Source organism: Taudactylus pleione, unplaced genomic scaffold, assembly GCF_031769625.1.
Source record: "Taudactylus pleione unplaced genomic scaffold, aTauple2 ptg000003l, whole genome shotgun sequence".
NCBI lineage: Eukaryota > Metazoa > Chordata > Amphibia > Anura > Myobatrachidae > Taudactylus > Taudactylus pleione.
Genome location: NW_028284406.1, coordinates 2,511,683 through 2,637,500, shown reverse-complemented (window position 1 = coordinate 2,637,500; position 125,818 = coordinate 2,511,683). Strand labels below are relative to the sequence as shown.

At 45.0% G+C, this 125,818-nt stretch overlaps 3 protein-coding genes and 2 pseudogenes across 8 annotated transcripts in view; all 5 read left to right on the top strand.

Annotated features, from left to right (window-relative positions):
* PIP5KL1 (phosphatidylinositol-4-phosphate 5-kinase like 1) overlaps positions 1-2,114 on the top strand; it is a 23,598-nt gene extending 21,484 nt beyond the window's left edge. For both annotated transcript variants that reach the window (XM_088457629.1, XM_088457547.1), the window contains exon 10: positions 177-2,114. In XM_088457629.1, coding sequence (XP_088313755.1) covers positions 177-609 — 433 coding nt within the window. In that variant the 3' untranslated portion in view covers positions 610-2,114. The remainder of the gene's footprint in view (positions 1-176) is intronic.
* Positions 2,115-12,999: 10,885 nt separating this feature from the next.
* Positions 13,000-29,652, top strand: ST6GALNAC4 (ST6 N-acetylgalactosaminide alpha-2,6-sialyltransferase 4). The gene is made up of 6 exons (XM_088464451.1): positions 13,000-13,147; positions 16,742-16,783; positions 19,043-19,192; positions 22,166-22,575; positions 24,480-24,587; positions 24,980-29,652. The coding sequence occupies exons 2-6, from the start codon at positions 16,772-16,774 to the stop codon at positions 25,164-25,166; spliced, it is 867 nt and encodes a 288-aa protein (XP_088320577.1). The 5' UTR covers positions 13,000-13,147; positions 16,742-16,771; the 3' UTR covers positions 25,167-29,652.
* Positions 29,653-42,931: 13,279 nt separating this feature from the next.
* ST6GALNAC6 (ST6 N-acetylgalactosaminide alpha-2,6-sialyltransferase 6) lies at positions 42,932-76,901 on the top strand. Of its 5 annotated transcripts, XM_088462758.1 has the most exons (8): positions 42,932-43,071; positions 60,488-60,611; positions 60,713-60,780; positions 60,927-60,995; positions 61,367-61,543; positions 63,738-64,147; positions 68,112-68,219; positions 71,323-76,901. In XM_088462758.1, the coding sequence occupies exons 4-8, from the start codon at positions 60,981-60,983 to the stop codon at positions 71,528-71,530; spliced, it is 918 nt and encodes a 305-aa protein (XP_088318884.1). In that variant the 5' UTR covers positions 42,932-43,071; positions 60,488-60,611; positions 60,713-60,780; positions 60,927-60,980; the 3' UTR covers positions 71,531-76,901. The 5 variants fall into 5 exon arrangements, with proteins under 5 accessions (XP_088318884.1, XP_088319076.1, XP_088318799.1 ...); XM_088462950.1 differs by lacking the exon at positions 60,713-60,780; XM_088462673.1 differs by lacking the exons at positions 60,488-60,611; positions 60,713-60,780.
* On the top strand, positions 58,233-58,351 carry LOC148543434 (5S ribosomal RNA; annotated as a pseudogene).
* A 28,657-nt stretch (positions 76,902-105,558) lies between the features above and the next one.
* LOC148543432 (uncharacterized) lies at positions 105,559-110,289 on the top strand (annotated as a pseudogene).
* The last annotated feature ends 15,529 nt before the right edge of the window (positions 110,290-125,818 follow it).

The following is a 125,818-nucleotide window of genomic DNA, read 5'->3' as shown; positions in this document are numbered from 1 at the left end:
TGGCACAGGCCGCACTGCCCTAGTTACGGCCCTGTCCAAAGCCAAACATACTAATTAGAATATGCACCCTTTTTATTATGAGCGCTGTGTATAATGTGTATCGGTGGGTATATTAAAGTTTTGTTTTATTTCATGTATTATTAAAAAAATGTAATAGAGTCCCCTGTGATTCACAGGTCTGTAAACGGGACAGGCAGTCCGACTACCTCTAACTGCGCATCTGTTCCTGGCACTGTCGATGAGGAAAGTGAATCCGTGGAAAAAGAGGAAGGGGGGACAGATTTTAGTGGGACCCCGGAAATGACCTCTGGAAGACGCCTGCCCATGAAGAAAATTGGGCAACAGGTCAGCACCGTCTCCGATATTTCCGACGTCGTGGCACAAAACCGCCGCTTGCTCCCAAACTACAGGAACCCGCTGCACGTGATGGACGGCCCAGAGTTAAGATACTTCATCGGGATAATCGACATTTTCACAGTCTACGGTTTGAAGAAAAGGCTGGAGCACGTGTGGAAGAGTTTGCGTTACCGCGGGCAGGAATTCTCCACAGTCAGCCCCTCCCGCTATTCGCAAAGGTTGTGTCACTGGGTGGAGGCGCATACGGTGTAAATCGTACTGGGCCAAAGCTTCAATACTGGTCTTCACCCTGGAGCAAACACTATAGGATGTGCCTTAAGAGGTGAAGCACAACTTTTTCATAAGACTGCCTTACGGTTTCCTTTATGCAAATGATATGTACAAAGAAAAACAGAATAAGCGCTTACTGAAATTGCGCATATTGAATTTTTGGGGAATGACAAGCGCATGAAAACCATAAGGAATGCAAAAGCTAATGCCAAAGTACAAACATTTGTGACCTACAGAAACGGGGGAGCTGTTACCTGGAGAGGGGAGGGGGGGGGGGGCGAGCTGCCTATTTATTTCACAGCTTTCAAAGCAAACCCAGTTTGTAAAATGCAAGTGCTTGCAAGAATGTGTTTTGGAATACAACCTTATACTATTTATAAAACTATCATTTCTGCTTTCTACCTGATGATCCTATATGCAAGCAGTCCGCATCATTTCTTTCATGAAAGTGCAACTGTCGGCTACACAAAGTGTTGGCAGCCATTTTGTGGTTCGAGCTAATATTCATCAACATGAAACCTTGACCTTCATGGAAACACAGTTGTTGGTCATGCCCCTAAAATGTCTGCCTCCACTCCTTTTGCTTAAATAATCTTCATGAGGATGCAATATATTACAATGATTTAGTACCACAGGATGCGGGGTGCTTGTGATTCCATTATTTGATAGCATTTGAAGGACTTAAAGTGATTATTTTTTTGTACAACAGGCGCATTGCCATCTGGGCGCACAAGTATAGTTTAATTATACTTCTTGCAAAAGATACCAGTGAGAGATTTATCAGTAGGCAGTACTTATAAAAAAACAATGCCTCTAGTACTTAATATCCATATACATACATATAGTTTGTTTCCAAATGACAAAGCAACTAGTATTTGAATAATGTCTTCGATTTTTTTTTTAGCTTGTAAAAGAAAGTTTAGATGGGAATTAAAAAGCACGCAAATGTTAAACTGGATTTTAAACTTCCTGCACGCGGTACTGAAGAACGTTTTAATAAAAGTGTACTTGCACACAGTGGAGGCGGCCATTTTGTTGGGGTATACACTTTTAATTGACAAAATCTGTTCTTCCACAATAGATGCCTGGGACAATAAGGTGAATCTCTGTCTCCCTTTGATTAAATAAATAAAAAAAAAGGTCTGGTGAATATTATCTTACTTATAATGCACCAGCATTTTATACAGCACTGTACCAGAAGTTAAGGCCCCCATACATCAGCAATTGATTGCAGCAATCGTGGAATTTGCAATCGATTGTGTATAAAAATCTTTCCCTTTTTCAATCGATTGCAAATTGCACGATTGCTGCAATTAATTGCCAATGTTTGGGGGCCTTTAGATGTGGCTTTGATCAAATGAGTTTACATTCTGTCTGCATCCTAGGGCTGTTCATAATTTTTTCCCAATGTCACCCCCTGATTTACATTCTGCTACTCGTGACTTTGATTTGTCATTTATTACAAAATAAACATTTCCTCTCCCATCTCTATGTGCCTGATGTAAACTTTATGGATTAATAGACATTCATACCTAGGAGGAGGTTTATCAAACCTGCTAGCGAGGACACATGAGATGTTCCCCATAGCAACCAATCAGCTTCTAGCTTTCCTTTAATAGAATGTAGTAAATAATTGCTAGAATCTGTTGCCGTGGGCAACACCTCCATGTGTCCCCTCTTGAAGGTTTCATGCATCTCCCACTCAGTCTTTAAGCAGATTCTTTTTTGGGATGCCAGATTTTTATACCGCCCAAATTTTGGGGTTGTGGACTCTGAATAAACGGCACTTCGGGAATGGGAACATGGACAAGCGTCGTGCGGGGAGTATCCAACTCTTTTCATGGGCTGGACTGCCCAAGTCCCTTTTAAAAGTACAATTTGAATGCTAAACGCCCAGGGGCAGGGGCGCAGGACACCCATTGGCCAGTGCTCTGTCCCAGCACTCCGGCCTGATTGGGACAAAGCCGTTTCGATCAGAACCCTCCAATCAGGACAGTCTTGCTTAAAATGGGAGATTTTGGAAATCCTTCAGGCTTATGTACTTCATATATTGCCAATATAATATAGAAGAGGTGTCCAAACATCAAGACTGTCGTCCGTTTTGGATTCCTATAGGGGTATTAAAGGGCAGGGTTTACATATTGTGGGGAGACAAAAATGTGTGAAATAGATCCAGATGTACAGCCAGGAACAGCAGGAGCTTTTTAACTAGGCCCCTCGGAAGAAATTTTGGAACGCAAAGGACGGTTTGGCGCTTTCTTCTCTATTCTCAATTAGGATTTTGTTCTCAATTGATTAGAGGATATATGAAAAAAAAAAAAGGGAAAATAAAATAAACAAACTATATAGCGTATTAACGTAATAAAATCTTTCTTCTAAGAGTGTTTTTCAAGGAGCATTTAAGTTTGACCCAGTAAGCATTTTTGGGTTCCGCGTATTTTGCACATAACACTGACAGACATCAGGATTACAGAAATAAATGTCCAAGGCTTTCATAGTATCCAATTCAAGGTGAGTGTACTACATTCATTTGTAGGACTTACATTGGGAATATTGATCTGCACCATGGAGGCTTGTTATATGTGTTTCCCCCACTAAATATGTGACGGTTTGGAGCTATTCACCAACAACATTGTCGAGATCTACGTTGCATTCGGCGACCGCCACAGGACCACAGGAAAATTGTGGCAAACGTTTACTACTGATTTCGAAAGGGTGAGTGCACATTCGCTTCTTATGAAAAAACAGATATGTTTACGTTAATACACTATATTGTTTGTTTCTTTTTTCCCTTTTTTTTTTCATATATCCTCTAATCCACACTTTCTCAAACTCTGTCCACACAGGTCACGTTTTTTAGGTCACCCAGCAGGAGCACAGGTGTACTCATTACTCACTGACACATCTGAAAAGATCCACAGGTGGAGCTAATTATTTCATTTGTGATTCTGTGAGGAGACCTGGAAAACATGCACTTTGGGGTCATGAGGACTGACTTTGAGAACCTGTGCTCTAATCCATTAACAAAATCCTATATGAGAATAGATCTAAGAAAGCGCTGGGACCATCCTTTGATTTTCCAATACTGTGGGGAGAGCCTTTCTGGCTCCAGATACTTTTTGAAGACCAGAAGACCTACCACCCCATATTGCTGACCCATTTAACCCTATCCGTTTGGTTTATCTGGGACAGTGCTTAAAGAAGACTGTGACAGTTTATCATTACTGCCTTAAAGCAATGTTGCCTTGGATTGAACTCCTAACGGCGTGCTATCTTTAAAGGAGGGGTTGGGTACGAGATCCGGGCGGTCAGAATGCCGACCAGCAGAATCCCGACAGATTTATACCTCCGCAATCTGTCGAGATTCTGACAGTCGGGAGGCCACTGCCGGTATTGTGACTGTAGGCATCCTGACTACATCCCAATTTCCTACAGGTGATCCCGTTTCCTTTCATGGTCTACAAACTGGCTTGTAGGTTAATTAGCTTTTAACGAAATTGGCCCTGCTGCATGTGTACCATTTTGGTCTATGAATTTGATTGTAAGCTCCGTTGGTGCAAGGTCTCGTGTAAATGAATATGCATTGGTATGTTGCCACTATAGAGAGTGATAATGTTGTCTAATGCTTGAGATACACGATTACTGATGATGAATCATTTTATTATGAAGTAAAACACATTGAGTCTGCTTCAGAAGTGCACACTAGTGGCCGATGTTTTCAGTGTGCGCACGTGTCCCAGCCGCACTGCTCCTTCATCCCAATGGTTACTGCCGAAAGCCTCAAAAAGAATTTGGACACAGAGAGACCATTTCGGTGGGGAAAAATGCGGGATAAGGGTGTGGCGCCATAATCCTTGCAGCGCCGGCCCCCGTGATGTTTTACTGGGATTTTTGGCTATGTTTCGCAGAGGGCAGGGACACAATGACTATTTATAGGGATTCAAATTATCACTGACCCTTTGGAGAGTGTCCCACCTTGCCAGGAGATGGTAGACACCACACCCGTCCCCCAAATCAGGAGTCTCCTGGCAGTTCCAGGAGATTGGGCATGTATGTATCAAACTAATCATAAGGACGGGAGCTGTCCACTTATACATATACATTAAACTCTACATCTAGGCAAATAATATACATTTAGTTCCATGTGCACAATGTGGAAACTATTATGGATGACTTATATTCATCTACATATAGACTCCAGCGTATTTCAACACCAATCTTGTTTCTGTAAACTTTTGATCTTGGCAAAGAGGTAATTCACAGATTCCCACAGCTATACAGGGACTTGCAATAAATGGAAGGGTCTTAGATTACAACAGTACTTGAATCTGTTTCCTGCATGTTAGTTTACGCCTGTCATCCAGAGATAAGGCTGCCTACACAACCTACGCTCTGACCACTAAACCACAAGCCCTTGGCTCAGTTCCCCACCCGCTATGATCAGATATTGACCATGTGGTTTTTCGGCAGTCCGGCCAATCAACCAACCAATATACACAGGCCTGGGTTTCAACTATTGGCCCCTTTCCAAAACCAATTTCGTTTTGTCATTGACACAAACCTTCATGTCCACTTCGTTCTATTGAATATGTATATAAAATAATAAACCCTTTTGAGCAATCATTTATTTTACAATTAGTAAAGTTTGATATGTTTTGGAAAGTGTTCTCTTACCCAAAAATTAGTACTGTACAATCTATTTTTTTTTTTTTTGGTACTTGAGTACTTTACGGACTCATTGCAGAGAGAACCCAATGAATGTTTTAAATGGTACTCGTGTACTTTACGTACACAAGTACCGAAAGTTGTCCCCACCGAAAGAAGAAATTTGTCCTCTCGCGGACTCGGTGGCTCGCTACGCTCACCACAAGGTTATATTCCCCCTCTATGCCCACTTGGATGGTAAAGAATGACACTGGACACTGGCTGATGACATCAGGGTCCTCTCCACGAAGGGGATTTAGACATTACCATGATTGATAATAATAATGAGTGTAGGACACTTGGGTTCTCTCTGCAATGAGTCCGTAAAGTACACAAGTACCTTTTTTATTATAAAAATACTTTTAAATGTTAACACCGCTATCTTTATACATTCTCATTGTTGTTGAGTTTTTAATTTTAGTCATGTCTATCAAAATGATTTCATTTTTGTCATTAATCTAACCCACACCTCATTAGGGTTTATTTTAACTTAAATTCCCTTAATAAGGTGCAATATTTTTTTGTTTTATAGAATATGACTTACAACTATAGTACATTTAAAGTCCTTTCACTCAACTTTTGCTATATTATAAAGGCAGTGCCCTTACATAGTCAAACATATCGCTTCCAGCCTCACCGTAGCCCGTAGTGCGGTTAATAGATGACTACGCACACACAATTGCAGTTGTCTTCTGGACACTTTTTTTTTTTATCATTCCGTTTAATGATTGATTGCTATAGACTTATTGTCTGGCATTAGAGTAATTTGAAGGTTGCATACACTGCGATACTACAGTGTGTGATATCAGTTAAGGGTTTGTGAAATTAATCCTCAATGCTTATTTATGAGGCACCACAGGTTCCGCAGCGCTAGCAATACACAAAACAGAATGTAAAGGAACCTTTCCATAAGGACAAGCAGGATGGGAAACAGGAGGGAGCGAGGGCCCTGCTTGTGATAGTCAACATACTAGAGGAGCAGGGATCAAACAGAGATGATAAGGTTGGTGGTAAATGAGGGGATGGAGCGCGAGCAGGAAGTTGACTTTGGATGGGGTGAGGTAAGCAGAGACTGGTGATTTGGGAAGAGTTTGTTCAGCCGAGGCAAGGGGTTCCAACGCTTTCCAGCATGCAGGCATTGTCCAGCTTGTGGTGGCATGGAGCCATCCAATTAGAGATGGCCGAGAGGCAGACACGCGGAAGAGAATAAGAAAGGTCGGGATGAAATGTAGATTAGAGTATCATCAGTATAGAGACGATAGAACTCTGCCAGATAGAGTGAAGGGATGAGGAGCAGGCACCTGAGGAAGAGTCGCTGAAGAAGCAATCAGGGAGGTAGGTAGGCTGCAAAAGTCAATGGAGTCAAGGAGGAGAGGGGGGGTTGACTGTCACAAGCAGCAGAGAGGTCAAGGAGTAAGGGCAGGGATAAGGGGCACTTCGATTTATCCAACAGTTGACCATTTGTCACCTTGGATAGGGCGGTCTCGGTGAAGTAGAGAGGGCAGAATCCCAGTTGTAAAGGATCAAGGAGTGAGCAGTGAGAAAGTGTTAAACGATTGAAGACAAGCAGTTCAAGAGGTTTGGATAGGAAGGGGAGTAGGGATATGATGTGATAATAACTGGAGAGAGGGTTATGCTGACTACACACTGGCCGATATATTGTCTGTTTAATTAAATCTTGGGCGCGTCGGCGGGTGTGTTCCAACGTCGTTCACAGACATATTGCGTCGGCTGTGTGGATGTAAATATATAAAAGTATACAAATTGCCTCATTTTATTGGGAAAATACAAATACAATGGGGCGAAAGCATACCTCCCAACTGTCCCGTTTTTCTGGGACTGTCCTGCCCGTGGGCCGCAGTGTCCCGCGGTGGGGGAGCAGTTGGGGGAATCACACGCGCTGCTCTGCATAGCAGAGCAGCGGGTATGCAGAGCGAGAATAGATGCTGTGCGCATGCGCACAGCATCTATTCACGGTACGGGGGGAAGCCCAGCATCTTGGAGATGCTGGGCACGCCCCATTAGTGATGTAAAGGGGGGGTGTCATTGGGTCATGCCCCCTTTGTGATCAGGCCACACCCCCTCTTCAGGCGTGCGTGCGGAGGTCCCGACTCTGGAGCAGCAAATGTTGGGAGGCATGGCGAAAGTGTGGCCAGCAGCTGGCTGGCTATTCTACTGCTGTCATGACAATGGGCCTCCTAAGGTGGAGGCCTGCCAGCACCATTTTTCACAGATAAAAAAAAGCACTGGTTATTGTTAATAAAACATCTTTATATATTTGAATTTCATACTGCCCTGAACATGTTACACTACTCATTTGCTTTAATATTATTATTATCGTTTATTTGTATGGCGCCACAAGTGTTCCGTAGCGCCTTACAAGGTACATAACCAAAAAGTGACTTACAGTAAAATACAATACAATGAAGGACAAGGACATGGATAATATACATTGATACATAGGTGGCCATAACACCCACATAAGCAACAAAGCATAGGCACCAAGTGTTAGGTGTCCTAGTGGTGAGTAAGAAGAAGATGAACATAAAGTAAGGAGAAGCACAAGAGGGTAGAGGGCCCTGGCTCGCAAGAGCTTACATTCTGAAGGGGAGGGGCAGACAGATGGGCATGATACAGATGGGGAAGACAGGGAGGAAGGAGCATGTAGTAGCAAGTTAGGATGAGAGCTGGAAAGCAGTGATGAAGTAGTGGGTCTTGAGAGCCCGTTTGAAGGATTGTAGAGGTGGAGCGTCTGATGGGGAGAGGGAGAGAGTTCCAGAGGTGGGGAGCAGCACGGGCAAAGTCTTGGAGGCGGGAGTGGGAGGAAGTAATCAGTTGGCAAGAGAGGCGGTGTGTGCATTTGTTGAACGAAGAGGGCGGACAGGAAAGTGAAGGGAGATGAGGTCAGAGATGTAAATGGGAGAGGAGTGTGTAAGGGCTTTGTAAGCGAGTGTGAGAACCTTGAATTGGGTTCTGAAGGGGAGCCAGTGGAGGGCTTGTAGGAGAGGGGAGGCAGATGTAGAACGTTTAATATACAGTGGGGTCTATTTATCATTGTATATTTGAGGTATAATCCCTGAAAACACACCTTTTTGGGGGGTTAACCACAAATATTAAGTTTCCCCCGGATGTATGAAGGAGATACCTGCTGCGATTCCCGCTGGCAGCCGCATCCCCCATAGGTGTGCCAGATTTACCAACATCCGAAACGCGATGCATTCCCGATATTGGCCCCCAAAGCTAACGCCATGTGAAGATGGCGTTAGTCACAGTAGCCTATTAGCATCATAGTAGCATTATTAGCCGACGAAGGGTTCCTCCAGAACCCTCCACGGCAATGGCGGCCGTGCATGCGCAGTCACCCCGGAACTGGCAAGCTCTCCGGGCACATCGCAGGGACGGGCTTCTTTCGGATACATCTGGCCGCTATGATCAAATATTGCAATGCGATCATGGGCGGTAATGTCATGCCCAGGGAATCGGTATGGAATCCCGGCTGCCGCATGGCCGGCAGTTCGATTCCCGGCAGCGGAAGCCCGACAGATCAGCAGAGCCCGGCAGGGGAAGCCCCACAGCGCTGGAAATCCCGATCATCCCTAAGGTAAGTATAAACTAACCCTCAGGGGTGCCTAACCCTAACCTCCCCCCCAAGTGCCTAACCCTAATCCCCCTCTGTGCCTAACCCCCCCCTTCCCCGCTGCCTAAGCCTAAGTCCCCCGGGGGGGGTGCCTAACCATAACCTCCCCCCGGGGGGTGCCTATACCCTCTTCTCCTAGCCTAACCCTCCCGGGCGGTGCCTAATCCTAAGTCTCCCCCGGGTGCCCCCAAACTAACCCTCCTTCCCCCCGCGTGGCTGTCCGCTCGCTGCGCCCGGCATCCCTTCGATCGGGATGCTGGGCGCCGGTCTCCCGGCGTCGGGTAAATGATCGGCGTCTAGATATAGACGCCGGTCATTTATCACACGCCGGGATAAAGCAGCCGGAAAGCCGGCTGACGGTATTAAGGCAGCCGGTTTCCCGACTGCATACCCATGCCCAGACAGATCACATTGCAATAGCGATCATTAATGGGGGACAGTCTGGTTAGAATGGTGACAGTTACAATGCTTTAAGTAACATTACAACCACGTCAGCTCAATTGTTTATGTATGTACTTTGTAAGGCGCTGCGGAACCCTTGTGGCACCATAGAAATAAAGGATGTTGAAATTTATACTAATAATAATTAGGGTTGACAAACTATTTCCCATTTTTAGACTTGTCCCTAGGAATTGTTTTCAGATATGAGCACTTTGGCTGCTGTACGTACAATAACTGCAATTCAGTATAGGTATATCCCCCATACCGTTACATTCTGATAGAGGAGGCTGAATGAGGATAAAGACATTTAGACATTACCATGATTGATAATAATAATGAGTGTAGGACACTTGGGTTCTCTCTGCAATGAGTCCGTAAAGTACACAAGTACCTTTTTTTTTTTTATTATAAAAATACTTTTAAATGTTAACACCGCTATCTTTATACATTCTCATTGTTGTTGAGTTTTTAATTTTAGTCATGTCTATCAAAATGATTTCATTTTTGTCATTAATCTAACCCACACCTCATTAGGGTTTATTTTAACTTAAATTCCCTTAATAAGGTGCAATATTTTTTTGTTTTATAGAATATGACTTACAACTATAGTACATTTAAAGTCCTTTCACTCAACTTTTGCTATATTATAAAGGCAGTGCCCTTACATAGTCAAACATATCGCTTCCAGCCTCACCGTAGCCCGTAGTGCGGTTAATAGATGACTACGCACACACAATTGCAGTTGTCTTCTGGACACTTTTTTTTTTTATCATTCCGTTTAATGATTGATTGCTATAGACTTATTGTCTGGCATTAGAGTAATTTGAAGGTTGCATACACTGCGATACTACAGTGTGTGATATCAGTTAAGGGTTTGTGAAATTAATCCTCAATGCTTATTTATGAGGCACCACAGGTTCCGCAGCGCTAGCAATACACAAAACAGAATGTAAAGGAACCTTTCCATAAGGACAAGCAGGATGGGAAACAGGAGGGAGCGAGGGCCCTGCTTGTGATAGTCAACATACTAGAGGAGCAGGGATCAAACAGAGATGATAAGGTTGGTGGTAAATGAGGGGATGGAGCGCGAGCAGGAAGTTGACTTTGGATGGGGTGAGGTAAGCAGAGACTGGTGATTTGGGAAGAGTTTGTTCAGCCGAGGCAAGGGGTTCCAACGCTTTCCAGCATGCAGGCATTGTCCAGCTTGTGGTGGCATGGAGCCATCCAATTAGAGATGGCCGAGAGGCAGACACGCGGAAGAGAATAAAAAAGGTCTGGATGAAATGTAGATTAGAGTATCATCAGCATAGAGATGATAGAACTCTGCCAGATAGAGTGAATGGATGAGGAGCAGGCACCTGAGGAAGAGTCGCTGAAGAAGCAATCAGGGAGGTAGGTTGGCTGCAAAAGTCAATGGAGTCAAGGAGGAGAGGGGGGGGGTTGACTGTCACAAGCAGCAGAGAGGTCAAGGAGTAAGAGCAGGGATAAGGGGCACTTCGATTTAGCCAACAGTTGACCATTTGTCACCTTGGATAGGGCGGTCTCGGTGAAGTAGAGAGGGCAGAATCCCAGTTGTAAAGGATCAAGGAGTGAGCAGTGAGAAAGTGTTAAACGATTGAAGACAAGCGGTTCAAGAGGTTTGGATAGGAAGGGGAGTAGGGATATGATGTGATAATAACTGAAGAGAGGGTTATGCTGACTACACACTGGCCGATATATTGTCTGTTTAATTAAATCTTGGGCGCGTCGGCGGGTGTGTTCCAACGTCGTTCACAGACATATCGCGTCGGTTGTGTGGTTGTGGCAGTGGCGTATCTATAATGGGTGCAGTGTGTGCGGGGCACACTGGCCCACGGGTCCAGGTGGGCCCCGCACCGCACACCCTGCACCCAATATTTTTTTTAACTTACCTGTCCGATGTCCCGCGTTGGGTGTCACTGCTGCTCAGAACACCGGAAAAATAGCCGCCGCAGCCATTTTTCCGGTGTTCTGCGCATGCACAGTAGACCCCGGGCACACTCTAGTGCTCGGAGTCTACTAGTGCTCTGGTGGCTGGCCAGCCGCGTCAGTCAGCTGCCAGCCACCAGGGAGAGAGGAGGGGGCCCCGCACGAGGAGTGCACATGGGCCCCCTCCTCTCTTAAAACGCCCCTGGGTTGTGGCCATTTTGTGTGGATGAGGGCATGTACACCCCCTAAACTATCACCCCCAATATCTCCCTAAATATATGAACGTATACAAATTGCCTCATTTTATGGGGAAAATAGAAATACAATGGGTGAAAGTGTGGCCAGCTGGTTGGCTGGCTATTCTACTGCTGTCATGACAATGGGCCTCCTAAGGTGGAGGCCTGCCAGCACCATTTTTAACAGAAAAAAATCACTGGTTCTTGTTAATAAAACATCTTTATATATTTGAATTTCATACTGCCCTGAACCTGTGTTACACTACTCATTTGCTTTAATATACAGTGGGGCCTATTTATCATTGTGTATTTGAGGTATAATCCCCGAAAACATACGTTTTCGGGGGTTAGCCACAAATATTAAGTTTCAGCCGGATATATGAAGGAGATACCTGCTGCGATTCCCGCTGGCAGCCGCATCCCCCATAGGTTTGCCAGATTTAGCAACATCCGGAATGCGATGTATTCCCGATATTGGCCCCCAAAGCTAACGCCATGTGAAGATGGCGTTAGTCGCTGTAGCCTATGGGCTACACTGCGCATAATTAGCCAATGAAGGGTTCCTCCAGAACCCTCCACGGCAATGGCGGCCGTGCATCCGCCCGCTATGATCGAATATTGCAATGCGATCATGGGCGATAATGTCATGCCCAGACAGATCATATTGCAACAGCGATCATTAAGGGGCCAGTGTGGTTATAATGGTGACAGTTACAATGCTTTAAATAACATTACAACCACGTCTGCTCAATTATTTATGTACGTACTTTGTAAGGCGCTGCAGAATCCTTGTGGCACCATAGAAATAAAGGATGATAATAATTATAATAATTAGGGTTGACAAACTATTTCCCATTTTTAGACTTGTCCCTAGGAATTGTTTTCAGATATGAGCACTTTGGCTGCTGTACGTACAATAACTGCAATTCAGTATAGATATATCCCCCATACCGTTACATTCTGATAGAGGAGGCTGAATGAGGATAAAGAGAAGTGCCTCCATCATACAGCAGAGGGGTGTTAGTTCTGTGCCTCCATCATACAGCAGAGGGGTGTTAGGTCTGTGCCTCCATCATACAGCAGAGGGGTGTTAGTTCTGTGCCTCCATCATACAGCAGAGGGGTGTTAGGTCTGTGCCTCCATCATACAGCAGAGAGGTATTAGGTCTGTGCCTCCATCATACAGCAGAGGGGTGTTAGTTCTGTGCCTCCATCATACAGCAGAGGGGTGTTAGGTCTGTGCCTCCATCATACAGCAGAGGGGTGTTAGGTCTGTGCCTCCATCATACAGCAGAGGGGTGTTAGGTCTGTGCCTCCATCATATAGTGACCAGTGTACAGTATGAATGAGCAGCAGCATCTCGCCCACCCTCTCTGGTGGGCTCTGTCCTGTCACGTTGCTTTCTCTATCTATTGTGCGTGTGATGTATGGAGGCGGGATCGGGGCTTCCTGATCCGGGGCGAGGAGGCCTCCTTCAGACCCCGGACTGTACCAGCAACGGAGCCCATGCCAGGGGTTCCCTGAACGGGGTAGCCCGTGCGGCGGCCACCAGGGAGGTAAGTGTCCCTACAAGCACCAGGGCCGGTGTGTGTATGTAGAGTGGGAGGGCATCATCAGTATATATCTGCCAGTCCCATGCCAGTGCTGCTGGGTACCCATCCCCAGTGTATGCCCTCTCTGTCTATAGAAGTATTGGAGAAGGGATCTGAAAGACCCCCATATCGGTGTGTCTAATGCATGCTTTAAATGAGGGGCAACATGTGTTTCCACAGCAGTGGTGGAACTACAAATCTTAGCATGCTGCAGAACCACTAGAAAGGATGTTAGAAATAATACAACAGCAACTTTGCCTATTTCCTAAATAACTCTCCAGATAACAGTCTTCTCCTGTCTCCCATTGTTCATCCCTGTCTGTCCTCTCAGTATTTCCCTTTTCTGATCCTATTCGAGATTTCTTTGTTTCGGGCTCCTGACTGTAGATTGACAGAAATAAGGTCGACAATGTCAGATAGTCACCAGATGCTAGACAGTCAATCGGTCGACTGGGACTAAAGGTCGACAGTGACGAAATGTCGACACAAAAAGGTCAACTTTTTTTTTTTTTTCAAGGGTTGGGCACCAGGAGGGATGGGTTAGGCACTAGAAGGCACGGTTAGGGTCAGGCACCTACCCTGACGGTTAGGGAAGGGTTAGGGTGAAGATTAGGGCTAAAAAATAAATAAATCAAATCACGTGAACATTTTCGTGTCGACCTTTTGACCATGTCAATATTTTGTACCTGTCAACCTCCGTGCATGTCGACCTTTAGTGTTTCTACCTTTTGTCTCTGTCGACCTTTTGTCCCAGTCGACCGATTGACTGTCTAAAATCTGGTGTTTATATAGACACTGTCGACCTTTTTACTGTCTATCTGTTAATCCACACCCCTTTGTTTCAAACTGCAAATTTCTTGGTCAAAATCTCTGACGGCCGCCTATCAAAATATGGGTTTAAACCACTGGGATACATATGTAAAATGCTACCTGTTACAAGGACTCTAACGGTGTTGTGTTAGTTCCTTTGTCCTTTTAGTGTGCAATTAAACCTTGTGTGACATGAGAGCCCATCTATTATCATTCGTTTATATTGCGCCACTACCTACGCAGTGCTGTACAGACAATAATCGTCATTCACGTCAGTCTCTGACCCAGTCTAAGGGGGCGATTCAATTGTTGAGCCGGCGGCTATTTTTTTAAGGCACCCGACGGAGAAATGTAGTTGTTGCTCCGTCTGAGTGCAAAAGCTGCCGCCGTCGGCATTTCTGCTTGCACTCTCAGGAGCGTGCGAGCAAAAATGTGCGAGAAACCCGTGGATAGGGCGCACTAACCACTGTTAGGTACCCTAACCAAGACTTTAGATGGGTTTAGCTGTTTTACACCGCTAAACCCGGCCTAATAAGGCGTGAAGAGGGCGATAATGAGCGCCCAGGACAATTGAATCTCAAAGCAATTGAATCACCCCGTAAATTTATTAACACATACAGATGTGTCTACATACACCTATCCTCAATTGGCACCAAGAAGCCCCAGTTGGCGCTCCACAGATAATGTAACTAACCCTTCCCGTCTATGGTGCAAAAAGGAAGGTGACTAAGGAGTCATAAGCTCATCGCACACTGAGGTACAATTAGCCTACCACTGTGTGAGAGGAAAACTAGAGCACCCAGAGAAAGCTCACATAAGCACAGGAAGAACATACAAACTCTGCACAGATAAGGCCCTGGTCTGGAATTTAACTCATGGGCCCAGTGCTGTGAGCCAGCATTGCTAATCACTGCGCCACCGCGTGGTTCTTGTGTTCTGTTATTAGCAACAGTAGAAAAATCTCACTTTAAACTTCTTATTAAGACAGTAAAAAAGCTAATAGAAACATAAAAAAACATAAGTGCAAAATGTCAGAAGAGGTTTTTATTTTTTTTTAACATCATTGTTATAAATTCAACAGGGACTTGTGTAAAGGCATTGTGTGGTCAAGCTATTGTCTTGTTGCTTTAAGCCTTTCCTGACATGAGTCTCCCTGCAGTGATCTTTGTATGATCTGTGAGTGTACCAATGACTACATTTAACCATTTAACTGACAATTTAATTCCAGGAAAACCGCTCAGAAATGGTGTTTTTTTTTTTTTATTTATTTTTTTTATTATTTAATTAAGTTTAAAAAGTATTTTTAATTTTTGTTTTGTGCTATACAATGTATTGCAGATTGTGGAACAGTATTATTATATATCTATGCTTACTGGTGTGTGTGATCTGTAATGTAAAAATTATCTTTCTATAATAAAAACTATTTCAGTAAAAAAAAAATTATATATATATATATATATTTAAATAGTTTTTTAAAAATAAATAAGATATGTATCTATCTATCTAGAAGATGTTTAGAAACCCCCCATCCCTCCGTTTCCATAGGCCCCCATTATAAAATAACTGCCCACCCCCTATAGACCCACAGGGGTCATAAATCCTAATAATAATACCCCCCTCCACACCCCATTATTAGAATTTTTCCCCAGTTTTCTAAACCAACATTTCCCCCTGTAAAAAGACCCTTTTTCTTGGCCCCCCTCTTCTCCTCCTTCCCTGTGACCAATTTTTGTTATTTTACCCCCCTCCAGAGTCATATTACTCTTTATTAGCCCCCCCTCACCCCCACCTGGTTACCCCCCGAACCCCCATGGGCATACACCCCCTTCCCCCATATGAAGAGAGCAGCCGAGTGTGTGTCAGGGGGGTACTGTTGATCAGTCCCTCCTGCTTGCAGAGATCAACCAAAAAGTGCTTGGAAGGGAACTAAGGGCCTGATTCAACAAGGATCGCATGGCTGCGTTTGCATGCAGCTGGTCGATGTTTGCAATCCGCGTATGCGTCGCAGTGCGCTAACCGGCCGAAGCGATCGCAGTAAGCACATAGAGTCTTCATACAGTGATTGACAGGAGGTTACCGTTTGAGGGTGGTGATGGGGGGTGGTCAGAGAAACGCAGGCGTGTCTGTACGTCTAAACGCCATTACAGGAACATGCATCATTAAGCCCCTGCGATTGCATACGGTGGCAGAGGTCTAGATGGCGACAGGAAGTTTAGCAGTATGTGCGGCAGGTCATGGTCAACCACAACTGTTTGGTTCCGATGTTACCGATGTTTTTGCTGGCTTGCGGATGCGTGTCATGGAAAGTGGGCGGCTTTATACAGTGATGGGCGTCTTGGTATAGCGCTGTGGTTGCTGTGCGATTGCATTCACTAGAATATTTTCGAAGCTAACGTGTGCGTGCGAACGCAGCCGTACGATCGGTGCTGAATCAGGCCCTAAGTTCCCCTCCTCACACTGCGATCCCCGACTCTTGTGCCCTGGAGTGTCTTTGATTGTGGATTGCGAATCCGGAAGGGACGTCGGCGGTCACAGACCACCTCATCACTTCTGAGGAGTCGCAGGAGATCCTCTTCAAAATCCGGGGGAAGCAACGTGGCAGCGCGGTCACGTGTGATAAGGCATTGCCAGCTGACGCACTGCTGGCTGCGGTCGCATCACATGCAACGCCGCCAGTTAAGTGGTTAAGTTGATTCTACCTTTTGGTTTGCCCTGTTCATTTATTTATTTATTTTTATTTCTCTTTAGGCCCAGGGGAGTCTCCGTAGCTGATGCAACATGAAGATCTTAGTAAGTGATCTACTGTCCACTGAAATCCTTTTTGATCATCTGATCTGTGTAGAATTAGAGATTGTACAGAAATACTGTAACACTTGATGCTGTATGTTGCGGTTCAGTTAGATGCAAATTGTCCCGCAAGTGCCAATATCATTTATTTTACAGGCGTCCTAAATGGTGTAAGCAAAAAAAAGAGAGAATTAAGACGTATTTATTAACATTTACTTATATAGCGCCAGTAATAAAACAAATTGGGTAATAGTAGACAGACAGAGCGGTAAGAGGGCCCTGCTTGCTAGCTTACAGTCTGTAGGGAAATAAGCATTGATACTCATTGGGCACGATTCTATTCTACGCGATGTGAATAGCGCCGGGAATCAGCTCCCCGGAGCTATTCAATACACAGCGCAGCTAACCCCGACTAAGGATTTCTTCTCGCATCCCTCCAGGGATGCGAGCAGAAATCCGATAAAAGTCCCGGCGCGCCTGGAAAACAGCATCGCGCCGGGAAGTTAGGTCGGGGAATGCCCGTTCTCACGCCTAAAAACCCTGTTTTTAAGGCGTGAGAACGAGCCTTCCCCGACCTCACATCGCGATGGACTGAATAGCTTCGGGAGCTATCTCCCGGCGGTATTTACATCGCGCTCAATTGAATCGAGCCCAAAGATAGGTGCTAACTATTGCACATTGGCCCAGCCAGACTGCAGAGGTTCTTGGTGGGCTGCAGGTTCTAGTCACACAGCAATGCTGGCCTGGGGTCAGATGGATGTGTGAGCGTAGAAAAAGAATGTATGTAAAGTTAGCGTGTAGTCATTTTGTTGACAGTCACTATGTCGATTTGTGTAGGCATAACTTTAAAAATGCCACATTACCAGCATGTTTAAAGTTATATTGCCAGCACAGTTAAAATGCCTTAAATAGCATTACAACCATTTTGGGATACTGGTCGGGCATTCTCGATTTGATATCGTCACTGTCACAGTGATTGTTGAAATAACTTATGTATCCCTTATAGGTATTTGTGGACTGTGTAGGGAGGAGGTAAAAAGTAGAATAGAATAATGAAGGTTACACGTGTGTTGTGGGATTTTATGAGCTCGGCTGAAGAGGTAAGTTTTCAGGGAACGATTGAAGGTTTGTAGACTAGAAGTAATGGCGCAAATCCACTTACCAATTTCAATGAGCGATTGAATGATAACGTAATCGTTCATTCATCGTGCATGAATCGGGCACTAAAATGTCGGCAATGACCAGCGATGCGCGTTCACGCTGGTCATTGCCGACATCATCCAAATGTGCTGGTCACCCTGATGATATCATCAGGTTGGCCATGGTCAGGGATGAGGGTGTGTGCCTGCACTGAACGATGTATCGTTCAGTGTGGGCACTGTGCAGTTAGTAAACAACTGAACGATATCAATATCGTTATCATTCAGTCTTTACACTGTCGAGTAGTGTATACGCGGCATAAGTCTTGTTGTTCGGGGGAGGGTATTCCACAGCATGGGTGTAGCCTGAAAAAGTTAATGTCATTTTGGATAAGAGACGCGGATCTGTCACAGAGCGGAGCTGGGAAATATTTTGAGATAAGCTGGTGCAGTTTGGTTGACAGCTTATATGTAAGCAGAAGTATTTTATATTACATTTGGAAAGAGCAGGCAACCGATTTAAGGACTGACTGAGTGAAGCAGATGAATGTTTTGCATAGACCAGTATAGCCGCTGCATTCAATGTACGCGATCATTCGTTGTATACTGAATGCTACATATCACGTGAAAAGCTGATTCCAGACGCAGTTCACATCCAATTGTCATTGCTTCCAATGAATGGAAAGCAACTGCTGTACCATTATGTACTGTGCTGTATTTTAGGTTTTTAAAACATGGAAAGTTTTTTTTTTTTTATCAGAAATCGGACGTCCTGTTTTATACATGAAGGGTGAATGAGCCTTAATACTACATTTGATGGGTTAACTTTAAAAAATGACTTCAGTTGTAGTTATGTAGTTTGATTATTCAAAACATTGTACATAATATACTTTATTTTTACTCCACATGCTTAGCCAGGTTTTAGTGCAAAATACAATATGGACTGTTTATCGTTTCCCAAATTGGAGACCAGCTTGGGGAATGTTTTTCCTGAAATTTTAAAATTTGTGCCGTACAATTCTGAGAAATCGCCCTGAAGCTGGGAAAAAGATTTTGAGCAAACTAAATTCCACTTTCGCTTGGTCTTGTTTCTTCGCTAACTCTGTTCTCTGGTGACTTGCAGGCCCGGGTGTGTGTGGCGAGCCTGCTGCTCAGCGCTGTACTCTGGCTGTGCTGGATGAGAGCCAACGTGAAAGAGAGAGCGGAGAGCCCGCCATCTTTTCTACCTCATGTACTGCAGCTCTGGGGATACAGCCGACTCCCGGATGGAGAGGTGAGGCAATGGGATGGTTTGTGTCACTTAAACGTAACGCAAAGCTACGCCGGTAAGAGTATATCTGCTATAATGACTTCATCTCATTGAAAGCACAGTCAGAGAAGCCATCTTCGTCTGTACGCGTCTCATTGGTAGACTGAAGACACCGGCAGGAGCGACCAGCAAGAAAGGCGGGAAGATACATTTTATATGGTCTCCTACAGTGGCTGCAGCCATTTTGTGAGCTGAACAAATATTCACAGGGAATGCAGCCTACCAGCTTGATAGGAACCATCATTGAAGCACTCGACCTGTATTATTGAGGCTTCACTGTTGTTCATGAGGCACTAGGCTAGGGCTGGGCAATGAGCATCCCTCAAGCTGTTGTTGAACTACACATCCCAGCATGCCTTGCAACAGTTTTAACATGGCCAAATAGCAAAACTGTGCAGGGCATGCTGGGATGTGTAGTTTTGTGACAGCTGGGGGGGGGCGCTTAATGCCCACCCCTATACTAGGCCTTAGTGAATTGTCAGGCCGCTATATGGGGCAAATTCAATTAAGTACAGGCTCCCATTATAGCCGTGCACAATATTTCTATGCGGAATGTTTATGGCACTAAACGCTCATTTTTGCAATGTTTTCTGTACTGTGCATTACAATGTACAGGGCTGCAATAGCCCCTCATGCTTAGCTGCACCCCATGTGTATATTGTCTGATTAGTCTGAAAAATGTCATACATTCTGAAAGCGATTTGTAAATCAGCAAGATAAATAAGTGTTAGGGCAGGAGATAAAAGGTAAATGTTGGGTTTGTATTTGAACCCTAATTATATGCTTGTTATTGTTCTAATTCCAGAGAATAACTCGCATGTACTTTCTGGCCATCACTTTGCATGAAAATGCCCTCAGAATTATGAATTATTATCAAGTATCCTAAGACGCCCGGCTAACAATGACATCATTACTCGTTAACTAATAATGCATCGTGACGCATAATATGCGCTGTGCCAACCAATCGGACATTTGCTTTTGAGGCATCAGTTTTGATGGTATGCAGTCGGGAAACCGGCTGCCTTAATACTGACAGCCGGCTTCCCAGCTGCTGTATCCCGGCGTGGGATAAATGACCGACGTCCATATCTAGATGCCTGTCATTTACCCGACGCCGGGAGACTGGCGCCCGGCATCTCGATCGAAGGACAGCCGCGCGTTTAGGTTTAGGGCACACGGGGGGACTTAGGGTTAGGCACCCCCCTGGGAGGGATAGGGTTAGGCACCCCCGGGGGGAGGTTAGGGTTAGGGACTTAGGTTTAGGCAGCGGGGAAGCGGGGGGGGTTAGGCACTTAGAGGGGGGATTAGGGTTAGGCACCCCCCCGGGGGACTTAGGTTTAGGCGGCGGGGATGCAGGCAAATCATGAAACACATGAAGGGCCTGTTTGTGAGTCGCACGCAACGGCGATAACTGGGCTAAGTGTTATTTAGCTACGCACATGCGTCCCTAAAAACTAGTTTGGCGCATGGATTACACAGTGTGTCTGTACACAGCCGCAGTTGCCATTGAGACCAGTGGGACCAGAAACTAAGTGAAAATGTGCTGGCCGTTCCTGGGAGGGGGCTATTCATCTCATGGGTGCATTATGGGAATGTCGCGGGTGTGCAGCTGACACACAGGCACTTCATTGCTCACATAGGAGCCATGTTCAGTCAAAAAATCTACACCTACCATAGAACCGCTGCAAGTTTCGATGGTGCGACCGTCGGTGGCGTCTGCACCAAGCAGTATTACAACATCCGAAGAGGCTCAAAGTGGGTGTCTCGGGCTTGGCACATGCCGACGCATGGCTGCACACCCAGGGGGTATATTTACGAAAGTGCAGGTTTTTAGAATTTGGGATGTTGCCCAAAGCAGATTCTACTTATCATGTAACTAGCACCTTCTAGAAGATAATAGCTAGAATCTGATTGGTGGCTGTGGGCAACATCTCCACTTCTAAAATCCCGCACTTTAGTAAATATGCCCCCAGGGGAGGGCTTGTAGCGGTATTTGAGAAGCAATACAGGCAAAAGACATAGACATGGATGAGGCAGAATTAAGCTCTAAGGGGTAAATTTACTAAAGTGAGAGTTTGCCTCCAATCAGATTCTAGCTATTCTCTTCTAGGAGGTGCTAGTTAAATGTTAAGTAGAATCTGATTGGTTGCTATGGGCAACATCTCTACTTCTAAAAACTCTCACTTTTGTAAATATACCCCTTAAGTATCACAGCGCCGGAGTTATTGTTTTGATTCTGTCCTTGACATCTGTATTTCCTCTGGCTGCTCCTGTTAGATTGTAAGCTCCACAGGGACTGGAACTGATGTGAATAATTAAATATCCATACACCGCTGTAGAATATGTAGGCGCTCTATCCATAGCGCTGAATTATAAGTGCACCTTGACGTGGCCACAGTACATATAGGGCCTGATTCAGACCCGCTCACAAGCGGGTCGATGGTGAGAAGTTCACTTGCTCCGGGGCTCGCTACAAACTGGGCGGCTGTCGATGTTGATCGACATTTCGCCCCGTTTTGTAGGCGTGGAGGGGGGGTGGCTCGACAAACGGAGACATTCCTAAAGGAACGCCTGCCGTTTGTGGGCGGCCCTACTGACATCACGAGTGATGTCAGTAGTGATCTTCCTGCTCTATTAGAGCCGGAAGCTCACTGTGGTTTGTGCCAGACGAGACCCTGCCACAAGGGTCGACATGGTCGAGACCATCACCTGTCCGCTCGCTAAAGCTGTGGGTGGTCACCCACAGCTTAGCGAGCTGCCAGGAGGCCGGATCAAAAAAAAAAAAAAAGTGGCCGCCCTGGTTCTGAGCGAGCACTCGCTTTTTGCGAGCGGCTCTGAATCAGGCCCATAGTCCAATCAGCAGCAGCAGTAATATTCGTAAGCGATAACCCTTGACTGTAACTTGCATCTGAATTTTCTTTTGTTCTTTTCCCAAAGCCGCTGGTCAGGAACCCTTGTAAAACCTGCAGCGTGGTGTCCAGCTCGGGGCAGATGCTTGGCTCCAGCCTGGGGCGACAGATTGACCAGGCCGAGTGCGTCCTGCGCATGAACACAGCTCCGACTGCCGGGTACGAAACAGACGTGGGCAGCCGCAGCACGTTGAGGGTGGTGTCTCATACCAGCGTGCCACATCTACTCCGCAACCAGACCTACTTCTTCCAGCACTCCCAGGACACTGTGTATGTGATATGGGGGCCCCCCAGGCAGATGGACATTGATCAGGGCATCACATATCGGGCCTTGTTGCAGGCTAAGGGCAGGTTCCCCGGGGTGAATATCTATGCGCTCACACAGAATATGATGGCGCACTGCGACCAGATCTTCCAGAACGAGACTGGGAAGAACAGGCAAGTGTGCACCATAACATTCATGATCTGCTATGGGGGTAACATAAAGGAGAAATTCAGCCTTTCCACTTGAATAGGCATGAATAAAACAACCAATCAGATTGTAGCTATCATTTATCTAGTGTAGTCTATGAAATGATAGCTGCAGTCTGATTGGATGCTCTAGGCAACACCTCGACTTGTTCTCTTTAGAAAGCTTGCTAAATCTCCCCCAAGTCATTTGTGCTATGGGCCTGATTAACTAACGTACGCAACTGCGATTACGCACACAATCGGCCGATTGTTGCATTCTGCGTATGCAACGCAGCGCGCGAACTAGCCATTGCGATCGGGACTGCGATCGCAATTACTGCGCAGAACCATCGCAGAGTGATTGACGGGAAGTGCCGTTTGTGGGTGGTGACGTGTGTGTATGGTAGGGCGAAAGTACGTGTGCCAGTGCGTTTCAACGTTGTGGCATGGTTGTGCATAAATTATCCACTGCGATGGCCTACGCTGCCTGAGGCCTCATAGCGTGCGTGGCTGTTAGCAATTCCTGAGTAAGGTCAGAGCTTGTGCAAGTGTGCGTGAGGCTGCGATGGTACCCGATTGTACTGATGGTTTCGCAGTCTTGCTAAACATTACGGATGTGTGGTAAGTAAAGTGGGCGTCATTATGTAGTGTTGCGAGGGAATAGCGATCGCAGTGAATTGGCATATCATCACAGTTGTACTGCGTGCGTAATCGCTATTGCATTCGCAGTTGCGTACGGTAGTGGATCAGGCCTTATGTCTTTTAACAAATCTGTTGAGGGGTTCTGAAGGTTAAAATGCTCCAGATAGCATTAATACTGCGTCGGCATTACGCTATCCACATGGTAACTGTCGGCGAAACATAAACCCTCATATTTAGGAAAAGCTGAGAAATTGATTTTTACTGTATTAATCTACAAATAATGCATTACTGCGTGCGCAGATAGGCTTCAGTAACAGCAGCGGCTTTCCGTTTCACGTTATTGTTATCTTTTATTTGTATTGCGCTGCCAGGATCCCGTAGCGCTGTTGGGGATAGAACATACAATGGAAAATGACAAAAATGCTAACTTGTTGCAGACAGTATCACATAGTTACATAGATAATCACAGTCTGCAGGGTGCAAAATTATGCAGAGAAAGGAGAAAGGACCCTGCTCGCAAGAACCGAGTCTCCTTATCTTTACTAAGCTAGTTCTGAGCTAGCTGTGTGAGTGGGAACAATGTCATTCGTCACTGCTGCTGAAAAGTAAAAATAACCAGCAAAATAATGCTGTACTAACCATTATATTATAACTATTATATAACAATGTGGTAGTGCTTTGGTTTCAAAGTAAAAAATAAATAAATAAATAAATCACAAAACATGCAGCGTGGTTGGAGTAATGGTTAGTATTACTCACAGCCCTGAGGTCATAAGTTCAGTTCCTGTCTAGGGCACTTTCTGTGTGGAGTTTGTATGTTCCATGCCTCCATTGCATTAATTCTGTATCTCCTGCAATTCATATGTCCCCAGTGAGTGGGGCTGAAACAACCTGTGTAATGCCGGGTACACACTAGACGACATTGTAAACAAATTTGCCGATAGAGACTAATCGTTACGACAAATTCGTTAAGTCGTCCAGTGTGTACGGACAATGCGCGTCGTCGGTGGAGTTACACGTAGGTACGCAGGGCGTGATCATTGGTGGGAGCCATGCTGCCGAATGCAGGATGGGCCCCGCTTTCGTTCCGTCGCTGCTGGCAACGGCAAGTGTATATGCCCTTGCCAATGCTGGGTCCGGTCACGAGCGAGGTCGGTACACACTAGACATAGTCTAGTGTGTACCCGGCTTTAGACATATACTGACAAAGGGATATTTAAATCTCTCTCTCCCCCCCTCTCTCCCTGCAGAGCCATGTCAGGTACGTTTCTGAGCACTGGATGGTTCACCATGATTCTGGCCATGGAGCTGTGCGAGGAGGTCTCGGTGTATGGGATGGTCAGCGAAAACTATTGCAGGTATGGAGGGGGTGTCAAAAGACAAACAGGGGCCATGAAATCGAACAATTAAACGGGACGCAGACATACTGGTAGTATGCCCTTCAGCATGAAAATAATCTTCATTTTGTAGTTAACCGCAGAATACATTTTTATCTTTTCTTGTATTAGTCACCCGGTTGGCTGCCAGCTGTAATGCATGTACTGTGCGTGCCGAGTGTTGTATTATAATGTGGGGTGTAAAGGTCACGCATGGGTATTATAATGCAAGTGATTGGGACAAGGTAGAAACATGGAGCTAAACAAATGTATAGTGCTGAAAAGTCACACTATTGGACAGCGTACCGAAGACATAAATCATATAATGTTTCCTATAGATTCAGAGTTTAACATGCCACCCCGTCTCTTTCCAGCGATCGCTCGCACCCTCCGGTCCCTTACCACTACTACGAGAAGGGCCGTCTGGATGAATGCACTACTTACATGATGCATGAACGAGCCTCGCGGGGAGCCCACCGCTTCATCACGGAGAAAGCCGTCTTCTCTCGCTGGGCCCACAGAAAACGGATCCGATTTAATCACCCATCCTGGGGGGCTTGAGACACAGCGCGACCTCATTTTTATACGGCTCACTTACAGCCATTTTAATGCAAGCACAGACTTAACCTCAATATCTTCAGTGGGATTCCAGCAGCACCCTCCTGGTTTTTGACTCTGCTGTCCTGGAAACCACAGGGAACAAGTATTAAGACAATCTTAAAATCTCAAAGGAAGGAGTGACCTCTCCCACAATCATGTTATAGCCTCCACCTACCTGTTCAGTGCTCATGTTGCTGCTTAGGACTTTTGCTGTCCTCCAATATTTGGGTGCAGTGAACAGTGAGTGGGGGTACATATAGTAGCAGTTATTTCTGCTCCAAGAAGGTTAAGATACCTGAATAGTTCGTTACCTGGAGGCGCTCACAGATGTTACTGTTCTGTTACAATATGCGCCAAGCAGCACTGGAGAAATATTAATCAGTATTATTTAATTATACGGTTGAATTTTGTAAGCCAGGCTTGGGCAACCAGTGGCGTTCAGCTGTGGTGGAACTGCAAGTCCCAGCATTCCCAGACAGCCGTGGAGATCGCCTACTTTTTATTTTCAACATATCACATCCTATTGCTGCAAAGGTTACAATTAACATATCCAAGTCTGGATAGCAGGTTTTTCTACTTTTATTTCAGTTATAAACCTGCGCAGGTACCACGGTCATTTTTATGTATTATTTATTTGCATATCCCATAATGCAATGCCTCCGACACAAGTTCTTCTTTTACTGCACTCCACGATTTAGCCGTACCCAGCGGCTGTGGGTGAATGCCCATTTGCACGTTGTTAGTAAATTTCATTTACCGTTGTATTATGTCAGTTTTAGTTTCATAGAAGCTGAGGGCTAACGATTACAGTGGAAGGAGAAAGGGTCATGTGCATCTTATGTGTGATAGACAGGCAGAATTGGATAGGCCAATTGTTTGTCACCTGTCCAGTATATTACAAGTACGCAACCAGTCATAACTCTAGAATTATATAATTATGTTTCTTAACACTCACAACGAGGTACGTGCCATTTGTCTATAGACTTTGACTGTTACGCTGTATTTGTCACCTACTAGTGACATTAGGCACAGCCCACAAAATGGCTGCCGCATTGTAAGTTACACGTTCAGTAAGGGCAGCTATATACATGTGGTGCTAACTAAACATTTCGCAAATAACGTCACTTATTGTAACCGGAGGTTCATTTTGCCGTCACGGTTAATTCTGGCGCTGCGGCCGGGGATGACAAAGGTGTATTGTTTCTCAGTTCACGATGTGTAAATCCCAGTTGCAATATCATTCACCAGGGAATTAAGGGACTATATAACCGAGTATTAATACAGGTCATTCATACCAATATAAGTGATGCATCTTTCAGGCTCTGGGCCACTCCAGTTCGTAGGCAACTACAAGGCCCAGCAAGTGCACATTGCCAAAGGATTAGCAGGGGTGTATTAATCAGTATTACAGCAAGCTGCAGTTTGCCGGCCATTATGGAACTGCAAGTCCCAGCACGGCTTGCCAGCTTTATGCCCTGCCACCATCTGAAACGATGGGAAGAGATAATTGAGCTTTCTCACCAAGGGGCCCATTTATCAATAATCGCATTTACAATGTGATCTGGGCGGGATATTAGCACCAACGGTCGCATTGCAGGACGCCGGGGATGTATGAAATAGCACCCGCTACGATGGGCTCGGAATGAAGAGACCGTCTCTTCACATCACATGAATGCACACGCAGCAAAGGGGATTTCCAAGTATACTTAATACCTGTAATATTTTATAGTTGGAAGCGGGGGTCATTATCCCTTATAATAGGCACATGTTCATAATAAGCACTGAATCGATGACATCAGAACTCGCATAAGAGTTGTACACATTTACAGGCGTTTACACATAGCTGGGTCGTATATCACATATATATATATATATAACGGAAGCAGCGATAGGGCTCGGCTCTGAGTCGCACGCAGTGCCGATATTCGAGCAAATGGTCGTTGTTTTTCATCTGTGCATGCGACTAGGACAAAAGGCGCTAAATCAGTCGCTGCCGAGTGCGATTCAATATCAGCCCTAAAATGTGCTCTTCCTCCGCGAGCAATACCGTCTATACTATAGGTGAGTCATGTGTACAAAATTCAAACACTTAAATGGTGTTGCGCTAATGTTCATACATATATAAAAAAAACTTGACATGTCAGAAAATAAAGAACAGTTCTTTTATTTCTGACGTCAAGTTTTATATATATATATATGTATGAACATTAGCGCAACACCATTTAAGGCCCATATTCAATTTGAGGCAAAAAGCCGTTTTCACGTGTTTTTGGCGGAAACTTTCCGCCGATGTCATTTCGCCAGGCGGAAAAGTATCGCCATATTCAATTTGAAAGAGCGGAAAGTCAATGTAATGTAATAGAATGGCAGGCGGGAAAAAAAGTGCAGAACTGGGGTTTTGGGGTGCAACGTTGCGGGAACCCCCGAGCAGCCTTCAGACAGTCCCCCAAAGGTAAACTATCAAAATGAAAAAAAAAAAAAACACTTAAAAACACCCCCAAAAAAATCACTTTGAATTTGGGGGCAAAAAAAAAATTGGGGGGGACAAAGTTAAAGTGAACTTCCCTCTGGGGGGGTCCCCAAGTATGCCCCAAGTGTTTATTTCATTGCAGGGGCTTGCGGCAGGTGGATTTTTCACATTTTTTTAAACTTTAGCAACTTTAAAATATGCTGTCCCCCATTTTCACATACCCCAAATTTGCTGGGATAAGTTATTTTCTGCAAAAAAAACTTCAGAATACTATTCTGCACCACTTATACAAAAACGCTTTTTAGCAGCTATTGAGCCCGTTTAAAAACACCAAATACCTTCAGCAAGCCAAATCGGGGGGTACCATAGCTAACCCCCATGTCAGAGCATCTTTTGGGGGGTGTCAGGCTGATTTCCCCATTTCTGACAGTACTTTCCGCTTGTTTAAGTTTTGCCGGGTCCCGTTTTCGCCTACTTTCAAATTGAATACGGGGATAAGCGGGCACGCGCGCGATACTTTTCCGCCTACAAAACATGCGATGTAGGGGAAAAGTCTGGGAGGCGGAAAATTATCGTGGATCCGCTCTAATTGAATACGGCTCTAAGTGTTTTATAGTTCTTTAACGACTTTCTTTGGACAGTCTGTTTTTAGTGGGTATACACAAACCCACAGGTATATGCTGCTATCTTTTGGATACATTTTATAATTACTGCAATTATCGCCCAGCTGAAAGTGTGTTTTTTTTTCTTGTCACGTGTAGAAAATGCCACATTTGCATGGAACGTTTATGCACAAAGTTTAATGTATTTATGAAAAGCAATTGGTTTGTGGTAATGGACATGAATCATGCAACAGAATATTGCTCCGATGTTTTTATAACTCAAACCAATTTACTGAGAAACCAGATTTGCAACACCAGCATCAGAGGGTATGGCCCACTTTCATCTATTTGCTTGTATTTCTAGAATACAATTGTTTCACCTTTGTGGCTTCCATCCGTGCTTTTCAGCCCTGTCTTTGTATTATTTTAGTTGCCATGGGACACAAGCTCTTTCTGCATTGGCTTCCATAGTATCCCAAGGCTACAGAAATAGTGCACGATTATATAAATACAAAGTTAAAAGCACAGACGTAAACCAAAAGGATAAAACAATATATTTAGTACATGTTGCAGGAGGGCACACAAACGCCAGTTTATTAGACATTTAATATGTATTTAAATGTATGACCTTTTTTTAATTTTTAAGTTACAGTTCCTCCCAGGGGCATAGAACGCAATCACTGGGGCCCCATAGCAATGTTTGAGGGAGGTCGGGCCTCTATCGGATGGTCTGGCAACACCAGACCCCATAATCAGTGCGCGCCCTGGATCTGCTATACTTCTGTCCCTGGTCCCTATGAGAATGAAGAATTGTATTTTATTCTATTTATTGTTTATGTGCTTCTAAATGACTGCAGTTTTAGTATTATTAATGTGCCTAAGTTAGCATATAATGTGCCTTTTTACCTGTGAATAATGCTAAAGATAATATTGTGTGGTCACTTTAATTTTGCAGTAAAATGACTGGATGTTTTATTAGCTGAGTGATGTTTTGTGGGTAAACTTGTTTCTACAATCCTTGGTGGTCCAGGACCAAATCAAAATAATTATGTGATTGCAAGACGCCAGATTTGGTTTAGTCCATCATAAAATATGTGGACAAACAGAAGCACAACCCTGTCCACCACCACGTAACTGACCCTAAGGGTTACCGGTAAGCACAATTTTTGCTAAATTTAAGAATTTTTTTAAATTTAATTCTCAAAAATAAACTTTTGGTCTGGGGGTGCCCTGAAAACAATGCGGCGTTGTGATTCAAAAAAGTTTGGGAACCACTGCAATATATAAGTAGATGGCTATGTAGAGTTTTTCACTTTTTTTTTGTAATGCTTGTATAGTAAAACCTATGACCATAAAGGTATTCCAAACCCTTCAATTACCTGTACTATATTTGCATTAAAACAGTAAGAAGGAACAACAGCTCCACCTAGAGGTCAGTTTGTAAACTATTGGTAGATTATTGACATTGGGCCGGATTTAGGATGCCACAAGTGGTCCGCAGCACCATACAGAGGGCAAAACAATAAGACCGTACGGGGTAAACAGAACAGTATAATACAGTAGACAAGTAACAAATAACGCTACAACTCAACACCGCCACTGATGCAAGGGGTGCAATGGAAATATTCAGCATAATCTGAAACCTGTACCTAGAAGCGTAGGCGCAGGTAGAAACCAAAACAGGAGTGTAGTCCGGGGGGCAGAGAGCCCAAGGAGGAGGTGTAGAGAGTAGCTGGTGTGCAAGAGAAGTAGGTAATTAGAACAGGAGGGTGGAAGGCCTTGATCATGGAGCTTACAGTCTAAAGGGCAGGAGGAGAGAAATGAGACATAAGGAGTGGGTCAGTGTAAGGGAGATAAGGGCAGGAAGCAGGATTGAGGGAATTGGAGGGTGCAAGAGGGTGAGGTACAGTAGACTACGCTGTGATATGGTTACCCAGAATGTCTGGTGTAATCGCGCCGCAGAGGTCAGGAAAACTGCGTCTGAAGACACACACCCTGACCTTGGCCCGTCTGGAACAGGTGCATAATATAAGATTCTTCAATTGCCCTCTGGCAGGTGCAGATTCCTCCGCCCGCCCTCCGCCAGGTGCAGATTCCTCCGCCTGCCCTCCGCCAGGTGCAGATTCCTCCGTCCGCCCTCCACCAGGTGCATTCCTTCGTCCACCCTCCGCCAGGTGCAGATTCCTCCGCCAGGTACAGATTCCTCCGCCTGCCCTCCGCCAGGTGCATTCCTGCGTCCGCCCTCCGCCAGGTGCAGATTCCCCCACCTGCCCTCCTATGCGAGCGTTTCAGCGTCTCTATACGCTACCGCTTTTGGCGACATGCCTGCGACACTCCAATAAGACTAAACATCTCTGTGCGTCTTTTTTAGCCACCCAGTCACCGTCCAGTAACACACCTCACATTTCTGCTACCATACATCATTTATACTGCTCGCTGTGTATACGGGCTCGTTATGTCACTGCAATTAGGTGAACAATTTGCTCTAAAATACCACAACCGGCGACACTAGCTTTCACCCTCTAGCAAAATGATACAACCAAAAGGTGTTAGGAAGTCAGCGCCACCCACCATAAACAGAGCATGATATTGCCCAAAATAGTCCTGTATTAGGTTCTCTTAACTTATCCAAAGAGCAGAACCTGAATTCCAGCTCCACCTTCCCAAATAGAAACAAGGATCAACGCCAGATGGTTTAATTATGTTGTAGTATCAAAAAGGAGGGACAGACGCTAAGCTAAAACATCACAGAAAGTCATTACAATAGATCAAAAGGAAGAAGGTTTTGAATGCATACAATATATAATCCACTTCTGTGCTGAAGCAAGCATATTTCTACTTCAGGGTCCATAGGGTATCCACAGGATACCTTGGGGTATAGGTGTGACGTCAGTCATCGGGCACCAAAGAGTTAAGCTTTCAGCCTCCCAGGATGCACTAGGTCCCCCTCCTATAACCCGCCCCCGAGCCAAGGCACCTCAGTTTAGTTTGGTGCCCGGCCGGAGTCGGGTGCACCTGTCGGAGTGGGGGCTAGAAGAGCCCCTGAAGCTTTCTTCTATGCAGCTGTGGCTGCACATCTGGATGTACAGCATGGACAGTCAGTCCTGACGTCCACGCTGTCTTCCCTACACCCCCGCCGGTACCAGAACGCCGGTACCGATCCGGGGATGCTGGTGAGCATCTGGGGTCACAGCTAGCGGTGACCCCAGATGTTCCGCACCATGGCCGGATTCAAGGCGGACAAAGGTAAGCAGCGGGGTCCCGCGGTGGGTCCCCGCTGATCACATGGTCCTGAGTCCCCAGGCAGGGGGCTCCCTGGGGACTGGCTGCAGCGTGGAGCCAGGCGACCATCCTGCGCTTCCACTACCCCCTGGGACAGCGGACCTCAGTAGAGCGGTAGCGCTGCGGCGTCCCAGGGGTTAAATGCATGCCAGGGAAGTGCGCCTTCCCTGTCTCACAGCCGGCGCCTCCCCCGCTGCACACAGCCCTCTCTGCACGCTGCCGACTGGTCCTGTGGCAGCGCTCCTCCCCCAGGCCAGCCTCCTCTCTGCTCCTCGGCGGTCATCTTCCTCTGAACGCATGGTGAACGCTGCTGGAAGCCTGGACGGAAGCATCGTGGTCTGGGTCCCCCCGCATACCTCTCCTCCGATTTGGGGCAGGTCTGTGTATGCTGCGCTGTGTCCTACCAGGCCCTGTGTCTGCGTAGTTGATTGACAAGCGCTGTTAGTGCAGGAATTGATATTTCTTTGCATTGTATGTGACTGTGCTAGCTCTGCTGCCTGTAACTTTTCTTCTAAACTGTCAGCTTTATTACTATCCCTGTTCTTTCTGCTAAGCCCTTGCGGTGCGGTGCTGCAGGGTGGTCTCTCGCCTATTTGATATATAATTGGTGAGAGGGGTCACATACTTGGTGCCATCATGTCTGAAAGTGATTTTCCTCTCCGGCTACAGTGTACTACGTGTAAAGTACCGTTAGCGGAGGGGGAGGGTAGCGCGGAGGGCCTCTGCCGGCAGTGTTTGTCCATGGCGCGGCCTCTTACGGTTACAGCACCGGTACTGGAGCCGCCCTGGGCTTGTTTCGCTCAGGCGCTTACAACCTTAGTGGGCCAGTTAGCTCCGCAACCCGCGTTTACACCGATGGGTTTGTCCCAGCAGTCAGTGGTGTCATCACCCATGCAGGGTTTCCCACGACAATTGGTGGTACCCCACAGTCTCCCTATTTCCCCGCTCCCGGTTTCTCAGGAGCCGGCGTGGGTTAACTCCCTGACGAGTTCTGTACAGCACTTGTCGGATGTGTTGCAAGGGGAGTCTGTGATCCGGCCACATAAACGGCCGGTGGCGTCTCTGTCGGCTCCTTATGAGGATGACGAGGGGACGTCTGATGATGGGGAGATTCTGGATCCTTACGATCAGGAACCTCTCCATACTAAGGACGCTGATGCTAAGTCCAAAGTATATATTCCTGGACTTATTCGGGCAGTCCGCACAGCCTTGGTGATTGAGGACGAAGTTCCCCCAGCGGCTAAATCTAAGTACGCCTTTTTTAAAGATGTGAAGGGCGATGCCACAGTCTTTTCTCTTTCAGGTCAGTTAGTGGACCATTTAGAGGAGGTGTGGAAACAGCCTGGCAAAAGATACCAGCCGCAGAGGCGCCTGGCGGTGGCTTATCCGTTCGCGGATTATTATTTTGCAAAGTGGGAATCCCCTCCACAGGTGGATTCTCACGTGACCCGTCTTGTCCGTAGTGCCACATTGCCGATGCCATCCATGTCCTCCTTTAAGGATGCTACGGACCGCAAGGTGGAGATCTGCCTGAAGTCCGCTTATTCCCTTGCGGGGGGGGGGGGGCAGCACGACCGGCTATGGCCATTTGCTGGGTTGCCAGAGCGATGGAGCGCTGGGCGGATTCATTAGAGGCATCTTTTGATTCCGACTGCCCGGCCGAACAGGCGGAGTTGATTGGTAATCTCCGTGATTCGGCCACTTATATCAACGAGGCGGCCTTAGACATTAGTACTCTGGTGTCTAGAATTTCTTCAGCAGCGGTGGCTGCTCGTCGCACCTTGTGGCTGCGATCCTGGAAGGCGGATGCAGATTCCAAAAGGGGTCTGGAGGCGTTGCCATTTACCAGAGAGGTTCTCTTCGGTCCGCATCTGGATAAGATTGTGGCCACGCTGGCGGCAGCCAAATCGGCTTGTCTCCCGTCGGCCGCTGCTCCTTCTGGTTCTGGACCATCATCCTTTCGGTCATCTAGGGCCCAGGGCAGGCCCAAACCACAGTCTTTTCCTCGACAGGCTGGCCCTAAGAAATCGGCCAAGCCCCGGAAGCAGGCATGGAGTACCAGACGTCCGGCCCCCAAGCCAGATGACAAGCCTGCGGCCTGACGGTCCGGGCCTCCCTTTGGGGGATCCCAAAGTGGGAGGCCGCCTGCTGCAGTTCGCCCAGTGTTGGTTGGTCACTACGACAGACACTTGGGTTCTCGAGGTGGTCTCCCACGGGTACGCCCTCTCCTTCCGGCACAGACCCCCGGCTCGATTCTTCACCACGGGTCTACCATCAGACTGGAACAAGGCTACAGAGCTGCGGAAGGTATTGCACACTATGCTCCAGGCTGGAGTTATAGTGCCTGTTCCATTCTCCCAGAGGGGCCAGGGTTTCTATTCAAATCTTTTTTTGGTACAGAAACCCAATGGGTCGTATCGTCCGATTCTCAGCCTCAAAGCTCTCAACAGGTTTTTGCGGGTTCTGAAGTTTCGGATGGAGACCCTACGGTCCATCATTCTGGCGCTGGAACCTGGGGACTACATGGTGTCTTTGGACATACAGGACGCTTACCTGCATGTCCCTATTCTTTTGCGCCATCAACAGTTCCTCAGGTTTGCAATCCGCAGCGACCACTTCCAGTTTCGGGCGTTACCTTTTGGCCTGGCGACAGCACCACGTGTGTTCACCAAGGTGATGACGGTCATGGCGGCTTCTCTGCGGCTGCAGGGAGTCCTCATGTTGCCGTACTTGGACGACCTTTTATTGGTGGCAGGATCTCCAGAGCTCCTTCTACGCCACTTGGGCCTGACCATTGCGCTACTGCAACGGCACGGCTGGATAATCAACTGGCATAAGTCCACTTTAATCCCGTCTCGGAGGATTCTGCACCTCGGAGCCTTATTGGACTCGGAACAGAAGAGGATCTTCGTGACGGAGGAAAAGATCTCTTCTTTACAGTCGAGGGTGCGCAGTTGTCTGCTCAGTCGCCGGGTGTCTCTACACTCGGCGATGAGGTTACTGGGCTCCATGGTGTCGGTGTTCGACATGGTGGAATATGCCCAGTTTCACTCCAGACCTCTGCAGCACGTGATTCTGTCCAAGTGGAACGGGCTGCCGCAGTCTCTGAAGTCCCAGACAATTGTGCTCACTCTGGAGGTTCGTCTGTCCCTTGCCTGGTGGTTACAGACGACCCATCTCAGCGGGGGACATCCGTTCTGGGTTCCAAATTGGGTCCTGTTGACAACGGATACAGGTCTTCGGGGCTGGGGAGCAGTTTCGGGTCCACACTTGTTCCAGGGCAGGTCGACGCCGACAGAAGCGGAGCTTCCAATCAATATCTTGGAACTCCGTGCGGTCTTCAATGCTCTCCAGCAGGCACATCGGGTTCTCCAGGGTCGCCCGGTACAGGTCCAGTCGGACAACGCTACCACCGTGGCCTACATAAACAGGCAAGGAGGAACCCGAAGTCGGGCGGCTCTCGTGGAGGTCTCTCGGATCCTGGTATGGGCGGAGCGCAATCTCCGGCCATATCAATGGTCTTCATCCCGGGAGTGCTAAATTGGGAGGCGGACTTTCTAAGTCGCCAGGACGTTCATCCGGGAGAATGGTCACTGCACCCGGACGTTTTTCAACTGCTGGTGGACAGATGGGGTCTTCCAGAGATCGACCTCATGGCGTCCCGGCACAACAACAAGTTGCCGGTGTACGGGTCTCGCACAAGAGACAAAGGGGCGTCTCTGGTGGATGCTCTGTCCGTCCGGTGGACGTTCCGGTTCGCATACCTGTTCCCTCCGGTCTCCCTTCTTCCACGGGTAATCCGGAAATTCAAACAGGAAGGAGGGATGCTCCTGTTGATAGCTCCCGCGTGGCCCAGACGGCACTGGTTCTCAGACCTTCAGGGTCTGTCAGTGGACAGTCCTCTGCGGTTGCCGCCACGACCGGACCTTCTGTCTCAGGGTCCTTGCCTTCACCCGGACCTGACTCGGCTGTCTTTGACGGCGTGGCTGTTGAGACGGCCATGCTGAGGTCCCGGGGGTTTTCCAGCTCTGTAGTGCGTACCATATTGCGAGCTCGGAAACCATCTTCCGCGAGAATATACCATCGCGTGTGGCATACATTCTTCCAGTGGTGTCGACCGAGAGGTTATGCACCGCGGGAGTTTCGTCTGTCTCGGATTCTCGCCTTCCTACAAGCGGGACTAGATCATGGGCTTCGCCTTGCTTCTTTGAAGGTACAGGTTTCGGCCCTGTCTGTCTGGTTTCACCGTAGGATTGCTACAATCCCGGATGTGCGCACCTTTATGCAAGGTGTTCTCCGCATTCAGCCGTCCTTTGTTCCACCTGTGGCGCCTTGGGATTTGGCTGTGGTCCTGAGGGCTCTCCAAGGACCGCCGTTTGAACCACTGGGCTCAGTGGATCTTAAATGGCTGACAGCTAAGACTGTTTTCCTTCTGGCTATTGCTTCGGCCAGACGTGTTTCTGATTTAGGGGCTCTTTCTTGTAGACCCCCTTTCTTGGTTTTTCATGGGAACAGGGCAGTGCTCCGCACTCGGCCCGAGTTTCTTCCCAAAGTTGTTTCCCAGTTTCATGTTAACGAGGAAATCGTTGTTCCGGCCTTTAACTCACCTGGTCTGTCAGTGGGTGAGGCCTCTTTGGATGTCGTGCGGGCCTTAAGGACTTATGTTGACCGCACTTCTTCGTTTAGGAAGTCGGACGCCTTGTTTGTCCTCTATGGCTTCCGTAAAAAGGGTTGGCCTGCTTCAAAGCAAACTTTGGCAGCCTGGATCCGTATGGCTATTTCTGAAGCTTATCTTCATGAAGGCCTGCCGGTTCCTCCTTCTGTGAAGGCACATTCCACTAGGTCTGTGGGTCCTTCGTGGGCAGCCCGACGTGGTGCCTCTGCAGTCCAGATCTGCAAGACTGCTACGTGGTCCTTTGTCCATACCTTCGTGAGGTATTACAGGTTTGACACCTTCGCCTCTCAGGATGCTTCCTTCGGGCGGCGGATTCTCCTTTCTGCACAGGAGCGTCCCCACCCTTAAAGGATACTGCTTTGGGACATCCCCAAGGTATCCTGTGGATACCCTATGGACCCTGAAGTAGAAAATATGAGATATGGTAAGAACTTACCCTTGTTATCTCTATTTCTACGAAGTCCATAGGGTTCCACAGGACTCCCGCCCTGTCACACCTGTGCTGCAGATGGGCTTTGCTCTGGTCACCGGTTTTTCCGTCTCCCTCTGGTGAGAATGTGATTCTTGTGTGTATCCAGATCTTTTTTCTCTCTCTTCCTTCTCCTCCTCCGGCCTATGGCTTGGTAACTAACTGAGGTGCCTTGGCTCGGCGGCGGGGTTTAGGAGGGGGACCTAGTGCATCCTGGGAGGCTGAAAGCTTAACTCTTTGGTGCCCGATGACTGACGTCACACCTATACCCCAAGGTATCCTGTGGAACCCTATGGACTTTGTAGAAATAGAGATAACAAGGGTAAGTTCTTACCATATCTCATATTATCGGACACTTTGGCAGTCCCCTCTCCAGGTAACATATCCCCTCTCCTGGATGCAAGATAGAATTGTGCAGAAACTGGCACTTCGGCAGTCCCTCCCCCTAAATTAGTGGGAGATCCTAAAGTGGACCAGTGGAGGTGTTTCTCATGGCAGCCAATTAGATTCTAGCTATCATCTAGAATGTACTGTGTAAATGATAGCTACAATACGATTAGTTGTAATGGGCAACACCTCCACATGTCCTGTTTAGAAGGCTTGATAAACCTCCCCCTATGTAACGTCCCCCTATCCTGTATGCAGGATAGCTGGAAGGAAACCCCGGGCCAACAATAGACCACGCTGGAAAATTGTTCTATTCCTAGTTGCCTATGTGACATCACTTGATGTTCCTACAGCGAATAAAATATCTCTGATAACCCGTTCTGCTGGATAACGCCGAAAGACAAAATGATGGAGATTGTTCTAATAGGTAAACGATTTGGTAAGGTATGAGGAAAAGCAATGGTTGCCCTTTAAGATATAGAAAATATTCAATATGTAAGGTTTGTTTTCCCGGTCTATAAAGTTCACTAAAACATTCAGCACAATGGTTGGAAGCTGCCAGGTCGCCTCCTTTGCACTAATCCACGAAGAGCAATGATAGCCAATTGCAAAGGTTTTCTGGACGAAGTACACCAGTGTGATTGGTCAAAGCTTCTGGCGCCATGAGCCTCTTATTTTACATGCATTTGTGTCGTCCTTGGCGAACGTCTTTTGCATTTACAGAATAGAGGGAGGACACAGGCGTTCATTTAGCAGTGTATCATGGTTTAAAACCATCGATGGCTAAAAAAAAAAAAAACCTCGTCATGGGCCATAGACCATTGATGGTTGCCATCTCTACTGGGTAGTCACCTTTTTAGCTCATGTTTGGAAGGAACGGGTGCACCCCAACTGAACTGCTGCTAGAAGCCTGTTGGGCAGAGGACATCTGAAACCTGGGGAGCTGAGCATGTTCACTGCCTATAAGGGACCGATTTCAATTGGGATTCTGGAGTTGGGAAAAAAAACAAAAACAAACGAACAACCCCAAAACAATGTTCTATTCAGGAAAAAAAAAATCTCAACAGAAAGAAAACTGCTACCCAGGTGGATGCAAGAACCTTATGTTAAAAAAAAAAAAAAAAAAATTATTAATATTCTTATCTCGTACTGTGCAACATTCAGTCTCTGCAAGGAATGTGAATTGAAAAAGATGATTAAATTGAATACTACTATTTAACCTCTGAGATGGTAACTACTTCCCTCTCCTCCATCTCCATATTCCCTATCCCAGTTAGATCTCTCCAATACAACCGGACGCTCTGAATCAGGGCCGTCCTTCTTGATTTATAGAGCGGCCTCCTGGCCGCTCGTATAGCTGTGGGTTACCTAGAGTGCTTTTGGCTCTACCAGAGCCGAAATCTCTCCCAATGACATCACTTGTGATGTCAGTGGGTCCGGCCCCAGCCGGTAGGCGTTCCCATGGGAACGCCACCGTCTGGCCAGCCACGCCCCCGGCCCACCCACCAAAGGGGGTGTGCTGTCACTCAACATCGACAGCACGCCCCCTTTGGTACGAGATCCAGAGCGACGGCTTGCCCGTTGTTATCCGGGTCTCGCGCAATCGCACAACGGAGCCGGCTCAGTCGTGCGCATGGGCACTGGGCCAACATCGACCCGCTCGCGAGCGGGTCTGAATCAGGCCTTGTGTGTGAGCCTGTTACTTCACCCCCCTCCTTCCTCTTCATCACAATTTTTTTTTCCCCAGGTTCAAATGCTGCACCCGGTCTCTGGGTTTTCCTGAATATAAATGAGCCCTTTAATGCGCAGCAGGATGACAGGGGCAGTATGGGTAAAGCCAGGGGTCTTTAATTGGATTTTAGAAGATTGATGGAACCCCAGGCCCTGCACATATCAAATGATCATTCCCATACCTGTAATTCCAGTGCTAGATTGTTACTATTGATTTGGAAAATGTGTAATCACAGTGAATGGTAAGCACAATCTAAACAAACCTTACATCTTTTTATATCCTTTCCCTACCTTGCTGTCATGAGATGGAGAGGCTAGATATGAAAGGAAGAGCCCAGAGTGAATGAATAGCACCATCTGCAGGACAGGGCATGTGGTGGCACAAATTGTGTCTGCACACCACTGCCCAATCAGTGTACAGCGAGGCGACTCTTGCTCTAAACCGGACTCTCTCAGGCAGCGCTCTCAGTGATACAAAGTATCGGCAGCTTTTTTTGTTTTTTTTAATGTCATTTTTAATTCTTGTGATTAGTTCCAGAATTAGGAAAAAAAATAAAAATCAGCAAAATCATTGAAATAAACGTCTGTACACTTATCCGAAGTATGAAAGCTGCTATAAATCTTGTATCAACTCGTAACTTTAGGTGAGTAGCGGTGACTTTATCCATAGAACAAAAAAAAAAGTACTGCTCCCAGATATTCTCGGCCTGATTTATAACCACGCGCAATATGGCTGCATCTAATCTATTTCCCCCCCGCTCCATAGATGCATCGCAACACCATACTTTTGTATGGAGAGTGCAATTCATAGGAGCACAGGAAGGTCTGCTTTCCGTTTTGCTTCACATAATCCATATGCCATCTCAGGATGGCGTATGCAGGGCCGGCTCCAGGGCTTGGAGCACCCTGTGCGGCACCTTAAAGGTGCCCTTACATCGCGCGCCGATGAAAATGGGGGCATGGCCTAATTACCAGAGGCCACGCCCCCTATGTGCTGTCATTTGGGGGGGCGTGCTCGCATGGCACGCCTCCAAGTAACGTCAGGCTGGGGGAAGCCTCACTAGCTGCCATCTCCCATCACTGAATGGATGCCTCGCGCATGCGCGCAGCATCCATTCAGATTCTGGCACCGTTTTTTAGCTCATGGGCTGGCTGCTGGCACTGACAGGCAGGCTATATGTGGTGGGGTGCGGCACGCTGGCACATAGTCACACACACAGCCTGCCCTGCCAGTGGTAGCAGCCAGCCTTGGTGATGCATTCACTTACCGTCTCTCCTCAGCACAGCCGCCCTCATCGCCTCGTCCAGGCCTCCACGACTGCCTAGTGCTGCTCAGCTTCACGGTTGCTGATGGTGCTGAGTGAGCCCCACTCGTTGCTCATCATCCGGTCACTTGTTGTCTGGTCCAGTGGCTAGCTGGCTGGCTGGCCGTCCGTGCTAGCTGTGAGCCCGGCATGACAGTTACAGCCAGGGCCGGGCCAGCCAGACAAAATGCAGAGAGAAAATCGGCGCGCCCTCGTGCAGCCGCTTAGGTGGAACATGCCTGGAGCTGGCCCTGGGTGTATGGATGCTTGGGAGAAGAGCAGTGCATTCTCCCAGGTCTCTCCGCCGCCTTCACGGACAGCAGCCAGTCTGAGGAGCCCAGGGGCATATGCCGGGTCTCCATCTCTGAATCTGACTGCCTGCTACCCAATCTGTCCCCGTCACCACTATAAATTAGGTGATCGGGCACATGTATATGCCAGGTCACCTGCTCAGACTGCCCGACACCCCAGTGCAGATACTTATAATATTTTCTTTAAATTTTTCTTATGTTATAGTAAAACTCTGGAGTATACTGAAATATCACCTCACTGCACATCACTTTGCTGCCGAGAACAAGCGCCATCTTCAGACGGCGCTTGTTCTCGTAGCCCTGCTCCTTCCTATGGGAAGGAGTTCCGGGGATGCGAAGATCCCTCCGCCGCCTTCTCACTACCTCCCTGGCGGCTGTACGAGGTCACCATGCGTAGCCGGGCCGACGGGGAGGATGTAAGTAGTGCAGCTACATCTGTAGCTGCGATACTAACCGAGGGGACAGCTGCTTTTCGGAGCAGTTGTCCCTTCACCAGAGCAATGATGAAATGCTCCGGTGTAATCTATCGCCTGCAGCGAGTTCAATACTTCATCGGAGGCCATACGGCCTTCGATGATGAATAGGCCCCTTTGCAGTTTTTGCCTCATCTCTCGTCTCCCTGCAGTCCCAGGGAGCTCCACAAAGCTGGTGAGTAATACAAATTACTACAATAAACAAACAAGATGTTTATAAGTTATAAATATCTTCTTTGTATTATTCTAATCATTTATATATCAGATTTCAGGCTCTGCCTCCCCTGACTGCACGTCCATTGGATTCACACTGTATTTGGCAAAGACACCTGGATAACAGTGGTACAACGGGATTGGTACCCCTTCATCATTGTACGAGATAAATCAAATTTGTCATGGCCCTTCCCCATGAGGCCACGCCCCCAGCTTTCTCCCTGCACTGAAGAGGCCGGCACCGCTGCACAGCTACGGCGGTGGAGGTGCCCAACCTCCTGACCGCCCGCGGGACACTTCATCTCGCGGGTGGAACAGCGGGGCAGTGCCCGAAAAACTGAACTGTCCCGCAAAAATCGGTAATGACTGGGAGGGGTGCACCCTCTGGTCAAACATGCCTCGAGCCGACCCTGCATGACCCCTTCCAACAGGTACAAAATGCTCTGCTCCTGGACTTCCCATGATTGCAGCCACCTGTGTTGAACTAGATAATTGATGAGCAGGGTGTTTCAGCACAAGTGGCTGCAATCATAATTTAAAAAGGAAGTCCTGCAGCAGAATATTTTGTACCTAGTGGAAGGGGTCACGTTGGAGGGTCTGCGCCTTACGTCCCTCTTTGGAAAATGGTAATTCTGCAGACCCTCCAACATGACCCATTCCATTAGGTACAAATTGCTCTGCTCCTGGAATTCCCTTTTAATTTATGATTGCAGTCACCTGTGTTGAAAACACCTTCTCATCAATTAACTAGTTCAACACAGGTGACTGCAATCACAAATTAGGTGGGAAGTCCAGGAGCAGAGTGTTTTCTACCTGATGGGAGGGGTCATGTTGGAGGGTTGGATTCTGGTCAGAGGCACCAAAAAGTATAGTGTCGCCTGTTGCTTACCTTCGGCGCCTCCCCCTGGGGGTGCCTAACCCTAACCCCCCCTTCCCCTAGCCTAACCCTATGTCTCCCCCCCTGGGAGCTGCTAACCTAACCCTCCCCCACGGCTGCCCGCAGCCTGGCTTACCTTCGTCCGGCATGCCAGGCTCCCGGCATAGGGATAATGATAGGCGTCGGGATTTCGACGCCTATCATTAGTCCCCTGTCGGGATTGCACAGTCGGGAAGCCGGCGGTCGGCATTTCGACCGGCTTCCTGACTGCATACGGTTTAAGCACCACATTTACCAGCAATCCAGCACGTCCCTGCTAGATTCACAATAACTGGGTAGCCACATTCTATAAATGATTTCTTCCTTTAATGTCCACTTAATACCAACTGAATTCAGACGCAGCAACAGCATCTGCAGGACTTAATGATGTACAATATGGAGTGTGGCCAAGCTAATCCCTCTGCCCTGCATACAGCACACAACCACTATCACCCAGATAGAAGATATTCCTGATTTACAGGACAGCGGAGATTAGCAGCTGTCTGCGTGTACTACTAGTGAGGGACAGCAAGCTGTATATATGTCACATTTGTCTAAAGGCCCCCATACATCAGAGATTGATTGCAGCAATCGTGCAATTTGCAATCGATTGTGTATAAAAATCTTTCCCTGTTTCAATCGATTGCAGAATTGCCACAATCGATTGAAAAAGGGAAAGATTTTTATACACAAATTGATTGCAAATTGCACGATTGCTGCAATCAATCTCTGATGTATGGGGGCCTTAACACCACTAGCTCTTATCTTATACCAGATTACTAGCTGGACAAATTAAATATTGTCTAATGAACCCAGCACAAAGATACTGATGGCAGGCACTAGGACCCAACACTGTCATTTAACTGGCTGGCTGCTGCCACTGCTCCCAATGTACTGTAGCAGCTGCAGGCTGTGATCTCTGCAGAAAACCAAGAGAGACCCTCACCCTTACACACAGAGAGACCCTGCACACACACTAACGCAATGAGACGTCAGACTGATACACTGTGAGACACTACCTGCACAGGAGGAGGTAAGTGACAGACCCTGAAAATTTCTGGGTTACCTTGGGTGGCTTCCAAATGCATAGAGACACCCTAGGATGGGAGAGTGTCAGAGGGAGACCCCTTATCACAGAGAGTTGTAGGATAACCTGGAAGCTGGGGAGACCTGGTAGATGGAGTGGGTGCTGGATTTAAAGACCTTCCCTGCTAGGACAGAGAGGCCCCAAGCATAAGGGTCTGTAGCTGCCAATAATAGATAGATGTCATCAGGGATAGGGGCGCTGGATTTGAGGAAGGACAGCAGGCAAGAATCAATTCTCTGACCTCAGAGACCAGGCCTGGGACCATTATACAGAGCGAACATCTGATCCGGTGAGTGCAGGGCAGGGAGAGAGTGCCAGCTGCCCTCCTTTACCCTCTGGCTCTGTCTTCTGTATTTTCTGAGTGGGCTCTGAGGACCCATATGTTCTTGGTCACAGCAGTGTGTTTGCTTTAGTCCGGCATGGTGGTCTGTGGCTTGTGGCCCTTTAAGCAGTCTCTGGGCTTGTCATCTGTGATGTTAGATAGTGCATTAATGATCCCGCTTCATATAATACTTCTGTATATTCATATTCGGTCTTATGTAAGGACATAGATAGCTCAGCAAGTGATTACATATCAGCGTGGGTCAGATTGCCCAGTAATCTGGGAGGATAGATGTCCCTGGGATGGTACTCTTATTATATTGCTTTATGTGGTCGGGGGTGCACTACAGGCATGACAGGATTCATAAACACCTGAAAAGCTGCATTTGGGTGTTCTTTTGGGCATTTCCCGAAAACTGGGTTATCAGCCCTTTAAGACCACCTTGAAAAAGCATATTTTACGATGCTGATCGTGGGAAAAAAACATGGAAGAGAGATGTGGATGCGCTATAGTAATGGTCCATGTTTAAGGTGCACTTATGTTTCAGCTCAGCAGAGAGACACGAGGATCTATGAAAATAAGGGTTCAGTGGAAAAGTGTCAATTATAGGAAAGAATGGAACATTATAGGAAAGAAATGCTCGTCAGTCGTTAGGATTATCCTTTGCTGTGTGACTAATGTACTATCCCGTGCTTTGCTTAGAGCCACATTTTCCTTTTACAATCAGTGGAGAATCATCCAGCCCCATGTTGAAAATAGTACATTTTCGCAGCTGATTTTAGATCGTGTAGGACCTGCGCTCCCTAACCAGCTCTCTAATGGTGCGTACACACGGTACGATCAGTCAGCGATAACGATATCGCTGACTGATCTCCCTGCACCTTCCCGGTGTGCTGGATGATCTATATCTATCATCCAGCACACCACCAACCCGCCAACGACGGGCCAGCGACCATCGCTGGTCCCTATGTAACCTGGATGATATTGCCCAGGTTGGCCTGTAGCACGGGCAATGGACAATATAGTTATTGTCCATCCATGCCCACGCATCGCTGGTCGTTTGAGGGTTGGAAGGCACACAAAAAATCTGAATGATAATGATATGAACGATATTGTTAATTTTTATCGTACCGTGTGTACGCACCATAGGTCCTCCGAGCTAGACTTGTCAGTTGTTTTTAATCTATTCCACAATTTACAACTATGGGGGTTCTGGTCTGCATTATATTATACACAGGGGTTTAATACTGTGAACAAAATGCTGGTGCTGGTTGTACTAAGGTGGCCTAAAGGCCCCCATACATCAGCAATTCTGCAATAGATTGTGTATAAAAATCTTTCCCTTTTTCAATCGATTGCAGAATTGCCACAATCGATGCTGTATGGGGGACTTTAGATGCTAATTGGAAGCTCCTATTCATGGAAGGATTATTATGTCCAAATTGATGATGTTCAAGGTTTGGAGTTACTACTGGATGTTATGGCAGGTTTTTTTGAGATATGGGGGCTTATTTACGAAGCGTTGGGTTGTAAAACCCGGTTCTTCTGGTTGTGTGTATGCCCGATATTTAAAAGTGCAATGCTTTCACTAGCAATACATAGCTAGTAAATGCATTCCCCATTTAAATTTCGGGCATAAACTCCTTCATGTACCCAGTTTTCTAAGAATTGACACTCATGGACTAATGCTGGGTACACACTAGGTCATCGGCCGACCCGTCTGACAATTGGTAAGTGCATATACACTTACCAATCATCCGCCTGATGTGTCTGGACGGATGTCGCAACTGGGTGGGCATTTAAATTTGCCCGCCCAGTTGAGCCGTCACTCACTGCCGGGTCCCTGCAGCAAGTGCACGGCGATTGGCAGGTCGCAAATTTGTGAGCAGAGGGCGTATCTGAGAGGTGACGTGACAGACATGCCTCGTCTAGCATACTACAATTATGGCATAAATAATATAAGGGTTAATTTCTAATGTTCTATGTTATACTCTTTGGGATAGATGTACTAAGCCCATACTTGCCTACTCTCCCAGAACAGCCGGGAGGCTCCTGAAAATAGGGTGGTGCTCCCAGCCGCCCGCAAAAGAAACCATGTCCCCCAGTGCCCGTTGCTACCCTGGGTCAAGTTGGCAGAACATGCGGCCAATGGCACGATTTACGGTGAATCACGTCAACTTGGCCCTGCCACCTGCTTTCTAGTGCTGGTAATCCGAGCAGTGTCTAGTGGAGCCCAGATGATGCAATAGCGTCACCGCGCTCCTGGCACCGCCCACTTCAGCAGCTCCATGCCCCCTCCTCCAGTGCCAACCTAGCTGCCTCCCAGCGGGGGCAGCCCAGAAGTCAGCAAGGTGTGGGGATACACCTCTGACGAAATCGCCAGGTGCGAAGAAACGCGTTAGAGGTCCTACTATACCCAATAGCCTTTGACCTTAGCTATCTAACTACGACTCAGCACTAGCGCTGTCCACTTCACGGAGTATCTACAGCTCCCTGCATCCGTTATCCCCGCAGACTCCTGTTCATATGAATCTGGAGCCGGATAGAGACATCTGTAGACACCCGGACGTAAAGGATTACCCAAATACATACGGGACATACTAATCTGCAGCGGTCACAACCGGCCGGTGTGGTCCGTTTGCAGACGTGACAAGGCTAGATGCCAGGTAACCGGATGTTTAAAATGTATGCAAGCTTGAGCCAAAGGTGGCAGACTGGCCAGATGGGAATGACCGTGAAGTGGTGGTCAGCTTAACAAATTATTGCAATATTTTGGAACCAACATTCCCTGTATTCAAAGGAGTTACAGTTTGAAAAGCAAATGAGTGCCGAGTTTGTATGTATATATACAGTATATTATATATATATATATATATATATATATTTTCTCTTAACCAAACACAATCAACACACTTAACGTGCCACTATAACACTTCCTGCTTTGCCTCTTACCGAGGCGAAGAAGTAAGCACTACCGATGAGATGTATGAACATCTCATCGGCTGGAGCGCTAACTCCCCCCTCTGGCGCTACCCGCTAGAGACTGCAGCACATCAACCTAGTGTTGATGCGCTGTGTCAGTCACGGCCGGCTCCACTGAGCATGCGTGGGATCTCGCAAGTATCGCGAGATCCCCGCATGCAGCCTGGAGCCACGCTGTCCCTGCTGTGGGGATAGGGCAGCGCCAGGCTGTAGCTGTCAATAGCGACAGCTACAGCGGCGGGTCAGTAGAACTGACCGTTCATACATGGCCCAGGCTATCGGCGCTGCTATCTTGTAGATAGCAGCGCCGATAATGACAGGTGCGCATAGTGCCCCTGTCATTTACCGCTCAACCCCCGATCATGCATCGGGGAGAAGCGGTATCAGCGCTCACAATGTGCGCTGATACCGCTTCATACATCTCCCCCATTAACACACAGATTCCATAGACTAGGACTAAGCGCTGCTGTATTAATTAATTAGCAAGTATCGTTAAGCCATGGAGACAGATAAAGTACCAACCAATCAGCTATTAACTGACTTTTTTCATACACCTGGAAAGTGACAGGAGCTAAATGGTTGGTACTTTATCTCTCTCTCTAAGGCTAAGTATATCTCCCTCATAGTCATCAGCTGCATGTTCAAAGACTTGTGACCAGAGCGGTGTCCTGAATCCATAATGCCCTTTGTGTCCCAGTGACATGTGGGACATCCGTTCAGTGCCGGGACTTGGTACAAAAAGCAAATACAGGAAACTACCGTACTTCCCCTCTTCCCTCAGAGTGTACACAGAGAGGAGGCGTTTAATAGGAACTATTCATAGGAAGGCAGCCAGTATATGTGAAAATATATATATACACACACACACACATACATACATATACACAGTATATAGTATCACTGAATAGATGACAATATTTTAACATACAGCATTCCCCAGTATTTGATACACAAATGTTTATACACCAGATTATTTTTAATTTAATCCAGAATCGTATTGTGGAACTATGGCAAAAACTGAAATTAGCGTAATTTCCTGGAACAAGGGAGAAATCCTTTGAACCCGGAATTGTCAGGGCCATCAAGATTCGAGACAAATGGTGGGCCTGGGTGATATGAAGTGGATGTGGCCAAATCCGGGAGGTCTGACCATGCCCCCTCTGGGAAAATAAATGAAAAATACTATGTGCACCTGCAAAGAGGCTGTCACGGTCTGAGTATTCTGTAGATCGGGTTCGGGACCCTTGGGTCTGACTGACGTGTATAGGAAATGAGGTGCCTTGATGATACTTTGGCTCATGGATATGAACAGGAGCTAGGTACACTAGTGACAGTGTAGGAACCACAGACTTGTGATATGCAAGGATACTGGCCTGGAACCGGGGTGAACAGACCAGGTCCACTGGGCAACCCCTCGTCTAGTGACCTGTGAAGGCCAGTAAGACCAGGAATACAGTCCAGGAACAAGGGTGACCCAGGGAACTCAGAACAGTATAGTACTGGTAGATAGGAACTCGGGGCCTGATTCAGAGCCAGATGCTCTTTGAGAGCGCTCGCTCTGAATCAGGGTGTCCCTTTTTTTGACAACCCACAGCTTATGCGAGCGTCCAGGTGATGGTCGCGATGGTCTTGACCTTCAGGCTTGCGAAGGAGACCCTTGTAGTAGGGTCTCGTGGCCGCAAGCCCCAGTGGACTTCCTGCTCTAATAGAGCAGAAAGTCCACCTACTGACATCACGAGTGATGTCAGTAGGGCCGCCCACAAACAGCAGGCGTTCCTTCGGGAACACCCCCGTTTGTGTAGCCACCCCCTCCCGCCCACAAAACGGGGTGAGCTGTCGAACAACATCGACAGCCCCTTTTGTAATGAGTCCCGGAGCGAGAGAATTTCTCTCTCGCTCCAGGGCTCGCGCATGCACAGGGGGGACCATCGACCTGCTTGCGAGGGCTGTGCGCTCGCGAGCGGGTCTGAATCAGGAATCGGAGTCTTACGTAGTCAGAGTACAACTTGTGGAAGCTGTGACTCTGGTGCTGCTCTGACGCAAGACCTGGAACCAGTGAGGACCTCAGAAATGGAGAGCCTGGATAAAGTAATACAACTACTGGACACCTCAGTGTACAGACTGTATACTGCACACTGAACCCTAGCCCTGGAACCAGCACTCTCCTCTGAACCAGCCCAAGACAATAGCTCACAGCACAGGGAAACCAATACAAGTTCAGCACAAGTATAACCCAATAACCTGGGCAACCAACGAGCACAGAGTAAAAGAATAGGTAACCTGCATGCACTGTCCCAGCGGTAGGATGGCAGGAAGACCGTGGCTGCACTCGCCGGCTCTGCACTGAGGGGTAGTAACTCGGTAGAAGCTGCTGCACTGACAGGTGATGATACACAGCGGCAGATGACAGGCAGTACACTTGCTGGCTGAGACAAAATGGCCGTAGTAAGTCTATATGTAGCGTGGGAGCTGCGCCACTGACATGTAACAAAACAGCGGCAGATGGTAGCAGGTCTGTATGCAGCGCGGAACTCAGTGGTAGATGGTAAATAGGGAGAATTCACGAAGTAGCAGATACAAGAGTCACACAATTGCACGATGCACGCCATAAACCTGGAGATTAGAACTAGACCGGGAATGAACGCATTGTTTAGGCAATGAGCTGCTCACAGGAACTGGTTTAAATAGGGTGTGGTGAATGGCCATTGGTCTGGCTGACCAGGTGAGCACACAGGTGCATCAGGTAATTAGTGTTCCATCTAGCTCCGACGGCAGGCAGGGCGCCGGAGCAGGAGAGGGCAACTTTGTGCCCGTGTCCGAAAAATGGGCGTGGCCATGCAAAGGGGGTGTGTCTATAAGATGCGTCCCCTTGTCGTCATACTTACAGACACGCCGGGCAGCCCCCAAGCGCTGCAGACAGTGAGAATAGATGCCGGGCGCATGCGCCCGGCGTCTCTTCTCCGGCGGTGACCGGGTCACCGCACATTTCTCCACCCGCAGGACACTGTTCCGCGGGTGAAGACGGCACCCACAGGCTGTGAGGGCAGGGTGCTTTTTGCCCTCCAGAAGGAGGGAAAGGCGCCGCGCCCCGCTAAAACAGCCTAGTGGGAACGCTAGGTAATTGCTAACGAATGTTTCTGCACAGGCCTGGATACAGCAATGAAGGAGTGCCTGAGCTAAGACCCAGATTCATGACAGAGGGTATGAACGATATGTCGTTCACTGCCGACACCCTCCCGAACCTGCACAACCTGACAGTATCCTCAGGATGGATAGCAGGTTCGGGCGATGAAAGATGTCGACAACAACCACCCGGAGCGCACATTGCTGATCCTTGACGGCATATTCACTGCCCGATATTGCGATGAGGAACGATAACGATGTAATTATCGTTCAATTCGTCCAATACATCGTGTAGCGGATACGCGTCTTTATCTTGGGCCCAAGTAATTATTACCTGCTCCACTCCTCTCTCAGCGCCCCTGAGGATTGTCACTGGATTTCTGACGTCAGTGTCAATAAGGGGTATATTTACTAAAGTCTGGGTTTTTAGAAGTGGAGATGTTGCCCATAGCAACCAATCAGATTCTATTTAACATTTAATTAGCACCTTCAAGAAGAAAATACCTAGAATCTGATTGGTTGCTATGGGCAACATCTCCACTTTAGTAAATATACCCCTAAGGGGCGAATTCAATTAGAGGCGACAAGCCGCGATCGGCTAAAAGTGCGATGATTTCACCTCATTTGGCTGTTTGGACGCAATGTTTTCGCCATGCGCGTCACCGCTTTTCTCCCTATTCAATTGCAAAAGAGGCGAAAACGCCGGTAGGCGAATGTGGTGAAAAGCAAAACTAGCGAAAAGGACAGAATATTTTGGGGAAATCAGTCTGTACCCCATTAAAAGCCTAACTGACCCTGGGGATCAATATAGAAGAGTATTAATAGCCCTACTATAAGTATTTAGAGATCTTTTATTGAGTAAAAGGGCTGTTATATGCATAAGTGTGGAAAAATGATATAATAAAGCAATATTTTTTTGAGAAAAATAAGTACCGTAGTTAAATTTGGGGTACATATAAATGGGTACTAGTATATTTTGGGGTCTCTAAAGTGAAGATTTAAAAAAAAAAAAAAAAAAAACACCTGCGGCAGCCTCCTGCAATCCTAACAACACCTGTCCCAACCTTATAGGCCCCCCAAATACCAGGCCCACTACTTTTTACCCAATTTCCAACACTTTTTAAATTTTCACCCAAAAAATGTCATGTCTTTTATTTTTTTGGGGTGAATTAAGATAATTTTTTTTTTCCTAATTAGTCATTAGGGGGGAGGGGGGGTCCAAAGGGTTCTCAACCAAGGGCCTGATTCAGACCCGGGCGGTATCTGCAGTCCGTTCGCAATTGCCGTTGGTTGCTAATCTGCGCATGCGCGAACTACACTGTGCGATCACAGATCCCGCGCTCGCCCAGGAAAAACCAGCCCAGCAGAGTGAGTGGCAGGAGAGGCCGTTTGCGGGTGGTGACAGGGGCAGTCCAGTAAAAACGGGGGGTTGGAGATGTGAACGCAGGCGTGCCCGAGTGTTTCAACGCCGTTTTTGAGGCGTGCATAATTAACAGGCAGCGTCATAGTACACGTCACCAGCCATTTTTATCCTCTGTTTTCCTCGCAATGCTTGCGGTAGAAAAAAGCTACCACAAGCACTGCCTTCACATCCGATAGTGGTCGATGTACCAATGTTTTCATAAACTTCCAGGAGATGACGTGGGGCAGTGGGCTTCTCTGCATACTGTAAGGGGAGTCTGCATACACAAAGTGAACGCTCGTACAGGTACAATGGGCGTGCTTATGCCTTGGTGAGCGATCGCTCCCCGCCGCGTCACTTTCAAATATTTGCATACGCATCATGCGAGCGTACGCTCATAGCGACCGGGTCTGAATCAGGCCCCAAGTCCCCACATTTGTACCCCAAAATATGGATTTTGCTATTCTTTTCTCCTGCCTTTTGCTGAAGAAACTTTTCCCTCGGCGAATACATCCTGGAATTGAATACGGATATACTTTGAAGACAGGCGAAAAGTACAAATCGATCGTGGCTTTTCACCTCTAATTGAATACGTCCCTAAGTCTCAGACACTGAGTTTAGTGTGGCATTTATAAAGTTTTTCTGTACAGAGGGCCTGATTCGCGGCCGCTCGTTCGCTCCGAGCGATGTTCGCACATCTGCGCATGCGTATGGGTTGTAATGCACATGCGCCAACAAGTCATTGCGGTCGGAAATCGTTGTGCTCGCAAAATAGCGAGTGTCTGCTAATTTGAGTGACAGAATGAGGCGTTTGTGGGTGGTAACAGGGGAAGGTGCTTGAAAACGGGGAGTGGAGATCCGAACGCAGGTGTGCCAAACGGTCAAAACGGGCATTTTAAGGGTGTGCATAATTAACAAAGCAGCGTCATCGACCACGTCACTTGGTTGTCTTTTAGCCTGAACTGCTCGCATGATTGCGGTAGGAAAATGCTACCACAAGAAGCAGTTCATACGCCTTTCGATGTACTCGATTAATCTAATAAATAGCGGAGATGACGTATAATGCGAGCGGCCAAGGGGCGTCTTTACAAAATAGCGAGCGCATGTTTCGGACGCTCGCTCAGACATAGAGGCGTCCACAGACCGCAAAGAGCGAGCGCTCAATTTAAATAGCCAGCCCCTTTTTTCTGAACGAGCGTCCGCAAATAGCGTCCGGCTCTGAATCAGGCCCAGAGATGGTAATGGGATGCCTAATGAATAATATCGTGAGGTGCCTCAGTAATAACACAGGCTCCTAGTAATTATGGGAACACAAATGGCTTTCTTCACTCTATGTAGATGGAAATACAATAAACAGCAATCTGGCAAAAATGGGGGTTGATGTATTTTGGGTGCCAAGCTAATTTACTGTTAGGGGGCAATTCAATTGTTTTTTTTATGGCACACTAGGTAACGGGCGCTCAATGTTGCAATTCAATTCAATGGCTTGTCACGCCTAATTAGACTGGATTTAGCCACGTAAAACAGCTAAACCCGCCTAAAGTCCTGGTTGTTTGGGTGTCCAAAACCAGGACACGTATTGCACATTTCTGCTTACCACCTCCGGAGGGTGCGAGCAGAAATACCGGCGCTGGCGGCTGTCACGCCTGAACGGAGCAACAAGTGAATTGCTCTGTCGGGCGCCCTTTATTCAAAGGCGAGAACCATTGAATCCCCCCTTAGAATTGTCACTGTGTGCAGTGGATTGCATCTAGTCTACTCTAGAAGCAGGGGAGGAACTATGGGAGACAATGGAGGCGCCTGCTGCCGGGCGCTAGCACTGAAGGGGCACCTCCTCCATTGCCCACAATATATCATACTTGCCGACAATCTGGCTGCTCCTTCCGGGAGGGAGCAGCCAGATCGGCAGAACAGGGGGCGTGGCCGGCAAAAGGGGGCGGGTCCAAAGGAGCTGAGGTCGTTTGCGGGCGTGACAGGGGGCGGGGCCACACGATCGCTCATTTTAGCCCTGCCCCCGCTACACAATGCAGAAAAAAGGCATTGCGAAGCAGGGGGCGGGGCCAAAATGACGCGAATCGCGTCAGCGGCCCCCCGCTGCCCGGGTTAATCAGGTAATGGGGTCGCGGGATCGGCGGCAGTCGGGAGTCTTGCCTGCCTTTCCGGGGGGGGCGGGAGCTGCACCCGTTTATCGGGAGGTTCCCGCCCGAATCGGGAGGGTAGGCAACCCTGCAATATATTCACCCCACTGAGGGCTGTAACTGTGTACCCGGCGTGTACCGTCATGGCTGCCCAATAAATGGCACCTCCTCCCTGCACCTGAGAAGCCACCATACACTAGTGGAGAGCTTCGTGTCAGACCATCAGCTGCCGTCTGCTCCTAGCTATAGCCTGTCCCTACTCACTGGTGTTCCTGCTCCTCAGATTATGTCAGGGTGACACGTCGGGCATTACAATGTCAGCAGCTGTGACGGGGGGCACCAAATTATAACTTGCCTCAAGGCGTCTGGGATGAACTTACGCTACTGTCCAGAAGAACTATATTATGACCATATGCAGTGGTCAGTTCATGGTGATTTGTGCAGTGTAACATATACATTTTACAGCAGTGACAAGCAATAGATAACCCCTAGGGCCTTATTTGGCCCTCCGTGCTTTCACCTGCGGGCTGCTTTTTGTCAGATTTGTAATATGCTTGTCACACTTGTTACTACTAGTGTAAAATGCTAGTATGTTATTGCTGATAGGTGTCCCTTTCTATCTTTAAATGTAGTGCTTTAACTTATTACTAGCATTAAGGGTAATGTGTGGTCCTATTGAGGTTTAGAGGGCCACCCATGTGCCCCTGAAGTGTATCAAGTTGCCTGTCACTGTTACTTGCCTGATACCTGCCTCTGGTGCAATGGATGGGTAAAGCCAGGTGAAGTGTATCAGACGGAGGGGGTAAATGTAGCAAGTCTTGGAGAGTGGAGAAGTTGCTCACAGTAACCCATCAGATCACTCTCCAAGCCTTGATACATCTCCCCCTGATTAGGTCAGAGATGTGCAATCTGTGGTCTGGATCAGAATACGAAGTGGTGTCTTATAATCTGTTTATGGGGTCCTGTGATTGTCATATATACCATATTTTGTGAACATGCGGGAGAGTTTTAGGGGTATAGCATATATAGTCCAGGCAACAATAACAGCGTCACCTTACCAATAATTGAAACAAAGGCCAATAGTACATAGTACTTCATAGGTTCTGGGCTCAGATGTGAGGGGGTTAACCTAGGCCAGGTTATGTCCCCAGAGCCTTCTGTATGCTTTATACGGTCACTGTGTCATCATCAGGAATATAATTCTCTTGTCCTTAAATCAGCAGCACTTATCTCCGGGGAAGGGGGGGGTTAAAAGCCGGACACATAGCAAATGCATTGAAAAATCCAGAAACCATGTAAAGTGTATTGAATAAGCCGGAAACCATACAAAACGTATTGAAAAAGCCGGAAACCATGTAAAGCGTATTGAAAAAGCCGGAAATCTTATTAAATGCATTGAAAAAGCCGGCAACCATAGTAAATGCAAAAAAGCTGGAAAGTCATAGTAAATGTATTAGGCAATACAGTTTATAGTTTTCACCATCTCGGAGAAGGTGTAAAATTCTGCAAAACCCCTATTTTGGGCTAAATGGGGGGACTTGGTTCAGACCTTTTGGACACCCCCATAATGACTAATTAGGCAAAAAAATGTTTTAATTAACTTAATTCCCCCCCAATAATGGCATGTCATTTTAGGGGTCAAAATGTAAAGTGTGTTGGAAAATGGGTTTTGAGTAGTTTGGTGGGTAATATGGGGGGCTGTATGGATGAGACAAGTGTTTTTGGAATTCAGGTGGCTGTTTTTTTTTTTTAAAGTACTCTAAAAAGACACAAAAATATACTTGCACCCATTTTTATGTACCATTAATTTAAGTGTGGGGCTTTCCATGATTTTTCCACTGTTAAAGAAAAATGCATATAACAGCCATTGGACACAAATAAAAACCCTCAAACCCTTTGATTTTGCCCAATAGTACACGTCTAAACTATTACCCAATGTCAGTTTACCTTTTAATGGGGGGTTACAGGCACATTTCCCCATATTAGGCACAATTTTCACCGTATTTTTTCATACGAATGCTGCATTGTGTATTTTGTAATAGACCGAAACAAAAGAAAGGGAAGAGATTCCACACAGAGTTTATATTGAAAATCAGTACATACCAACCATCCATCTGCATTATATTATATGACATGATATCGCATGACATTTGAGGATCACATTTAATCCCACTGTCATCCAAGTCTTCTGCTCAAACCCTTTATATAGATATGGGATATTATACCCAACTGAGGGAACTTATTGCTTAGCATAATTTACACTCTGATCACCTCCAGACTTCGGAGAAACCTCCACGCTGATAATGAAACATTCGGAGTAACATTTCCGGACTTTACATCAAGCATGGCAATGCACACTGATTGGCCGTCAAGCGGGATCAATCCCTCTGTTACCGTGTAGTGAATTGTATTATATTGAATAATTACCCAATTTAGGGAACTTATCATTTAGCATAACCTCTGTATACTTTCATTATTCTAAAATCCTGTGGAGACTTCCACACCCATAAACAACACACTTGGATTAGTATTGGCCAAAAATTATATCAGTCATGGCAGTCCCTGCGGATTGGCCGGAAGGTGGGGCCACTCCTGCAGGTAATATATGCTGCACTATACCAATCAACCCACTACGAGGTATCAGGGCCGTAGCTAGGGTAGTGCGGCCGGTGCCATCGCACAGGCACCACAGGTCAGGGGGCGCTGTTTTGGCCTGTCAAATTTCTGTTTATTATCATTCTTGCTTGTAGCTTCCTCTTATTTCATCCCCAGCATCTCCTGCCTCTCCTATCTCTTCCCTGGTCCCTTCCCCATGAACCCATGGCCTTTTCTTGGGTGCATTATGTCCCTTTGAAAAATGAGGGGGGCGCCAATGCTCTTTCTGGCACAGGGCACCAAAAGTCTAGTTATGACTCTGCGAGGTATACCAATGAGAAGGGATCCAATTTGATAGACATCTCTAGCCACCTATGAGATTTGAGGTAAACACCCACTGGCCAATACAACATATGCATGGAACTCTATTTAAACAACACATTCTGTATGACACCTGGCATTGGAGAGGTGAACAAGCCACCAAACTGGCGAAACGCACGTCCTTCTCGGAGGTCCGGCCAGTGCACGTACCGGACTCCCACTACGGTTACTCTAGTATCGTATACTCTGCCACAGGCGCTGACCGGCCGCCGAGTCTGTTTAGCAAACAGACACTATGCTTAATGGTTTTTATTTGTGACTGTTGCAGGTTATTGTATACACATATCACATGAGTTATCACACTGTCAGAAAGACCTCTGTGTAAACCAATTTGGTCACGGTTTTTTCTACATATACTTAACGCTTTGGGATTACATCTGATACCTACCCCTTTGGCATACCGATGCATTGCTATACAGTATTTAATCTGTTGTCAAAGAGACCTCTCCTTTGAGAATTTTGGCTGCATTTTTTTCTCATGTCCTACATTGTATGCATTTAGATTGTATTTGATAACACCCATTTTTTGTAAGCTTACCATTGCATTACTTTATTTGTGTAGTTAAATCATTATGTCTTTGCTGATATACGCAGAACAGATAAGCTCTTTGAATTAGAGGAAGGCATTTGGAATGATATAATACATATATGGTGATCATATAAAATCTCTAATACTCTTTGCAGTGTCATATATGTTTATAATTAACATTTTTCTTGGAAACACCTTACAGTCATAAACCTGATTATGTTGAGATCGTTAAAATTCCAACTCAGGTATTTAACACAGTGGTTCCCAAACTGTGTGCCGCGGCACTCTGGGGTGCCTCGGGACACTTGCAGGGGTGCCTCAGGTTGGTGGTCCAGCACCAAATCACATTATTTATGGTCAATGAAATGTAAATATGTGGACAAACAGAAGCGCAAACCTGTCCACCACCACATAACTGGACCTAAGTGGAGGGCCGGATTGAGGGTCACATGGGCCTGGAGCTTAAAATGATCAAGGGCCTATTATGAGAAGCAGAGGAGGTGTAACCATTGCTGTGTGGGTGTGGTCAGTGCCATGTGGGTGTGTACACACAATACACTATCAGCCCCAATGTCTCCCCAAATATGTAAAAGAAAAAAAAAAGCTCAATTTTGAGAGGGAACTAGAATTTTTTTTTACTACTTATGATTTATGGCTGACCTTGTGGACAGCAGATGGCCAGTCAACATCATGCTGTTATGATGATGGGCCTATTTTTATGTGAAGGCCTGGAGCTGTAGCTCCATCCGCCCCATTGTTAATCTGGCCCTGCCTAAGTGACAGCTGAGCACAATTTACTTCACTTTACTACTTCACTACATTTTTTTCTGAATTTCTCAGGGGCCTGTTCATCATCGGAGGCCATACAGTTTAGAACTCGCTGCGAGGCATACTTTAGTATCTAACTCGCAGAGTGGGACGCCTGACACCGGAGCAATTCATCATTGCTCTGGTGAGGGGACAACTGCTCCGAAAAGCAGTTGTCCCCGTGGAAAGTACCGCAGCTACAGAAGTACCTGCTCTCCGACGTCCCGGTAACGCATTCGTGACTTCAGGTCACGCATGCGCACAGCCGCCGGGGAGCTAGTGAGGAGGCGGCGGAGGGATCCCTCTTCGCATCCCCGGAACTCCTTCCCATACGAAGGAGCGGGTATTCGAGAACAAGCGCCATCTTAAAATGTTGCTTGTTCTCGGCAGCAAACTCCGAAAACTTTCAGTTTTCAGAGTTTGCTGAATACCGGGGGGGTCCGATAGGACCCCTAATGATGAATGGCCCCGTATCTTAAAAATGCGGAAACTAGCGTTTCCGCATGGTTACCGGGTAATTTATCGTTTGATGAATAGGCCCCTTAATAACAAACTTCTGGCTTAGGGGTGCCGTAAAAACAATGCTGATACTCTAGGGCGCCACGGTTAAAAAAAAATTTGGGAACCACTGGTTTAATATATGATCTAGAAATATCGGTGTTAACTTGCAAATTATATGTGATGCAATTAAAGGTACGCTTATGCAAATACTTTTTGTTGTAATGTGTTTTATTTAATAAAGTGGACTAATAAGACAGTCCTACAAACCTTACTTTGCTCTGTTGATGTACAGTACCTGAGCAATAGCAGCTCATTGGTTAATGCTATACCTACAGCCATACCATACTGGATACCCCCAATCTCGTCTGATCTTGGAAGCTATGCAGTATTGGGCTTGGTTAGGACTTGGATAGGAGACTACCTGGGAATACCAGGTACTGTAGGTCATACACGCAGGAGACACTATTCTAAATCTAAATCTAGACGCCTGTCATTTTACCGATGCCGGGAGACCGGCGCCCGACATCCTGTTTGAAGTGATGCCGGGCAGGGCTAGGCACCCCCCCCCCGGGAGGTTAGGCTTCGGCACCCCCGAGGGGGACGACTTAGGGTTAGGCACCCCCACGGGGGACAGGTTTAGGCGGTTGGGAAGGGGGGGTTAGGTTTAGGCACTTAGAAGGGGGATTAGGGTTATGCACTGGGGGAAGGTTAGGATTAGGCATCCCTAAGGAGGGTTAAGGGGGGGGGTTTAGGTTAGTAAATACTTACCTGGGGACGATCGGGATTTTCACCCATGTCAGGCAGCCGCTGTCGGGATTGTCCAGCGGTAATTCATACCGATACCTCAGAGAGGTACCTGGCATAGAATTTGTAACAGTCGCACTATCTGTATGTCCGTGCAGTCATTGGATGAAGTAACCAGCACATCAATTCAACGGTGTGTTACCAGGGTTACCAGGTTATGGGGTCTATTTACTAAGCAGTGTTAGGAGACAGAGTGATAAGTGATGAGGTGCCAGCCAATCAGCTTCTAACTGCCATCTCACAGGCTGTGTTTGAAAAATGACAGTTGGGAGCTGATTGGCTGGCACCTTATCACTTTTCACTCTGTCCCCTAACACTGCTTAGTAACTAGACCATACTTGCCTACCCTCCCGATTTGGTCGGGAGCCTCCCGAAAATCGGGTGCCGCTCCCGACCTCCCGGGAAGGCAGGCAAGTCTCCCGGCAGCTGCCGACCCTTCCTACCCCCCACTGCAATTACAAGAAGCTCCCCGGCAGCGGGGGGCCTGTGACGCGATTCATGCAGAATCGCGTCATTTTGGCCCCGCCCCCTGCTTCACACTGCCTGTAATATCGGCAGTGTGTAGCGGGGGCGGGGCCAGAATGACACGATCATGTGGCTCCGCCCCCTGCTCCGCCCACAAACTCTTGTAGTCTGGCCGGCCCCGCCCCTTCTGCTGGCCACGCCCCCCACTCAAGCCGATCTGGCTGCTCCCTCCCGGAAGGGGCAGCCAGATAGTCGGCAAGCATGAACTAGACCCCTATAACCCGCTAGAATCTAAATCAATGATTTTTTAGATTACTCTTTTATATACTATATATTCTATTTAATACATTTAGAGAATTATGATTGTACTTTTATATTTTCGCCATATTCTTCGCAGGTGTTGAGATTTTAACACCTGGACATACCAATGAGTATATTTGAGAAGCTCGTGTGTATAAATATATAAGGGGATAATTCTATTTTAATTACGATCATTGAAAGTTTCATTTTATATATATTTGATTTTAAGAGTGCCCCAGCAACGAGCCCTTCTCTTTCTTTTTTTGTTCTGTATTTTGTAATAGGATTGCCCGAAAACCCGCATATGCGATAGCGGCAAAACATTCGGACGAAGGGTGCGAAAAGTTTGCACATGCGAAAACAAAATGTTTTCGCGTCTAATTGGATACAGCCCTAAATGCATTGAAAAAGCCGGAAACTATAGTAAACGTATTGAAAAAGCCGGAAATCATATTACATATATTAAAAAAGCCGGAAACTATAGTAAATATCTTGAAAAAGCTAGAAACAATAGTAAACTTATTGTGTTCGTTACTATGGTTTCCGTTTTTTTTTCAACACAATTACTATGGTTTCCGACTTTTTCAATACATGTAATATGATTTTTTCCAATACATTTACTATGGATTGATGGCATTTTCATTACATTTACTATGGTTTCTGGCTGTTCTAATACATTTACTATGGGTTTATGGCTTTCTTAATGCATTTACTATGATTTCCGGCTTTTTCAATGCATTTGCAATGGATTTACAGCTTTTCCAATACACTTTGCATGATTTCCAGCTTTGTCAATGCATTTAATATGATTTCCGGCTTTTTCAATACACTTAACATGGTTTCCGACTTGTACAATACATTATGTTTCCGTCTTTTACCCTCTTCCTGGCAAACTAGATCTCTGTGTATTCCTGCTCCCTTCCTCTCTGTTCCTCTTCCACCCTCCCGGATCCCCCGCATCTGTTGGGTGGGAGGATTGCAGAGTCTAAAGCCTTCTGATTTTGTTTCCATAGAAACACATTCAGCTTCTGTTAACGCAGTATGGGGCTCTTGCAATACAATAAGGAGGTGCGGGGTTAGAAGACCTAATTAAAGATCGGAACTCATCACTGCATTGCAGAATTGGGGCAGATCATGGTAAGTAGGAGTAGGCTGACCTGTAGGCCGGTGGGGGTAAATACCCCTCTGTGCTGGTGTGATCCAGGGAATATATATAATCGCACTCGTTTGTTTCACAGGCTGGCACAGAATAGAGGATTAGATATCAGCGTACACGCCCAGCATTGCTGTTATGTATCATACATTGGTATTGTAGTACACAGGCGGAAGAATGCTGTCATTAACTGGCTGATCTGTGTGTGTGTGCATGTGCGTGTGTGCGCGTGTGCGTGTTTTCTTTTATGTGATATTGAGGCGTCCTTATATACTTACACTATACTTTGTCCCCTTTAGGTGCAAGACGTAAGAAAATGACAGAGCCCCATTAGAACGGAGCCTACGTGGGAGATGACTAACACTAGTGTAATGATCTATGTACATGCACCTACCTCACTACTCCTACACTGAATAATGCTAATATCCAAACCACAATGCACAGTACAGTTATACCTCATGAACACTGTCTTAAAGCAGCGATATACACTGAATTAGGCTCTAGAGCCTTTATACATGCTCATATTGCCACCTCCCACTATACTTTATGATATTCATGATTGCAGTCTTGATCATCTATGATTTGACTAAAATCGGGCCTGTTTTGGTCGTGGCTCTTGGCCAGTCTCCATTTCATAGCATGGTAGCAGCCATCTTGTTTGGAGTGTGAACTTTGAACTCCGCTGTCTCTCTTTCTACTCTCTGTCTCCCTTCTATGTCTATCTGTGGGGGTTGCACAGGGTCGCACTGCCGCTCTCATACTGATCTTCGCCCTCGTCACCTTCCTCATCATCTTGAGTTCCAATAACAACGAGGAACCATTCAACTACAGGGAACTGAAGATCAAGCACAACAACCCACCCAATATTAGGAAATGGGGACTGCAAGATGGGTACATTTCAGTATCTGGAAACAAGGTGAGATATGAACCTCACCTGTAAACCCCTAAAGTCACATCTCTCATCCCTACACATCCAGACATAGGGGTCTATTTACTAAGCCTTGGACTGAGATAAAGTACCAGCCAATCAGCTCCTGACTGCCATGTCACAGTCTGGGGTCAATTTACTAAGCAGTGTTAGGAGACAGAGTGAAAAGTGATAAGAAAGTGATAAGGTGCCAGCCAATCAGCTCCCAACTGACATTTTTCAAACACAGCCTGTGAGATGACAGTTGGGAGCTGATTGGCTGGCACCTTATCACTTTCTTATCACTTTTCACTCTGTCTCCTAACACTGCTTAGTAAATAGACCCCTCTGTGTTTGAAAAATGACAGGAGCTGGTTGATTGGTACTTTATCTCCGTCCACTTTATCTCCATCCAAGGCTTATTAAATAGACCCCTTAGTTCCATCCACAGACCCTCCCGCCCTCTCCGCTTTGCCAACGATAGTGCCTCACTTCTCTTCTTATACCCCCTTCCCGCTGCCACCTCCAAGGCTTCTCACATTCTGGTCCCCTCCTGTGGAACTCTCTACCATTCCCACTCAGACTTTCCACCAGCCTCCACATCTTCAAACATGCCCTAAGTAACTCACCTTTTCTTCAAGGCCTCCCAGTCTCCCTCCTAACCCCTTCTCCACCCTCCACCCCCCCTAGGGGCAGCTCGCATTGTGTATTTCTCTGGCATTTACTGTACAGTGATTCTGATTTCAACTTCATAATCTGCAAATAGAATCAGCCTTCTGTGGGTTAATGCGTTGATTCCAGCATCTTCATCCCTAGTCCAGCTATATCCTGCCCCTCCTCCCTGACCTCCATACCACCCTTGTTTCCTATCCTCCATCGGTGGCTCTGGCCCTGTTTATGCACCCAAGTTCCAGGAAACAGTCTAAATTCACACTAATTTGCTCCCTTTTCTGTCCCCTCTCTTTTCCATGTCTTTCTGCGTAAGTTATAGGGGGTGATGTAGTTATGGGAGCATTGTATCAAACTTTCTAAAGAGAACAAGTGGAGGATGTTGCCCAGAGCAACCAAACAGATTATATCTATCATTGATGTAGTACACTAGTACATTCTATAAATTACAGCTGTAATCGAAATGGTTGCTATGGGAAACACCTCCACTTGTCCTCTGTGGAAGGTTTGGTACATCTCCCCCTCAGTGAAATAGTCTGCCCCGCCTTGTACCTCACTGATGTCTGTTCTGCTACTCATAGCTATATGTTATTGTGTAATGTTCTGCATATTGTACTCCTGTATGCTCTTTGTACGGTGCTGCAGACTCTACCTGGGTGCCTTATAAATAGATAATAATAATAATATGAGGAAAATTCACACAGATTGTTAGCCGTTATCTATTTCCCATTTATGAGTTGCTAGGGTCATTGTGCTTTGAAATGTTAAATATTTTTACTAGTTTCAAACCCCCAGTTTGCGTTAAATTGCATCTGTTCCGTACATACACTGTAGGCAGCCATTTTGTGAACTGAGCCAAGATCCTTTGAGTATGCAGCCTATCCATTCTGAGCCACATCTCCCAACATGGCCGATTTATAAATTATGGCATTTTAGCCCATTGGCCTGACTATTTTAGATCCAGCCAGCCACCCACCTACATTATGAGGCTCTTTCCCGATATTTTGTAGCTAAACCCTGAATAACAGGACTGTGCTACCTAAATCTAAACTGGTTACTGGCTACGCTGGATGAATCAGTGACATCACTGAGGCACATTGTGCTTGGGATTCTACTTCCACATTTCTACTAATTGGGAAGAGGGTGTAGGTAGGGGACAGTCTTATCTAGTGCACACAGTGCTGTGCATGACCTGCGGGGGGTAGATTTACTAATGCTTCAAAAACAGTCAAATGGTGATGTTGCCTATAGCAGCCAATCAGATTCAGTCTATCATTTTCTACAATGCAATAGAGAAGTGATAGACAGAATCTGATTGGTTGCCATGGGCAACAGGACCACTTGTCTGTTTTAGAAGCCTTAGTAAATCTACCCCATGTATTTTAATTTGCCTTATGTCCCGTATTGATAAATAATCACACATGTATTAACCGAATATTTTATTGCACATGAATCATGAGTACAGATAACATTTATATATCTCTAATAATTTGGAATCCTTTTTCTGAAAACAACCTCTAACCTTCCCCCCCAGACACTTCACCCCAAGTGCAACAGCTGCGTCCTTGTCACCAGCTCCAGCCACCTCCTTAATACCGGCCTGGGCTCCAAGATTGACCAGTCAGAATGCACCATCCGCATGAATGATGCCCCCACCACCGGCTACGAAAAAGATGTGGGTAATAAGACGACATTCAGAGTGGTCGCACACTCCAGCGTGTACCGGGTCCTGCGGCGGCCCCAAGAGTTCCTGAGCCGAGCGCCAGGGCAGACCCTCATATTCTGGGGGCCTCCGATCAAGATGCAGCAAAACAGTAAAGCTAACCTGTACCACATCATCCAGCGAGCCAGCTCAGCCTTCCCCAACGTGTCTGCTTTCATTTTGTCACCTCGGAACATGGGCCGATTCGATGAGCTGTTCCGGACAGAGACGGGAAGAGACCGGTTAGAAACAATCTAATGACGATATGTTTTTGTGTTGTAGTACATTGGTAATGTTCCTTTGTAGATCTATGGAAAATCTAGCTGTATGAGGTAGATCCTCCTCCACTTTCGGGTGCCCACCTAGCAGGTAGCAGCCGGGTACCTTCAACACTTAAACTGGGTAGCGATGTGTACCCAGCGCCGATGACGCGTCCGGCGGCATACACACTTGCCGATGGCGGGAGCGACAGTGGGGGCCATGTTGCATTCAACAGCGTGGCCCCCACTGACGATATCGCCCGTCGGACCTGCGATGACGCGTGTAAGCGTGCATCGTCAGTGATATAGCGGGTACACACTGACCGATGTACCCGATACATCGAAGCTGCTGGTGGGCGTCTCAATACAAATCCCGGTGGCTGTGATATTTGCATATGTTGCGCACAGCCGCTACGTACAAATTCATAGGTGCGCCCGTCTCTGCAAAAGACCCTAAATACAATATACTGGTTATACTGGTGCACAATAATATACTACCTGTACTGGGAATAATAATCTATGGGGGAGATGTATTAACGGCAAAATGCGGTAAAACCCCCGAAAATGCCGTTTTCGGGGGTTTTACCGCATTCCCCGTATGTATTAAGCAGCAGAATGCGCTGCATTCTGCTGCTTCGCGTCGCTAGGTAACGCCACCTTCAGGAGGCGTTACCCAATAGAAGCCTATGGGCTTCTTAGCGCGACGCTCGGGGCTGGGAGGGATCCGATCGGATCCCTCCCATGAGCCCCCGCGGCCCGCGTCCTTCTGCGCATGCGCAGAAGGACTTCTGGGTGTTCAACCCGGAAGTCCCTCTGCCCGGCCGCATCGCAAAGGACAGCTCTCATCGAGAGGGCTGTCCTTTGTGAAATCCTTGGTACATACCGCGGTAATGAACCGCGGTATGTACTCGAAGTCGGGGGGGATGTACCGCAACGGCAATGTCGCCGTTAATACATCTCCCCCTATATTCTATGACTTCCTTGTTAGACTAATAGAGCTAATTAATGACAATTACTGTTTTATTTTTCTTGAATGATTAGTCAGTGGGGCTGATTCTGGGTTGGCAACAAAGCAATAAAAGGAAGTAATTTTGCCCCTGGAACAAACCATGTTGCAATGCAAAGGGGGCAAATACATGTACTATTTTTGCATGCGGGGTAAATACCGGCTGCTGTTGCATGTAGCCCACAAATGCTGGACAGCTTTATTTTTAAACTGCAATTTAGATTTCCATATGGACGCACCCCCCAAAAATCTATATCTCCCTGCACACAAGAGGTGAAGGGCCTGAATCTAAGGGTTCTGGTATAAGATAGAAAGTTAAAAGGTTGACAGTGTCTAGATTAGAGATGTGCAGGCTCGGATAGGTTCGAATTTGCACGCCGAGTTCGGATTTTTCCCTCCAAAAATCTGGTCTCAGAAAGAGGCAAAACGTCATCTTTTATGGACAAACTCATCATTCCTGGACAAAAGTCCATGGAAGATGACACAAACACAAAATTCAATCACACATCTCTGACGTAATCTCACAGTCCCGTCTTCCTCATTCGTCATGACTAAACGTACGAAGATCTTCCACTCGCTGTGACCAAACAAAGAAGACTATGGCAGTCCAACCGCAGGTTCAGACACATTGATGTACGAGTTTCACAATAACCAGCATAGCTTTGCCCCGTCTACCTATGATACAGAAAAACAGAGGCAGTATCATTACTTTTCAATCAGCCCTCATATCTGTCAAGCTTCTTCCATGTCGACCTTTACTGTGTCGACTTTTTGTCCCTGTCGACCTTTTGTCCCTGTCGACCTATTGCCTGTCTAGCACCAGATGTACTAAGCTCTAAAAAGTGATAAATTGGAGAGAGATAAACCACCGGCCAATTAGCTGCTAACTGTCATTTTTCAAACACAGCCTGTAACATGACAGATGGGAGCTGATTGGCTGGTGGTTTATCACTCTCCATTTTATCACTTTTCAGAGCTTCGTACATCTCCCCCCTGGTGTCTATCTAGACATTGCTGACCTTGTAACTGTCTATCTATAATCTGGATACCGATTCTAACCCGGACGCAGTGGGGCGATGCTGTTTATCTGCGATATTTCAGCATCTATTATAATTATTATTATCCTTTATATGGCGCCACAAGAGTTCCGCAGCGCCTTACATAGTACATAGGACTAATGAGTGAACAAGAAACAAGTAACACAGTAGTTTACAGTGCAGGACAAGGACACGATTTATATACATTGCTGCAATAGCGATTAAAGCACTCACAATAAGCAGCCGGGAGTTGGCAGAGACGTGTTAGGTGCCCTTATGGGAAGTAAGGAGGAGAAGAAAATGTAAAGAGAAGCACATGAGGGAAGAGGTCCCTGCTCGTGAGAGCGTACACTCTAAAGGGGGGGGGGGGGAGGGGCAGACAGACAGGTGTGACACAGAAGGGGAAGATAGGGAGGAAAGAGCATGAGGTGGGTTAGGATGAGAGCTGGAAGGCCTTGATGAAGTAGTGGGTCTTGAGAGCCCGTTTGAAGATTTGTAGAGAGGTTGAGATTCTGACAGGGAGAGGGAGAGAGTTCCAAAGGTAGGGAGCAGCCCGGGCAAAATCTTGGATGCGGGAGTGGGAGGAAGTAATCAGTTGGCAAGAGAGGCGGCATGCATTTGTTGAGCGAAGTGGACAGGCGGGAGTGTTAGGGGAGAGAAGGTCAGAAATGTATGTGGGAGAGGATTTGGTGAGGGCTTTGTAGGAGAGTGTAAGAACCTTGAATTGGCATCTGAAGGGGAAGGGGAGCCAATGTAGGGCTTGAAGGCAGTCCCGATCACAGTGGCCAGTTCACGCACAGCGATGCATACGCATGCGCAGAATGTAACAGACGGCCGATTGCGTGCGTAATCCCAGTTGCGATTCATGCTGAATCAGGCCTCTAGTTAGCATGGTGTTTCAAAATACAGATTAAAAAAAAAATACCCGGAAAAAGCAAGCATTTTGGCTAATACTGTTAAAACACAAATTCCATCATGAGGGAAATCATAGACAATTACAGTAGTGAATAATGAATGAATATGTACGCTAGTGAATAATTTTTCACGGGGAAAAAAAATTTAGACCGAAATTCCCAGCCAAAGTACGCAACCCACAAATTTTTTCCCCGCCAAATTATCATTAGGTGGGCTGTCCAGAGGGCTCTGCAAAAAATCCCCACATCCCCACATTCCCACCCAAAAACAGGGATTTTGCTAATTTTTCCGCCTGCCCTAGGCTGGAGAAAAGTTTTCTCCAGTTTTTAGGCGAAAAACTTGCGTTTTTCACCGACTTTGGCGAAATCGTGTGCAAATCGGCTGATCATGGCCAATATATCAGCCGATCGGACGGCCGATTTGCAAACGACGGCGAAAACGTCCGATTTCGCCTCTAATTGAATACGGCCCTTAGAGTCATAAAAACAATATCTAACTATATCAGTCTCCTGAACTGGGGCAGCAATATTATATGTGCACATATACAAATATATTTCAGTGGTTATAACCACATCAGTTGGCCTGGAAACGGACTATGGACACTGCCATTGGACGTCCCACTTCTTGCACAATACGGACGCACGGATCTACACCAAGGAAAGACGTTGTAGCGGCATTTGCATAAAGTCGCAGCTGCGACTGCCACAAAATATTCAGAATTAGCCCCAACGTTACTTGTTTTGTTCATTGCTAACAACTCAGAATTAGCCTCAAAATGATAATGGGGTCTATCTAGCACTTAGTATAATATATACTGTATGTTCCCAGTAGTTGCACATTTATTTCTTGCTGTAGTACTATACCCATAATATACTTTGTATGACAGAATATAGGAATCACCCTTCCCATGAAACGCGTCTGGTGGAAATCAGCGCCCTGCCCAATGTTATTGCTGGTCAGTGAACGCAGGTTGCATTGTTTTCCTCAGGGAGAAGTCTCATTCGTGGCTTAGCACAGGATGGTTTACCATGGTAATCGCAGTGGAGCTGTGTAATAATGTCCACGTTTATGGGATGGTGCCTCCTGACTATTGCAGGTAATGAATCACAGACTATAAGTGTTGAACTTTGCTTTCCTGTGGCATCCCCGTGGCTCCCAGTACAGCTACAGAGTGATTGTAGGGTCAGACTTCAGCTGGGACTAGATATGTTAGTCTGTGGTTTAAGCTGGGTACAGGCCCTGATTCAGAGCCGAGCGCTCGCTCTGAATCAGAGAGGTTTATTTTTTGGGGGGGGGGGGATACGGCCTCGGCCTCCTGGCCGCTCGCTAAGCTGTGGGTGACCACCCACAGCTTTTGCGAGCGGCCAGGTGATGGTCGCGACCATCGGGCTTGCGACGAGACCCTTGTGGTAGGGTCTCGTTCCCGCAAGCCCCAGTGAGCTTCCTGCTCTAATAGAGCAGGAAGTTCAACTACTGACATCACGAGTGATGTCAGTAGGGCCGCCCTCAGCAAGCTGATGGCTGCCAGAACGCGTTCGATGTTTCCAATTATGTGCATGAGCGGTGGATGTGAGATGCTTTCAGTGGGCGTCTCTATGCACGTAACAGCAGGCCCCGGGTGTACCCAGACAAACATGAATCAGGCCCCGGGTGTACCCTGCTTTAGGGTCAGAATTTCAAGGTTAGGCTGTGGGTGAATTTAGCACCCTCCTGGGAAGTTGAGCATTTATACTTGATCTTGCAGACTTGTCACCGTGCCAGGCGCCAGGCCACTGTGTAATGGCTGTCATAGAGTGGAGTGCAGGCCGTCGGTTTCGAGAAAGACGCTAGAGGGTTATGTCACAGTAGTCTAGGGGGAAAGGGTGGACATTCAGCATTCAGATTTGGACACACATTGGCGTATGCATGGAAAAAACACGTGTAAAATCATATTGATGTGCGGTATGCAGTCTGAAAGTTGGCGATCACAAGGTTGACATTCAGTGTCGACAGCAGAAGGTTACCGCGTTGACATCATTGATGTCAACATCGGGAAATGTGGACTTTGGTATAATATTCGAATTTCCATTAGGGTTATTATTAGAGATACAGATAGAATTAAACTACAAGCATGTTGTCAACATTACGCATGTATTGCTATCACATCAGTGTCGACATGGTTCATGCCAGCATCATAAGCATATCGACATGTTCAGTGTGGTTATTACAACCATGACGATATTCTCGCGTCTGCATAATGAATGTCGCCATTGTGACTGCTGACAAGATATACCACACCCTCATGTGCATATGTTGAGTTCAATGTGCCTTAAAGCTGGGTACACACTAGACGACTTGCAAACGATGCAATGTCGTCAATGATTTCCCTTGAACTCCCAGACAAACGATCTAGTGCATACACACTGTGCAATCTAACAAACGACCAAACGATATATCGTGCGTCGTTTGGTGGTTAGATCGTTAACTATGTAATGTAACCACATCACCTGGTTGTTCGGTAGTGCATACACACGGCACGAGATTGACAGATGTTCCTGCATGCAAAGAAGATCTGAAGTTGCGACGGATGACACAGCAGGAGCGTGCGTAGTGCGCACACACTTGACGATTTGAACGATTTGTCGTTCTGATGCGTCGGAATCGGCCATATTGTACAAAATATCGTCTAGTGTGTTGGGGCCTTTAGATATATCCAGCTAAATAAAACACACCGCGATACAGTGGACATGTGGCGTGTCATTGTTAGTAGTAAACCGGGGATTGGCATTACCTATTTAGACACAGTGGCGTTAAGCCCTTACCAAAACTGCCAGAGGGGGTGCCGTTTAAAAAATAAATTTAAGTCTGCTCCAAACGCTGCTGCCGGGGATCGTTAAACTCACCGGGGATCAGCCGGTTCTCTGTGTGTATGACAGGCGTGCCGGATTAGCCCGCCCCCAGACTCCTGTGTTAGCTGGCGCCCACTAGCCAATGGGAGCTAACTGTCACAGGGGTCTGGGGGCGGGCTAATCCGTTGCGTCTGTATGTACATATCTCAGTTGTTTATTTAAAAAAAAATTATTTCATACATACACTTGTTTTAAACAGTTTTCAATTATTATAAACAATTAACCAATAAACATACAATACACAGTGTTATAACATGACTTCATTAGGCGAAACTCTTTGGCCTGGGTTTGGAAACAATATTGCACCATACATAGAATCATCTAAAAAAGGATGTTCATATGTTTGAACCGAGGCCTTTAATGCACTCAGAATTGCACTTTGAATGAATATTATAGTAGCAGTCCAGGATAATGCTAAAGCCTTGTAAATTTACAGGACCCTTAAGAACTCTAATCAGGAAAAAACATTTTTAACAATCCCTCCAAGCATAGCAGTTCCACTGACAAGGTAATGTAGATCACGTCTTGCAGGTTATTAGGAACTGGTGTTAGGTCTCTTGGTCAGGAGGACAAACACTCCTTTGATGCCAGTAGATGGTCAGAATAATCCACAAACAAATGATCTTTTTAGGAATCCAAATGAAAGAGTGTAATGTTCAGTCACTGCTGTATGGTCTGCAGATAATGTATCCTGTAAATTCTCCACTAACGCGTTTCTGCGCTGCCACGCATTTCTCAAAGTTAAACAGTTAAGCTGCCCACACACATAGCGATATTTTACCCGATCTGGCCGATTCCGAAGCATTGGAACGACAGATCGTGTAAAATATGCCAAAATCGTGAGTCCCCACTCACGATCACGATGCGATGCGCGTCCCCGCAGGTCGCACATCGCATCTTCAGATCTGCCGTGCTGTAGGGCAGATCTGACAATCTCAAGTCAGGATGCCCTGGAGTAGTTAGGAGGCACGATAGATCGTGTGTAACATTGGCATTGTTTTTTCACACCAAATCGTGTGCAGGACTGCCGGGGAGCCCCAGGGGAGAGTTCAGGGGCAAATCGGGTACACCGGCTGATCGGGAACACATCGCTATGTGTGTGGGCACCTTTAGGGTTGGGTGTGCAATCAGCCAATCAGAAGCGGCTAGACAGTGCATAGACATTGTCATCATTGTGTATTGAAGCAGCAGAAGTGCAGCACTCTCACCCTTCTTAACTGACCACGACTAATCCCGTTTAGCTCACATAATGACAGATTAAAGGCTTACCAGGTTTAAAGTAAACTCCTGCTTTCTCTTTCTGTTCAACAGTAAGCGACAGCACAAGATGGCGTATCATTATTACGAGCCAAGGGGCTCCGACGAGTGCACCACTTACATTCAGAACGAGCGTGGACGAAGAGGCCACCACCATCGCTTTATCACAGAGAAACTGGTGTTTGCCCGCTGGGCATCTGTATATAACATCTCCTTCTCACACCCTGAGTGGTTCAAAGATCCAGACAACGACTCTTACTAAATAGCGGTTTTAATCTTGTGAGCCCCACTTACACAGTCACTGGTTTCCCGGTATGGAGTTGAGTGCTCTACAGCTTGAAATGAAGCTGGTCTACGGGTTAAGCAGGGCACCATGTGTCACCAACGAGGATGTCCAGCTGTTGTACTTGGACATTTCAGTAGACCCGTCCATTGTAGGAGGATACAGCTGTGTAGCAGAGGGTTCTGGGAGATTGTATGTGTCTTCAATTACACTGCCACTGGTGGTAGATGTACCAGTCTAAGTATTCTTCTAATCGTCTTGGGCATACTGTCTATAGAAATGAAGAGCTCCGTGGCATGGTCTGTTTTGTCAAAACGTACAACACTGTATAATTTGATTGGAGAAGAATAAAACCAGTGTAGGGTGGACCCATGGTGTTGGGTGCCAAAATATTGAAAGACGCATAACCAGTTCTACTGTATGTCCCTCACGTTTTGTCCTCTAGTCACCTTTACCGTCTTATTGAAGCTCTAAGCCTGCAGAGATTTCAGATGCTACGGTCAGAGTCTAATTGATATTAGTTGGGCACGTAGCACTCTCCGAGAGGGGTATCTGTGACTACAGAGATCGGGAGTCTTTGGAAGGCCAAACTACCTATGTTTTTGTTGTGAGGTGGGGATAAAAGTGATTGGAGAGGACTGCCATAACAGATGTTGTAATGGAATGCACGACCCCTGGTGTAAATTATGTTTTAATATTTAGCACAGAATTAGGGATGAGATCTCTGTCCTCAATCATGAAGTAATCTATTCTTGGCCCTGACGTTCTATGGATCTTCAGATTTGGTGTCTGTGGTTAAACCATTTGGGGCTTCAATCACCTATCTGTAACAGGTCCCCAAAATGGCGGGATTATGTTCCTGTAGCCGCTGTTGTCTGTACCGTATATGGCATGGAACATGCCTTGGTCATGTGATCTGGACACCATTGAGCGAGCTATAAAGAATAGCTGCGGGTTGAGTTGAGACTGAACAACATTAGCCAGTGAAGTTCCACATTGGACAGCAATGACTGATGTTGACAGTCTATGGTTTTAGCACAATTCCAGATAGCTCTAAACATCATTATCTACGTTTCGGTGAGTAGAGGAAAGGATGGACAAAGGGACATTTTGTTGTAGCTCAGGTGTCCTCCATTTTCTTTTCCTCCCTTCATAAGCTTGGAAGGCTGGTAAATGATATGACACACACATACCCGTAACTATATTTTTATTTCTGTACCAGCTGCACATTTCGAAGTTATTCATATTTTATACAAATGAACCAGACAGGTTAAATAACAAGGAAATACAGGTCAGTGGATGCTACATACCAAAGTGGGCCTAGGATGCATGAGATGTTGATATTGGCTACACACAAGTCTGACAGCTGGCGGGTAACTATCTGGGTGGATGTGTTATAACATCCGATCTCCCATTATGCTTTGCAAACCCCCTACGAAAGCTTCAGTGCAAAAAGTTGCCTATACCTGGTGAGGCCGTATATAACTAGCAGTCATAAATATGTTTATTTTAATTAACATGGAGTCAGCCATGCCCTGATCATCTGAATATTACTTGCCTGCAGAAATGAATCTGCTGCGGCCACGATGGTCAGTGCTGTGTATTTTATGCCCACAAGAGAGCTTTGAGACCCTTTGAATGATGACGGTTGGCAGTACTAGTGAGCTGCTTATGATTGTCTGTTTGCTCACGTTCCCTTAAGCTGAATGGTGCTCTCTTTGTTGCTCGGATACAGATTTGCGATTTGATCTGTTTTTTTATTTTTATTTTATTTTGTGAGCGTAGTTAAGCAAATTTGTTTTGCTTTTTGTGGTTTTTTTTGTGTTTTTGCATACACCAAGTTTAGTTGATGCCATGAGGTAAATTTACTAAAGTGTGAGGTATTAGAAGTGGAGATGTTGCCCATAGCAACCAGTCAGATTCTAGGTATTATCTTCTGGAAGGTGCTAGTTAAATGTTACGTAGAATCTGATTGGTTGCTATGGGCAACATCTCCACTTCTAAAAAGTCTCACCTTAGTAAATTTACCCCCTAATATCAAATTTGTTTGTTGCACATAAAGTAAATGGTTTACACCATGGCGGCAAATGGCACATACTTGTGATGTGTGCCTAACATATGGTACTGTTGCCGACCGTAGTGCGTCTTGAGCGTCGCATAAGAGCGGTGATGCTCAGTTTTTGTCTGCGCTTTTGTTTAGAGCAATTTACGCCTATTTTTGTGAACCAGATCTGCATAGACCCTTAGTAAGTGTAACATTAAAGTAAATGGGGAATTCTGAGCCTAATTCAGCACGGATTGCAATTGAGATCGCAGCTGCGAAAATAAGCTAATGTCTGCCACAGCTCAGCCAGCATAGCGACGCCCACTGCTGCTTTCTCACATCCGTAATATCTGGCAGTCCTCCGTATACATCGGTAACATCGGAGCACATCGTGCCGGCACGCTCAATTACAGCAGGTCTGACCCGTCGCAGAAACTGCAAGTCTCGTCGCACGCAGTGAGTTCTCATGCGGCGTATGCAACTGCAGTGGCTAATTTATGCATGCCCATGCAACAGCGTTCAAACGGGCAGGCACACCTGGGTTTCTCCAACCACTCTCCCAATAACTCACTCTGCGATGGATTCCTATGTGCGTGCGTAATGCTGAATGTAGCGCATGTGCAGTGCTGGACAATCGGCCGATCTGCGTCCGTGGTTGCAATTGCATAGGCTGCTGAATCCGGTCCTCTGTTCCTATTTTGCATGCAGCATTTTGCCAGTATAAATCAGGTGTGACAGGAGAACATCATTCCCAAATCACATTACCATTATGCGGACTGAGCGAAATCCACGACATGTCGTTCCCACGTGACCTGGACCTATAAAAGACATCCACCTATCCTCTCCTTCACTCCCAGACCATCACTTCTCCCACTTGGTACTAAGGGCCTGATTCAGAGCCGCTCGTAAGCGGCTGCTCGTTTGTTCCGAGCGATGTTTGCACAACTGCGCATGCGTACGGATCGTAATACGCATGTGCGAACCAGTCAGTGCTGCCGAAAATCGCTTGTTCGCTAAATAGCGAATGCCTGCTATTTTGAGTGACAGGATGAGGCGTATGTGGGTGGTAACAGGGGGAGGTGCTTGAAAACGGGGAGTGGAGATCAGAACGCAGGCGTGCTTAAAGGTCAAAACGGGCGTTTTATGGGTGTGCATAATTAATACAGCAGCGTCATTGCCCACGTCACTGGGTTATTTAATAGTCAGAACTGCTCGCAAGATTGCGGTAGGAAAAACCAACCACAAGAATAGCGAGCAGTTCATACGCTGGTCGATGTACTCGATTAATCTAATAAATAGCGGACATGACGTAGGATGCGAGCGGCCAGGGGGCGTAGTTTCCCAAAAAACGACCGCAAGTTTTGTTCGCTCGTTCAGACCTAGAGGCGTGAACAGACCGCAAAGAGCGAACGGTTCATTTGAATAGCCACCCCTTTTTTCTGAACGAGCGAGCGCAAATAGCGTCCGGCTCTGAATCAGGCCCTCAATGCCATGCTCCGGAACTATACACATTAGTTACTACATGTGAATGGTGTTATACAGTATTTATTTATTTTTTAATGCCTGCTCCAAAGTGGCTGGGTTTGCAAATCAAAATGGCGCCGTATACAGAGCACTGGGGGCGTTGGTTGAAGCGTCTGCATCTCTAGCGGAGAGCAGTGCAAACACAAGATTTATTTGAGGTAAGATAAAGGAGGGGAGGGTGCAGAGCTTCAGGGACATTTTGTGCTGGCGGTACAGCTTGCAGCCATGCTGCTCACTCCTGAGAAAACGTGGCATTTTTGCACCAGCTCAAAAGGGGCCCAGATAGCGTCTGGTCCTATATGTAGAACACACTGTGAGCTCAGAAAAGTGCCACACGTAATCAAAACCAAGTAGTATTTTTAGGGGAGGGGGCATTTTAATTTAAAGATGGGGTTTGTTCTATAGTAGTAAGTGTTTTTTACTTATTATGTGATGTTTACACTATTCAGCATTGAACCCTTTGACATTTTTCCACCTCCCGACAAACCCAGGGGCAGTTCTAGTCATGGCCAGGTCCTGAGAAGTGAGCCTTGAAGTGTGGGTCGACCAGCCACCTAGGTGCACCAATGCAAAACCAAAGTGAATCTAATTATTTTTTTTGGGTTCTGACGAATGCACAACCATCGTTGAAAGTTCAATATTAGGGGGTATATTTACTAAAGCTTGATTTTGAACGATTTAAAATCGATCAACATCAATGTTTGTGTTTCTAAAGCTAAATCAGACATTTACTAATACTTAAAAAAAAAATCGAATCAAAAAAATTGTCCGTTTGTAAATGTGTGAATTAGCCCCAGAAACACAACATCGATGTTGCTCGATTTATAAATGCAGTGTTTTTGGCGGGAGGTTTTACAGGTCACCAAATTATATTGAATGAACTACAAAAATGCTGAGGTTCTTGCTGTAAAACCGCTGCTATGTGTTTCCATCGCTATAGGTTTACAAAATTTAAATATTCATGTTGTAACGTAAGTGTGTTACCGCGAGCGAGGTTTAAATGAAAAAAAAATAGGGACTGAATATTTGGCTTGTGTGCGGCTCTGCAATTCCGTCCATTTTTAAATCCCTTAGTCAAGATTGTGCATAAAATGAGGTAAACTAAGGGCGATGTCTCAAGCAGTAGGTTTTTAATTTTTTTTATTTTACCTTAATGATATATCTAAATATCACACTATTTGTGGGTCATGCTGTACACTTATAGAAAAGTCTATGCTGATTATGTGTACGTGATTAGAAGGCCTTCTATTCGCTTGTGACAGCGGAATTGTTAGGCCCACACCTAAAATAGTTTATTTTAATATCATATTTTTAAATGCTGGAAAAAAAAAAGGAAAAGAAAATATTCTTTAATAAAATTGTGTGATACGTACTGTACTTTTTTGAAACCTGTCAAAATATTTAAGAATGTGAGATGCATTTATTTAATGTCTATTTTTTTTTTTTTTTAAATAAAATGTAGAAAAATATATTATTCCGCAACAGAATATTGAGCTGATCTTTTCCATAATTAGCAGAGATGGAAAATGAACCCTTACAGTAAGACAAACAAAATTGCAATTGTTGAAAAAGTTGCTGCTCTAGCTTATCCGTTCATCTCGGCCCCCAAAATTCTCTGCTTGGTTCCGAAGTAAGAGAGGTCTTTTGGCATGTCAGCAAACAGGTTGCTCAGCTACTTTTTAATTAATGAGTAAAAAAAAAACAAAAACAAAAAAACTGATAAATAAAATAATTCCTGAAAAATAAAATTGTTGGATTTCGCAGGAAAATGAATAAATCTAATTTTAATACCAAATAAAGTTTTGGTTGTAGGTTTATTGCTTTGTGATGTCACCGTGAGTGACTTTGTGTGACACATGCAGGGTTATCTCTAGCACTACGAGTCATACACACCACCAGAGTTATTTTTGTGTAAGTGGTACTAGACCTGGAAGTGGTCAAGGCGGAGATGCCTCTGGGCCTAATTCAAAATGGATTGCAACTGCGAATGCAACAGCGATTACGCACGTAGTTCAACTACGATAGTATGCTAATTCATTGCAATCGCTATGCTGTCGCGGCACTACACAGGGACGCCCACTTTACCTTACACACATCCGTAATGTTTGACAAGATTGCGAAACCATCGGTACAATCGAGTACCAAGAAGCAAGAGAGCTACTGTTTGTGACTGCGAAAGGTAAAACTCACTTTTATATGGCATAAGTGCCTCCTTCTTGTAATCAACAAAACTATTAATTTCTATATTACGTATAAGATTTGGGGATCTTTGCTGGTCTGACAGCAGTGTTCTAATCTGAGGTTATATTGTCACATTCAGTACCAACATATAATGGAAATGCTTATGTATGATACGATTATAGATTTATTTGTCAACAATTCACTTGTACAATTTGATTTACTATGATTTATTTATATGTAAATCGGTGACTGCAAATATCAGGCAGCGATGTCTGTTGGTGACAGCATTGGGAGCTGGAGGTAGAGATGAGTTGTGCAGGCAGCGCTGGGTGTTAGTGAGAGATGACTTTTGCAGGCAGCGCTAGGTGTTGGTGACCGATAACTATTGTAGGCAGCGCTGGGTGATGGTGATAACGCTGTAAGCTGGTGTCAGATGACATTTGCAGGCTGCGCTGGGTGTTGGTGACAGCGCTGTGAGCTGGTGACAGATGACTATTGCAGGCAGTGCTGGGTGATGGTGACAGCACTGGATGATGGTGACAGATGACGTTGGCAGGCAGCACTGGGTGTTGGTGATATCGCTGAGAGATGGAGACAGAGGTGACTTTGGCAGGCAGTGCTGGGTGTTGGTGATAGTGCTGAAAGATGGAGATTGAGGTGACTATTGCAGGCAGTGCTGGGTGATGGTGACAGATGACTTTGAAAGGCAGCGCTGGGTGTTGGTGATAGCTCTGAGAGATGGAGACAGAGGTGACTATTGCAGGCAGTGTTGGGTGATGGTGACAGCACTGGGCGATGGTGACAGATGACTTTGGCAGCCAGCACAGGTGTTGGTGATAGCACTGAGAGATGGGGACAGAGGTGACTTTGGGAGGTAGTGCTGGCTGTTGGTGATAGCGCTGAGAGATGGAGACAGAGGTGACTATTGCAGGCAGTGCTAGGTGATGGTGATAGCGCTGGGGAGATGGTGACAGAGGTGACTGTTGCAGGTAGCACGTAGTATTGGTGTTAGTGCTGGGAGCTGGTGACACTCTATGCAACAGGTACGACAACCTGTAAAACACATTTATCACCGATGTTCTTATTCTTCCGAATAAGCGGGGCCACCCAAAGCGCGATGTCTCCTCCCTGAGCCTCTCGGTGATGTCATCCTTCTGCAGCTGTAGTTGTTTCAATTCAGCCTTTTCTGTTTTATTTCAGCTTTTAGATCTTTTTTACGCTGCTTTAGCGCTTTTACTCTGTCCTCAGCCGTTTCCATGGTCTCCTCCTGCTTGTACTCGCTCTCTGTAACCAGGCTGCCATTGGCGATGTTGCTGTGGTCTTACCCAGGTCACCTATGGGTTCTCCTAAGTCAGCGCTATCACTTTGCTGCCTCTCATGGTGGGTACATATCGATGCATATTCCATCTGCATTCTCTGCCATCCTTTATAGCGGTTCCTATGATGGTAAATTGTGCCACCAAACATGGAGATTTCAGCCTTATCATCCTCTGTGGTCACCATTAAATACTCCTCTTCATCTGCCGGATGTGTCAGCTGTCTAAGACGGTATTGGTAATCTATACCTAGATATTCTCCATCACACTGGGTGTTAAACTCTGCGATGACTCCATTATTGGCGGGTGGTTGTTCATCTCAGTTTGCTGTTCTTCCATACTCTGGGCAGCAGACTCGTCTGTGACGTCGCTGTCAGAGCTGTACATCTCCTCATTAGCTTCTCCTACCTCCAGATCCTCAGTATAGAATTTAGGATCTTCAGCTTCTTCCACATCGTCATTAATAGTCTCCTCTATATAGTTGTCCTCAGAGGAATCCATTATATTATAATTAATTATAAGAACTTTATGCGATCAAGATCGAGCACAAAGAAAATGCTGCTTACTGTGAGTCCGCAGCAAGACAGGGGTCTCACAGTGGTCAGTGCCGTAGTTCAGTTCTGTAACAAACGCCATTATGACATAATACTAAAAACCTTTCCCTGTTTGTATTTGTTAATAAAGTTTATATTGTTGTAAAAAAAAAAAACAATATAGTAGCAATGAAACCTCTTATTTTATCTGTATGATTAAAAAGTAGAATTTTATTCATAAAAAAACCCACTGAAACACTGGTCCCACTGACTCTCATGTATAGTACAATAACCTCTATATTATGGACATTATGGAAATTGCTGAAGCACCTGCAACTGGCTGATCAAACTTCTGCTACTGTAGCCATAGAAATAGCAGCTGTATAACTAATCACTACATAATACTGTACATCCCCCAGCAAGTTACCTCACACTCACTGTCCCTCTCTCTGTTGGATCATGTCTTATGCATCACATCCTAACACAGTGCTTCCCAAACTCTCCTCAATCACCGCGTCCTAGAGTAGCAGCATTGTTGTCACAGCACCCCGAAAAGACATAGGGGTCTATTTACTAAGCAGTGTTAGGAGACAGAGTGAAAAGTGATAAGAAAGTGATAAGGTGCCAGCCAATCAGCTCCCAACTGCCATCTCACAGGCTAGGTTTGAAAAATGACAGTTGGGAGCTGATTGGCTGGCACCTTATCACTTTCTTATCACTTTTCACTCTGTCTCCTAACACTGCTTAGTAAATAGACCCCATAAAGTACATTGTGCTGAGCTGTCATCCTTAGGGTCAGTTATGTAGTTGTGGACAGGGTGGTGCCTTTGTTTATCCACACATTTTATAATTGGCAGCCACTATCACAGGTTTTACCTATCACACTGACCATAAATAATTTGATTTGGTCCTGAACCACCAACCCGTGGCATCTCTGCTAGTGCCCAACTGCTCTCCAGGGTGCCACGGCACTCAGTTTGGGAACCACTGGCCTATAATGTTTTGCAGTCTCTATACAGTGGTTTAAAATAAGTCATACACCACCATCATATACTACTATAAATACGAGCACCCCCACAAAATACACAGCCGTGGCGGAGACTGCGTGCACCTCTAAGAGTACACCTCATCCTTCAGGATAACGGCTTTATCAGACTTACCATTACAGCCAGTCACGCTAAACCCTGATGGTGAAACGATCCATAAGTTACCAGGTCCCTTCAGGGCGCGTATTTATAATGGGGGCAGGGTGTGCGGTGCACTCGGGCCCCTGGGACCAGGGGGAGACCTCATCACACACCCTGCAGCCATATTATACTTACCACTCCAGTGTCCCACGTTGGCGCTGTCTTCAGCACTGTAAACAATGCCTGGAGGATGGCTGCCGCGGCCATTATCCCGGCGTTTTGCACATGCGCAGTATGGAAAGCACAGGGAAAAATGGCCGCCGCTGCCAGTTTCCCGGTGACCTGTGCATGCGCTGTAGACTCTGCGCACACTCTAGTACCCAAAGTCTATCAGTGCGTCGCTGCGCTCAGTACGCTGCCAGCCGCCGGACTGACAGGAGGAGGTCCAGGATGGAGACTACACCCGGGCCCCCTCCTCTCTTGAAAAGCCCCTGGGTCCCATGTATCTTGACAATCTTAGAAAATCTGGGGCTACTGACAGCGCTGGGACTCTTTCCTACCTGACCTTTTTGTGTATTTTTACGCTGGTACGTGACATCGGACGCAGATGAGAAGGCCGCAGTGGGCGTCCCTATGCTCCGGGAAGCTTTGGAACTATTAGCATATTATTACAGCTGTGACTGCATTATCATCCATCTGTGAATTAGGCCGTTAAGGCCTGATTCACAGTGTGTACCGACCTCGTTCAGTAATACTCTAAAGGTCAAAAGCATAAAATATTAAGGGCCTCATTTGCTAACGCGTTTTATCACCAAAACGAGTGATACATTTCACTGTGTATGATAAATGGTGCTCCAGCCAATCAGCTCCCAGCTGTCAACTGTTAGCAAAATGACAGTTGGGAGCTGATTGGCTGGAGCACCATCTACAGTAGAAATCTTGGAAAGAGGAGATACACTGTAAAACTACTGTTTTTATCCTAATTTGCCTACCTTGCCAGCCATGAATGAGTAGACACATGTCACTGTCACCACTGTTCTCTTTGGGGCAAATCCATCTCTCCCCACCATCCTGGACTTGTAGCTCCGCCCACTCCCACGGGTGGGCAGGGCCAAACACACTTCACCACAACAACCTTCCTGGCTGGGAAGCAGCTGCAGTGCTCATACATTAATATAATGGTGCCACCTGCAGCCAGCCGATGGATGATTCTAAAGTGTCAGTCTGTCTCCACCACTACTCTGCGGGCTTGGCCCCGCCCACCTGCGGGAGGGGTGGAGCTAGAACTCCGATGTTTCTAGCCCGCAGAACAGTGGTGGAGACGGACTGACACTTGAGAATCATTCACCGGCTGGCAGCAGCTGGCACCATTACGTTAATGTAAGTGTAGCTGCTCCTGGCCAGCAAAGCTATGAATGAACTGCTGCAGGTTTGGATCCGCCCCCCCACAAAAGTGGGCAGAGCTATAGGTTTTGGAACGGGCAGAGCTATAAGTACGGGGCCCACCAGGATTTCCCTGACTTCCCGGTGGCCCAGTCTGAGCCAGGTAGGTACCACCCCAATTACATTAACATGCCCTCCCACCCCCTTTCCGCCTCTGTGTGTGTGAGGTGCAAGTCAGCAGCAAGATACTGATGTATTTGGCTTACATGCAAAATAAATAAATTGTGCATTGTAAGCAAAACAAATAGACTTGCATCAATTGTCAAATGACTCCCATAGAAAATGTCATTAACAGCTGTAAGACAGAGACGTGTGATCAGGGTAGGCAAAGGAGTAATACTCCTGAGATTTGATTTAACATTTTTTAGAATACTACAAAGAAGATATTTATAACTTAGAAACATCTTCTTTGTTTATTGTAATAATTTTTATAGTTAACAATCACCAGCTTTGTGGAGCTCCCTGAGACTGCAGGGAGGCGTGAGATGAGGCAGCAACAAAGCCTCTTTCTGTATAGTCAGACACTGCGTGAAGAGCTGGGGGCAGGGCCACACCACGGGCAGTAAGCTGAACAGAAAGAGAGCTAATAGAGGCATGCCTCTGAGTATGGGGGCGTGCCTTGAGGACTGATGAACACCTTGGATGTGTCATGTGACCAGGAAGTTCACTGCAGTGTTTAGACATCGGAGTTCAGTCAGCAGCAGCAAGAGAAGACACAGTGATGCAGGTAGGAGAATCAATGGACACTGAAGCTTAGTGAAATGAGGGGAGAGTTACAGTGAGCAGGGGGTGAGACAGGCTCCCAGCACTCAGAACCATCTCCATGTGTGCCTCCCCAGCTATTGACCTCACAGTACACCACTGCTTTGAGAGCATCTGTTGGATGTATCACTGTAAACAGATCATTTGTACATTTTTCTTCTCTCCATTTATTAAAAATCGCCCTGTGTAAGTCTATTTCCCTCTCACTGCACCAAATAGCTCAGATTCACAATGTTTAGGATGGCCTCTGAGTGCTCGTCACTGAAGCCTTTCACCCTCATGTCCCTCACTGTGTCACGGTAAATTAACTCATCTCGAATAGTGCCCACGGACATGTAAGGCGATTGTCTCTAAGGGCTATGTTTACTACAATACACATTTTGAATGCAGATTGTAGTGTGATATTACCGACTGCGAATTCAGCCAATATCACAGGGATTTACTAAAAAACCCTTGCAGGGACAGAGCTTGCGATAAATCTCTGTCCCTGCGAATCCCCTCCACACACTTATAATGGTATTTTCGCAAAAAATACCGTGACAAGTGCCCGCACATGCGCCGACCGGCCGCCGTTAAGCCACGCCCCCCCGTGATTGCGACCCCCCCTCACTAAATTGCACTTACCTGCAGTGATCAGGGCTCCGGTGATGTCCTTCATGGCTCCGGTCAGCTGACATCCCATCCTGCACTGGGACCCAGTCACCTGATGACTGTGTCCCAGTGCAGGATGGGAGACCAGCTCACTGGAGGGAGGACATCTACAGTCCCTGGACTGAGGTAAGTTATTATTTATATATTTTTTTTTTAGCAGAGATCAGCATGTGGCTGTTTAGACCACACAGCTGATCACTGGGGCTGGCTGCGGTCTCTGCTCTGCCTGTTAGAGCGGAGCAGGAGTCCTGTAACCGGGGGAGACCCTGAATAACGCCACCTCCAGGTGGCGTTATTATCACAGGGCTTCCCACAGTATTTTTTTCACAATTAATTTTTAGTAACTACCAGGCAGATTGCATTTCCCATTAAAATGAGGGGAAATGCGATCTGATTACTAATAATAAGTGATAATTAGGGGTTGGAGTAGAATTTTACGAATTCTACTCCAAATGCCCTTTAGTACCTTTAGGTGAAGCTAAAATAATGTGAAAACACAACTTTTCACTTTATTTTAGTGAAAATGATGATACTAAATAGAGCCCTATCTCACATCTATTTACCTGTTGATCATGGTTGCTATTTATTGCCATCTTGTGGTCAAACTCTAAAATGCAATTGCTGTTCAAAAAAAATAAAATTTTTTTTTTTAGTCTTGATGATGTTGTATAGAGGAAAACGTCTCTAAGGGGCATATTCAGCTAACCGTGGTCGGACAATTCAAGTAGCGGGGAAAACACATTGATTCCGCATTTTACGTTAGCGCGCATTAACCCCTGATTTACCACATAGGGAAAAGGCTATTTAATTGAATAGCTTTTCCCGACGCTGTGTATTAATTAGTCTTGGGGGTAAACCTAGTGGCTACTTGAATAATTCCCTAAGTGTTAAATATTTCATTTGTTTTTAATTAGACAAAAACTATAATATAAACTGGTTACTGTAAGTTTTCCTGTTCTTCGATAGGATGTTTGGAGTGCTGACACTTCAGTTGTAAATGGCATAGCTGTATTATCCTGTATTCAATTTTATATGGTTTAGGAGTACCAGCATTTACTGCTTAATTTTATATACAATTGGAATTAGCCCTTCTTATAGTGCAGTGAGCCACCATGAATAACGTTTTCCTAAAAATTGTTTATGAAGAGGTCACATATTACTAATACATTGTGTTAGACTTTAAGGGGCCGCAAAAAAGACAAAGAGTTACATTGGTCCGGTTTTTAGAGCTTTAATTATTTCACTGGTTAAATCTTACAAAGAGGACAAAAAAATGTAAACAAAAAATAATAAACAAAGTTATTTTAAAAATGCCAAATACAATCATAGACATTTTATACCGTGTATTATGGCGTGGGATTCTTATATCTGAGTCGCAGGAAGTTTCACCCCTTATCTGCAGTTTTGTTTTTAAAACTTTACTCAGAATTGAGGCCGAAATTTAATTTCTGAAAATTTGTATGAGTAATTATACCCTCGGCCGGTGTACCAGTTAATTCCACAGAGATGGCTGCTGTGATTGCCGCCCTTCTAGTAGAGGCCATTTAGGTAAGACCAATAACAGTCTTCATACCACCACTCTCCTTTGAAATCATTGGCGCAGCTACCTTTGGATTCATCATTGTCTCTATCTTTTGTGGAAAATTGACAATTTTTGTGCTTGGAAAGTGAATCCCCTGGAACAGACAGGAAGACATTGCAAATATTGCTGATTAAGCAGAGTAAAAAGTACACCCTTAGTCAACTGCCTGGACATCCAGATAATGGTCCTGATTCACTACCGTTCGCAACTGCGAATGCAATAGTAATTACGCATGCAGTTGAACTGCGATAGTATGCTCATCCATTGTGATCGCTATGCCACCGCAGCACTACACAAGGACGCCCACTTTACCTTACACACATCCGTAATGTTTAGCAAAACTGCGAAACCATCGGTACAATCGAGTACCATCGCAGCCTCACGCACACTTGCGCAAGGCCTGACCTTACTCAATAATTGCTAACTTTATTGCACGCTATGAGGCCTCAGGCTGCGTAGGGCATCGCAGTGGCTAATTTATGCATGCCCCTGGAACGGCGTTCAAACTCACTGGCACGCCTGCGTTTCGCCGACCACCCCCCGTCACCACCCATAAACGGCACTTCCTGTCACTCACTCTGCGATGGGTCTGTGTGATCACTGCAATCGCAGTCCCCATTGCAGTGGCCGGTTCGCGCACTGCGATGCATACACATGCGCAGAAAGCAACAATCGCCGATTGCGTGTGTAATTGCAGTTGCGAACGGTAATCAATCAGGCCCAAAGAGCGATATATACATTTTATATTGCTCATTATATATATTTTTTTGGCTGATGCAGTCTCCAGCAATGTTGCAGCTCAGTAAGGGGTTCCTTGATCTTGGCACTGTAAACCTTGTTGAGCACTGTAGAAGTTTAAGGTACTACTAATCCCTGGCCAATACAGTGCGGCCATCACAGCATAAGTCTCACTGATACACAGAGGCCTGCGTCTGTGTTTGCCCCTCTCATCATAGCAGCATAATTGGAATGGGATTGAAATGCTGTTTAGTTGCCGGTTCAAATCCCATCAGCGTGAGCCCGACAGCAAGAAATCCTGACAGAGGCAGGTAAATGATCTAAATCTCCCCTCTCCCCCCAAACCCTAACCCTCCCTTCGGGGGGCCTAACCCCAAACTCCCAGGGTGGTGCCTAACCCTAACCTCCCCCCGAGGCTGCCTAACTCTAAGCCCCCATTACCACTTAACCCCCCCTTACCGCTCCCTAAACCTAACCCTTCCTGGAGGGGTACCTAACCCTAACCTTTCCCTGGGGGTGCCTAACCCTAACCCTCCCCCATAAGGGTGCCTAACCCTACCCCCCCCCCAACAAAACCTAATGCTAACCCCGCTAACTGCCCTAAACCTAACCCTCCCCCCGTGGCTAACAGGACGGGCACCCCGAACTTGCCTCGTTCGGGCACGTGTAATCCTGGATTCCGGCGTCAGGATTATGATAGGCGTCAGTATTTCGATGCCTATCATAAATCCGTTGTCAGCATTCAGCAGTCGGGATTGGTCACATAACTACATCCCGCATAATTAGATGTAATTAATTAGTGTAATTTTATATTTCATGTTACATTAAAAATGATGCACAGAAACGAGTTGCACATAATTGTAAGCAAAGTAACAACGACATTGTGCTTGGTCTCAGAAAACAGAGAAATAACAGGAGCTATGATAAGTTGATGCAATATCTTCACTGTATAATTCCCAAATATCAAATACTCAGTAGCAGTCAGGACAGAGGTACATTTAATAATGTATTAGACTCCAATGCATTAGATGTTACCTGACCAGATTTATGTATACAGCCTTTTATGAGGAACAGCTGTAATGAACAATCAGTATACTGTACTTATGTATTCACATTTGTATAACTAAATGACTGAGGCAAAAACATCTGACATCAGTCAAAACAAGATAACATCCCTATTGGTTGAGCCCGTTTACATAATAAAACAAGATGCTTAAAGCGGGATGTACTAAGGGTAGAAATTAGGCCAAAACTCCAAAAATGCAGTTTTAGAGTTTTGGACGCATTCCCCATATGTATGTACCAAGCTCCATTTGGACCTGGTGGGCAATGCCATATATCATCTGTTTATAATCATACTGCACTAGATGGTGCCAACCTCTCACTCTATGATAGATAGATAGATATTAGATAGATAGATATTAGATAGATAGATAGAAATTAGATAGATAGATTAGATAAATATTAGATAGATAGATATGAGATAGATATGAGATAGATAGATATTAGATAGATAGATATGAGATAGATAGATATTAGATAGATAGATAGATAGATATGAGATAGATAGATATGAGATATATATATATATATATATATATATATATATAGGTCATCCCTCCCCTTTTTACCTACACTAATATCCTTCTCCCCTGTATCTGGAGAGGAAGTCATGGCCCATATCCAGTCCTCCCCCCTTGACCCTATCCCTTCACGTCTCCTCTGCTACCTCTCTCCCTGTGCCTGTTCCCATCTTGCCCACCTCCTCAATCTCTCCCTCTCATCTTGCACTGTCCCTTCTGCATTCAAACATGCACTTGTCTCCCACATTCTTAAAAAACCTACTCTTGATCCTAACACTCTCGCCAACTACCGACCCATCTCTCTCCTCCCTTTTGCATCCAAACTCCTTGAGCCTATTGTTTACAACCGCCTCGCCACCTTTCTTTCCTTCCACTCCCTCCTTGACCCTTTTCAGTCTGGCTTCCGTTCTCTCCACTGCACAGAAACTGCCCTCACTAAAATCAGCAACGACCTCCTTGCTACCAAATCCAAAGGCCACTACTCTCTACTCATTCTCCTTGACCTTTCTGCTGCTTTTGACACTGTGGACCACCCTCTCCTTCTGCAAATCCTTTACTCCCTTGGGCTACATGACACTGCCCTCTCCTGGCTATCCTCCTAACTCTCTGATCGTTCATTCTCTGTCTCCTCTCATGGCTTATCTTCCCCCCCCCCACATCCTCTCACAGTAGGTGTTCCCCAAGGTTCTGTTCTTCGACCACTCCTTTTCTCCCTCTATACATCCTCTCTAAGTGAACTCATCTGCTCTTTTGACCTCCATTATCATCTCTATGCTGATGACACTCAGATCTACCTTTCCTCCCCTGACATCTCTCCCTCTCTCCTCACTCATATCTCCAACTGTCTTTCTGCTATATCTTCCTGGATGTCCCAGTGACTTCTTAAACTTAATATGTCTAAGACTGAGATGATCATCTTCCCACCCTCCCACATAACCTCATCTCCCAATATTTCTTTATCAACTGATGGCACAACTATCTCCTCTAGCCCCAAAGTGCGCACTCTTGGAGTTAGCCTGGACTCCTCCCTCTCCTTCAAACCACATATCCAGAACCTCTCACAGTCCTGTCATTTCCTTTTAAAAAATATTTCCAGGATCAGGCCTTTTCTCACCCAGGATGCTTCTAAGACCTTAATACACTCACTGGTCATCTCCAGATTGGATTACTGTAACCTCCTCCTATCTGGCCTCCCCAAATCCCATCTCTCTCCTCTCCAGTCTATCCTTAATGCTGCTGCACAGCTTATCTTCCTCTCCAAATGCTCTACATCTGCCTCCCCTCTCCTACAAGCCCTCCACTGGCTCCCCTTCCCCTTCAGAACCCAAATCAAGGTTCTCACACTTGCTTACAAAGCCCTCACACACTCCTTTCCCATTTACATCTCTGACCTCATCTCCCTTCACTCTCCTGTCCGCTCTCTTCGTTCAACAAATGCACACCACCTCTCATACCAACTGATTGCTTCCTCCCACTCCTGCCTCCAAGACTTTGCCCGTGCTGCTCCCCACCTCCGGAACTCTCTCCCTCTCCCTATCACACTATCCACCTCTCTACAGTCCTTCAAACGGGCTCTCAAGACCCACTACTTCATCAATGCTTTCCAGCTCTCATCCTAACTTGCTACTACATGCTCCCTCCTCCCTGTCTTCCCCATCTGTATCATGTCTGTCTGCCTGCCCCTCCCCTTGAAAATGTGAGCTCTTGTGAGCAGGGTCCTCTACCCTCTTGTGGTTCTCCTTAGTTTATGTTCATCTACTTTTTACTCACCACTAGGACTGTGAGAAAAGGGGTTTGGGTGGGGTCCGCACTAGACACTTGGGGCCTAATTCAGACCCGCTCGCAAGCGCTGAGCGCTTGCAAGCGGGTCGATGGTGCCCTAATGTGCATGCACACGACGGAGGGAGCTCCGTTGTGCGCATGCGCGAGACCCGCATAGCGACAGCCAAGCTGTCGCTATGGGTCTCGCACCAAAGGGGGCGTGCTGACGATGGTGAGTGACAGCACGCCCCCTTTGGTGGGCGTGCCGGGGGCGTGGCTGCCCAGACGGAGGCGTTCCCATGGGAACGCCTACCGTCTGGGTCCGGCCCCACTGACATCACTAGTGATGTCAGTGGGAGTGCTTTTGGCTCTGATAGAGCCAAAAGCACTCCTGGGCTTGTGGCAGCGAGACCCTACCGCAGGGTCTCATCGCAAGCCCGATGGTTGCGATGGTCTTGACCATAGCGACCATCTTTTTGGCCGCTCGCATAAGCTGTGGGTGGTCACCCACAGCTATGCGAGCGGCCAGGAGGCCGTTCCATTTTTAGGTAGGAGGGCCCTGATTCAGAGCGAGTGCTCTGGTCAGAGCATCCGGCTCTGAATCAGGCCCTCAGTTCAGTCATATATTAGTTCAAAATTTAATGATAATACTAGAAACCAACATAAAGGTCTTAACTGAAATAAATTATGGTAAGACTTATACTGTGGTCAGTGGTGCTACCAGATAAATTTGTAAAGATCACAATTAAACTATTATTCGGAGAAGCAAAAGGACAAAAAAGTCTTACTGGTGCACTCTTAGATTGGATAAGGAAAATGAAAAAAATAATTGAAAACAGAAAAAATTAAATGTATGTAATACTTAACCTTTACTTAATCAATTTTAAAAAGAGAAAACAGAGAGTGTATTGATAGATACATATCTAAGTGCCTGAGATCTCAAAAAATAAACATATTTAATAACATAACACATCAATGAATTATAGACATGGGAACAGTCTTGGCGAAAATATTGATACCCAATTCCTTATGTGCTGTAATAACCAAAGAATATATCATAAATTAACAGGAAAATTGAGATAAAAACCCACCTTCTTTAATTATCAAATGTGTGAGCAAAATTGTTGCTCAACCGAATATTGGTTTAAACACATCAAAAAGAAGGGTAGCCGCATATCACAATAATTAATCTTAATGTACACATATAAATATGACAGCATCAAAAACAGTTAGAGATCTATCTTGTCATTTAAATTCACTCTGACAAGTAGTAATGCTCACTTAGCCGAGGTAATTAATGAGAAAATTGGAATTGATACTCTAAAGCAGATATAAAATAAAATAATTATTATTATTATTACCAGTTATTTATATAGCGCACACATATTCCGCAGCGCTTTACAGAGAATATCTTACCATTCACATCTGTCCCTGCCCCAGTGAAGCTTACAATCTATGTTCCCTATCTCATGCGCACACATACACACACTAGGGTTAATTTGTGTTGGGAGCCAATTAACCTACCAGTATATTTTTGGAGTGTGGGAGGAAACCAGAGCACCCGGAGGAAACCCACGCAAGCACAGGGAGAATATACAAACTCCACACAGTTAGGGCCATAGTGGGAATCGAACCCATGACCTTAGTGCTGTGAGGCAGTAACGCTAACCATTACACCATCTGTGCTGCCCCACACAATTCATATATATACATTTCTGTAATCTGAAGGTAATTCATATAGTAATCACAAAGGTAAATAAATTGTAAGACTCAATTAACCAAGATAATTAATAGAAAATTAGAGTTGATAATCTAATTCAATCAATCCATGTGAGAATTCATTTATGAACACATCTGTGATTAAAGTGCAAGGTGCAAGTAATAGTTTGATTCACAAGAATTCATTTCTGAACATATCTCTAATTAAAGTGCAAAGTGCTTGCAATGGTCAATATTAAGTAATTGGTACATATGATCCACAGACAATAATGGATTAAATCACATAAATTCAAATATATTTAGACATAAATGTCATGATAATAACTGATGATAAATGATAACCTTCTGATATCTGAGTGTATATACCAAATAAGAATCACCTAATCATAAAGTTTAAAGAAAAGCCTGGGGAGAAGATATCATACCCCTTCTGCTGTCCTTTGTCAAATAAATTTCAAACAAGGGATGAGAGAGAAGTAAACATTGTCCCCAGGGAAACAACAGTTTGAGAGCACTTCTGCTGTCCCCGCTCCTGACAGTATCTCCCCTCTATTACTATAAATGCATTGCAGAGGAGGAGTTTCAGTCCGGCTTGAATGAGAGAGCGCTATAGGGATTATTGAAGAATAAAGAGATACCTCGTGAAAGAATATTGTAGGCAGGAGATGCGGCTGTCGGTGGTGTATCAGCTGGGCTGTGGAGTGCTGACAGCTCGCCGAGTATCGTAGGCAGGAAATGCGGCTGCCTGTGGATCAGCTGAGCTGTGCAGCAGAGATAGCCCGTCGGGTGGACACGCGTTTTGCCTCTGACGGCTTGGTCACCTGATCGTCGTGAGGTAAGACTTCTCTCCCTCCCCCTTAATCTATGAGTTTCTATCCAATCACGCTCCTTGCTTCGGATTGGCATAGTTAATAGCTAACCAGCGAGTAGAATCATATGGACCAAAGAAAACAGTGTAACTGTGTTACGTACATCGGGGATTCCAGTCATAATTAGCATAGGTAAACAAAGAGAGAAAGCACATGGTATAACCGGATAACTTAGATCACAGGCAGTATAGACCAGGTTTATAATAGACAGATTGACAGTTATATACTTAAATTGAGATCTATGTAGTAAGTATGAGAAAGTTAATACTAGTAAATAGTCTTACTATAAAGAACTAAATGTCCATATTTAATAGAATAAAAAATGAAAAAAATATTATACATGTTATATATATGTAGGAAAAACATACATAACCATATATACAAAAATATAAGTGATATTGAAAAGTGATAACTATAGATCCAGGATAATCTGATACATTGCACATAAAGAATACCATCCTCAATCATAAAAATTAAATTATATATATGATGGTCAAACTGTGAAGCAAAATAAGTGTGTGCTTATTATATATTAGTATCAAACCAAATTAAAATAATGAATCTAACACAAAGACCTCCCATTAAGAAATATCAAAACAAAACAAAAAAACACTTCATAGATGATCACTGAAGTAGTAACAATTACCCCCCAAAAAATAAAAAAGTCCCAATGTCACCCTTTCGAGTCCACAGATTTTAAAGTCCTGTGTCTTCCCTGCATGTCTATTAAGAAAATGTCTGGCCACTGTAGTGATCTGTTTAATTTTCAAAAGATCACTGGATGCATTACATATATATTGCCCAGATTTTCCAGGGCCCTAACCTTAAGCAACCTTGTCATCATCCCATTGTATTGTTATGGACAGTTACACATGATCCTATATATCACATTGGTAGTTCGACAATTGAAGAAATCTTTTACCTCCATTTTCTGACCATATTTGTCCACAATTGTCTTGATGTTTACTATATGTGAGCATATTTTACAGTTCCCACATGGACGGCTGCCAGTTGTGTGAGGATGTTTATTTCTAGTTTGTGTAAAATGACTTCTTACTAGGTGGTCCCTAAGGTTTAGGGGCCCTACGCCAACTCATATTGATTTGTTTGTCCAAATCTTTATCAGATAACAGAATAGGCATATGTTTCTGTAAAATTGCCCTTGCTTCTCGCCAACCACTACAAAAATCACCTATGTATCTGATGGTATTCTTTTCTAATTTTTCAGGTTTATCTTGAAAAATAAGAGATTTACGTGGTTTCTTGTCAACTTCATATTTGGCTTTCTTAATAGACTGATTGCTGTATCCTCTTTCACGTAATCTCAATGACAATTCTTTACATTGAATGTTATATGTATTTTCATTGGAACAATTGCGACGTATCCTCAGGAATTCACCTTTTGGAATATTAAGGATCGTGGGAGGGAAATGAGAACTGGTATTGTGTAACAGACTGTTAGTAGATGTCTGTTTGTGGAAAATGTCAGTCTGTATGGTATTATTATCACCTCTATAGATCATGAGATCTAGAAAAGAAATATTTGTCTTGCTGCTGACATGGGTCAATTTTAAGTTAAGTTGGTTAGTGTTGAGGGAAGTAATGAAATCAATTAGCTGCTCTTGCGTTCCATCCCAGATTAGCAGGATGTCATCGATATATCTCATCCATGAAAATACATGTTGCGTAAAATCATCCTGATCCTCTGTGAAAACTACTTCTCTCTCCCACTATCCAAGAAAGAGGTTAGCATATGTAGGAGCACATGCTGCTCCCATTGCAGTACCTCTCTCTTGAATGTGGAAATGGTTATTAAAGATGAAGTAATTGTGATGTAATACGAAATGCAGAAGGTCCAAAAGTAATTCCTGAAAAGGTCCAATGCTTTCCATGGTGAGGATATATTTCACAGCTTGGATCCCTAAATCATGAATGATGGAAGTGTACAATGCTTCGACATCTAGACTCACCAAAAGATATCTATATTCAAGACATACATCATGTATTTTGCGAAGAACATCTGTTTTGTCCTTAACATACGAAGGCAAGCTCAGAACATGTTGCCTTAAGTGTACGTCCAAAAAACAGCTGGCTTTCTCCAAAAGTCCGCCATTCCCAGAAACTATGATCCTCCCAGATGGGTTCAATCGATCTTTATGAACCTTGGGTAGTAAATCAAAAGTTGGAGTCCTAGGGTAGGGTGTATCCAGATAGTCATATTCTATTTTAGAAATGACACCACTATCCAAGGCCCTATTAATCAACCTAAAGTACAGATTTTTGAAATGATCAGAGGGATCAAATAATGTAGTGTGGTAACAAGATGTATCACTTAATTGCCTGTTGGCTTCTTGAAGATAACAATATTCCCGCCATTTTTACTGATGGTTTAATTAATACATCCTCCCAGCTCCTGATTTCTTTCATGGCTTGTCTTTGATTCAAATTTTAATTTTTCTTTGGTTTAAGCCATTTCTGTCATTTGTAAAGTTTGTCAAAGTAATTGGACACCATGTTAAGAAAAACTTTAACTTCTGGACATATGCTTTCCGATGGGAAAAAAGTTGAACGTTTCTTACATATGGTTCGTTGAGGTTTACTTCCCATTTCTGTTTCTTCTGCAAGATCTTCCAAGGCTAAAATCGCTTGTTCCTCCAATTGTGACAAGGAGGTAGAATCTGATCCAGTGGTTAGATATTCAGATTCTCTAACTCGAGAATTGCGAAATCTGGATAATAACAATTTGCGTCTGAAAAGACACAAATTAGTTTCCCACTTAAATCTATCAAAATAGTTGCAGGGTGAGAAAGAAAGACCATTGCTAAGGACCTCTGTTTGTACTGATGTTAAAGTGTGTTTGGACAAATTGATAACTTTTAGGGTAGAGGAAGAATCCATTACATCTTGTTGTTTCTCCTGGTCACACATCGGTTCGGCGATGGGGATTCCCATCTTCTTCTTCCTCCCCCGCCTCATTTGTTTCTTGTGGGGCGTCCGCGTGTACCCCTGGTATTTTCTAAAAAAGAAAAGGAAGAAGAAGACTAGGACACCTAACACTTGGTGCCTATGCTTTGTTGCTTAATTAGGTGTTATGGCCACCTATGTATGTATCAATGTATATTATCCATTTACTTGTCCTTCATTGTATTGTATTTTACTGTAAGACACTTTTTGGTTATGTACCTTAAGAATGTGGAAGATTGTCTTAGTATGCTACACCCTAAAAAAAAGGATGAAAATAGAAAAAATGTTGACTTCATCACCAAGTACAATAAGAACTCGGGGAAAGTTTGAAAAAGTTATACGAAAATACTGGCCCATTCTCTTGAAGGATGAGAAGCTATTACAAATACTGCCTAACCCACCCAGTATAATATATAATAGTGTTCCCTCTAGCTCCGGCGGGAGGCAGGGCGCCGGAGCTAGAGAGGGCATGCCCGTGCGCGCGCCGAAGTCGCGAGCGCGACCGAGAAGGGTGTGTGGTCATCGGAAAAGGGGGCGTGTCTATAAGACGCGTCCCCTTTCCGTCACTCTAGGGGGCGTGCCCGGCACTTACGGACACGCCGGGCAGCCCCCAAGCCCTGCAGACAGGGAGAATAGACGCCGGGCGCATGCGCCCGGCGTCTATTCTCCGGCGGTGACCGGGTCACCGCATGTTTCTCCACCCGCGGGACACTGCGTCCCGCGGGTGAGAATGGCTCCCGCAGGCTGTGAGGGCAGGGCGCTTTTTGCCCTCCTCTTGGAGGGCAGGGTGCTTTTTGCCCTCCAGAAGGAGGGCAGGGCGCCGCGCCCCACTAAAACAGCCTAGCGGAAACGCTATATAAGAAGGCAAATAATCTGAGAACCAAATTAGTCCATAGTGCCATTCCACCAAGCAAACAACAAAAAAAGAGGGAAACAAGGCTACAGGAGATGAAAAATGGATAACCAGCTGTCAAAGCACCAAAGGAAAGGAGATTTTCACATCCTTAAGTAAAGGGAAGAAATATAAGATCGAAGAAAAAATCACATGTGACACTAAAGGAGTGGTCTACTTGTTGGAATGTCCTTGCAAACAGCAGTATGTAGGCAGAACGATAAGACCATTGAAGATATGGATATCTGAGCACATTCGCAATATTAATAAAGGGCTGGATACACAGTGTGTCAGCCCATTCCAAACAATTTCATGAAAGCGATGCCTCAAAACTGAAATTTATAGCTATTAAAAAAGTGGCAGAAAACCGGAGAGGAGGGAACTTCATCACCAATATTTCAAAAGAAGAAGCGAAGTGGATCTATTTATTAGATACCATGACACCCAGGGGCATGAATATTGATTTTGATTTGGGAACTTTTTTGGAAGATTCATAAACCACATTAATAGTATAATCTATTTGTATTCTCTTTGATGCAAATCATACTGTGCCTTGACCTGAATTACAATATATAAAAATAAAATAAAAAATAAAATAAAAAAAATATAAAAAAATATTGAATATAGATATTGAAGCTTTGTCACTGTAAAAGAAAAAGTCACTTTTAACAGCAAAATTGATACTGAGTCAACAATTAAGTTAGACATATAATTAAACACCAGACATATGAACACTAAATTAAATACACTAAATCTATATTTCATATAAGGATCATGATTGTTTTTATCACTGCTGAAGTAATAAACTTTGTGAGGCTCAAAAGCTGATAAACGTGAGCTATTTTTATTGAATGATTGATACCCAAATGAGCTCTGAATAAATAGAGCTTCTTACAATGAGGAACATAGCCCTGACGAAGCCCGCAATATGGGAGAAACGCGTTGGAATAGCAACTGCCAGTAGTGAAGCTAGAGCGTCTACATTTCCGGAAGTCAATCGCTGCCACACCAAGATGGGACCCTGGAAGAAGCAGAAGTATTGTGCCGTGCTGTCCAGCTAAAGGAAGAATCAGGCCATCTGCTACCAATGAGGGTAATACTACTTGGAGAACTCCTCACGGAGGGTGCGACAAGCACACATCCGGACCGCCGACAGGTGGGAAAAGGAACGATCTTCACCTGGCCGGGCTTACCGGTAAGCCACATATTACTACACAGCGCTGTTAGTCTAAGAAACTCTTACTCTGTTCAGAGACCGGAACTTTCCATTTAAGCTCCTTTGTTGATAAAGGAGTGGACTATATATTTATCTTAAAGAAACGTTTTTATCCACTACCAGTTACATATTGTGGTCAGCAGTGTATATTGGGACAGTGAGAGTTTTTTTTCTCTTTTAAACAGTATCATGTTTATTCAGCAGTGTATTATACGAATTTCTTTTTCATGTATGCTTGATAAATTAATTAATATTGAAGAATAAAATCTTTTTATATTTACCATTTATGATCCACACATTATTACTGATGACAATACATTCTTTGCGCCAGGGTTAACATTATATATTGTTCACCCTCCTTTTCTGGTAAAGTAGGGATACTTTACCCAGCCCATCCAGGGTAGCATTGAAGTATTATTTGATATAATACCCATTCCTTTGCGCAGATGACATTCTTCAGATAGATAGACATGAGATAGATAGATAGACATGAGAGAAATAGATAGATAGATAGATATGAGATAGATATATAGATATGAGATAGATAGATAGATATATATGAGATAGATCAGAGCCAGATTTAGACCTCACAGGGCCCTACGTAAGATATTGGTTAGGGGCCCCCTCCCTCAAACAATCCTGTGCTTATATTAAAGTAGGTGTCACTGGAACAAGACACACACACACATCATATTATATACATGCACCATATATACACGCATCATTATATATATATATATATATATATATATATATACATACTGTATACATAGTTTTATTTGTCCAAAAGAAACCTGTCCGATCTGTGGAAAGGAATAGGCGACACTCTTAATTCCTGATGAAAATGTCTTAGGACCTTGAAACATTGACTAAGTATTTAATCCATCGGTGATCAATACACGGTTTTTTTTTTGTAGACAAAAGAATGCCGCCTATTCTTTTCCACACGGGGAGGGCCAGGTTTTCCTTATCTTATCACCTACTGTACTGTATGCACAGTTACTACAGTCTTCCTAGATCACATTATATATATATATATATATATATATATATATACATATATATATATATATATATATATATATATATATATATAGGTGGCATTCCAAATCCAAATGTGAACAAATTGTATTCAAAACATTAAGGTGATAAAAACATCATCATGTATATGTATATGTACAGTCAGGTCCATAAATATTGGGACATTGACAGAATTTTCAGATTTTGGCCTCTATTCACCACCACAATGGTTTTGAAATGAAACAAACAAGATGTGCTTTAACTGCAGACTTTCAGATTTAATTTGAGGGTAATTACATCCAAATCGGGTGAACAGTGTAGGAATTACAACAGTTACAATATGTGTCTCCCACTTTTTAAGGGGCCAAAAGTAATGGGACTATCAACTCAAAAGCTATGTCATGGACAGGTATGGGCTATTCCCTCATTATTTCATTATCAATTCAGCAGGTAAAAGGTCTGGAGTTGATTCTAGGTGTGACATTTGCATTTGGAATCAGTTTCTGTCAACTCTCAATATGAGATCCAAAGAGCTGTCACTATCAGTGAAGCAAGCCATCATTAGGCTGAAAAATCAAAACAAACCCATCAGAGAGATAGCAAAAACATTAGGTGTGGCCAAATCAACTGTTTGGAACATTCTTAAAAAGAAAGAACGCACCGGAGAGCTCAGCAACACCAAAAGACCCGGAAGACCACGGAAAACAACTGTGGTGGATGACAAAAGAATTATTTCCCTGGTGAAGAAAAACCCCTTCACAACAGTTGGCCAAATCAAGAACACTCTCCAGGAGGTAGATGTATATGTGTCAAAGTCAACAATCAAGAGAAGACTTCACAAGAGTGAATATAGAGGGTTCACCACAAGATGCAAACCATTGGTGAGCCACAAAAACAGGAAGACCAGATTAGAGTTTGCCAAACAACATCTAAAAAAGCCATTACAGTTCTGGAACAACATCCTATTGACAGATGAGACAAAGATCAACTTGTACCAGAGTGATGGGAAGAGAAGGAAAGGAACTGCTCATGATCCAAAACATACCACCTCATCAGTGAAGCATGGTGGTGGTAGTGTCATGGCATGGGACATGTATGGCTGCCAATGGAACTGGTTCCCTTGTATTTATTGATGATGTGACTGCTGACAAAAGCAGCAGAATGAATTCTGAAGTGTTTCGGGCAATATTATATGCTCATATTCAGTCAAATGCTTCAGAACTCATTGGACAGCTCTTCACAGTGCAGATGGACAATGACCCGAAGCATACTGCAAAAGCATCCAAAGAGTTTTTTAAGGCTAAAAAGTGGAATGTTATGAATGGCCAAGTCAATCCCCTGACTGAATCCTATTGAGCATGCATTTCACTTGATAAAGACAAAACTGAAGGGAAAATGCCCCAAGAACAAGCAGGAACTGAAGACATTTGCAGTAGAGGCCTGGCAGAGCATCACCAGGGATGAAACCCAGCGTCTGGTGATGTCTATGCGTTCCAGACTTCAGGCTGTAATTGCCTGCAAAGGATTTGCAACAAAGTATTAAAAAGTGAAAGTTAGATTTAGGATTGTTTAGTTTGTCCCATTACTTTTGGCCCCTTAAAAAGTGTGAGGCACATATAGAAACCGTTGTAATTCCTACACCGTTCACCTAATTTGGATGTAATTACCCTCAAATTAAATCTGAAAGTCTGCAGTTAAATCACATCTTGTTTGTTTCATTTCAAAGCCATTGTGGTGGTGAATAGAGGCCAAAATATGAAAATTCTGTCAATGTCCCAATATTTATGCACCTGACTGTATATTATATATATACTGTGTATATATAGGTAGATAGAGATATATCTATCTATCATCCTGTAACAAATATATACATGAAAGGAGTGTGCATGTATGTGTATATACATACATACATATATACATACATACATACACAGTGTGATTGGCGAGACACGATGAAAGGGGGTCAAATGAACAGAGGAAGACAGGAGGAAGAATAGAGGGAGATGGGAGGAAAGGGGATGAACAGAGGGAAACAGGAGGAAAGGGAAGAACAGAGGGAGACGGGAGGAAAGGGGGAGGAACAGAGGGTTAGGGGAGGAAAGGGGGAAGAACTGAGGGAGACGGGAAGAAAGGGGGAAGAACAGAGGGAGACGGGAGGAAAGGGGGAAGAACAGAGGGAGACGGGAGGAAAGGGGGAAGAACAGAGGGAGATGGGAGGAAAGGGGGAAGAACAGAGGGAGACGGGAGGAAAGCGGGAAGAACAGAGGGAGATGGGAGGAAAGGGGGAAGAATAGAGAGAGACGGGAGGAAAGGGGGAAGAACAGAGGGAGATGGGAGGAAAGGGGGAAGAAAAGAGGGAGACGGGAGGAAAGGGGGAAGAACAGAGAGAGACGGGAGGAAAGGGGGAAGAACAGAGGGAGATGGGAGGAAAGGGGGAAGAACAAAGAGAGATGGGAGGAAAGGGGGAAGAACAGAGGGAGACGGGAGGAAAGGGGGATGAACTGAGGGAGACGGGAGGAAAGGGGGAAGAACAGAGGGAGACGGGAGGAAAGGGGGAAGAACAGAGGGAAATTGGAGGAAAGGGGGAAGAAAAGAGGGAGATGGGAGGAAAGGGGGAAGAACAGAGGGAGACGGGAGGAAAGGGGGAAGAACAGAGGAAGATGGGAGAAGGTGAGGGAACAGAGGGAGAGGGGAGGAAAGGGGGAAGAACAGAGGGAGACGGGAGGAAAGGGGGAAGAACAGAGGGAGATGGGAGGAAAGGGGGAAGAACAGAGGGAGAGGGGAGGAAAGGGGGAAGAACAGAGGGAGATGGGAGGAAAGGGGGAAGAACAGAGGGAGACGGGAGGAAAGGGGGAAGAACAGAGGGAGACGGGAGAAGGTGAGGGAACAGAGGGAGATGGGAGAAGGTGAGGGAACAGAGGGAGAGGGGAGGAAAGAGGGAAAAACAGAGGGAGACGGGAGAAGGTGAGGGAACAGAGGGAGACGGGAGAAGGTGAGGGAACAGAGGGGTAGGGGAGGAAAGGGGGAAGAACAGAGGGAGAGGGGAGGAAAAGGGGAAGAACAGAGGGAGACGGGAGGAAAGGGGGAAGAACAGAGGGAGACGGGAGAAGGTGAGGGAACAGAGGGTTAGGGGAGGAAAGGGGGAAGAACAGAGGGAGATGGGAGGAAAGGGGGAAGAACAGAGGGAGACGGGAGGAAAGGGAGAAGAACAGAGGGAGACGGGAGGAAAGGGGGAAGAACAGAGGGAGATGGGAGGAAAGGGGGAAGAACAGAGAGAGACGGGAGAAGGTGAGGGAACAGAAAATAGGATAAAAACACCTACACAATAGGTAGTAACTCAGCACATTATATATATATATATATATTATAATATAAGCTAGTGACATTGTAAATACTGAACATAAATCCAGCAGGTGTCACCAGGTCAAGTCTTGACCTAGTGACACCTACTGGATATATGCAGTCTTTACAATGTCAACAGACATGAAAAAAAAAAAAAAAAAACTAAAATGAAAAAAAAAAAAATATATAAGTATATTTGCACCCATTGATATATGCATTTTCACATCATATACGCTATATATATATATATATAATCAGGGGCCCTACCTGCCTGGCCTTCCTGGGAGCTGCTGGTGGGTGGCCGCGGACCTGGAAGGCTGGCAGAGAGGCTGCTGAGGCTGGCTGCGGACAGGGCAGGGGCTGGGACCCAGACCCGGTCAGTCTTTGTCTCTAGGCTTCTTCTTCCTTCATTTGTTCAAGTGCAGGCAGGCGGCCGCGCCGTGTACAGTCTCTCTCATATAGACAGAGAGACAGCCGCGCGGGAGAGGAGGCGGGACCATGTGACGCTGCGTGTGATGTCACACGTCGCGCAGTGCTCCTCTGGGAGCACTGTGATACTTTAATTTTTAAGGGCAAAGGGGCCCGTCCACAGGCCCCTTGGGTCCCGCCGGGCCCTAGGCGAGCGTCTAGGATGCCTAGCGGGAAATCCGGCCCTGAGATAGATATATAGATATGAGATAGATAGATAGATAGACATGAGATAGATAGATAGATAGACATGAGATAGATAGATATGAGATTGATATATAGATATGAGATAGATAGATAGAAATGAGATAGATAGAAAGATAGATAGATAGATAGATAGATAGATAGATAGATAGATAGATATGAGATAGATAGATAGATAGATATATATGAGATAGATAGATAGATAGATAGATTTGAGATATATATATATATATATATATATAGAGAGATATTAGATAGATAGATATGAGATATTTAGTTAAGCCGCACCACGTGTGGTCTAAGCACCACTAGTACCAACAACTGCGTTACATATTCAATGCCACTTGTATCTTGGCTAAGTATATTGTGTCCTGGCACAGCAATCTGTCTGGAGGACTACTGTACCCAGCACATCCACTTGCATTCACACTCCACTGACAGGTCATAGACTTGGTGCTCAGATCTCCAGTTTCATGTTAATGCTATGCTCTGCCAATAGGTTATGAGGCCAGAGTGTTGTCACAGATTACTCTGCAAGTGGCGATGTTTGGGCCAGGTGGGATCTAAGGATATAATATCCATTTCTTTTGTCAGGGAAAGCATATCCACATTCCCATGGTCTCAACCTTTCTTGTAAGTTAGATCATAGATGACAATAAGCCAGGCTCCAATACACCTAATCGTTGTCTTCTAAGGTCCAGTATAACCAGTATAGCAGATTATGGGAACTCTTGCTTATAGCGGTATAGCTGGAGCTTCTTTAGTGTCCATATTATGGAAAGTACTACTATTTGATAGCGGCATAAGCAATCTCCTGCTCCGTTAGTTTCACTGCTATGGTCTGCTCCCTACCGTCACCTGCAGGGACATAGAGAGACCGGACAAGCCTGGGTGAAATGAGGGGACGTGGCTTATTTGCGGGAGGCGTGGCCACGTCCCCTTAGGATTTTGCGCGCTGGGGATGGGGAATGGGGATGGGGCACTGTGAGTCCCCCCCCCCCCCACAGGCATAGGAGACTGCTGTGGCTGCTTCTCAGCAGTGCACACACAAGCAGTCTCTCCCACTGCAGCCCAGCACACAACAGCGTGTGCTGGGCTCCTGTGATTTAAGAGGGAGGGGGAGCGGAACCGGGCCCCTTCAGCAGCCCAGGCCCGGGTAATTAGTACCTGCTCTCCCTTCCTTTCGGCGCCTCCCCCCCTGCAACCTGTCTACCTCCTAGTCCACAACCCAAAGCGTCTGCCAGCACTATGTACTATCATCGTAAACTAGGGCAACCACTATCATACCCTGCAAGGGAGATGGCCATCTGGTGTACTTGTTGGCTGTCAGCTTGGTCAGAGCTGGTGGGGAACAAGCTTATAATGGTACCTGGCTGTCCCTGGGAAGGCTCAACTTTGTTTCTGGTTGTAGGACCTACTACATTTTAGAGTAGCCTTGACGTTGGCTGACTAGGGCAAAGTCTTGCTTCCCTAAGTTATGATTATTATTATTACATCTCCCTTGCAGTGCGAGACATTGGAACTAGCTTGCACTGTGTTTTGGTATTATTATTTCAACATTTTCGGCACATTATTTACATGCTGAGCAGGGGTGTTTTAAGAGAGGAGAGGGCCCCTGTGCATCCTACTTTTGGGCTCCTTCATGCCAGAATCTATGCGCATGCGCGAGTCACTGGGAAAATTTCATTTTCCAAGTGAAGTGTGGGCCCCCCTGGACCCAGGAGCCCATGTGCCCCACACACCCTGCACCCATTATAAATACGCCCCTGATGCTGAGATGCAATTGACTTAAAAAAAACATAAATTTCCTGTTTCCCACAGATGGAATTCCTCTAAATCCATTTTAAATACGAGCGTACAGTCTACCGAATTACAAATTACCTTTCCAACTTTACTGTACAGAGGACAAATACGCAGCCATAGGGGTATTAACTCAAATCCATGGGTTCATGCATAGACCTGTTGGTTACTTCAGTGCACAACTCGATGCAGTTGCAAAAGCTCTGCCAACTTGTCTAAGGGCAGTCGCGGCTGTGGCTATACTTGTAGACAAGACTCAAGACATTGTGCTTCAACATGAGTTGCATTTGTATGTTCCACATGCTGTGTCTCACTTGTTAAACGAATCACAAACCAAACATGTGTCAGCAGCCAGATTTTCCCATTGGGAAATTGATCTTTTAACACCTACAAATCTGCATATCCATAAGTGTACCACCCTCAATCTTGTTACATTGCTACCCAGCTTTTCCTCAAAGGGTGGAGAGGAGATATTTGAGGAAAAGGGGGTATATGAGCATGATTGCATGAAATACATGAAACAAAATTTTTCTGTAAGACCAGACATTTCTGAAGTTCCATTAGAAAATCCACAATTGGTTCTTTTTACTGATGGTAGTTGTCACAGACAAACACATGATGGTTCTTTGGTAACAGGGTATGCTGTGACTACACAGGATGACATAGTGGAAGCTAACTCACTAGGACCACCACATTCAGCACAAGTGGCAGAACTTACAGCTTTGATAAGAGCATGTCAGTTAGCTGAAGGGAAAAGAGTTAACATTTATACTGACTCCAGATATGGGTTTGGGGTTGTTCAGGACTTTGGTGCTATTTGGAAGCATAGAGGTTATCTAACAGCTTCAGGAACACCAATTGCTCATGCACAAACTGTCAAAGAACTGATTGAAGCAATACAATTACCAAAAGAAGTTAAAGTAATTAAATGTTAGGCACATACTAAACAGAATGACACCATTTCCATGGGCAATAGATTAGCTGACACAGCAGCAAGAGAAGCAGCTAGCATGATTAAAAGGGAAAAAACAGAGGTAAATGCAGAATTGATGTTGTTTAAGGAAATAACATTTGATCAATTGAAACAATATCAAGAAAAAGCTTCTCACAATGAAGTTAATACTTGGAAGCTAAGAAATTGCAATAAAAGGGAAAATGGTGTTTGAGTGGATGTAGATGGAAAACCAGTTGCACCAAAGGTGTTACTACCAGCTCTTGCAGAAGGTGCTCATGGACTAGTACATTTGGGAGCAGACAATATGAACCGTATTGTCCAATCTTATTGGTGTGCTCCAGGATTCATATCAGTGGCTAAGGCTAAATGTCAAGGTTGTGTAATTTGTTTAAAGAACAATGTGGGGAAAACTGTACCTACAAAGGTAAAGCATTTGCCAAATTCCACAGGTCCATTCCAGAGACTACAAATTGATTATATCCAATTGCCTAAATCCAGAGGGTTTAAGTACGTGTTGGTTTGTGTTTGTATGTTCAGTGGGTGGGTTGAAGGATGGTGTACATCCACTGATACAGCACAATTTGCTGCTAAGAAAATTTTACAGGAATTTGTATGTCGTTATGGATTACCTCGTGTTATTAAAAGTGACAGGGGAACTCATTTTACAGGGAAAGTGTTTCAGAAAATGTCTGAAATGATGGGAATAGAATCAAAATTACATACGCCATATTATCCAAAAGCGTCTGCCAAAGTTGAGAGACAGAACGGTGTAATAAAAAATAGGCTAGCCAAACTTACAAAAGAGACAGGAATGGCATGGCCTGAAGCCCTACCATTGGTGCTTCATAGTATTAGAACCACACCTAAGCCCCCGCTCAATCTCTCAAAATATGAGTTACTTTTTGGATTACAACCACGATTCATTACTAACCCAAAGACTGACTTAAAAATGCAGCATGATTTGACTGTTCAATATGTCATACAATTGTCTAAACAGTTACAAGATCTGCGAAAAGCTCAACAAGATGTTCGACCAGTATCAGCAATTGGTCCAGCTCATGAGCTGCAGCCTGGAGACTATGTTATGATAAGAAGTTTTTTACATTCTGGTTCCCTTACAGATCGATGGGATGGTCCTTGGCAAGTACTGCTGACTACAGATACAGCTATAAAAGTTGCTGAGAAGGACACCTGGATTCACGGCTCCCACTGTAAAAAGGTCAGAGATCTGAGCCTAAAGGGACAACTGAAAGACTCAAACTCAAATGCTGATGCAGAGACTGAACTATATTTGAGAGAACTCTTCAATCAAGATGGAGGTGATTGCTTATCACCGACTGCAGGCCTATAAACATGCAGAGAAGAACTTTTAACATGGTGGTCTGTGTGTTGGGTTTCATCATGATTATTTCAGTTGCAGGACTGATTTATGCTGGGGAGAGAGCGAGCGAGGGTCCATGGTCTGGTTACTACACATTGATTAGTGTGGATGATGGAGTTCATTCTAATAAGTCCCTTCCTTCCTCTTTTCTAAGCAGGAAAAACAAGAGAGTTAAATGACCGATGTCAAGAGGCTGATTTACCATCTGTGACAAGATGCATTTGTGATTACTGTACCAAACCACCTGAGGAAAGATGTATATTGTGGTGTATGGACAATATTGGTTATTATTCACAGGAATATCCCATTCAGCAATATCATTCATTGTTGGGTAAGGTATTGAATGTTACCAATTGTTGGATGTGTACCAGAACTCCATTGTTAAGTCAAAATATGACATTGACACCAGTACCAGCCTTTCACTCAGAAATTACTAAAATGCATGACGTAGATTGTGAAGACTGTCTTGCAAAAAAATGTGGTCAAAAGGTTACGGGAACGTATAATTTGACAAAACCTCCAGTAATTACATTGGCACCACATGTAAGTGAGCGTATTCCTTTTTGTTTTGAGAAAACAATTGTTGAGATGCAACAAGGTGTACCACAAGTTTGGACAACTGCAGGATTGTATAATGTTCCTAGGCCTGAAAATCCAATACAACAAGGGAAAGTTGAAACAGGGTATTGTGATAAGATCATTACCATACCTAGGCCTTATGCTCCTCAATGTAAACAGTTCTGTAAGGAAAGTCTTCTGAAACCTAACTGTTTAGCATGTAGCATCGATTTCTATAATGAGTCATTTGATTATACACTTCTAACTAGGAAACCAAGGAATACAGAGAATAATGAGACAGAGAAAACCGGTGAACAAGAGGGTGAGGAAAGTGAGAAGGTTCTAGAAAGTGCGGAAGGACATATAGGTCAGATGCAAGGTGAGGAAGAAATTAAAATCGGAAGTGCACCAAAACCAGAAGAGTTTCAGACATGTCATTTGGGAATGATGGTTACAGCTACTGTCTTAATGTTTGATGTTCCTTTCCTACTGCCAAATGATCTCTATTACATATGTGGGAAATACGCTTACAAATGGTTACCTACCAATTCTGAAGGTATTTGTTATTTGGGTCGATTGATACCACAATTTTATGTCATAACTCATGATGATTTGCAAAAAGTTCTTTTGCAGGATACCAACTTTGGACGTTCTAAAAGAGACATTGGCCCTCATTCAGAGCCGCTCGTTAGCGGCAGTACGCTCGTTCCGAGCGATGTTTGCACATCTGCGCATGCGTACGCTTTTTAGTACGCATGCGCGAACCAGTCAGTGCGGCCGAAAATCGTTTGTACGCTATATAGCGAGTGCCTGCTATTTTGAGTGACAGAATGAGGCGTATGTGGGTGGTAACAGGGGAAGGTGCTTGAAAATGGGGAGTGGAGATCCGAACGCAGGCGTGCTTAAAGGTCAAAACGGGCGTTTTAGGGGTGTGTATATTTAAAACAGCAGCGTCAATGACCATGTCACTGGGTTATTTTAGAGCCAGAACTGCTCGCATTTTGTGGTAGCAAACACCAACCACAAGAATAGCGAGCAGTTCATACGCTGGTCGATGTACTCGATTAATCTAATAAATAGCGGACATGACGTATGGTGCGAGCGGCCAGGGGGCGTTTTTAACAAATAAACGAGCGTATGTTTTGCTCGTTCGTTCAGACTTAGAGGTGTGAACAGACTGCAATGTGCGTACGGATCATTTGAATAGCCACCCCTTGTTTTTAAACGAACGACCGCAAATAGCGAACGGCTCTGAATGAGGGCCATTGTTCCAGTGACTAAAAAGTATATCCCTTTAATACATTTATCAGTGAAACATCGTATTGGTACAGCCTTTGCTAACTTTCTTACCTCTGGTAATTGGGGATATTTGGAAAATCAACAAGAGATTACTGATCTGGCTGAGTTTATGGACAATGTGACTGAACTTTATGATGAGACTTTCAGATATGTTGGACATGAATTAAAAGCATTTCGAAATGAACTATTGCAACATCACTTAGTGCTGGACTATTTAACTGCACAAGCTGGAGGATATTGTCTTACTCTTGAAACAAACCTTGGAGTTCATTGTTGCAATTATCTGACAAATGACACTACTGATCCAGAAGCTGTTATTACTAACTACATGAATGAGGCTCATGATATGAAGGAAAAATTTCGTTACATGTATTATTTATGATAAAGAGTCAGAGAATGATTCATGGTGGTCATGGTTAGATCCAAGTAAATGGATTTCAGGATTTGGAAAATGGTTTACCGATTTGTTTTATGCTCTGACAAAGGCCCTGATTCAGACCCACTCGCAAGCGGCTGTCCGCTCGCAAGTGGGTCGATGTTGTGCACTGCGCATGCGCACGACGGCGGGAGCTCCGTCGTGCGCATGTGCCAGACGCGACGAGCGAAGGACTTTCCTTCGCTCGTTGTGTCTGATCAAAGGGGGTGTGCTGTCGATGTTGATTGACAGCACGCCCCCTTTGGTGGGCGTGCCGGGGGCGTGCCTCCCTGACGGGGGCTTTCCCAAGGGAATGCCTACTGTCAGAAGCCGGCCCACTGACATCACTAGTCAGTGGGAGTGATTTTGGCTCTGATAGAGCCAAAATCACTCCGGGCCTTGCGCTTGAAAAACTCAACCGCAGGCTCCGGCTCGCAGTGGCGATGGTCGCGATGGTCAAGACCATCGCGGCCATCAAACTGCACGCTCGTATAGGCTGTGGGTGGTGACCCACAGCTATACGAGCATCCAGGAGGACGCTCCATAATTATGGAGGACAGCCCTCATTCAGAGCGTGCACTCTGCTCAGAGTGTACGGCTCTGAATTAGGGCCAAAGTTCATTCTTGCCATTGCAGTCTTGATTATTTTTATCTATGCAGTCTACCGATGTGGCCCATGTTATATTCAAAGGGCTACTCAGAGAGGTAGTTACAGAATGAAAGACGCAGAAACACACTACAAAAGAGAGGCATCTGGGATAGAGATGGAGGAACTATATGTTCCAGCATAAGCTATAAATATAGCACATGCAGGATGTGCCTATTCAAAGGGTGGAGATTGTAGAAGTACAATATAGTAGGAAACATCTAGTACGGGGAAAGATCATATAATTCAAAATATATACTGGTTTATTACTTATATTTACTTATATGTACACGCCATATGTGTTCATATACTTATATATTCATATAATCTTATATCATATTCATATAAGAACTCACATATATATCATTTAATGCTAGAACCATTTGTCAGCCATGATGCTGAAGCAGGACTTAGATATCATGGTTACTTTAAGAAAGACATTACCTAACTTGTTTTGCTGCAAAGTTAGGGAGTAAAAGGAACACATTAAGACCTTCCTTTTGCGCACTGTCTGACTTATTTACCAAATATAGAAATTCGGCCCTCAGACGAGGATGTTGCAAATTGCACGTAGGCTATGGCTATTGTATTTCAAGGATGGAGAGTATTTCATTAATTAGAGCAAGAATAAACTACTGTCTCAATCTTTTATAAATGTCTTATCAATTTATGCCAAAAGTTATCCAATGCTTGGATGCCTTAGAAGGGAAAGAACTTTGCAAGTGGGGCGTGATAATGTGCAATGATTCTGCAAATGAAAGACAAGTGTATAAAAGATTTGGGACTTGTGTCCATCTTGGTTACTTGTGCACTGACCCTGAGAGATGCACTTATGCTCTCAGTAAGATTACTTAATTAATTAATAAAATATACTTATTCTTAAGAAAACCTGTTTCGGATCGATTACTCATTGGAGAAGCACACCTGATGTTCTGTTTAAGAGAGCTTAGACAAAACACAGCTGAAACATTGTTATCCCTCCAGGATGACAGGGCCGGGAATTCATCCCCTGGCCCATCCTGTTTGTGTATCTGTTCCTTAGGGGGAATTTGTTTTTGTAGCAGACTAATTGTCTTCTGTGTTGTATTATCACACCTGGGACAAAAAGGAAACACCACGCAATTAATCATTAGTTTGTGCTGTAAATTACTTGTGATTGACAACGTATTCTTTGGTTTCCAAAATTAGATGTTGATGTAAAACTGTTAATTGCATATAATTTGATATATGAAGCAGGGCATTAATGTACAATCCTGCAGTTACGCTTATCATACAGCCTCCTGGCTCCTGCCCATATGTAACAAAATCATACCAACAAAACAATTATGAAAGTGTCTCTGTAGCGGACCAAGTTGCGGGTGTTTCATGTATCACATATACTATGCGATTCATCTCGCCCCCTTACGCATGAATACCGGCGTTTAGTAACACCAGTATGCATGAATACTTACCTCCCAGGACAGCTTTTCCAATGCAGAAGTTACCCAACGAAGTTCTGACTTCCAGGTTTATGTGCCGGGAGCCCTATAGAGCATGTGCGCCCGTTGGTCTACATGTTGGTCTACGTGTGCACTAGCCATGAAGGGGACGGAGAGGGATCCTTCGGTTCCCTCTCGGGGGCTTCCTGTGGAAAGAAGCCAGAGCTTGCTACATACGGGCACATTGCAGTCCCAAAGAGTTCTATGGGGACTGCTGATCCGGTGGTCTGCAGCAGATATCTCCGATATTTGCTGCTGAACATTTGAATTTTTGGGTAACCATATGTAGTGTGGTAAACCTCAGAAAATTGTAGTTTATCTGAGATTCTACTGCACTCTTTGATTGATACATCCAGCCCTAAATAAGTAATGTAGTAAGGCAGGAGGTATCACAGAGATCTCCTGTGTGCACCACAGACTACAGACCCGATGTTGGCCACCATTCTCATACCTTAGTATGGGCACAACTATTTATCTAGCTCCAAATGTTTTTGGAGCTTGATCCTTCCTATTGGAAGGAGATCAGGTTTGCAAAGAGAGATTCCTCCGCCCCCTCTGACCCACACTATGCACTTTTATCAGCTCTGCTAAGGCATGCGTAGTAACACTGCTGGGATGAATCAGGCAGTGTAAACTTTAACTATTACTATAATTAGTGCTAGAGATTATTCTGAGGGGAAGCAGTTAAAATCCCACCAGTCAAAATCCCAGCGTCGGCATCCCATCCACTGGCATCCCGACAGTAAGTAGCAGGGTTAGGGGGAAGTTTAGAGTTAGGCACTAGGGGGAGGGTTAGGGTTAGGCACTAAAGGGGCAAGGCTTAGGTTTAGGGTGTGTGGAGAGGGAGGTTAGGTTTAGGCACTAGGGGGGGAGGTTAGGGACAGGCATCGGTAAGGGAGGATTAGGGTAGCGAGAGAGGGAAAGTTAGCATACTACCCGACAAGTGTTGGTATTCTAACCCTATCAGGATGCCAGCTTTGGGATTCTGACCGCTGGGAACCCATGCGCCGGCATCCCGTACCCATCTCCATTCTGAGATGGCTTTATCAGACAGCCTGCTAGACAGACGTAGTTAAACGTGAGAATATTTTAAATTTTCTCTATTCAACCGAACCGTATGTCATTTATTTATTCTTTTTTTTAATTTCTTTTTACTTGGATTCACCTCGGATTCAGCCAGTAATTATTTATTTTATTACTTATTTTCTTTGGCTTTAATAATTTGGTGGTGCTACAAGACATAACTATCACCTTTTCTGAGTTCAAAAACAAGAAAAAAAGCCATTATTATAATTTAAATAAATAAGAAAAATAAGGTACTCTTTGATTAAATGTGTATAACATTTATCACCAGATACTGTAAATTGGAAAAAAAACAGATTTTAATGAGAATGAGGGATCACTTATGTGCACCATTTGCAGTATTGTGGCACTCTTACACAGTGGCGTGCACCGGGGTGCTACAGAGAGAGGAGACTCCACTCTAACACCCCCCTCGCTCAAAACTGTTTCCAGTCACATTAAAAACATTATATTTCAATCAAAATGTTTTGGCAAAGTCCACTTTGAACCAAAGATATGGGGTTATACAACAAAATGATAAAACAGTGAGACATATCAACATGTCAAAATATTCCAGTTCACATTGTTTAGGAACACATTTAACAATTGTGACATTCATTTGTCAGCATATCGGCATCATTATCTTCACTTGCTACAAAGGTAATGCTAATAGATTTTTTCTCCACTAACTCACTGATGAAGTTGTGTCTAATAACAAAATGCTTGAACCGTCCATGGTGCTTGGTGTTATAGGAGAATTCAGTTGCACCTTTGTTGTCACACTCAATGTTGAATTAAGTTTAACTTAAAAAAAGGAACTAATTCACACAAAGGGGGTCATTCAGACCCGCTTGCGAGCGCAGGACGCTCGCAAGCGGGTCGATGTTCCCCCACTGCGCATGCGCACGACGGAGGGAGCTCCGTCGTGCGCATGTGCGAGACCCGGCGAGCGACGGGCTCTCCATCGCTCCGGGTCCCCACCAAAGGGGGTGTGCTGTCGATGTTGATTGACAGCACGCCCCCTTTGGTGGGCGTGCCTGCCAGACGGAGGCGTTCCCATGGGAACGCCTACCGTCTGAAGCTGGCCCCACTGACACCAGTAGTGATGTCAGTGGGAGTGATTTTGGCTCTGATAGAGCCAAAATCACTCCAGAGCTTGCGGCAGCGAGACCCTACCACAGGGTCTCTGTCGCAAGCCCGTTGGTCGCGATGGTCTTGACCATCGCGACCATCATCATGGATGCTCACATAAGCTGTGGGTGGTCACCCACAGTTATGCGAGCGGCCAGGAGGCCGCTCCATTTTAAGGTAGGAGGGCACTGATTCAGAGCGAGCGCTCTGGTCAGAGCGTTCGGCTCTGAATCAGGCCCAAAGTCTCTCTTATACAAGACTTCCTTGGTAGTTTCTGCAAGTGCCACATATTCCGCCTCAGTGGTGGATAGGGAACCAGTGGGTTGTTTTCTGCTTGCCCTGCTGATGGCTGCACCTGCCAGTACAAAAAGGAGTCCCACGTAAGAACAGCAGTCATTCTCATCTGATCCCCAGTCGGCATCACAGAAAGATTTCAATGCAGAATTCCACTCAAGGAACAGTTGTTCCCTTTAAGTATTTTAGTATTCTCTTAACTGCAGTCCAGTTTTGGTTCCCAGGGTTAATGGCAAATTGGCTCACCCACCTCACAGCTTGTGTGATGTCTAGATGTGGAACTTGTTTCCTATCCTGCATCTCTGCCTCACTTGTTGGTGATATGGCTTTTGTGAGTTTCGTGCCTTTGTCAATCGGAGTACTGACTGGTTTTGCATCTGACATTGCATTCTTACCTAATATTGCTTCAATTTGTTGGAAGGAGTGTGCTGTCCACAATTGTGTGGTTGGCAAGCTCACTGATACCATTCTGTTCTGGCGTGTACGCAATGATCAGCAGGTGCTCATTGTCATATTTGTTTAGGAAGACAGCTACAGTTTTATTTTCATAATACCCACCATTGTCAGATCTCAAGAGCTTACATTTATGTTGCATCTGAGTCTCCACCAGATATTTGTATGCTTTCTATTTTACGTATTACTTCACTTTTGGCTTTGATGAAGTTACAGGTGTCATTCTTATGAAGCCATCGATGAAGGTCAGGAAATATTGGCATCCATTTACCAATTTCACTTCCATCGGATCACACACTTCTGTATGCACCAATGACCGTGCTGCCTCAGCTTTGATTGCTTACCTTGAGAAGGGACAATGAGTTTGCTTACACATTACACAGCTCTCACGTTCCATCCTCTCTGGATTGTTCACGGTTATTCCCACTGCCAGTCCATCAAAGAGTTTCTTGAAGTTATCATACCCCAGGTGGCCTAATCGCCATGCCACAACTCCATAGATTGTCCTGAATCAGTGGCCATCATTGTAGAACACTCTTCTGTGTCAAGGATGTATAGTTGCTGGCACCGGGTTGCTGTTGATATTACAGCCTCTCTTTTATTCTGCACAACATACTTGCCCTCTACAAACTTAACCTTGAATCCTTTGTCTTCTAGGATACGTATGGCTATAAGGTTGATCTCCAAATCAGGTACATATAACACATCCTGGATGTCTGTGACTATGGTTTCACCTTTTATTCTCAGGTGTATTGTGATTGTCTTGACTTTCATTGGCTGTAAGGACTTTGGGCCTGATTCATACCCGTTCGCTAGCAAGTGTCCGCTCGTTGCTGCCGATGTTCGCTAATCTGTGTATGTGTATGCATCGCAGTGCGCGTGCGCAAATTACTCATAGCGATCGGGAACTGCTCGCTCGCCCTGCCAAGACAGCCCAGTGTAATGAGTGACAGGAGAGGCCGTTTGTGGGTTGTAACAGGGGCAGGCCAGTAAAAATGAGGGAGTGGAGGTGCGAACGCAGGCGTGACAGAGTGTTTCAACGCCGTTTCAGAGGCATGCATAATTAAGAGGCAGCTTCATAGTACACGTCACCAGCCTTTTTTTTACACTGAAATCCTCGCAGTGCTTGCAGTATGGTAGAGGCAACCACAAGCGCTGCGATCGCTTCCGATGGTCCTCGATGTTCCAGTGTTTTAATACACTTCCTGGAGATGATGTGTGCTAGTGGGCATCTCAACATATGCTAATGGGCGTCTGCATACACGAAGTGATCGCTGGCCAAGACATAGTGGGCGTGCTTATGCCTTGCAGAGTGATCGCCTGCCATGCCGGCACTTAGCCGAATTTGCATACGCAGGGAGCGAGCGGCAGCATCTAACGAACGGGTCTGAATCAGGTCCTTTGTCTCCAATCCCTCAGGCTGTTTTATGGTCATACATGCTCAATGATGTAAAAACCATTCTTGATTGAAACACTTATGCCTGGTGGCTCCAGAGTCCATGTATCAGCAATCCTTCCTGTGACTATCTGTAACATTTAAAGCTGACTCATTTCTTTTATCATGCTTCTCCTGAATCTCTCAGTCTGCATTCAGAGGCTTTAAGTCCCACTTTGTGACATAGGAAAAACTTGTACTTTTGGGTTTAGTGTGATTTGTGATTAATGTAAAACTCTCAGCATTGGTCTCAACCAGTATGAGTTCTTGAAACTGCAGCAATTTAGCTGTCACAATCTCCACTTGTTGGCTTAGTCACCTAGGATTCTAAGAACTCAAATTCAGACATCAGATTCTGCAGCATAGCTGTTGCAACCTTTTCGTCATCAACCTGGACTGCTACAGATGTAAATTTCTGAGATATTGACAACATCTTGTCAATGTATTCATATATGCACTCAGTTTGGTACCATACAGTACCTCATTAGATCTTTCTCTTCATATGCTGCCTGCAGGGCTATCCACATTTAATGTACTGACACTTTCTCATGAATTATGGAGTACTTGTGTCGCTCCACAGCTAGGCCAATTGTTGTTATGGCTCTATCCACTTCCTTTGTGATTTGTATTGTCACTTGAATCATTTGTGATTTTCCACAGCATTTTCCCTGTACTGCGCATACGCAAAACAAGGGGAAAATAGCCGTGGTTGCCACTTTCCTGGGGTTTTTACAGTGCTGACACCAGCACCGACATCGGACTCCAGAGAGGTAAGTATAATATGGGTGCAAGGTGTGCGGTGCGGGCCCCCCCTGGAACCAGGGGCCCATATGCACTGCACTCCCTGCACCCATTATAAATACGCCCCTGGGTAATGTAGTATAGAGTATGCAGTATAGTGGTATGCAATGGTATACGCCAGTACTCTTGCATAGTGTGCTGTGATGCATCCCACCAGGGTCACTGCTACAGAGAGAGTAGGAGACAGCGCAGGAGCGCACTACCTTCCAACATCCATGCCTTTTAATAGACTTATAATTCCACTTATCTCTCATAAATCTGTAATTCTCTCTTTCATTATGATTCATTATAATTACTGTATCTATAAGAATTTTATTTTCTTTTTTTAAATTTTAATTTTTATTATGACTCTTTAGCATGAGAACAAGAAATAATATGCAAATGTACATAATGATACGTAACAATTCAGCATACAATAAATAACATTATATTAATGTCAGTCACATAATCAACGGTATGTTATATGACACAACAGTTTAAATAAGTGACTTCAAAGTTGTAATTAAGATCTCCAAAGTTTTCCCCTACCATGCGGATAGAAGCCCCCCACACTACAACAATATCGGTGGGTCATTATCCACCATTCGCAAGTCAAACCATGATGTAGGAGAGAAACATTTGTGAAGTAGCCTTTTAGTGTTCATTGGTAAAGTATTTACATAACTCTCCCACATTTCAAAGAATTTGCCAACTCTAGTCTCCCTCTCCAAGGATGCCTCCAACCATTCCATCCTGAAAATGTAAAACAGTTTTTCCCGAAAAAGGGAGAAAGAAGGAACTTCTGGATGAATCCACATCTGAAGGACAGTTTTCCTTGCTGCTGCGCTTATAGCTAGGAGTAACTTCCGTCCTCCCCTAGACACCCTCTGATCCCTTGGAAGCATACCCAATATGGCCCATTCCGCAGTGAAGGGCAAGAAATTCACCAGATGATCAGTAGCAAACTTCCTAACTCTCAACCAGAAAACTCTCACTAAAGGGCATGCCCAGAGGCAGTGATGTATGTCTGCATGTTCTTCCTGGCATCTGTAACATCTATGCGAAGAAGAAGCTCCCATCAGGAAACTTCTGTGAGGACTTATATATGTTCTATGAAATATATTCATAAATAATTCTTTATAAGAACTAGCTGGTATAAGGTGGCAAGATTTTTCTAACTCAGTTAGTAGTCTATCCACTGTCAGATTTGGGAAATGGTCCAACCATCTAGGCAACCCCGTTTGGATCCCCTCATAGTCAAACTTTGTTCTTAGGGAATTGTAATGTATGGATATGGCTTTAGTTGTGGGCGGGGGAACAGCCAGCAAAGGGTCCAGAGGATTGGACCAATCTTGTACTGAGAAAGATTTAATGATTTCACTAATATAATGTTGGGCTTGATAGTATGCAAATGGATAGGATGAGAGAAAATCATATTTCTCCACCGCCCTTTGGAACGTGAGAGGTCGCCTCATATCGTCATCCATTAAGCACCCTATTGATTTAATTCCTCTAGGCACCCATAGAGTAAATGGATAAGTGGCTTGTCCCCTCTGGAACTCAGGGTTGAGCACAAAAGAAATGAATTTAGTTTTACTAGCATTTAGATTTGATTTGTTTCTCAAAATACACCACAATTTGCGTGTGCTCCATAGAAGCGGATTCTCTCTCAAACTAGGGGGAATCTCGTGATCCGGCATGTGTAGGAAAGACACTAGATTACAATCAGAGAGAAAGCCACCCTCCAATTCAAAATCAGTATATGTGTCTGAGCAATTTAGCCAGTCCCTAAGATGACGTAAAATAGCGGCATGATTATATTGAGTGACATTAGGGAAGTTTATTCCTCCATTTGATTTTAACTGCTGTAAGCGTACAAGACCTATTCTACGGCGCCCATGATTCCAGATAAAGTTTGTAAATTCTTTGTTTATCTGTTTAGTATCCTCTAGAGATAACAGGATGGGGAGGGATTGCAGGAGGTAAGATACTCTAGGAAAATATACCATTTTTAACAGGCTAGCTCTGCCCAGATAAAAGAGCTGGAGACGACCCCACCCCTCCAACTCCCTGCGGAGCTCCATCAGGGCCTTAGTGATATTCGTACGATAGAGGGATGCAGGGTTTTTGGTAATCTGGACCTCCAGGTATACAAAGCTCTTTTTTGCCCATACAAAAGGAGTAGTGGCATGCCAAGAGGGACGAACATACCCCGACCGAAGATATAAGGCAATCGACTTCTCTGAATTGATCTGCAGACCCGAGACAGCTCCAAAGTCTCGAAGAAGGTTTAATAAGTGATGTAGGGAGGAAGATGGTTTAGAGATATACAATAGGATATCGTCTGCAAACGCAGTAATCTTCAACTCTTTTGTGCCTACTGAAATACCCCTAATATTCGATGACTGTTGAATGAGGCGCATCAATGGATCAAGAGATAAGTTGAACAGAAGAGGGGACAGGGGGCACCCCTGACGGGTACCTCTAAACATCTGCACTGTCCCTCCCCGTGTCCCATTCACTAACAAGGAAGTTTTAGGCGATGTATAAAAATAACGTATCAAGTCTATGAAATCTCGGCCAAAATCTCTTTGTGCCAAAACTCCACAGAGGTGAGGCCAAAGAACAGTGTCAAATGCTTTATGGCAGTCTAAGCTAAGCAGCATGTTTCTTGCAGATGGGTTATTAGAGGAAATCACTGTAGCTGCTATAGCTGCCCTGATACCCTTCACTGAATGCTTACCCCGCACAAAACCTAATTGATGAGGAGTAAGAAGATCTGGGAGGATAATTTGCAGTCGTGTGGCCATTATTTTGGCCAAAATTTTAAAATCGACGTTGAGCAACGTAATTGGTCTGTAGGAGGCTACTAATTGAGGGTCTTTATCTGGCTTGGGTATGAAAATGGTATGTGCTGAGTTAAAATTAGGGTAGAGAGGAGAGCACTTGTGAATATGCCTATAAAGCTCCAGCAGAGTGGGGACAATGTCATGTCTCATTAGTTTGTAATATTCCCCTGAAAAGCCATCTGGCCCTGGTGTTTTGTGGGATTTAAGATTTGAAATAGTGTCGTGTATTTCCATAGGGGAAATTTCTCTATCTAACCTCTCCTTTTGCTCTCTGGTCAATTTAGGGAGGCGTGCTTCTGTCAGTAATTTATCTTGGAGATCCAAATCAATAGGCCTATCTTCATAAAGGTGTTCATAATATTTCTGAAATTGTTCAGAGATTAAATCTGTGTGAGAATATGAAGTTCCGGAAATAGGATCTTTAATCAAGTGAACAAAGCTCCTCTTTTCTTTAATTTTGGACATTGTGGCTAACAATTTTCCTGGTTTATTTCCCCAGCGAAAATATTTATTTTTGGAGTAATCTAACTTACATTTAGCTTGAGAAAATAAAAAGGATTCCATCAATTTTCGTGATTGTCTATAAACGTCAAAAGACTCCCCGGTCGGATTGGAAATATATAATTGAAAGGCTGAGGTCACAGCCGCTTGCAAAGATTTATATTGAGCATTAGCTTCTTTCCGTTTCCTAGAGATATAAGTAATGATGTGGCCTCGCATCACCGCCTTTGACGCCTCCCAAAAAAGTACAGGATCACTCCAGTGATCAATATTGTCGTCAAGATATTCATTCCACTTGATAGTTAAGAAGTTAGAAAAGTCAATTGATTTGGATAAATATGTGGGAAAGCGCCAAAGGCGGGAGGCATTTACCAAAGATGTATCATATAAAGATATACTTATTGGGGCATGATCGGAGATAACTATATCTCCCAAATTTACATTGTGTATCCTTGAAAATAATGAATCTGCCACTAAAATATAATCAATACGGGATAGGGTTCTATGAGCTGCCGATAAGTGAGTATAAGACCTATCCGAGGGGTTTAGTATTCTCCAGGGATCAACTAATTTATGGAGAGATTGAAAACGTGTTAAGTGCTGCCAAAAAACTGAGTGAGGTCTTACAGGGGGGTTAGATCTATCCAAGATCGCATCAGCAACTGTGTTGAAGTCACCTCCCAAAATTAAATTTGGAGTGTCTCTTGTCATCAGGAACTGAGAGAGGTCAGACATAAAGTCGGCCGGGGTATTAGGCGCATAAAGATTCAGGAGGGTATATTTATTATGAGAAATAGAAATATCTAAAAGAATAAAGCACCCCTCTGGGTCCAAATATTTATCAAGAATCACATATTGTAAGGCACGGTGTAGTAAAATAGCCACTCCTCGTGATTTATTTCTGAACGGAGCGGAGATACACTCACCAATCCAGGAATCCCTCAGAGTAGAGTCGTCTCCAGCCCTCCAGTGCGTCTCCTGCAAAAATACTATAGAGGCTTTGAGTTTTTTAAGAAAGGTAGTGACCCTCTTCCTTTTTATGGGTGTATTTAGACCTCCCACGTTCCAAGAGATCATTTTTAGAACATTATCTTCATTAGAATGTGAAAGCATAGGTGATGCCATCATCCAATACCCTCAGGGGGGAAACAAATCCAAAGAGGTATTATGAAAAGAAGAAACATCTCCTCGTCCCAGCCTTCGAGAAGATATCTCCAGGGAGGGCCATCCGCATGGCAGACAAAACACTCAAACAAATACATTGCAGCTGATACGTACAAAACATCAAAAACTTCACCACACATTTGAATTAATAAAAAATTTAAAGAAAATGCTTCCGAGTCATTACTTTTTCTTTTTTCCCATCCAAAAATATCTGTGAGGGGAGAGGTACAGGAAAAGATTGCAATAGATATAAGAATTACAAATAGTGACAATTTACACCATTTTTGCGCACCAATCAGGAACGCCAGTATTAAACAGTGAACGCGGGGACCAGCCGCAAGTTAAACTACACAATCAAGAGCATAATATATATATATATATATATATATATATATATATTTATTTATTTTTTCTCCTTCCTCTCCGTTTCTTTATATAGTGTCCTCAAGGTCTTTGATTTGGAGATCTCGGGGGGGGAGCGCCTATTAAGGAAGTGGGCTTTAGCTTTGTCAGGATCGTCAAAAAAAATGATTCGGCCATCCACTTCTACGCGTAACTTGGCAGGAAACAAAAGGGCGAAGCGTTGGTTGTTTTCCACCAGGAAGCTACATACTGGGGAGAAGGCCTTTCTTTTCTGAGCCACAGAAGCAGAGAAGTCCTGAAAAATCAAAAATTTTTATATCATCTATAAGTAGTTGGGGAGTTTTCCTATAGGCCATGAGGATCTGTTCTTTGATTCTATAGTCCATAAATCGGGCAATAACCGGCCTTGGTCGGCCCATCGCATTATCTCTTTCTGGACCGATCCTATGAGCCCGTTCAATCTGTGGTGGAGCAATATCAGGAGACATTTTAAGAGCCTTTGGCAAAGTTGAAGTCAGGTATTCCATTAGGCGTTGACCTTTCACTGTTTCAGGAACTCCAATAAATCTCAGGTTGTTTCGTCTATTTCTGTTCTCGAGATCGTCCAGTTTCTCCATCAGAGCCCCCTCGAAGAACGAGAGCATTCGTCTAGGCTCACCTGCAGAGAATGAATTGTGTCTTCTGCGTCACTCAGCCTTTGCTCCATTCCAGATACTCGAGAGGTATTAGCGTCAATTTGTGCCAGGACTGAGTCCAGAGATGTTTGCATAACTTCAAATTTTTTGTCAATCTGAGGCAAAAGTTTTCTAGAGATTGCTTCCACCATATCTGTGATAGACGTCTGAGCTACTACAACTCCCTGATCGGGACAGGAAGTGTCCAAAGGGCCCGATGAGGTCTCTGTAAGGCCCTGTGTGGAGGAGGATGATTTATTGCCCGTTGGTCTATTTCTACCCATTTTAGAGGGAGTAGATTGCGAAGAATCGCCCGATTGTGATGGCCTATCCACAAATCTGTCCATTACCTGACGACCAAAAACAGAGTAGGTTTAAATAGAAAAAAAAAAGAGAAAAGATTTCCTTCCTTCTTTCGCTCCCTCTCTTTACTTCTCTCCTTCTTCCCCCCCTTATTTTCTATGATAGTGAGTATTACTATGTGCGGTCTTCCACCGGCAATGTACACACGTGGAATCTACACACCAAAACTTGCGGCTAGGTCGCCTTGCACACCGAAAACAATCACATATATTCACAAACTGCAGTCATTATGAATATTCTGTTAGAGAAAATCTTGATATTGTCGAAAACAGCCACTAGGTGTCAGTACGACGTAAGATATATCAGCAAAATATTTAACAATCTATTAGACGTAGTGATAAGTATTGTCAGACTTAATGATTATGGCAATTAAGTAATGCTATATCCCCGTTTAAGTTGTTTAAATACTGCAGTAAAGGTGGGGATAGGATAAGTACAAGAATTAGCTATTGAATGATAGCCGTATACAATCAAGAGTCAATACACTTAAAACATTTATCATACAAATGGTTTGTGGTAATAAACCTATGTGAAGGTAATAGCGTTTTGCAGCATTTGAGAAATACAATGCAGGTAAAGAATATGAACAAAAAGGGTTAGATCGTTCGCAAAATGATGACTTATAGAGAATACAACAATCTATAGGGATAGTCTCCCCAAAAGGTAGTTAAACAGTAGACCTGTGGTAGTATCTAGTGATATGATGCCAAAAAAGTGTACCAATTAAATGCACATATAATACCAACGTAAGTTATATTAAATGACTGTATCCCACCGTACATTCCATTATCCTAACAGTCTCGAGACTAATATGGACCTAATAGGTGGTGGCTTTTTTGAAAATCTACAGGATATATATAATCCACGTAGGAGTGGAAACATAAATTTACTTCAGTAGACTCCACACAACACAACTTCCTCGGATATTGTGGAGAAGACGCTGAGCCAGTGAATCAACATATGGACAGTCCACTTTAGGGGTAAAGATGAACTTCAAACTCAAAATATATATCCCCTGGTAGTCAAATAGGGGATCAACAGAGTGTCTATCTGTGCTTAAATGGTGCAGGAAATGTTCCAATGTGAGTTATCCCCACATATATAATATGCCTTTAGGCAATCAGGTCTTCCCCTCTGAATACACTACAAGGGGGGACTTAAGAGAGAAAAGGTCAAAATGTGGGGAGGTAGATTGCAGACCTGCAACTTTGGGGGCACTAACAGTCCGCTGAGTGTGTAGCAGACACTCACCGCTGGTGTCCAACAGCAAATCAAAGCCAGCCAGATCCTCGACAGCAGGTATCCCGGGAAGGCCACTCGCAGCAGCAGCAACTAGGAGGCCGATTCCCGCTCCTCACGACCGGCACTCTGCTCACTCTCCTGGAAGGGATGCGGCACAGAGCAAGGAAGCCACCAGGCTGTAGAATGCCTCCGTCCGGCAGATGTAGCACAGGACACGCATCGCTGGGTGTCCCTCCACATTCCCCGAAGGGATTCAGCGCGGGGTGAGGGAGCCACCGGACTGCAGAACGTCTCCGTCTCTCGGGTGCAGGAAGGACCACGTGTCTCTGGACGTCCGCCCGTCACCTCTGTCAGAGAGCGGCGCGGACCTCAGGATCCGGGGAGAGAGGTAAGTTCAGGCTGGGTTCAGGCCACCAGAGGGGAATATATCAAGGGTGGGATGAGAGGTGCTAAATTTCAGGCGGCTGCAGAGACCATCATACGCAGACCCGCTGCCATGCCGATTCGCGCGACAAAATTTGGCCGGACTCCGGAGAGGTATAAAATATCAGCCGAGCTTCCTCAAAGTGGTATGTCTCTGCTCCAGACAGACTCCCCTGTAACCCATTGATATCACTGGTTGGGAATGGTTGGTTTTGGGTAGTGCTGTCCGCAATTATTGCATGAGGGCACGGAGCTGCTCTAAAACGCGGCCATCTAGGATGCCCCGCCTCCGGAAGTCCCCAGAATTTTATTTTCTATTATTTCTCGTCCCTAATACAGTAATATTGTTTTTATTCTTCCAGATTTTCCATCCCACAACTCCTGATACGCGTTTCACCTTCTGCTTTATCAAAAAGCTTTTTTTTCACATTTTACATTATTACTTACTGTACATAGCAGGACATACAAGTTGGATGTATGAACCAGTTTAATAGATGCCTTAATACTTTCCTCATACAGGGTACACTGCTCATACCAACATTTACCTCTTAGTCTGTGGCTTTGTGCTGTCTCTATAACCTTTATAATATCTTGACACTACCCTTACTTCACTATTACAATGACCCCTTCTGCCTTAGAATCCACCAGGATATTGCGTCTTCTGATCTAGATTTGGACCTGCTGATTTAGCAATTTGGTCTGGTTAACACTAGGCACATAATCTACTGGGATCCATGGTATACACACAATATGTCAACACAATAAGTTAAATGTATAATGGCTTCCTCTAGCTTATATATGCATGTTACTTATCTGACTGTGGCTACACCTGATAAATCATCCCTAATGGGGCAGTACGAAATTCATTGCTACAATTCAGGACAATAGTATTTCAGAGCCTGACGTTGAGTTGAATGGACCTGTTGGCGGAGCGTATCTTGTATGTTTGTTCTCTGTGTATGCTACGGAACTGTACACACACAAATACAGGTAATGCAGTACACATGTTGATGGCATCTACACTTACAACTGAGGAGGCATAATTAGGTTGTAATGGGTGGTTCTCACCTAAGCAAAGTTCAGTGATGACGTGATGACAATACTGTAGAGTTTGATGGAAAAGTAAATATGACTGTTTCCACAGCTAGCATAGGGCTGGTGCAAGTGTTCATTACTGATGACCAGTAACAAACCAAGCAAGCATATTGGAGGTCGGACAAATCCCAAGATTTCTGTACAACTCTGCATCGTGCCCACAAAGTCTAACATGGAACATCAAACATGGGGCTAAATTGAGTATCCAGTGGTTTTGGTCACTGGATTTAAAGCGGCAGTTATATTCAATCCAAAGAATGCCTGGTCTTGTATTGAAAATAACTGCCGTTTCTAAGAGAACAACCTCATTCTCGGTGCCAATTGTATGCCAGGTTGCTCAGTTGCATCTCAGTAAAAGGAATGAGACCAAAGAACTCCAGCAAAGTAGATAATTCAAGTTTTACTTTGCTTCGGTTCTAAAAACAGAACAGATGAATAGCAGCTAGAAGTATAAAAGGAGATGCAGTCATATTGCTGGCGGATGGGATGCCAGGTGTCGATATACCGACGCCTCAATCCCGCCGCACGGCAATATGCTGATGCCGATATCCCAAAGGTGAACAGGATACCGACAACGGCAGCTCAAACCACTGGAATCCCGACCATCTGGATGGGTAAGTAACTGGCTCTCTCCTCGGGGAAGGGGGGATAGGTTTAGAGTGCGGGAAGGGGAGGGTTAGGGCTATGCACCACCGGGGGAGGTTAGTGTTAGGCACCCCCTAGGGAGGTTATGGTTAGGCACCACCAAGGGAGGGTTAGGGTTAGGGGGGAAGGGGGAGGTTAGGATACCTACCTACCGCTGTCAGGATTCTGCACCATGCGGGCTTCCACTGTCGGGATTTCAGCTGGTGGCTATTCAGCCACCGGCATATCATACTGATTCCCATCCATGGTACAAGTACAAAGAACTACTTAACCAAAATCCTTGTTACTTATCTCAGTGCAGCAATATATGACCAATCATCACTAACAGCAAAATGAAGAAATATAGCCTATATCAATAAATATACCTATTTCTAATATGTCTATTCTGAACAATAGGAAAACAGTGTATAATAAAGAGACAGTACAACAGATATGGTGTAGCCTTGAAGTTGCTTATCTTATATACAGCTTTAAACACGCAGTTGCACTCATGCAATATGTATCACAGTTAACTTTTTCAATTATGTCACATTAGAACACTAGTGACTATTTATTTACAGATATGTATCAATTCATGTTAAACTCTGATTATTTGGTGCAGCATCTAGGTAAGCAACCTGGCAACCCACATGTTTGGCCAAAATTGTCAAATGGATTTTATATTAATCAATCAATCAATTATTGAATTAATTAATTGCATATTTAATAGTTTATTAGATACATTTTATTTAATGAGCCCAATTCTATTTTGCAAATTCAAATATTATATGCTCTAATGCTAATTACCCAATAATTTATGTGTGCCCAAATATTACTTTGTTAGTATGAAACTGGAGAACAAACTGCAATTATTACATTTATGTGAGTAAAAAAACATCAATATATATTGCTCATTTAACAGTTTGTTTAAAAAGATAACAATTTTATTAATAAATCCAATTTTATTGTTAGTTCAAAAATAAAATGTTATATTGTTCCCTGATGAATAATTTGTTTTTACATTGTACTTCATTATTACAAAATTGAATAAAAACCAGCAATTATTTCATACATGCAATTAATTGCAATTTCTATTTAAAATTATTATATAGTGTAAGACATTAGGGCAAGACTTGGAACATCTGTGGCACCCTACTGTATGGAACAATGACTTGTTAATCAAAGGAAATAATTTAAAAATTATGTTTTAATAATTTTTTTCTTGACTTTCGTGAAATTCTAATTAGTTCTCCAGGGATTTTATGGAATGCAACATGCAATCAAATACGTGAGATTGCTTATTTAGTTAATGTGCGACACATATAAAAGGGACAATACTAGTA

Excerpts from the sequence above, each read along its gene's own strand:
- ST6GALNAC4 (XM_088464451.1), top strand. Across the intron at positions 19,193-22,165 it reads GCCGACTCCCGGATGGAGAG|CCGCTGGTCAGGAACCCTTG; the intron begins GTGAGGCAATGG and ends CTTTTCCCAAAG. Across the intron at positions 22,576-24,479 it reads AACGAGACTGGGAAGAACAG|AGCCATGTCAGGTACGTTTC; the intron begins GCAAGTGTGCAC and ends CTCTCCCTGCAG.
- ST6GALNAC6 (XM_088462673.1), top strand. Across the intron at positions 61,544-63,737 it reads TTTCAGTATCTGGAAACAAG|ACACTTCACCCCAAGTGCAA; the intron begins GTGAGATATGAA and ends CTTCCCCCCCAG. Across the intron at positions 64,148-68,111 it reads ACAGAGACGGGAAGAGACCG|GGAGAAGTCTCATTCGTGGC; the intron begins GTTAGAAACAAT and ends TGTTTTCCTCAG.